At 41.9% G+C, this 144,179-nt stretch overlaps 3 protein-coding genes across 3 annotated transcripts; all 3 read left to right on the top strand.

Annotated features, from left to right (window-relative positions):
• The first annotated feature begins 4,443 nt into the window (after nt 1-4,443).
• LOC139305031 (ATP-binding cassette sub-family D member 2-like) lies at nt 4,444-16,914 on the top strand. Its single transcript, XM_070928966.1, has 10 exons — nt 4,444-5,403; nt 5,827-6,007; nt 6,586-6,707; nt 10,622-10,784; nt 11,463-11,557; nt 13,162-13,307; nt 14,473-14,618; nt 15,947-16,031; nt 16,394-16,519; nt 16,710-16,914. The coding sequence occupies exons 1-10, from the start codon at nt 4,459-4,461 to the stop codon at nt 16,912-16,914; spliced, it is 2,214 nt and encodes a 737-aa protein (XP_070785067.1). The 5' UTR covers nt 4,444-4,458.
• A 17,682-nt stretch (nt 16,915-34,596) lies between these two features.
• Nucleotides 34,597-52,915, top strand: LOC139305410 (kinesin-like protein KIF21A). The gene is made up of 37 exons (XM_070929379.1): nt 34,597-34,632; nt 35,181-35,417; nt 36,909-37,091; nt 37,531-37,680; nt 38,523-38,657; nt 38,746-38,910; nt 39,280-39,395; nt 40,030-40,225; nt 40,343-40,532; nt 41,368-41,431; nt 41,720-41,923; nt 42,546-42,593; nt 43,325-43,385; nt 43,498-43,609; nt 43,711-43,899; nt 43,985-44,184; nt 44,275-44,382; nt 44,713-44,781; nt 44,868-45,013; nt 45,106-45,250; nt 45,458-45,652; nt 46,801-46,902; nt 47,572-47,737; nt 48,016-48,036; nt 48,916-48,973; nt 49,953-50,007; nt 50,270-50,484; nt 50,619-50,792; nt 50,935-50,967; nt 51,123-51,259; nt 51,371-51,455; nt 51,569-51,658; nt 51,758-51,916; nt 52,000-52,117; nt 52,226-52,396; nt 52,541-52,740; nt 52,858-52,915. The coding sequence occupies exons 1-37, from the start codon at nt 34,597-34,599 to the stop codon at nt 52,913-52,915; spliced, it is 4,791 nt and encodes a 1,596-aa protein (XP_070785480.1).
• A 9,607-nt stretch (nt 52,916-62,522) lies between these two features.
• On the top strand, nt 62,523-133,821 carry LOC139305263 (copine-8). Its single transcript, XM_070929212.1, has 20 exons — nt 62,523-62,635; nt 81,069-81,109; nt 83,034-83,080; nt 84,329-84,432; nt 88,894-88,933; nt 93,229-93,305; nt 103,225-103,288; nt 104,695-104,798; nt 105,466-105,570; nt 109,860-109,901; nt 111,113-111,188; nt 113,444-113,497; nt 113,705-113,766; nt 123,131-123,177; nt 124,387-124,568; nt 124,982-125,109; nt 127,592-127,694; nt 129,383-129,440; nt 129,637-129,710; nt 133,163-133,821. Exons 1-20 carry the CDS (start codon nt 62,538-62,540, stop codon nt 133,349-133,351), a joined length of 1,695 nt encoding a protein of 564 aa, XP_070785313.1. The 5' UTR covers nt 62,523-62,537; the 3' UTR covers nt 133,352-133,821.
• The last annotated feature ends 10,358 nt before the right edge of the window (nt 133,822-144,179 follow it).

The raw sequence follows: 144,179 nt of genomic DNA, 5'->3' as shown, positions 1-144,179 counted from the left end.
GTGCAGAATTGAAATATGAATCTGAAGTTTCTCAGTTTACACATGAAGTGACACACTCAAATCTTTCACTTTCATGTCATACCTCTGCCATCAGTCCTGCTCGGAGCATCTACAAAGAGCTTTAAGGGTCTCTTTAGGGTCACTTTGCCGTCACTGCCTGATACAGAACCAGCCCTGGCTTCCTTCTTGCTCCAGGGCGTGTGCTTCCCTCCACTGCTGGCCTTTCCTGATGAAGGTGTGTGTGTATTTGGCTCTGCAGCAGTGTCACTCTGCCTCCCTGTGGCTGGATGTTGCACTGACACTGGTAGTGTCAGTGCAACAGGTGGTAGGCAAAAGTTGAAACCAGAGGCTTTGGTTGCGCTGTCTACAACAAAGCTGCACTGAGTTGAGGCATCACATGTCTCGTCTGTGGGGTTGTCGGCAGTTTGAGTTCCTGCGTCTCGAGTTTCGTTGGATGTTTTCTTGCATTTGCACAGCTCTGAGGAATGAGATTGAGCCAGAGCTTGAGGAGACGCAAACTGAGCTGTGTTGCTTCCCATTTGCTGGCTATTACTTTCTAAGGCTTCATCGGGGCCCAGGTTTGGGTTTAGGCTATCTGCACAACAGGCTTTGTCCGTATATGAAGAGGCAGCCTGGAGACATGGCTCACAGCATTCTTCATCCTGAAATACAGTCAGAAAAGGGAAACACAACAGTGTTCGTCTCAGATATTGCTAAACAGAACAGTGGTTACTGATGTGTGGTGTTGTGAAATTCAGAAATGAAGCAAGTGATGTTGTTGGATATCTAACAATCTATTCAGGACAATCCAATGCATCATGGCTGTAACTTAACTTACATCATTGGAGTCTGAACTGAGGTAACCTCCTCTACAAGAGTAACTTGGCGAATAGTCACAGCCATTCATGAGGTCAGTGTTGTGTTCGCGACATGCTGTGGGAGTGAAAAAAAAACAAAACATCCATTCAATATTTTGTCTTTCCTCCAGCATATACACAATGCATGGGTAGCTTAGCTGGAGATGCTTAAGAAACTCACAAAAGTCCATGTCAGTGCACTTGGGGAGCTGTGAGTAAAACAGAATTAACATGTAAAACTGCAACCGCCCACATCAAAAGTATACCGTACCTTCAAATATACCTCTATCAGGAGAAATCAACAAACACTGTTAGAAGCTCCGAACAACAGCTCATGATGATTGAAGAGCTAGGTTACATTTTCTTAATAATCTACTTAATTGTGCTATTGCTTTCTTTCAATTCAATGTTAGTTCCAAACTCTACCACTTGGTGGCAATAAAAGGCTAATTTAACACACACGTACTGTATGTGGCAGCTTACCTCCACTCCTGTGTGCTGTGAGTCAGGGACAGTTCTGACAGCAAAGACAGAAAACCAAACATAAAAACAAATGCAGAGCGTATTACATGTCAATGATAACAAATTCTGCTTCATGTACAAACACCTACTGTGGTGTTGAAGGTTTGACTGGTGTTTCATCTTTGAGATATATCTTTGATTTTCCTCTCCCAAAATGAGATGCTGAAATCAAATGTAATGTCAGCCTGATGAAAGAAAGTCATTCTGGTTATGTTAAAGTTTCAAGTGGGTTCCTTCACCTTCTCTTTCAGATTCTTCAGCACAAAAGCCCCTAAAGACATCTTCCTCAAACCGCTGCTCAGTTTCTGACCGGTGGAGAGTGAAGTCCAGCATCCCGTCCCTGTCGTCTGGTTGGTTGAGAGAGAAGGAGACCTCGTCCCTTGCTTCTGTGTTGCTATGATAACAGACATGTGCTTTGAGTGTTTACATACATGACCAGTTAATTCAAGGAATAGAAAATAATCCATCAAATTCTAGTGTTCTCACTCTGGCTCTGGACCTGCAAACAGGACTTGGGCTGCCGAGGGTGTCTCCAGTTGGTAGAGGGGTGGGTTTGATCCACAGGACCAGGGGATGCTGTCTGTCATAACTCGGGGCTGGGAGAACGGCTGAAACTAGCAAAACAAATTCAGATTGGATATTAAAGTAGCATGTGGAGTCGATTGGTCCCCATGCCTGTGTAATAACTGCAACTGTAGCCATGGTTCAATGTGCCTATATTAATGTGAGATATTCTCTTTTCACTACCTTGGTCTGCTCCAGCCTGGAGGTGTACCAGGGTGGAGGGGAGCTGCGGGAAGGTAGCTGAGCCTGCGCCTGCTGGAGATTCAGCTGCAGGGGGAATATTCCTGAGGAGACCGGTTAGATTTGGCCGAAATTGACTGATTATATCAAAGATAATCAACCAAATGAAACCATGCAGTTACCATTGTGTAATTTAATTCATGAAAGTTTGTTCTGGCAAATACTTAAAAACACCACCTTGGCCTGAGGAAGCTGATGAGGTGGAGGAGAAGGGGCTAAGGGTGGCGGTTACGGGCGGCAGGTAGTCAGATGCACTGTTGTCTGAGAAAGCTGACTCCAGCACTGGTGACAGCTAGGGAACAGAAAAGTAAGTGGCTCATTAACATTTGCAAATGTTCCTAAGGTAAGAAATGTTTTGTTTTTTTAAGTGCAAAATGAATATCGTGACTAACTTGCCGACACTTGAACCCTTGTGGAATAACATGCGTCCTCTTTCTTGCTCCTTGAACACTAGAGTTTGACACAGAATCAAATCAATCAATTTTTTTTAAATATCTCAACAGCTACAATGTTATCAACACTCTGATTGCGACCGTAGGTGTCTTTTGTCAAACCACACTACCACGCTCTACCTGTACCCAGGTTGGCTCTCAACAAGACTCAGCTGTGATGGAGAGCAGGGGCTCATTGGGAGGACCAGGGGCTCATTTCTCTTATGCTTGGATCCTCCTTTGCAGCTTCCAAGAACTGCCACTTTAGGAGGATCTGAAAAACACAAACGTTGTTTACTTACGTCACACTGAGGGATAGACAAGTATGTGATCACAGTGTATGTAAGCCACATATCCTTCCTATTTGCAAAATAGTGTTTTTTGATGTTTCACTATTTGGAATATACTTTTATGATACATCACACTATAAAACACACCATGAATGTCTACTATTAGTTTTACTAGCTTTCAGACATTTCATTTATTTAAAAGTAGTGGGTAAAGATGGTATGAGAAAGGAGGTTACCCTTCATCATTCTCCTGACCTGATGTAGTTTTCCCTTTCAGCTTCTTTTAATAGATTTTGGTAACCATAGCTTGTTGCCTTGTTGAATGTGTCTGCCTGTACAAGCTGTTGTTTCTCACCTTTATTTTCTTTCTTTGCAGCAATCTGGTTGACGATGAACAAAGTCACCAGGTCCATACTGCCAGAGCTGGTGCCCCGAGGGGACGCTGGCAGAGCGATTCCCAAGTTTTTCAATTTCTGTTGCATTTTTCTCTTTTCAAAGAACTCCTGGGAACAAGAGCAACACCACAACGTTCAGCTAGACATGTCAAGAAGACTAGAGCTATAACATGTCTTGTAACACTATGGAAAGTTTATTGAGCTGTCTCACCCTCTGCCTTTTTGTATCATTCTTCATCACTAACCGGTTCCTGTAATGACAGTTAACGTCACCTATCTTAGCTAACGTTTATGGGCTAACATTAACATTAGCACGCCAGCTGTTCATTTAACCAAAACAGTCTCCCCTCTCTTACCTTGACCCCCCGACCCAATTCATTTTCAACGGCTCCAACTGTCTAAAGTGCTGTGAGTGCTGTGAGAGTGAAAACTACGAAGCTATAAATGTTAGCTAATGTGAGTATGAAAGTGCAGTAACGTTACAATGGCAGCTTAATGTGTTTGCTAGGTAGCTATCCAACGTTAACCAACTAAAGCTGCCGTTTAAAATATGTACAGATGCGTGTATAACTGTATTTTAACCACCTGTGTAAAAGCTGTGAGTGGCTAATGTTGCTTCCAAAAATATATATTTTCATGTATATAAGATTACTGTGTGAGATATTTCTACCTAATCCAAAAATTACACGGATACCATAAATTACAGTGGTACTCATTTGTTACGTTCATCACGCAACCAACAGTCTTTAGCCGGGGGCGCGACCAATGAGAAACGCCACAGCAAAAGCGTAGGGTGGAAACAAGTGGCGTCAAGTTAGCGGAAAGCATAAACGGAAACGTCCACGATACGTCAGGAAGTGATGCAAATTACCTTTAACAAATAAAACCACAAACTTCACAGCACGGTTTATATATCCTGGTAGCGTAGAGGAAGTTTACCTTGAGTTTTTATTTTGACAACTATAACCGGAAGTACAGTACAGTTAGTCTTGCTTGACGCTGGCGGAAAAGAGCAGGATGTAGCGGTACATGAATCGGGCTCGCCTCACATCAATCCAACCATCTGAAGTCCCTCTCTCTTTTTATGTCGACGCGGTGATTCGGGTTTGGGGGATGGGTGTTGTAAGGATCGTCAGCAGAGACGACTAACGTTTGAAAAATGTCCAACATCCTCGATGCGGCGTCCAAAGTGAAATGGGACCGCACGGCTGCGGCGAAGCGAGCCGTGTTTCTCGCGGCTGCTGCTTACGGTGTCAAAACACTGTACCCCATCATCTGCAAGCAGCTCAGCAAAAACAAAGATCCCAGGAATAATCGCCGGCTTTCTAAGGCGGAAAACGGTTCCAATTGTTTGGTAAAAACACAGATAGATGCTGCGGATCATAAGAAGGCATCCCCGGGGGTAAATGCAGAATTTTTCAAGCAGATCCTCGAACTTGGTAAAATCCTTTTCCCTAAGCTCGTGTCTAAAGAGCTCGGTTTGCTCTCCTTGCACTCGGTGGCGCTAATATCCAGGACGTTTCTGTCTATTTACGTGGCTAGCCTGGACGGCAAGATTGTCAAAACGATCGTGGAGAAGAAACCCAAGAGCTTCATCATCCAGCTGATCAAATGGCTCCTCATTGCCATCCCGGCCACGTTCGTCAACAGCGCCATCCGGTACTTGGAGTGCAAACTGGCTCTGGCCTTCCGCACCCGGCTAGTGAACCATGCCTACCGGACCTACTTCACCGATCAGACCTACTACAAAGTCAGCAACATGGACGGGAGGCTCGCCAATCCGGACCAGTCTCTCACCGAGGACGTGATGATGTTCTCCCAGTCGGTGGCCCACCTCTACTCTAACCTCACCAAGCCCATACTGGACGTGATGCTGACCTCCTACACGCTGATACAGACCGCCAGGTCCAGGGGGGCCAATGCCACCGGGCCGACCCTGCTGGCCGGGCTAGTGGTCTTCGCCACGGCTAAGGTCCTGCGGGCCTGCTCGCCCAAATTTGGCAAGCTGGTGGCCGAGGAGGCTCACAGGAAAGGCTACCTGCGCTATGTGCACTCCAGGATCATTGCAAATGCTGAGGAAATAGCTTTCTACAGGGGACACAAGGTATGCAGGGCTGAATATATACATATAGAACTATTGTGGCAGGCAAGCAGCAATATTACAGGTAATATGGTGGTAATTAAATTATAACCACAAAAGTAAATCCCTATTCTCTATTAATAAATCATTAATAGACCATGTGCTACTAAGGTTATCAGTATGACATACAATCATTACATTTATGACAGTCTACATAGATGGGTTAACTGTATTAGACAAATATAAACATTTAACACTTCATTTAGTTTTCTTTACCCTCCTCTCCTTCCTTCCTTCCTAATCCAGTTATAAACAACATGAGACATTTTAGATCATCTTGATTAACCACATCCCATGACAAAGTTAATATAGTGTCATAGCATGTGTGCGTCAGGCATGAAGTGCTACTGTGGTGCTCTGTATTGCATTGTGGTGTGTCCATTGCAGGTGGAGATGCGTCAGCTGCAGAAGTGCTACCGGGCTCTGGCGGACCAGATGAACCTGATCCTGTCCAAGCGTCTCTGGTACATCATGATCGAGCAGTTCCTCATGAAGTACGTGTGGAGCAGCAGCGGCCTCGTCATGGTGGCCGTGCCGATCATCACAGCTACCGGCTTCGCAGACAACGGTAAGGAGGCCTCAAGGTTGCCCCAAACCCTTCCTTTTCAAAACCCCTGGGAGCCTCAGTATGTCTGATTGTATCTGATAATATCTGGTGTGTAGTGAGCCTTTTTGTGCCACTGTAATAGTCGTGTGCTTCATTCTGCTGTGTAAGCACATTTCACCAGGCACATGAGGATCATTTGCATCTCCAAACCAACAGGCTGCTGCTTCCTCCTCAAGCAGGGGCTCATTAGCCTGTGTGAAAACAGTAGCTGCCTCCCACACCTCCCTGAGGACATTTCATCAAAAATAAAGCTACAACTGAGTCACTTTGTTAGCTGATCAGCACTACTGCCGTGTCACTGCTGATATTTAAATAACGATAATTTAAATAATAATTTAAATTTCCCTGGTATTCTAATGCCCACACGTAGTAGGAATATGTTGTCACTGGCTCACAGGGCACAGCATTTGATAACATGAAGCCGAATGGAAAGTTTGATCAGTTTTGTTGCTTAGATGAACGTGTCTGTAGTATCACAGGTTCCTAAATGAGCTGTCTCGCTCTGTCCCCCGTCTCTTGTCTCTCTTTCCGCCCTCTAGAAACGGCAGACGGGCAGACGCACGTGATGGTGAGCGAGAGGACGGAGGCTTTCACCACCGCCCGTAACCTCCTGGCCTCAGGAGCGGACGCCATCGAGAGGATCATGTCCTCCTACAAAGAGGTGAGGACACTGCATGCTGAAGATAATGTACCTTCGCTGGAGCGCAGCCCGTCTGTTCTTACTGGAAATACCAACCCAGATCAATGTTAGTCACTGCAAATGCACTTGATTTACACCAACAGGCTACAAAACAAACAGTGTATTGCCCACAGCAGTATTGGGATTCATTCACAAAAACCATAAACTATTTTTGAATGATCTTGCCCCCACGAGAAACAAAGACATTAAGGACATGGCCCTCCCATGTGCCTTGATAACTGCACACTTGTTTGGAGCTGAAAACAATCAGTCCATCCATTGATTTGTTGATCGGCAGGAGATACATTAATATTTTGATTATCAATTAATCATTCAAATTAACCGTTTAAGTAGCTTATCTCTTAGTCAGACTGTATTGCTATTCTTTAAGTGCCTATGTTCTTTCATGATATCCATGATAAGATGAAGCAGGATTTTATTTCCAAATTTAAGATATTAAAGGTTGATCTCATTTCTAAAGAATATGATTAGTCAGACTACAGTGTCAGACGTTCTCATGATGGAGTGGTCCAACAGATGGGTGGCTGGATGAATGCACAGATTGACTGAAGGACTGGCAGATGCACTCTGTACAGTATGTCCGTTGCTCTCTCTTTTCCCGGGATGCAAAGCTCGCCGTGCGTGCACAGGAGTTTATCTGAGTCCCCGATTGAAAAAGCAAAGAAATCACTGAATGAAAGGCCTCGTTCATTGAGGGCCAATTCCCTGATCTCTCGTTGCATTTTAATCCCCCCCCCGCCAAAAAAAAAAAGACCCATTCATGCATTCTCTCTCTCCGGCTGCATTTTGAGGTCCATAAGAGGATTTGGCCGCAGCACATTTGTGGTGAAGCTGTGTTGCAGTACAGCCTGTTTGTACGTGGTCTACTTTTGATCATATAGCATAGTGTGTCTGTCTGCGTGTCTGGGAACAAGGTCGTTTTTTGCGGCCTGCGCTTGTGGTGAAGAGGAGGAATCGCAACTGTTTCAAAAGTGCGAGCCTGTTGTTGGCTGCTTCCTGAAGTGTGAGTCACTCCTTCTCAAAAACGACCCATTGTACCAACTTTACTCACACCAAAGTGTGGACATGCAGGGCCAGACACACACACACACCGCTGTGAGATTTTAGAAAACACTAGCTCCAAGTGAATTCTTTTATATTGTCCCGACTGTCATTTCACCGCAAGACACTGGCTCATAAAAACAAAACACTTCCCTGGTGGCTACGAGTTTTAGCCTGCATTCAGCTCTGCTCTGTTGTTAGATGTGCAGCAGCAAGCCGCTGCATGCAAGGCCAAGAGATGTGCGAGTGTGTGTGTGTGCAATTTAACAGGCACATTCCTCAGGAAGCATGCCCTGCTCACGCCTCCAAGCACTCTGCCTATTTGATATGACAGTGTACAGTGTGTTTATGTGTCTGTTGTGTGTGTGTGTGTGAGTGGTCAGATGGCCCCATGACATGTCCCTGCTCGTGTTAGTTTGTTACTCATCTTGTAGACTCGGCTGTGTTCTTCGCAGGTTCTTTTTGTTTCTTGTCTTTTTTTACAGCTTTAGAAGTTGTCAATGAAATTTCTCTAAATAATATAAGATGTATAATCCATGTGTTTTCTGCCCAAACAACTGCAAAATGGGTCTCAAAATCCAATATTTATGTAGAGGTTTTGCACAATTTTCCTCATCATTGTTATTGTTTGGCTACAAAAGGCTTTGCACAGCACTTTGGCTACAAAGGCTGCTTGGAGGAAATTTTAAGGACAACTTATGTTTGTCTGAAGTTCTCAAGAGATCAATTTTTATCAGTTTGGAAGGAGGCAGGAGGAAACCTTTTGTATATCCGAGTAAACGTCACATTTTATGATTTGACAGCTTAACTGGGTGAAGTTGGTCCTCTGATACGTGTTAGACCACATTAGATCTCATCATGGGGGGAAAACACTGAACACAGAAACCTTTTATCGGCATTAATTCCTCAAGATTGAATCTAGTACCACTCTGTATGTCACTGTAGGTCAGCCAGCAGTGAATCCTGGTGTGTGTGTGTGTGTGTGTGTGTGTGTGTGTGTGTGTGTTGACTGCCCAGAGCTCCTTCCTTCAGGGCTTAGCCTAGCTGTGAATAATCCTCCATCTGTTGATCTTTCAGCCCGCACTTCTGCTTCTCTTTCTCACTTTCCCTCTCTCTCTCTCTCTCTCTCTCTCTCTCTCTCTCTCTCTCTCTCTCTCTCTCTCCCTCCCTCCCTCCCTCTCTCTCTCTCTCTCTCTCTCTCTCTCTCTCCCTCAGCATGTGCTCAGACACTTATCAGGCATCTGGGGGAGGACAGTTGTCATATGTATTGGCCTGATGTATCATAGCTCTACTTACGCATGCACAGGAACCACAGCACCTTTTACACCTGTTCAGTTCCTGAATTTAGCATCTGTTTTTGGAACCTGAAGGACTTCTGACGCAATTTGATGCAAGACAATAACTCTTTAGACTTTGCCGACCATACTCGTACTCGATTGCATCAAATGCCAAAGAAACCTCAAACTGAAAGCACAAAGAAGTGCATTTCACTCACATCCCTGCACTTTCCAATTTGGGCAAAGTCTGTTAGAAAACGTCATTTCTTATCATGGGAAATGATTATATACAATATATAATATATATATGGTGATGGTTTGCTGGAGTTGTACATCACTCAGCAATCACCCAAAATCTTGGCCACCAGCAAGCCTGCCAGCACATAAATCATTCCATGCCCTTGTGTTGGTCCATTTTGTAGGGCTGCAATTAATAAATGAGTCTAAAAGATATCCAAAATAATGACAAATGCAGTGAACGGAGCCCTACATGTTGTGTGACTTTTTCAATGATACAAAACGCATAGAAACAAGTAAATCATTCATTTCTATTCGTATGTCAAGTAGTTTGACTTCATAAATGACAATCAGTTGTACCATTTTGAGCTGAAAGTCTGTCATATTGAAGGTGGAGATGTTCAGGGATATATTTACACAATTTAAAACAAAATCAGACAACATCTGTCTTGTCTCTTTATGACAAAAGTGACAATGATTTCTAAATGATTGGAGATAACAGATTCTCTATCCCCGTATTCTCTATTCACCATTTTACATGAGCAACACAGTCACTCCTCCACTCTCTAGGTCTGTTCCTCCCTCTTTAGACACGTTTCATTTCATTTGTGTTATGGTTTCTTTCTTCTTTGATCCAGTCACATCTCTGAAGCCCCACATGGTGTCCATGAATTCCCAGAATTGGTATTTGTTGTTTAATGTAATCAAGCTGTGTCAACAGCCTGCATTGTCTCGCTGCAGGGTGCAGCACTAAAGCCAAAGCAAGAGGGCGATTTCTCTCTTGGTTTTATCCTCATTTGTCCTTGAGTTTCATTATGTTTAATGCAGAACACCCTCCGGCTGCTTATGAAGATATTTGTTTTGCTCATTTTCCTTTTATACCTCAATACATTTTGTGTTTATCTTGTGTTAACATCATTTTGTGCTGTTAAAATCATTACAATTGCTTTTGTTTATCCTCTAAATTTAATTAAAAGGATTTCGCTTACATTTTAATGTATTCTGTTTATCGGTTTGTTTTATCATAGTTCATATACTCTCAAAGACCATCACACATTATGCGCAGCAGGTCTTCAGATCTGTTTTGTATTTCTGTATTTATCCATTATGTTTAGCTAAGGACTATTTATCCAACATTTCTTAACTCTTTCAACTGTTAATTCTACAGTTTAGCTATTACTTTATATTTCGGCCATTTATAACCCCTCCACACACACAGTCAGAGTTTTATCAGCACATGACCATGACAGTGACCTCACTTGGGTCACGCTAACATTCCTCTGTAAATGACCTTTGACCCCTGTGTGTTTGATGGGACAGGTCACTGAGCTGGCAGGCTACACTGCTCGGGTCCACAACATGTTCGTGGTGTTTGAGGATGTCCAGAGGGGTGTTTACAAGCGCTCCTCTCTGTCAGCCACAGCAGGAGCAGAGAAGAAGAGCAAGCCTGAGATGCACATAGATGGACCACTGGAGATAAAGGGTAGGCCTGTTCTGCTGTACACAGACACACAGACACACACCCTTCTGTATTAAAATAAACTGATAAACAGCCTGATTGGCCAGTGGCAAACTCCACACTGGCTTTGGTTGGTTAGTCCCAATGCATTGTGTGCACTTAAATAACCCCAACTCAAGTCAAACTGTAGTCAGTATTACATTCATTGTTCATTTTATAGTCAAATTAACCATAACACCAAATGAACAGCAAACATCAGCCCTAAGGGATAAAGTGAGTGTAAGTTACGTTAAAACACATCTTCAGAGCAGCTCATTATAATGGTCACACAGCTGCCTCTCTGTTATCTCTCACCAGAGTTTTTTTTATGTCCTTATCTGGGGCAACTGGCACAAGCAGAATAAATTCCTAGATCACCAACATGATATTACAAAGCAATCAGCGGTATCAAGGTCAAAGGTTGGAATCATTGCATCCTTATGGAAACATTCGATTGACCCCAGAATGAATCTCCGGCTAGAGAGCTCTGTTAAGCTAAGAGATAAGTGATGCACTAAAGAGGGATTCTTTTTATTTTTAACCCCATAATTCCTGCTATGTAGGTATTATCCCATCCATACCCATGCTTATGCCTCGACAGTCTCATCCTCAATTTCAGCTCTTATACGCTGTTATTCTATTTCCTCTCTATTCTCTCCTCAGGTGACGTGATAGATGTGGACAACGGCATCGTGTGTGAGAATGTCCCAATTATTACACCGAATGGGGACGTAGTAGTGTCTTGCCTGAACTTTAAGGTGAGACAGCTCCACTCGATTCTCTTGGGATTTGCTTCTAAAGTATAGCTCTTCTATGCTGTATTCTATCAGTTAGAATGGACTAACATATAAAAACACACCAGAATGGTCATTTAATCTCTACTCCAGCACCAAACTCCACTTAATATTGCCTATTAATGATATATTTGCAGGCGCTCCAGTTCAGATGCTCTCCATGCTTCACCATCAGAAGTTTCACCATAATTACAGATCAATGCCGACGAAAGTGTAAAACATTTCAGATGTCATTTGGACACTAACGCCCTTTCCTATTTGGAATCATCAAAATCAGTAATTTTTACAAGTTGGCTGATAGAGAAGTAAGAGGATCATTTTGGATGACTAACATCATGTTAGCCCGGATTATTGAAGCCATGCTAACAGGTAGCCACGCCCCCTCATGACTCTGTTTCACCAGCTGCAGAAAAAACAAAAACAAAAACAAAAACTCCTGTGGGAGTATTGCTTTCAGCAACAGCACTAGCCGCTCATGCTAACAGACCTCAGTCAAGACCGCACCAAGCTCTGGTTGTGAACTCTGACTTGAGGTCAATACACCCTGCTGACGTTGAGCGGGTAGATAGCAGGAAATCCTGCTGACACTGTGCTTACGCCCACAAGGGTAGAGATCATTCACCAAATGTTCAGCTACGTCTTCCTTTTCTCATAGTGTAAATATTTCAGTGGAACTGCTACAGTGTGTTCAGTTGAGTTAGCTATTAGGCAGCAGTTACTCATGTGGCAGTCAGTTGGTTAGCTTAAGCTGAATATCACATCACCACCATTGAGATGCTTTCATATCTTTCCACGTGCTATTTTGACAACGACACTTCTCAATGAGCACCTTTTACAGGCCTACTGTACTGTGCCATTATGTTCATAATGAGTTGCACCCAAGTGCTTTTTTTCCAGGAAGGTTTGTTTGTTTCATGTTCCTGTTTAAAATCTTTTCTTTAACCTGCTTCTTTGAATGGTTCAGGCTGATATATTGAGGGAAATATACAGGGCAGTTGGTATGCTGTAGCTTTCACCTTGATCTACTTTATGTAGGTGCAGTGATACCTGGCTGATAAGGAAGTACAGGTAGATTATAGGTAAGGTAATGTGTAACATAATATAGAAAACATCAGGGTGTTGAATACTGCATTGGACAGTTCTCATTATGAATGTTGGTCTGGATTTTTCAGAATTGTGGGGTTTTCTTTTTTGATTGCTTATGTGTAGAAACACAATATCTGCTGTGCTGCTGCTCTGTTGCCCTGTTAGCTGCAGGCAAACTAGAGGCATTTAGTGATACCTGCAAACAGTTTGATCTGGCTTCCAGCTGTAGCTCAGAGACAGGGAACAGACACCTAAAATACAGTACAATAACATAGTTTGTTAAAAAGATCTCTGAGGGGAGGCTCTTCCTGTGTTGACATTTCAGATCTCCTTTGTGAGTAAGTCATATGCCGTCTATCAAAAGCTGCACGCCCACTGATGCTTCCACTCTCTCCAGGGCTTTATATCTTAATGGCGTTTTGTAATTACGCTGAGGACAGACTCGGCTTAAGGGGGATTAATAAATTCTCTTTCCATTTCAGGTAGAAGAGAGCATGCACCTATTGATCACGGGGCCCAACGGATGCGGAAAAAGCTCTCTGTTCAGGATCCTCAGCGGCTTGTGGCCTGTGTACGGCGGCCGGCTACACAAACCCTCTCCCCAACATATGTTCTACATCCCTCAGAGGTATACACACACCTTCACACATTACTTAGTCCACTGTCCCACAGCAGTGAGTTGTACTGAAACTACTGTAGGGTTTGATCATTGTACTGGTGAACCCTACCAGTAATCTAATCCATTGTAACAGAACCTGTGTGTGTGTGTGTGTGTGTGTGTGTGTGTGTGGCTGAAACCAGAGCTTTGGCTGCAGTGAAATATTTACCACCCAGACAAGACTTGAAGTACTTTCAATTACAATCATTTCTTCATCATACTTCTCTCTGTATGACTGTCATTTGATAGTAAGTAAGTCTCATTTAGGTGTATGTTTGTAACTATGTCAATGTTTTCATCCATGACTTTTGTTATATGTGTATATATTCACCCAACCCTACACTTTTCATGGAAACCAGGAAAGTAGCTAATAGTTCATATAAGCTTTCATTTTGTCTTTTTTTTTGGGTAGAAAAGTGTCAGCTTCCTACAAAAGGCTGTCAGGCTGTGCCATATGAGATAATGCCAATCAGTCGGCAGAAAATAAATAGGTTTTGATAATCTGTTCATCTTCTGAGTCATTTCTCAAGAAAACAAACAAACATTTGCTGCTTTTCTGCTTTGCAAGTGAGGATTTTCTGCTTTTATTTGTCTTATACGATCGTATACTTAATATCTTTGGATAATATCTTGGACTGTATATCTGAATATGATATGCCATGAATGCCAGTCTCATTCAGTACGACATGGTAAAGAGTTGTAGCATTGGAGTCATACATCTGTTGAAGACACATGATGGTTGTGGCGTCAATGCTCTCAATCGATCCTCCAGAAAGGTGGCAGGAGGACTGTAGCCCTTAAACTGAACTGAACCGAGTCTAGAACAAACAAATCAAACGTAATCTCACCCAGGGCTGCTTAGAGGCGCAGACTCAGCTGACTCCCTCCAGCAGAGCGGTGAATATTTTATACATAGGATGAGACGGCCAGCTGGCAGCTGTAACAGAATCCAATACATTATGTACAACAGATACAACAGAAGAGTAATGGGTGTCTTTCTCTTTGTGCTTTAAGTGTGTAAAAGATGTGGCCCTTTGTCAGCTCATCCGGAGCACTTGATGAAATGAGGGGTTAACAAAGACACACTCAGTGGATAAGGTGTGTGTGTGACATGTGTGTGTGTGTGTTTCTCCAGGCCATACATGTCCATGGGTTCACTGCGGGACCAGGTGATCTACCCAGACTCCGTGGAGGACATGGCTGCCAGAGGCCTCAGTGACAAGGACCTGGACGCCATCTTGGACATAGTCAACCTCTACCACATTGTCACCAGAGAGGGAGGTAGGACAGTGATAGAGACAACTTTGAGATTAGAGATGCGGAGCTGTGTTTCAAGTGAAAGTAGGAGATGAAGACACACAAAGAAAAACACACAAAAAAGCTTGAAAATTGCTCACTTTAACACTTTCTGACACCCTACTTCAAAACTAGACAAAGTAACCGTAAAGATAAATAACAGAGACACAACAATCACCACCTAGGCAAATAGAAAAAGTAACCATCAAAAATACACACTAATCATCAGACAAAACAACCAGCAGACAAATTCACCATCAGACTGACAAAAATAACGAGAGAAAATAGTCATAACCGAGACAAAATAAGACTAAATAACCATCAGAATAACCAGAAACAAATTGGCAAAATAAACATAAACTTGACAAAATAGACTGAATAACTGCACAATAGAGACACAATAATCATCACGTAGACACATAGAAAAAACAATTATCTAAAAGACAAAACAATCATCAGCTAGACAAAACTAGACGAAATAACAATCAGCCACTACAACTAAGTCTAATTGAGCACTAAGATTTAGATGAGAATCAGTCGTCTTTGAACTGCAGTGCAGGTTTGCTGGTGTGTTGAGATCAAACAGACTAGCTTACGTCTGTGTACCAGCCAGAGGCTTGACCTTGTGCACCCGGGTATTACTTGTATTGCCTAAACTTGAGTCTGTGGCTAATTGGCAGCCGCTCTCCTCTCCTTTGCCGAACAAACAGGCCTATTGTTGTGATCCAGCTACAGTACAAAGCTTAGAGCTGCAAGAGGGTTAACTGTATGAATGGCCGCACTGTGGAAATGTTGAGAAAGGTCTTGATCAAATGAACTCGCGCGCAAACACAGTCGCGGATCATCAGTCGCGGAGGTGGCCACAATATAACTGCAAAGGATTTCCCGTTCAGTTTTCTGTTATGTCGGACTCTTACACAGTGGGACTAGACTGGTTAAACCTTTTAGCAAACGTCATGTCTTTCAGTGCTGTTCCCCTCCTTTTGTAATGGCTGTTGGCAATAACAGCTACATAAAAACCTGTATGTTTACGTTTTAATTATTCATTACACTGTGTTTTTGATTAGCTCTTTATGTACAGGACTAATATAGGCCAGAGTTTCCACTACCTTAAAATAAGGCAATGCACTTTCTTAGACTAGATTTCACTGAAATGTTTTTGTGTCCCATCATGCTCTAAATGCCATATATTCCGTACATCTCATATGTGGATAAAACTATATCTATAATCCCCAACTGTCACCATCTCCAAACAACATCTTGGGTAGGAAGTGTTTTCAAGGTTGTGTGACGTCTTCTTTCTTTGCGTCCAGGCTGGGATGCTGAGCTGGACTGGAAGGACGTGCTGTCAGGTGGCGAGAAGCAGAGGATGGGCATGGCTCGCATGTTCTACCACAAGTAAGGAGAAACAGGATCATCGTTGTCTGCCGTTACACGCCGAGGCCCTATACGCTGCTTTCTGACCTCTCAGCTGTACTTGTGTGTTGCTAATTAGCGAATGTTAGCATGCTTACACACTAAACATGGGAAACATTATACCTGCTAAACGTCAGCATGTTAGCATTAGCATTAAGCTCAGAGCACCACTGTGGGTATATGTACAGCCTCACAGAGCTGCTAGCGTGGCTGTCTTGTTTCACAGGAGCAGCGTTAGTATTTTATCTAGGGCAACAGTTGGTCCTTTTCTAACTGTGCACATGCAAACGATCTCACTACATAACCAATCTCATGAGCAAATATTAAAACAGTTTCCCCTTCAGGCCTAAATATGCGCTGCTGGATGAGTGTACCAGCGCTGTGAGCATTGACGTGGAGGGAAAGATTTTCCAGACTGCTAAGGACGCCGGCATCTCTCTGCTCTCCATCACACACAGACCCTCCCTGTGGTAAGACACATCCCACAGAAAATGTATAGTAATCTGTTCAATAAAAGAGATGTATAGTGTCTCTCCAGAAACCTGGTGGAGAGTTTTCAACCCACCATGATGTTGTATATTCATGGTACACACCAAGTTAAGAAAAGCGAAACTGCTGAAAGACACTCTCCCGCTTTAAATCCTTCCTCTCCGCCTCCAGGAAGTACCACACCCACCTGCTGCAGTTCGACGGGGAGGGTGGCTGGCGCTTCGAGCAGCTGGACACGGCGACACGCCTCTCCCTCACCGAGGAGAAGCAGCGGCTGGAGGCCCAGCTGGCCGGCATTCCCGAGATGCAGCATCGCCTCAACGAGCTCTGCAAGATCCTGGGAGACGACTCAGTCCTCAAAACAGCCGAGGAGTGAGAGGGAGGGGGGGGAGGGGAGGGGAGGGAGGGGAGGAGAGGCCCAGAGGGGAAAAGAGACAAGAGGGGGAAGAAGAGAAGAAATGTGGGGGAGGAGGAGAGTGTGGGAGAAGAGGCAATGAAAGGAAGAGAAATCCGCAGGGGATTTGTTAGTGTTTTTTTTCAGGCTTTTGCTGGTTTAGATCTTTTTTTTTTTTCCTTTTGCTCCGAGCCTCTCCCGTTAAAGCAGGAGAGCTCTTAATGCCAGCTAGTTTTTAAACTTCTCTCCTCTCCTCTCCCTCTTCTTTTAATCTCTCCCATGCCCTGCTCCAGCCCGAGAGCTGGGTGGTGGAGGGGGAGAGTGAAGTGGATTCAGTGTTAGCCCTTTGCTACGCACATCGACTGCATACTCAGCTGTAGTTTTTAAATGTTTGCTTTTGGCCGTGTTTTCCAACATCAATTTGCCGCCGTTCAGAGCGGCAAAAACTGATCAATCCAAATTTAACTGAGATAACGATTTGGTTTGTTTGTTTTATAGCACTTTACTCTGCTTTCTAGAGGGCTGTTTTCTGTTTTGTTGTGGTAGCTCACAGTGAAATACGGTGATAGCTGCGTTTTAGCTGGAAAAATAAACTTTTTAATATAGAACCACTAAATAATGTCCAAAGCAGTATTCCACGCTCAGTAAACTGGGTGGTGCAGAATCCACATTTGTCATAATTTAGCCGTAGATTTTAGTTTTTACTGAACTTAATGTGACCTCTTAATTTTGAGAGGTCAAAAGAGACTATTTTTCAAGATGTCACAATATGCCTTTTGTTTGATTTTGTGTATCTAGCCGCAGTACAATCCCTTTCCTTATACCTCATCGTAGCGCTTAGGTTAGGTTATCGCAGACCCTTGGACCACTGATGAAGGCTCAGTTGCAGACTCACACATGGCTAGCAAAGAAAAAGAGCCAATCTGGGGTCTATTATTAGAGCGATTAGTGACGCAGGTCTGACTCCAAAACTATCGGTTTCTGGTTTATTGAACAAACACAATGAGCTAAAGAGGCCCACTTCAAAGGAAGAGGAGCAAGAGCGAGCCGCCCCTGGTAGTCTGTCTATGAGCAGTCACACATATATACTACACAGGTAGCCATTCAGGCTATGGTACTGACAGATGCACGCACACAGGCCTGCCACCTGTTGAAGCGTGTGTCTGCTGAGTGTCAGATGTCCTGCTGGGACTCAGCTTTGTCAGCAGTGCTGGTCGTGCTCTGTGGGGTCTAACGAGCTAATACGTTATGCTAACTTAGTTAAAGGCGGCTTCATGTAAATTTGACGATGGCATAAGAAATACTTTCGCTCAAAGTTTCTAAATTGGAAGCTGATTATCTTTTAATATCATGAAGTGTGTTTACATGCACTTATATATTTTAAGTAATACTCCACATATTATTATGTTATAATATATGAGGCCTTATTGGGTTATACTACATTTGTGTATTACATCATAGGGCTAATATACAGTTAGGGGTCAGGCTTATTTATAGATGGCAGACGTTGGAGCTGGTACAGATTCCATTTTTGGCTCGAGGACACTTCAGCACGCCGGTTGCCTCTCGACTAATGGCTGACATGCATCTTGGCTATATACAGGAATGAAATTAGTTGGATTGTTTTTCCCTCATTTAGCCTCCATGTCTGTTACCAGCAACTTATCTGAAGTTGTGATACTGTGAAACTAGTGATTTGTTAACATCATTTTGTTCTCATGGAAAAAGTCATAAACGCTGTGTTCTCATGTGGTGGTTCGAAGCCTTGGTTGTGGCTGCTTTTACAGTGTGTTCCCTCTGTGGTTCAGGTGTGTGTGTGCGTGTGTGTGTGTGTGTGTGCTTACTGTGTCCTGCACAAACAGTCAGAGGAAAAAGTAAATTAGGCCTCCCAGATTGTACTGAGTGAAACAGGAGAGGGGGGTCATGCGTGGAGAGGTTTCAGCATAGGCACATAGAGTTATATTTTTGCATTTTCATACATCCAATTGGGCCTAAAGCCTACCAAGCAATACAAATGATCACTGCTTTTGATAAGCAAAAAAGCACCCAGAAACATTTACATTACTTTTTTTTTTTTCTGCTGAGTGACACAAAGGTTTCCTTACTTCCCCTTTAATTCAACGTTTCCTCTTTAAAAATTCATTCACAGCCCTTCAGTAGATCACAGAACCAATTAAAAGTGTGGAAGCACTTCAGAAACACGGTGATAGCTGTATGTATTTGTATGAGTGGTCCGGATGCCACCATAAACAGGGGGAACCACTGGACTTCGGTACGTTGTTCTCACTCTGGACTGAGTGACTGGTACAGTGTAATGTCAAGTCACCTCTCCGGTTAGAATACCACTATTTTGTTCTTATGCCCTCTGTTTGTTTAATGCACCAACATGTCTGTGTTGCAGAGAATGGACAATCAGTCGCACCATCAGCAGAATACAAACACGTGCACTGCTATATTTCAAACCACACATTGGCTCATTAATGTCTGCAAAGAAATAAGTAAATGAGTCCTGATTTTAGGTATATAACTACACCTGCATCCTCGAATTTGTTGTGGAACAACAAATGTGTTGTGGAAGTATGCTTGTCAGAGTTTAGCAACTCCCTCAGGCCTTTTTGTTAGACGGAGCTGGGCCTGCGGCCAGGATCTTTGCTCCATTCAGATTTTCAAACCTTTGCAACCTCCCCTTCTGGCTTTTAGTGAAAGTTAAAGTTAAAGAAGTTAAAGAAAAGGACCATTTGGATGCAGCCCTGCTCTGCTCAGGATGATGTCTGCTAGGTTACAGAAGGACAAACTTAAACTTCCCCCCCCCCAAAAATGTGATAACTAATTTTTTTTAAATTGAAATATCAATGTATTCCTTTAATATCTAAAGGAATAATAACTGGAATGCTCCGTGAAAAAATAATTACGCTTTCTTTCGATACGCAAGAGAGCTTGAAAATGGCATGACAAGCCTTTTATCCACATTCTGACCTGGAAATAAGTTATTATCTCTCTGTGCCATCAGTCAGACTCTGTTGACAGGAGGCCAGATGAGCCGCTGAATGACGCTGAGTCTGCCAAGTGACACTGGAACATGAGGTCAGCTCAAGAGCAGACAATGCCTGGAATCCATAGGCATGACCATAACTGAAATACTATTCATCTTGAGAGGATTGGATGATAAATGATGAGTTGCCATTTTCCTGGCCAAAATAGTTCTTGCAGGTTTAATATTCCCAGGCTTACTTGGCGACTTTGAAATATGCTGCTGTGACTCTGCATTAAACCCAGCATCTTTTTTCATGACTGAACTTCCTGAGTTCCTGAGCTGAATATAAGGAAAAAATGTCTTGTCTTTATCTTTTAACATGGCACCTCATCATTTCTTAACCAGTTAAGAGCTTAAGCTTACCCACCAGTGAAGTTAGGCCTTAAGCGGCCGACTACACTATATGACCCTGCTATATACTGTAATGACATCCTTACTAGCAAAACTTTGATACTGAAGGTTTCGCATTCTGTCATCCCTTTTGTAAGTAAGAGATTGAATGTATCCATCATGTATGTTGAGCGTTACGAAGACAATGAATACATGTGGTCAGGTCATACAAGTTTCCTTTTTGTTTGATACTTGATCATTTTATAATTGTGTTAGTAGTGCATGCAACATTATTTTATCAGAGCCACATTGTGGTGTCTAAATTGGGATTTACTGTACGTGTTAGAAATGTTCAACTTGAATTTTCATGTTATTCAAGTGGTGTAGGAAAAGATGCGTGGATGACCATGAGTACAGTAGTTCTCTGGTATATAACTTATTGAGGGTGTTGCTGTATTAATTAGAATGTCCTGGACCTCAGAAGCAACATGCAGTGATTCCCCCTCAAAGCCAGAGATTACTACACTTTGTAGTAGCTCTGTTTGCAATCACAACTCTCATACATGTAACTATTTTACATTTTTATGAATTCCTGGAACAGTAGTCCTGACTTCCTTTACTGGGATCTCATTGTGCATGTGTAGAAATCTGTATTCTTTAACATTAGAACCAAGAGAGGTACATCGGCATAAAGGTCATCTGTTCAAAAATCATGTGGTCACTTTACGTTGAAAGATGAAGATGTATTTTCTTGTAAATAAAACAATGCATTGCAACCTCGAAACATGGGCCCTGTTCAGTTTGTTCTTCACCATTTGAAGTTTCAATACCTTCAAATAATTGTCAGTGCTAAGGTGAGCGTAGGTGGTTCCTGCGCTCTTACCAAATCCTTTAATTGAGAGAAGTTGATTGCTAATTGAAGCATCCTAGAGTTGATGCAGACGTGAAAGTAAACCTGTTTCAGCAAGCTAAAGGTCAGGCCACCTCTTCACTGTGGGACATTTGGGATTACAGTGTCAGGCCCAATCCTAAAACACAACGTCATTCAGATTCTAGACAGTTTTTAATATCTGATTCACAAGGGTTCTAGCATTGGTCTGCAGATAAATCACATTTCGAAGACTTCTGACTGGCACTTGCTGCACAAGCCTGAGCCGAAACTGTGTTCCAACCCCATGCTACACACTCACTTCAGACAGGCTGTCAGTATGAAGTGTGTTCACAATGGAAGTGAAAAAATGAAGTACAACATAGTTCAGTCAGTACGAAAACGCTTAATTTTTAAGTGTGCTGTTGATGTACACTGTGGTACCACAATGCGATGCACAAAAGAAATGGAGGAGCTGGAAAAAATGTAAAGTAATTGTGGATAAACAGATCCAGGAACAGCTAAAAAACTGTTTTGTGTAATTTCTTATCTGTAAAACTGATTTTTTTTTGTATACTAACTGCAAAAGACAATGCACTATGACAAGCAGTAAAGTACATACTGTACACATGTAGTATGCAGTGTGGACAGCAAGTGGGTTTGTGAAGCCATCTGCTGGCTAAATCAAAGAGGGCACGTTACTTTAATGCCTCCAACAGCGCAATAATATGAGTTGACCACAAGATGGCAGCATGGCCAAGTAGCCGTGTCCATTTATTGCGATTCATGATTGGCACACGCCTCCAGCAGCCCACGTCAGCTTGTCATTAAAGGAAAACATCAGAACTACATTCAAATTACGCTCAATTTTATTGATTACGATGCCATTCATTCCAAATCATAGTTTACTGTCGAGTAATTGTCAGAAAGAAGTACAGGTAAATAGAGAAAGCATAAATATAAATAGATAATCAGAGATATATCAAACTAAAATATGAATAGAGGTGAAGATATAAACGATACAAGAGTACAATAGAAAAGTGACAGTGGTGTGATTAGTAGAAGCAAAGTCAGCAGGACTAGTATGTGTGAACAGCTTACACCAGATTAATATATAATATGATTAAGTAACTGTGCTTCAGAGTCTTCCAGTTACTTCTCTGTAACATGAATATGAATATGATGTTTTTATCATCAAAGCTCCTGCTGTTAGTATAAAAGACACTGAAGACGTTATTATTATTATTATTATCATTAATAATAACATTAGACATTTGTCTCTCCATGTATTGTCTTGAGTTGTGGGCCGGGTCGTCCTCTGTCTGGATTGGTCCAGCTCAGGAGGAGGAGCTTGGTTACGTCCTCCGTCTTGAGAATCACACGCCGAGTGGATCCCGGCTCACACACACTCACACGCGCACACACTCTCACACACACACACACACACACACCGCGCCCTGCTCGTGGAGGGAGGCTGAAGAGACGATGCCGCTGGAGAGGTGACCACCGCCGGATCCCGAATGCAAAAGAAATGAATCCAATTAGCTGCTCCATCTCATGAAACATGGCTCCTACTTCCAGCAGGAGGTGAGAGCGGCGGCGGTGGAAGCTCAGGACTGAAGCGAGGGAGCAAGCGAGGGAGCAAGCGAGGGAGGGGGGGGGGGCCTTGTCGCGCTCTCTTGTCTTGTAAGAGGATCAAGGAAAAGGGAAATCAAGCTATTTTTAAACTGGACTATCCTCCGGTGACACCATGACCAGCGCGCCGGATGAGAGCTCGGTGCGCGTCGCCCTGAGGTAAGGATGCAGCGGCAGACCCTCCTCTCCACAGATGCTCCCGTGCCACACACACACACACACACACCTGCCACAGCCACGCACATGTTACTCCCGCTTTTCTTCTCGCTTCCCCGTCCATCATTGTCATACATCCAGCTAACCTGCTCCACTCTGCCAGCGCCTCTGCAGTGCATCCACCCCTCCTTCTCTCAATGTGCTTTTATTTTGAAGCCTTTTTTTTTTGTGTGCCCTCTTGCCAGGAGCTGCAAATATAGACCAGTGGCCCATGTTTACATGAGCTCCTCTCGTTAATACCTGCACTGCCAGTACATGCTGTGTAGTGGATATATGAATGAGGATCTCAGCTCTGAGGGATTAGGCCAGGGGAAAAAAGCCTGTAACCCGCCCCCCCCTCTCTTACAGTGTGTCAACAACACAGGGTCTGACATTTATCATAGAGGAAACAATGCTTTTGGTAGCAGGCAGAGCTGTATGCTGAATCTTTTCGAGTTTGCATGTGTGCTGCGTTCCGGGCTGCTTGCTGTATCGTACTGATCTGACCCTTGTCCTCTTGGCCAATCCACGCTGCCATGCTTCCACGGCAGACAAGCTGAGGCAGCCAGCGTCTGGTCACAGTTTATCAGTGTTTTCTGAAAAGACGCAGCTCACACTATAAAATGCTTAGCAAATCAATAGAGTGGACATGATAGGGCGGCAGCTAAAGTCCAGGGCAGGTGCTTTTCTGTGTGTGTGTGTGTGTGTGTGTGTGTGTTTGTGTGTGTGAAAGACAATCTGAAACGTCATGTGAACTGGATCAGTGGAAGAGAGAGGACAAAAGCTTGTTCCTCTCATGTTTCTCTCTCTCTCTCTCTCTGCCTTGTTATTGTGCATTCAGACTTTGACCCAGAACTCTGTTTACTGAGCCAACTCAGTTTACTGGCCCGTCTCCCTCCGTCATAGATAGTAAATCATCAGTTATATCTCAGTCTTGTTAAAAAGATTTCATTCACATTGTAAGATCACATTTGTCTGGCTTCCGTGATAGTGCAGTATGGACAGAGCTGCTGTCTGAGTTCACTGTAGAGACGTTTTTTAAGCTTTGCAACACACAAAAGAACACATGACCACGCATACTTACACACAAGAGGCTATAGAAAGGTGTGTGTGTGTTTGTCTCTTTGAGTGGAACTACCTGCTGTTGTGTCTTCTTATTAAGCTTCATTAATTATTTGGAGAGTTTTGTCGTCCTGTTTGCTAGTCGGGTTTCCACCTTTCGTCCTATTGATGGTCAGTCGACTATTCATTGGTTTATTCTTTCATTCATTCATTCATTCATTCATTCATATGGGAGCATTTGAACTTTTCAGTAATTATGTACGGACCGACATACTCGCAGTCAGCTGAGACAAACGATGTAAAGAATATGTTCCTCCATCATCAAAGGACTGTGTGAGGGTTGTATGAATTGAGTTTGGAGGACAGAGAGAAGGATTTGGTCAATGTGATGCTACAAAAACGTATAATACTTCACACTGGAAAAGATCTTGTATCTTGAAGTCAGTCTGATTTGAAGGAGAGTCAGCTGTTCAGAGCTTCCTCTGAGGTCCGCTGCGTGGCAAAATGCTTCATCACTAATCTCTGTTTCTTTTATACACACACAAGGTCAGCAGATCCACTTCCTGCCACTGAAACAATCCTGGCCTTAACCTGCGAGTTCACAGAGCTCCTTAATCCTCCTGCATCACACACCAGGCACCTTCTCTGTTTGAAATTCAAATTCAAGTGTGCGTCATTTGCTTGACGGTGCAGCATAGAGTAGGATCCTGCTCCAAGCTAATGCTAATGTTGCTTTGTGTCGTCATGACAACTTGATAAGGCGATCACATGTCAGAGGGGTCCGCTTTTTTTCAACGAATTTAACTAAATATAACTACAGATTTAACTAAATATAACTTTGATGAATGTACTCGTATGTACCTGTACTATGTTTATGTGCACATACTGTATTGTATCTGTACTGAGCTGATGACAGGTGAGGCTGTAACCTGCAGATATTTGTGTTGTTTTTGTATTTTCACCCCGGAGAACACTGAATTGAGACTAATGTTTCACACCAGCTCTATATAATCCCTCAATCTGATGCTTTCTTAACTAGTTATGTCACCCTTCATTTGTCTTATCTGTCCCATTCCTTACATTCACAGTTAAAAACAGCATGAAGATGGGCTGGGAAGACCATTGGTTGAAAGGAAACCAAAATAAATACAAACTGCAGCAGCAAAAGTCAACATAGTGTTCTTAACAGCAATACCCTCTCACACCAGCTATGATTTTTGTTGTTGATTTTACAACATACGTCAACGCAAATCATGTCAAGATGATGAAGATGGATCCTTGATAAAGATAAAGAATCTCTTGCCGAAAGTTTAATAGATTTTCACATAATAATCGCTGGAGGTCACACCTTTTCACCTGCTATTAAATCACCGACTGACATCCCTTTGAACAAGAAACCACAGCTTCGTGTTGGTGTTTTCGGCTCGATTAATCGCCGTGGCAACATTCTAATTATTTCGGAGCTTTAAAGTTGTGGTGAACATCTGAAAGGCTTTGACTGTCGGCCTCTCCCCGGCCTGTAATAGTTTAGTTAGGTGTGTGTGCGTGTGTGTGTGTTTGCAGTAATCAGCTAGCACGTTGCCAACCAGTACCTGCCTCAGCCTGCAAGGCTAATGCTGTCTGTTAGCGAGTTCCTAATCCCCCATCCCAACAGGTCCAGAGCGATGAAATGCTTCTTTATTATCCTCATTCTGTCTGTTGTTTTTTTGAGGTAACAGGCAGAACAAGAAAAAGAGGTCTGGAGCCTGAACAGAGGCTCATTTTGATTTATTACTGGAAAGATGATGTAACTTAAAAGTCTATTTGCTCTTTAGAAGTGTACTTGCCTCTTGGTGGATCTTTAGTGGGATTATTTAAACATTAGATGTGTGTGCTGTGCTGCCATCTCTGGTTTTGAAGCTTTTTTTTTGCACGCCTGACAGCATACAGATGGGGCACTTCAGTAGCACACTGTTGGATGATTCAGCAAACACACACACACACACACACACACACACACACACACACACACACACACTTAGTGTTTGCTGGGTTATCCCCTGTGGGAATGTGCTTGTGTGTTTCAGCTCCTGTGTTCCCGATCTCTTCTCTTATGTAACACCCCATCTGCGTGTATGTGTTCGCATACGTTTACCTCGTCCCATTTTACATGATGTAACAATACAACAAGTTAACGATTTATCCAAGAAGTAAGTCATGGTACAGCCTTCGCCTGAAGGAGCCAGTCAAGTGACTTATTAGTTTGTCAATATCCTTGAAGTGCAGCTTTAATAATTCAGAGCGAGCAGCCAGAATTAGCCAGCAGTGAGGAGTCAGGTTTCGTACTCTTAAATTCAGAACAGATAGCTCTTCCTCTTTAATTAGATGAGTTAGAGTGAGCAGTTTTTGAAAGTGGAAAGCTGGAAGGTAATTTTTAATCCTCATTTTAGTGGTTAAACTGGTTGCTTACACTTCCACATGTCAAAGAGCATGCAGCAGGTTAATGCATCTGTTATCAGGTGGAATTAGAGGTGGGCAATGGGGTTAAAATGATCACGTTTTACACATATATCTGTTTTTGGGTAATCCAGCAAAAAGAGTATCGGTATGAATGTTTAAAAATGTTATTAAATGCAAAATGCAAAGCCAAATTAATTGAGAAATGCAAACTAGATGTAGTCAGACCCCCACTTTACTGTTTACTGATATCCAGACTGTCTATCTCCTATTGGCCCCTCTCAGGTGTCTGTCAGACGCAAGTCCCGCCCTCTTGACCTTTGTGGATTATGTGTGAGGGCAAAGGCTGTGCGCCTGCTGCCAAATGCTACAAAAGCATCGTGTGTGTGTGTGTGTGTGTGTGTGTGTGTGTGTTTGTGCATAAACCCGTGTCCGTCCGGGCATATTCGTGATAAATATTCATGAACCAACTCAAGTGAGCTGAGACACAAAGCAAATCATGTGCAAGCCATCTGCCAGCTGCTGCCATGTGATATTGCAGTTCCTGAGATATTCAGTAACTTCTAACTAGCACAGGCAAAGCGTGATTCAGTATAGATTTGTATTAATGTATAAGTGGAATTTCCCTTGCAAAACAAAAAGAATGACCTGCTTCAGTTTCGTCACTCCTCATCTTTGAATGTACCATACGTCAGTGCAAAGTTTGTTATTTTTTCCATACACTTCCACTGCTTTCACCTTCCACTTTACTCCCGTGTGTGCCATGATTTGGCCAAACTGTCCTTGTCAAAAAGGAATGTTTCCATTAAGCTGGTATCAGTGCTCGAGGCCAGTGGTGTGTGTGTGTGTGTGTGTGTGTGTGTGTGTGTGTGTGTGTGTGTGTGTGTGTGTGTGTGTGTGTGTGTGTGTGTGTGTGTGTGTGTGTGTGTGTGTGTGTGTGTGTGTTATCCTCACACGCCCCGGCCCTGGCTGCCAGTCAGGGTGACAGCCACCATCCTCTGCTGCCTCCGCCCGTCTCCCCCTCCTTCCTGCCCTGCCACCTTTGACCCAGGAAGCAGTCAGAGCTGTGATCAGTGATCCAGTCGTAATTCCCCGTGGCAGCGTGTTTTAGCTGTCACCATGGTAACCATGGGTCCTTCCAAGGCTCGTAGGGTGTGTGGCGATGGCCCTTTGAATGGACACCGTCTAAACAACAAGGCAGAGAAAGAGAGAAGGGGGAAACTGAAACACTGAGTCAGCAGAACACTCTTTCCCGCTCTGTCTCTGCCTCCCTCTCTTTGACCTTTCTCCATTTTTCCTGCCGTCATTCCCAGATGCCCTCTGCGGCGTCACTCCCTTGCTGTTTTCACACTGGACTCTGAGAGAAAATATCAGATTCAAGGTCTTTGTCCTACGTCTTTATCACTTTATCCTGTGAACTGGTGGAAGTTTTTCTTGCTAGTGTACCAATCAACATAAATGATTCATTGTTAAAGCCTTCTGTCCTTGACTTATACTGCTGAAGGATGAAACTATTACTAAGATACAGCATGTTCAGTGGATCAGAGTGGTCCAACTCATCAGTCATTTGAAGGGCTCCAGTAGATAATGTTGCACATTAGTTTTCAGTCTTTTGGACTCAACCTCTCATCCCTGCAGACATGACACATCCGACATTATGATTCTAAATCCTGTACATGAGGATTCCTGTGCTGAGTTTGGCTGTATGCCGCCTCTCACATGTTGAAGACTTGTTTGAGCTTGCTGCTTACAGGCGTACACTGAAGAGAATGGATGCAGTGAGTTGGCTCTTGATGTCAAGAGCTGCTGCTACAGAGAGGAAACAGAGTCCCTCATAGACAGTAGCCGCTCATTGTGGCCGGGCCATTTGTCCACTGTTTGTAAGGTCTGCTTTCTGTCTTTTTCTTTACATCATACCATCATTTCTGCCTCTCCTCATTCATCCTCTTGCTCTGGGCGGCCATTAGTTCGGTCACATGATACAAGCTGCTCCACGCACATACAAATATACAGGTGCACCTGCTGGCAGATGCATTATAAAGGAGTCTATTTTTGTGTTTGTGTTTGTGCGTATTGTTATATAAGCCATGATAGTGTACCTGAGGCACACACACACTTTAAAATTGTGTGAATGAATGCAGTGACACGATCATGTTTCCTACAATCATAGAGTCCTGAAGAAGCTTTTTAGTATTTACACTTCAACAGAGGCCTTTGACGAGAGGGAGGACTGGGGCTCTAAGTGTGTGCGTGTGTGTGTGTGTGTGTGTGTGTGTGTGTCACTGAAATCCGAGTGTTTGCAGTTCTCCTGTCTCAGTAACATGAGCAACATAGGCTCAGTAGAGCACCTGCGTGTGTGTGTGTGTGTGTGTCTGTGTGTGTGTGTGTGTGCGGTGCAGTGCAGTGTGGTCCCTCATTAACCTCTGTTGGATAGCATCACTGTCATCAGTCCACAGTTAAGGCCCGTCAGAGGACCACAGTCCACTCGTATCTTCATCAAAACACTCACAGACATTCTTCAGCTGCTTAGCCTCAGTTGTTGCTGAAAGCTTTTCATCAGCGTGTCCACTGCACAATATGAACACTAAGATAGAGAGCACGGCTCTGACACTTCTAGTAGAAATCGAGAGCTAATTTTGCAGGTAGACGCAGGTAAAGGCAATGGTAATGCATGACGCAAACAGATTATTTAAGGACAGTTTAGTTCAATTTCAATATGTAGTTATTTCTGTCACTCTTAGAGCAACTGTATTAATAACGCCTGTGTCTCTTTAATTGCAGTGGCCTGTAGCTGACACAAACAATCAGGTCATATGTTTCAAATCAAAACAGGTGAACCGCCTGAGAGCAGAGCCGAAAGTGAGTCTTAAACGTGCAACATCTTAGCCTCAAATACTTGTTTGGTATCACACATATAGTCATTTACTGCTACATACTTCAGTCTAAAAGATCCAAAATATGTGGCCACACAGGATGAGGTCAGGTGACGAGTCGGTGTGCTGGTAGCAGCGTGAAATGTGGAGAAAAAGAGGGTCTTGTTGTCAGGCTGCCTTGTGGGCTCAGATGTTCCTCTCTGTTTCTGCTGAATCACTGCCTGTGCCAGCTGTACGTGGCCTTGGAAGTGAACACTAGACCCAAATGAGATTACTGGGGGACAGATTAGGCAGGTAGGAATGAACCATGGGGCTTTTTGGTTGTTGTTGTTCTCAGTGATGATGCAGAGTGATCGGCTGCATCCCTGGGGAGTGATTCGATTGGCTGATTGTCAGAAGAAGTGATGTCAGCATGCGAGCTGATTGGCTGTGTTCCCGTAAGGATGAGATGAGCAGCATGGGGTTGATGAAATGACTCATCCCCCCCTTTTTCTTTTTCTTTTTTTTTACAAGCATCTCCTCATTTCTTGTTTCCCCTCACCCTCTAACATTGTTCATGATGTCAGCAAAGGGACAATGCTGGTGGTAATGATTTTATTTCTGTTTTGATTGTGTATCTGTTCTCTAAAATGAGATTTTTTTTATTTCAAAACTTCAAAAACCAAGGTAGTATCCAAGAAGTTGCCGCCACGTGTACTTTATACTATCATTATCATTATTATCATCATATCAAGTTTTTGGGTGCATGCTGGTGTGTGTTTTATTGTTTTGGTACACGTAACAAGCAGCAGCCCGGTTTTCTTTAACTTTCCTCAGTTTAACTGCCTTCTAAAGTTTCACAGAATTTTTGTCATCTTTGTGATTCCCAAATTAGCACGAAACCTCCACCATCAAGGTGAAGGAGTATGATGTCTGGGTTTTCTGGTTAAGCATGCATGTGTGTGTGTGTGTGTGTGTGTGCATGAGGAGCCCACTGTTTCTCAGGCTGTCACTGTAATCGCAGTAATGAGACTGAGAGCAGGAGCCTAACAGGGCCTGTCACATGGGGAGAGGCTGACAAAGCCCCTCTGTGTGTGACTCTGTCTGTAATGTAATGTGTGTGTATTTGAATAGGTATATAATATGTGTATGGAGACTATGCTTTATGTGTGTGTGTGTGTGTGTGTGTGTGTGTGTGTCCCTTTCAGCTCTTAGAAGACTTCAGTGAACTCTATCTCATCACTCTGCTCACATCAGTCAATGCCAGCCAGAGGCTTCTCTTATTGAACGCTGCTTGAGAGCAGCTCAGTTGACGTCTTTATCTGTAGTCATATTTCTCTGGACCACACTGGTGGTCTGATTGCTGAACTGCTGATGAGTTTCACTGTTTTCATGCATACTGTCATCATGCTCAGTCATTGTTCCACTAAAAAATATCTGCAGAAGCCAGGCTAGCTGCCCTGTCTCCAGTCTTAATGCTAAACTAAGCTAATCCTCTCATCTAACACTCAGCTAACCGTATTTTCCAAGATGTCAAAGTATTCCTTCACGTCAACGACCAAAAAGTATCTTGGTTCTGAACTTTATTGAAGTGATAAAACAACACAGACCTTCATGTTACAATGTAAAGTGCCTGGTGATAAATTCACAATATGAATGTATCCCTCTAATCCTCTCCACTCTGGAACCTCTTAGTAGTTTTCTTCTTAGTATTCCCTCCAACCAGTTGAAACTGTCATAGCAGATTATTGTGTTGAGCAGTTATTACACAAAGGTTTTCACTTGGCCTTGGGGGGACCCCTGTGTGTGTGTGTGTGTGTGTGTGTGTGTATGTGTGAATGTGGGTTTTCACATTTGATATTCGGGAATGATAAGCAATTTTGAATTTACCTGAAGGATTATCAAGCTGCAGCACAATGTAGTTACATAACTACTGCCCTAATTACCTTTAGTGAACAACTCCCTAAAAAAGTGAAATTGTATGTACAAGAATATGAAAGTGTTGAGGCATGTTTCTCTACATGCGTGTGTGTGTGTGTGTGTGTGTGTGTGTGTGTGAGTGCGTGATTGTGCACATTTAGGAAGTGGTGGAGTTAAATTTCCTGGAGAAACAGCCCGTGTGTGTCACTCTAGAAGGTGGATTAGCACTGTAAGTCTCCGCAGTGCTGAAGGGCAGCCCTTATTCAGCCAGGAGAAAAGAGTGTTTTGGGTTGAACCACAGAGTGAAGCCCGCCCGATCATAATCACAGCAAAAGTCAGTCACACTAATAATACACCAGCAGGACGCGCTTCACACCTAGCTTATCCCTCACATGTTTACGGTTAGCTGAGATGTGTGATGCCAGAACTTGTATTAGTTGTGAATATATACACACACTCAAAATAGAGGTCCATTGTGCCAGAGTGCTCAAACATCATTAATGTAAGACTAAGACATAAGTGAACTTCATCTACTTGAGATCTGTTACACACCATCAGGAATCTAATGATCCACAACATGGATTAATCCAATTGTCTGGAGGCAGTAGTTTTGCAGGTTTTAACCCATTAAATACAAATTGCAGATTTACCATTTTATAAAGCATACTATATGTTTTTATAATGACTTTCTACCTTCAAGGCAGCCATTAACTTTCATAAATTTTAGTGCACTATCAAAATCTAAGGTACGATTCTGCAGTGTAAGATTGGTGTCCAATCACGTTCAGTGCCAGTGCAGCGTGAACCTAGCATATCTTTTATGTGGCAAAGCAAAAAGTAGCGCAGTGGAGGTCAAGGTGGTGGGCAGCCATAACATGTCTGAGTTTCTAAACTGTTTCTTTGTCCTACAACCAACCAATTAATGTCAGCATTTTGTGACCATGACCACAAACTGATCTGGCCTGAATCCAGCGTTTTAGTTGTCTAAACTAACAATATCTTTAAGGAATAGTTAAACATTTTGGGAAATACTTTTGGGAAAAATAAAATTTGGCTTTGGCAATAGTGTTACTCACAGCTGCAATCAACTTAAATACATGGAGCCAACAAAACAGCACAGTGGTACACCAAAGGCACACTATGTAATAAGTTACAACGACATATACATTATAAAATGAGGAATGAAATCATAAAAAGATAAAACCATAATTCATAATGTATAAAACTAAATACAGCAGCGCCTCCTTACTTACGAGACTCTACATAAGTAAGTATTCATAAATATTCATAAGTATTCACTTTCTTGCCAAGAGTCTGGTGAGAAGATCAATACCACTCTCATATCTGACCATTATTATAGTATTATAGTATAAGTCAAATAGCCAAGAGATGGTTAGCTCAGTTTAGCATAAAGACTGGGAACTGGGGGAAACCACTTGCCTGGCTCTGTAACAAAACCCACCTACCTGCACCACTGAAGCTCTCTGAATAAGACAAATATATCTTGTTTAACAACACTGTAGTTACCAATTAATGGTGGGAAACATTTTTTACAGAATTGTTTAGTTGTTTAGTTTTAGTGGGTTGAGGTCCCCAAGGTCTCATTTCTTTAGACTACATAAATGAAAATAAGGTGTCACAATTATTTTGACAATTGGTCCCTTTTTAGCGCTTTGAGGAGCCAAGGAATGATGAAAACAGGAGAGCGTCTAAAGGCTGAATCGGTTCAGACTGATGGTCTCGTTATGTGAAAGACCATCATTACGCAGACAAATAATAGGTCTGACTGGATGGACTGTGGCGGCCTCCTAATGCAGAGATCAGTGGTTTGTCTGGGCTGTAACCATTATGTCTAGTCTCTTTCTCCTTTTGTGCTCTTTCCGTCTCTTTGTCTCTCACTCTAACATTTTCTCAGTCATTCATTTTCCTCTTTAGCCCACCCTTGGTCCCTCTATGTATGGAGGACCCTGGGGATGTCGCAGAACCACACAAAGCGAGGATTGCATCACACTGTTGAGATGAGCACAATCAGAAAGACTAAATGGGGCTACAGTAAAGCAGACTTGTTCCCTTGAATCCTTTACAAAATGACCATTGACTTATTTCGTGAGACTGAATATGAGATTTTCTAAATTTGACATGTCGTGTCGAAGCCCATATTTCGTTACACTTCTTTTAAGTTGCCGAAGTGAACAATAACCCAGTGACTTCATGCCCTCGCTGTAAGCAGCTGTGAGTGCCTCCATTGTTACGCTGGATTACAGTAATGGCCCTCTGACAAGTTTTAGGAAGGTGGCCAAAAGGATTAATGCAGATTCACTCCTGTAATGCCCTAAACCGCCCTACCATTAAATCACAGCCTCCTCAGATGACCTAAACACCCTGACTGTGACTGTGACATCAGTTTCGCCTGGAACAATTGTTATTATGTTCGATTTAATGTGCACAACTTCAAATGAATGCTAATGCTAACTCCGCGTCTGCTGGGAATATTTAGCCAGATGTAGTGGAGTCCTAAACGAGACTAACTTGGCTGTCACTAATGAAAGACAGTGCTGACATAATATATACATATATATCATTCACTGTATAAACTGTGATAAATCTGGCAATTCTGCTGTCTATAACACAAAGCTGACAGTGATAATGCTCTACAGGTGTACAGTTACTGCAGGTAGGACTGTGTCTCTGCTCAAGACTGGATCCCTTGGTCCCTTTCATGCTCTGTCCTCTTTTCTCATCAGGGCTGTAATCCCAGATAGAGTCTGCTAAATAGCTGGGATCTGATGTCACACATTCACACACACACACACACACACACACACACTCTAACTGTCCTTTCAGGCCATTCAGACGTTCTATAGACTCTGAATGCTGTGATGAATGGGAGAGTCTTTTCTTAATGCAATCACACACACAAAAAGTGTACACACAAGTGTTGCACACAGAATACAAACTGCATGCAAAGCGCCACATCCTCACACACACACACACACACACACACACTCACACACACACACACACACACACACACACACACACACACACACACACACACACACTCACTCAGAGTTAATGCCTGCCAGCAAAGAGCAACAATAGCAGCCATTTATAACGGTACTGATCTGAGACTCTCAGGTGTCTTAGTTATTATTGACTGTTGCCTTGGAGAAATACGTTTAGTACCTACAAAAGGTATCCCAGCAGGGAATTTCCTTTTTTTTCAAATACATATAATCCAATATTATTACTGTATATTTCAGTATTATTTACTTTGCTGTAAATAACCTTTAATATTTTTCTGTCAAAGTTGATATTTTAATGCTCCCAATATGTCCAAATATTTCCACTTCCTCTTCAGCCGGACAGTGAGTTCAGTGATGAGAGGCCGAGGTGCATCATGGGAGGAAGTGATGTAATAACAGTGTGTTTATTTGCACTAAAGCAAACAGAGCGATTCCTTAATGAAATCCAGGGTGGGACTGTTTACCCAGAGCTCTCTCACTCTTGCTCTCTCGCTCTTCCTCGTGAACAGTGAGGGCACTGTGCTGTGTGTGGTGCCTGCTGGAGAGTGTGCTGGCACTGCGTGGTCCTTCACACACACACACACACACACACACACACACACATTCATTGGCTTGCAGCTCTGTGAAAATATTACCTGTCTTCAGCTGAGCTACATTTTTGCCATCAAACCTGTAATAATCAATCATGGTATTCCAACATGAGACAAATTCTTGATCAGGCTTTGGATGCATGCACAGACAGCTCCACTGTGCCTCCTTCTTACACACACATCAACAAACATCCACAGAGTTGCCAAGGCCCTTGAAAATATGGAAAGTTTGTGGATTTAAAAAGTAACTGAGGCTTCAATCCAGGCTGATTGTGGGAAGTTTAAAAAAATCTTTGCCTGTGTCTGTCTACCAGGATCCGTCCTCAGCTGGCCAAAGAGAAGATCGAGGGCTGCCACATCTGTACCTATGTGATGCCCGGTGAGCCACAGGTGGTCCTGGGCAAGGACAAGGCCTTCACCTACGACCATGTCTTCGACATGGACAGCCAGCAGGAAGCCATCTACGCCCACTGCACAGAGAGGCTCATTGAAAGCTGCTTCGAGGGCTACAATGCCACCATCTTTGCGTACGGACAGGTTGGTCGACAGGCTTTCTTGGGTGTTTCTGGATCAGCACAGTGGCGTGGCACACACACACACACACACACACACACACACACACACACACACACTCTTATTCTCACTCGCTGAGGTTTCGACTTTGCATCGCTCAAGGGGACGGAGCTACTTGCAGCATCCCGAGATTTACAGCAGCATGTGATACGAAGCTGATTTCATTTCATTTCATCAGATGAGTAATAAGGGAGTGAACAGGCCTCACGGCTGCACCAGCTCTGTCAATACACTATATCAGCTGACATGTTCCAACGTGCTCTCACCCCCACAACTGATAGATTAGCCTGAGAGGGAGTGATAGAAGGGGAGTTTATTGCTCAATCAAAGCACTAAACTGCCAAGTCAAAACATTATTTTAAAGGAGTTATTTTATTTTGGGAAATACACTTATTCACTTTCTCATGTCTGCACAGTAAATATGAAGCTATTGCTATTGGTTAGCTTAAATTGCTGTTTTTACACTTACGCATTAAACAAACGAGATGTAACGTGTTCTGTAGTGAGCTTTAAGAGGTTCTATTAGGTGGATGCAGTTACCTTCGGACAGAGCCAGGAGAGCAGTCTTTATGCTAAGCTAAGCTAAGCAGCTGCTGGCTGCAGCTTTATATTGAACGGACAGGTATGAGAGTGGCATCAATCTTCTCACCCAACTCTCGGCAAGTAGGCACATAAGCGTATTTCCCCAAAATATTGAACCATTTCTTTAATAATCTGTTGATACAGAAGTTGACAAATACACTATTTAAAACACACATTTTCACACCCATGTATGGCGGAGTTGAAGAAAAATGCATTCTCCTCCTTTTAAATGTAGTTTTCTTCATGATGCACCAACATAAAAACTTTTAAAACTCTTTGGCTTTTTATATATTTTTTGTGTTCCCGCAGCTCTCTCTAGTTGAACAGCAGTTAAACTTTCCCTCCTCTTAATCTTTCCCTCCGCTCCTCTTCTTTCTGTTCATTATTCTCTCCTCACATTGTTCCTGCAGCCCTTGTATTCCTGTCAAAGAGCCTTTCACAGGGCGCAGTGGAGGCCACACACACACACACACACACACACACACAGTGTATGTGCACATAGTAACCACACAGGTGTTCATTCTCATAGAACAAACACACACACACACGACTGTATGGTTCTCATACATACACACAGGCACACACACTCCAGACAGCGTCTCTTTCAGGCGTTTCGTCGGGGGGTGACGCGTGAATTTGAGCTCAATGATGCATTCCTCTTTTTGTCCCCATGGCGACCACCCCATCCCCTCTGACCCCCCCCATGTTATGAGCTGCACCCCAAATCCTCTGAGACCCAGAAAACAGAGCAGTTGAATGGTCGAATGATACAAATAAGAAACATACAGAAAACACACATGATGAGAGCAGAAATAAACTTTTATTCCCATTTTGTAAAGTAACTGATGACTCCGTCTTCTCCCACACCTCCAGACCGGTTCGGGGAAGACCTACACCATGGGAACCGGCTTCGACGTCAGCATCGGAGAGGACGAGCTGGGTATCATTCCTCGGGCCGTCAACCACCTGTTCAGAGGGATCGAGGAGCGCAGACAGGCTGCCACCGAGCAGGGCAGGCCTGTTCCCGAGTTCAAGATCAACGCACAGTTCCTGGAGGTGCAGAAACACACACAGAGGCAGACCACAATATGATGATTTCACCAGATTTAAACCCAGAAACTGGTGTTTTTCTTTCAAATTAAGGTGCATTTATCAGCACTCAGTCCAAACTCTAAACCCAAAACATCCAGTCCACTTAAGGTCCATTAGTCAGAGCATGCAGACAGCAAGGGTTCAAAGGTCAGCAGGGGGTGTAGTAAATTGTGAAAGGGTGACCAGATGACCCTACAGCCATTCAACTGTCATTAGTCTGTCTCTGTGGTCAGCTCCTGGCTTTAGTTTTAATGGCAAACAAGTGGCTGCTGCTAACAGCTGATGAGGAAGCAGCTGAGGGCAGAAGATGAGGCCGGGAAGTGATAATTATATCGACTAGTCATGCGATGATCTACCTGTCTTATCTATTTTCTGTTTTTTATCGATTTAACACACTCTCCAGTTGTACAACGAGGAGGTGCTGGACTTGTTTGACTCGACGCGAGACGTCGAGGCCAGGAAGTCGAGATCCAACATCAAAATCCACGAGGACGCCAACGGAGGCATCTACACCGTGGGGGTCACCACCCGCACCGTCGCCTCTGCGGCTGAGGTCAGCGTCGACACCCCAAGACGTCCTGAAAGCAGTTTTCTTTTGCACCAGTCCCATCTTTGTCCAGCATTTTAGTTGTACTTACTTAGCAATGGCACATGACCATAGCTAGTACTACTACCAGCACATCTATGACTATTACTACAGCAGTTACACTACTCTAGTATTATTACTACCCGGACTATTTCTGCTAATACTACCACTACTACTACTACTACAATTACTTTTACTGCAGCATCTCATTGGCCTCATTAGCACTGTGACCCATACTGCTTCTACTATGGTTTCAACCATCATTGCAACGGTACTACTACTAATAAATTCCCCTTATTTTAAGAGTAGCAATTCAGTAACAATTGTTTTATCAATATAATCCAATCCTGATAATCTGAAATGCAAAATATTTGTTCCTCCAAACCACCACTATGATTAAAAAATACAAAAAACTACTTCTAGTGGTTTCTGTCCATGCAGTCCAAATAGTTTCTGCTGCTACGTTTTTGAGACATCTATATATGAGATTTATGCCTCCACCTCAATATTGTGGAGGTGAATTGAAGTGTATTTGTTTTGCTCACATCACTGAAAAACTACATTTATACATTTTTACAGCGACTGTTACTTTTAAAGACAAAAATAGAAAATAGTTGCCTTTCCTTGTCAAATCCCATTGATTGCTATATAATGGACTGGTCCTCTGGACGTACCAGTTTCTGTATTAATATCATTGTCTTAGATTTGCTGTGTAGTTTGACCGTCACTCAAAGATGTCTGTGATGTTTGTCTGTTATTCCTCCCTCCCTCTCCCCTGCTGTCCGTTCCCTTCACCTCTCCTCTAACAGATGATGCAGTGTCTGAAGCTGGGCGCTCTGTCTCGTACCACCGCCAGCACCCAGATGAACGCCCAGAGCTCGCGCTCCCACGCCATCTTCACCATCCACCTGTGCCAAGTGCGAGTCTGCTCTCCCGATAATGACGTACGTACTCTAACACACAGCTGAACGTGTTACTGATGTTTTGGTAGATTGTGTATCTTGTATTTATTTTCTGTTCCTTCTCTTCCAGGATAATACAACAGACAACCGTCTAACGAACGACTCAGAGATTAATGAGTTTGAGACGCTGACAGCGAAGTTCCACTTTGTGGACCTGGCTGGTTCTGAGAGACTGAAGAGAACTGGAGCGACAGGGGACAGAGCTAAAGAGGGCATCTCCATCAACTGTGGGCTGGTGAGGAAGCTGAGAGCATGTCAGGGCAGTAACAGGTCATAGTCATGTGATTTAGTGTTGTGTTGTCACATTGCCTACCAGAAAATTGTGTTTTTCTTTTTTCCGGGTCATTCTTTAATTGCACATATCAACATTCACATTTCATTTTGTGGAGCAACAGAGCCCCCAAGTGGCCAGAACTTGAACCGCACACTTAATTTCTGTCCCTAACACTAACAAGTGTCATTATTTATAGATTCACAAGTACAACTTAATGGTGTATTTTCAAAAGTGGAGTGATGTTTCTTCCCTATTTCAGCAAGTTATGGAATTGTTTTTACCCTAAAATATCCAGTCACAAGCTTGTCTTTCTCCCCTGTCTTACCTCAGCTCGCTTTGGGAAACGTCATCAGTGCTCTGGGAGACAGGAGTAAGCGCTCCACTCATGTGCCTTACAGAGACTCCAAACTGACCCGGCTGTTACAGGACTCACTGGGTGGCAACAGGTTTGTGGGGCTGAGTCTTATAAAAATATGGATATACTGTATATCTTGGACGATGTATCAAAAACCTGCTATTTTGATGCTGCAAAAGTTTGCATACCAGCTTTGAAATCAGTGAAATCAGAAGAGCTACATGAATAGTTTCAACCAGTAGAGAGCAGTGCTGCTGTGAATATTAAATATATCTTGCTAGTCTGAATTAATCAAATGTTTACTTGCACCCTATAGGTTAAATATGTCCTTCAGTGTGCCTAAAATAGCAATCCTCATCACTAACTAGCCTGAATTAGTACAAGAAGAACTTATTTCTTCCTTTTAACCATCTAGATTCCCTGGATAGATTAGTCATTTGCAACTTGGCATAAAATACAGTAAACACCCACAATACAGTAATCATTGCTACATGCAGGGTGGGGCACTTCTGTACTCATATATACATATTGAGAACAAGGATGCAACATTAACTGTAAATCTGGTGTTTTTTTATGCAAGTTGCTTTCATCATTAATGCAGTAACCAATTACGGTTTCAATACATTAATATCTAAATTCAGATTTGTATGTAGATTGCACAAAGTTTAAAAGGTTTTAAAGACAATATGAAGACCATCACCGCTCTCCATTTGTGCGTACTCCAGTCAAACAATGATGATCGCCTGTATCAGCCCTTCGGACCGGGACTTCATGGAGACCTTGAACACTCTGAAGTACGCCAACAGAGCCCGAAACATTAAGAACAAGGTGGTGGTGAACCAGGACAGAGCCAGCCAGCAGATCAGCGCCCTGAGGACAGAGATAGCGCGGCTGCAGATGGAGCTGATGGAGTATAGGACGGTAAGAAGGCAGAAGCAAAGGTAGATGGAATAAGAGACGAACAGAGAACGTCAAACCAGTGCATAAGACGTGAGTGGAAAATATTCCATGATATTAACTTCCCTGTCTGATGTTCAGGGGAAGCGTATGGTGGGTGAAGATGGCATGGAGGGCATCAACGACTTGGTCCACGAGAACTCCATGCTGCAGACGGAGAACAACAACCTGAGGGTGAGAGTGAAGGCCATGCAGGAGACCATCGACGCCCAGAGAGCCAGACTCACACAGATCCTCAGCGACCAGGCCAACCAGGCCCTGGCTAAAGCAGGTGGGTTAAAAAACCCTTTGTGCTGTGCTGTTTGTGCTGCCTTAGTTGGGAACTATATTAGCAAGGTGAAAAAACACAAACCATATTAGTTATATATATATATATATGTATATGTATGTTTTTGCAATTGAGGTAAATATTTTTTAGCCTCCTTAACAGTATAGCATTTTAGACAACCTTATGAGACTTGTTGCATATTCTTGATAATCGCCCATGGTATCAATACACTGTTGTCTTGTCAAAAATCACAACATACTTTTTTATTATTATTATTTTTATTATTATTATTATTATAATATAGTACTATTGAAGATTACACGTTTTGGCACATACACAATACATTTCTTGCTATATGTTACCAGATACTTTTAACATTTTATTATCAATATTTTTCATATTGTTTTAAATGTTGGTTGAACACAGTTTTATGTACCAAAAAATAGATATCCATTTGGTTTACTGTTTCAATAAAAGTCCACAGCCATGCTAGCAGCTGTGAACTGAGCTAAATGCTAATGTCAGTATGCTAACATGCGGATGTTTAGCAGGTTTGATTACAAGGTTCACCAGTTTAGCATGTTCGCATGCTAACATTTGCTAATTAGCACTAAACACTATATCATTAGTTTTACAGGTTTTTAGTTCTAAAAAGTAATGGATGAATTACAATTTGAACGTGCTGATGGCACTAGATGAAATGTGAGCTGGTTCACTAAAGCATGTTTCTTAAATGGTTCTCACAGAAGTACTGCAAGAACATGTTAACATGTTACAAGTCTTCTTCTCCACCACGAATCCATGTTAAAGCTAAAGTGATATATGTATATATGTATAGGTGAAGGCAGTGAAGAGATCGGGAACATGATTCAGAACTACATCAAAGAAATCGAGGAGCTCAGGTATGTAGTAACCACATTTTTAATTGAATTTTGTTGTAGTGTTTTAGTGTTATTACTTGATTAGCATCCATTCCAAACCACTTAGGCACCATTGACTAATGTAATCATACAGTGAAAGGAAAGAAACAAGCAAAGGCCGCAGGAATTCAAACCTAAAATGTGTGTTCGTTATTTTGTTTTATTTAATTGAGATCAAGATCTGTTGAAACTTTAACAGCAATTAAAAACACTTGTTCATGACAGTGACACCACACGACTGTAACCCCCCCCCCCCCCCCCTTCCTTTAGAGCTAAACTTCTTGAAAGTGAAGCAGTGAGCGAGAATCTCAGGAAGACTTTGGCTCGGGCCTCCACACGCTCCTCACTGTACGGCGGCCCCGGCTCCTTCTCCCCCGCCCTCCTCGCCCCAGAGAAGGAGGCCAGCGAGGTCATCGAGATGGCCAAGAAAGACCTGGAGAAACTCAAGAAGAAGGAGAAGAAGAAGAAGAAGAGGTACAGTGTTGTTGCTTTAAAGAAACTTTTGGTGTTGAATCTTGTGAAGTCTTCTTGGAGCCGAATTAGAAAGACATAAGCATCGAGAAGAAACTGAAAAAGGAGAGTTTGTCTGTTGCCATGGCGAGGGTGTGTGGCCTGGTGTGTTGTGGGTAATTATCTCCTGGCTCCCTGCATTAGCAGTTTACACCCTGATGTTTCTTTAATGGGATGAAGGCTGCATTGAGATGAAGAAGATAGTAACAGCTAATGATGATGGTTGCTCTGGCACACTGTCGCTCAATGATAATTTGTCCTTTTGTTGTTCGTGTGTCTGTGCACTTTCTACACTTGCGAGGGCCGGCTTGAGATCTGCATTCATTCTGCGCACATTAGAAGCGAGGAATTTTATTTGTGATCTGGTAATTGTTTTCAGGTTGTCTGTAGCGTCTCCACGATCATTCATCATGTGTTTGTGAGACTTTCTGCACTCACCTGGTCTTTCTTGCTGCTCTCTCACTCTCTGTCTCTAATATTCCCTCATTTGCCCCAACTTCTGTGGACCCCCTCTACCTCCTCCTCACCTCGCCTCACCATCCACAACTCCCCCACCACCCCAACCCCCCCAACCTTCTCTCTGAAGACTAAGGCGATACGAAGAAAGTCTGCCCCAAGAGGTTGAACACACCAGGTTTGCTACATCCCATCCAGGATTGGGTCAAATCTGAATCTGGTTCAATTACCAGCAGTGCAAATCATGTCCCTTTGTGCTCCGATTGAAATGCACCAAATAATTGACTTCAGATTCCAGTTTGATTGTTGACCCAGGTCCGAACCCAAATCTCCCTTTCTAAGATCCCAAAGTGACTAATCTGTAACGTCTTCTGCAGCTACAGGTGGTTTACACTCCTGGAGGGAAGCAGATATTTTAACCAGCTCTTACCTCTTCCTCCTAACCCTCTGTTCTGTCTCTTTCTTCCTCTTCACTGCACACTGCAAGATGTTGATCAGATCTCATCATAAGTAGTGTCTCAACCTTAAAAAAAAAAAGGAAAAAAAAGGATAAAAGGTTTTTTTAAAGATGATGGTCTGTAGAATTTGGTCAACAAATCTTAGTAGTGTGTGACAGCCCTTCTTAAAATGAAATCAGCTCATAATGTGGTTGGTAGTAACTGTTAGTCGTGATCATTTTGTCTTACCCAGTGCATCATTAATGTTGCCCCCCCCTCCCATGCAATCACAGTGAAATCATTCATTAATCAACACTGATTCCACATCTACTCCTGATCTGATCAAATAATCATTTGCATGTGATTTACCCATCCATGTTGTAATTTAAATGGCAGTTAATTCCAAATCGGACGTACAGTGTAAGAACTGGGTCTTGTTCGGTAGCTGGCTAACAGCCTTTTCCTCTTTCAGTGTTGTCAAAGAGGAAGTGCCCGACAACGAGCACGAGCGAGGCAACGAGGAGGCCGAGGTGGTAGGTGGAGAATCTCTAAATCGAGCTGTTAGATTGCTATTTAAAGATATTCATGACGCATTTCTTAGTGTGTGTTTTTTGTTTTGTTTGTCTTCTTCATGTGCGTTGCCAGGATGGCAGCGACCACGAAGAAGGCGAGGATGCAGATGGAGAGGAGGAGGACTTTGACGTGGCTGGAGATGAGACGTCCGATGAGTCTGACTCTGAAGAACTGGAGGAGAAAGGTACAATTAGCTGGAGCAAGACAAGCCGTTATGTACAGCTTCTTTGGTTGGTAATAGATGTGGAAGAGGCATCTGGCATCTAATGATGTGTTTGTGCGCAGAAAACGTCCAGGCCGACTTGGCCAACATCACCTGTGAGATCGCCATCAAGCAGAAGCTGATAGACGAGCTGGAGAACAGCCAGCGGCGTCTGCACACTCTCAAACAGCAGTACGAGCAGAAGCTGATGATGCTGCAGAACAAGATCAAAGACACACAGCTGGAGAGGGACAAGGTGCTGCATAATATGGGTAAGACACACATGCAGACAGTAGTTGTTACCTAAATACATCTCTGAAACAGATGAGATATTCTTTCATGATTTTCTTTCTCCAGGTTCAGTGGAGTCGGGCACGGAGGAGAAGGCCAAGAAGATCAAAGTGGAATATGAGAGGAAGCTGAGCTCCATGAACAAAGAGCTGCAGAAGCTCCAGTCAGCGCAGAAGGAGCACGCCCGCCTGCTGAAGAACCAGTCGCAGTACGAGAAGCAGCTCAAGAAGCTCCAGCTGGACGTGACCGAGATGAAGAAGACCAAGGTAAAGGAATAGGTCTTTTCGCTTTCTCTTTTTACGCCTGCCCTGTTGCCGTGCTGATTTTCTCCTGCTGTGTCGTGTCTCTTCCACCAGGTGGTGCTGATGCGTCAGATGAAGGAGCAGCAAGAGAGGAACAGAGCCACCGAGTGCAGGAGGAACAGGGAGATTGCCTCTCTGAAGAAAGACCAGCGCAGAGCAGAGGTGAGAGGGATGGAAACATTCACAGAGAGCTAATATTTGTCATAGTGCTTTTATTTGGTTTATTTTACAGATCAGAAAATATATAGTCATGGGTAAACCCACCTAAACTGAAGGTTTTTAGGCTGATACAGTGCTCTCAAAAAAATCATAGTTAGTGCTCTCAAATTGAGTAAGTTCAGTGGTGTAGTAAAGTAAATAATGTATACATTCCTGCTCTGTTGATGTAGTAGGTTGATTCTTTTCATGACTTACTCAAGGTCGTAGTTTACCAATCTCTCACTTTCCCACTGTAGATGACTGTTCCTTTCCTAATATTTATTCATATTGCAGCACCAACTGAAGCAGATGGAGGCCCAGAAAAGACAACAGGAGTTGATTCTTCGCAGGAAGAACGAGGAGGTGAGTAGAGGGGAGAGTATGGACAATATCGCTGGGTTTGCATCCGCTTTTGTTTCACTCTGATGTGCAAATGTCAAATGCATCAGGTGACAGCTCTCAGGCGGCAGGTGAGGCCCGTGTCTGGGAAGGTGAGCAGGAAGGTGAGCTTACCTGAGCCCCTCCAGGAGCCGTCACATAGAGCCACCGCAGGGAGGATGCATGCCTCTGGAGCGCCCCCGTCCAATGGAGCCAGGTACGGCATACGTGTGTCAAGGTCTGTATCTCACAGTGTTGAGAGTTGTGCGTTTTAACAATTCTAAAAAAGAGCAACGTCTTTCTCCTCAGGAGTTCCCCAGTGCGGATGGGAAGCACCTACCTCAGCAGGACAGCCAGGGCCAAATGGCAGTCGCTGGAGAGACGCGTCACTGACATCATCATGCAGAGGATGACCATCTCTAACATGGAGACAGATATGAACAGACTGCTGAAGGTAACGCAGGAAAATAAAGCAAGAGGAGAAGAAATGATGATTCCAGTCCTGTAAAATAAATGGAAAATGATATTTGCCTGTGAAACCTTTGCAGATATATCTTTGCCATAGCAGTATGTATTATTACATTTACTATAGTTCCAAAAACCCAAAGTTCAAAATGGACGCTGACAAATTTTCCCCCCTGAAACTCCACCACCACTATAGCAACGGGAGGAGCTGACCAGGCGGAGGGAGCGAGTGTCCAGAAAGAGAGAAAAGATGGCGGTGGAGGGTGCCGACGCCGACCGCTCCCTGTCCTCCCTGAACGAGGAGCTTGAGTCTCTGAGCGCCAACATCGACTACATCAACGACAGCATCGCCGACTGCCAGGCCAACATCATGCAGATGGAGGAGGCCAAGGTGAGGTGGTGGGGAATGTGTAGATGTAATGCTTAATAGATGAAAGAAATTGTGGGAATCAAGCCAGTGAATGTGCATTTAACAATGCACAGTCTTGTGTATCACCACCTCCTTAGCTAGTATATGACTGGACCTGTGTGGCTCTGAGGCAAACAATTGGGAAATAATTGCACAGTTTAGCTCCACTGACACCTCCCAGAGCATTTTGGACCCAACTTTGACAAATAGGCATCAGGCGTTTATTTGTCAGAATAATAGGCCCAATGAAACAACAACCACTGGCAGTGCAGCCCCATTACTACAGCCAAAAACTTAGGGCCAGCAGCCTAATGATGCACACTGAACAGCAGATCATAAATGGAACTTTACAAATGTGTTGTTTGAAGAGCATCTGCTCGGCATGGCCTCGCTGGTTCATGTAGCACGCTCACTCTGTCAAGCTGTCATGGTGCTCCATAAATAGTTTTTAATGAATTATTATTGAGCTTAAAGAATGAGCGATCCGAAGTCATAGGAAGGGTGAATAATGGCAGACATTTACTGCTGCTAGCTACGTGTATCAGATGCCTGTAAATAGGAAGTCACTGTACTGTACCATCAATGGCTAGTATTGACTTTCAGAAATTACAGTTTTAGGAGAAGACACGGTATATTAAACATAACTGACAATCTTTTAGAAATGTAGAGAAATATGTGTGTTAGAATTGGTAGTATTTATACAGTTTACAATAATGATAATATTTTGTAAGGCCAGGCAAGGTCGTGCCCATAGTGTCAACCATATCTCAATACCTACTTTTCATTTCAAACTAAGCGGGTATGTATTAGCAAGCTAAGGTTAGCTTTGTCGGTTCAGTTAGCTACACCACACCTGGCAGGTGCTGGGTGTAAATATTTAGCAGCAACGAAGCTCTGTGTAAGAACTAATTTGTGTTCTCTGGACCGAGCCAGGCTAGCTGTTTCCACCCGTTTCCAGTCTTTGTGCTAAGCTAAGCTAACCAGGTGCCGGTGGTAGCAGTATGGTTGCTGTATTTCCCTAAATATTCCTCCACATTTTGCACAGCATACGCTATGGTCAAATACATTGTCCTATGACTTGGTTTCTGACAGTGCCACTTTATTGAATGTGTTATTATTCTGTGCTACAGGAGGAAGGGGACACAGTGGATGTTACCGCGGTGATCAGCTCCTGTAATTTATCAGAGGCCCGCTTCCTTCTGGACCATTTCATGACTATGGCCATCAATAAGGTACCTACCGCCTTTGCTGACCTAATGTTATTTCAGTCTTAATGTTATTAGTGTGTCTTTGTTTGCATTCTCGTACTGACAACAGGTAAAGTCAGGTTTCTGTATTATTCTGGAAGCAACTTATTTAACCTGATAAACCCTTCGCTTTTAGTTTAAGATTTATTATGAGTCATGCAACCCCAGCATGTTCATCCAACATAGATCAATTACAAGATAACAGGAAGCACTCCTTGTGTTTTTATGATTCATTTGATACCCACATCTTTCATACTAATTGGACTGTATGAATTTGATTGCACTGTGATTGCTGCTGTACACTGTTGGTTGTTGTGGCAACTGTGTCTTCTCATCTTGATCTTGCTTTCGTAGCCATGGCTCCTTTTAGAAGATTGAATCCAGTGAGACTTTAAATGGAATGATGTGATTAAATTAAGTTTCAATTAGATTAGATAAGATTAGATTTGATGAAACCTAACTGGTCTAGTGAGGAAATGCGCTCAAACCTAGCAGCAAAGAATAAATAAAGAAGTGGAGGTAACAACAGCAACGTAAGCTAGAAAAGATAAAGATACGACTTCATTGGGTTTTCCTGTTTCTGAGATGTACAAGCAATTAAAAATAATGCACTGCCGCGTCTCCCGTGATAACCTGCTGTGTGGTCACTGTCAGGGTCTGCAGGCGTCTCAGAAGGATTCCCAACTAAAGGTGATGGAGGGCAGGTTGAAGCAGACGGAGATCAACAGCGCCACCCAGAACCAGCTGCTGTTCCACATGCTGAAGGAGAAAGCTGAAATCAACCCGGAGCTGGACGCTCTGCTGGGCAGCGCTCTGCAAGGTGGGAAACGCCCACAAATCGATACCGGTCTGAGCATGTCAATCACAATCACCTTTTTTTTTTTTTTCATTTTATTTTGCAGGCCTCAGTTTTGTTTGTAGGTGTGCAGAGAGACTTAATACTTTGTTCTGGAAATATGCTGTACAAGAGAAAATGTGTCAGCTTATCCATTGAATTCTCTATGAAACAAAAAAAGCCGGCCTGTAAAATAAAGTCGTCTTTGGGTTTGGATTTTGATTTGTTTGTTTTCTTTGTTTGTTGTGTTGCCGTGAACTCAGAGTTAGGTTACCTGTCGCCGGGTGAGTATGAGATGCATAGCAATGTCACTGTGTTTGAGAGCGCGTGGCACATGCGCACTACAAGACTTCCATAAGATTCACCCCCAATTAAAGGAAAATATGGAATTTCTCTAAAAGATCAAAAACAACATTTTAATTTTTAAAAAGCCTTTGCCAACCTTTGGTCTCATAAGTGTAGTTTAATCTTTGTAAAGGCGCGCATATGGCTCTTTGGGCTTAAAGATGGGACTGTTTGGACTTATTTAGTTGGGCGATTCTTGTCCTCTTTTCTTTCTTTTGCCTAACTATATTTGATGCATTAAATGTGCTTTTGATAACTATATTTCTCAACTAAATTAAGGAATCTTGTAGTGTGCATCAACCCCCAGTCCTTCTTTTTAAGAACTAACCAGTTGAAGTAACTCTGCCATTACGTGCATGATGTGTTGTGTTAAGTTTCCCGTTACCCCTCCTGCTAGCAAGTCCCACTTACTCGAGCTGTTGTCACTAAAACTAAACAGCAGTAAAAGTCCACGCTGTGGCAGGACTCAAAGCTAAAGTCTTGTGTGCACAGCAATTTGTATGTCTGTGTTTCTGTGTTCGTGTCTTTCTGCTTCTCTCATGCTTTCTCCCCACAGGACAAACACTGTAGCTTCCAGTGGCATCACACTAATGACACCCGATTGTCCCCCTTTATGTAAAACTAAACCTGGAGACCCCTGACTTTGTTATGAACTGCTGAAGCCATAATCATTATTGTGCCATTATATTTCTGAATGGACGTTCTTGAAAATAAAGTCTGTTAGCAGATATACTGTAGCACACATATGCTTTGCAAATTAAGTGAGAATCCTATTTTTCGCTATGTGTGTTAATGAATGAGTGTGTTTTACTGTACAGAGAATGGAGACGACAGCAGCAGTGACGAGTCCACCCCCAGTCCAGCAACGGAGGGCAGGTAAATCCTGACACACAGGGTAGTGTATGTTTTTATGTTTAACGTTTATGTCATAGTGGGAAAATCACAGGTGTAATTGATAACATTAGTTATGGCTGCACTCCATTTAGGCGTGTCCCTTCCAGTGTCTTTGTATTGTACATGTACCTGGCTTGCGAGACCAGGCCCTCAGTAATGTTATTAATTACACCTGCGCTGCAAGGAGCACACAGGTGAGTTTGATTCTGGCTAATTAGACTCAGGTAGATGTTTGGCAGAGATGGGAGTCACTTGATGCTGCCAAACTGCATGCTCCAATACAAATGATAAAGGTGTATGTTGTCCAGTCTGAACATGTGAACCAAAACAAACAGGAGGGGGAGGTCAACTCACCCACACAGTCCTGTGGAGAGGCTACATGAGTGAAAACACCTGTGTAGGGCGGACCATGGGTGTGTAGGGCGCTATAGGGGATATTATTGGTATTTGTTAGCTGTGTTAGTGGATGTGAGCATAGCTATAAACATTAGCTACAGATACAGTATGTCATTCAAAGACATCGTCCTTTTGTCTGTTCAGTCTTGTAGTTTAATACAGAAACAGTTTTTAGCTTTACTTTATTTGTACAAACAATCATAATAAAAGACACTTTATGATTGAACATACATACATGTACAGGTGAGAAAAGAATCCAAGGGGCTTATACAAAGACATCCCCAATATAAAAAACAAAAGATTCGATTAAGTGTGATAATGAAATAGAAATAGTCCGGTAGTATACGATAAATGTCATTCACACTGGAGAGTTGGAGGCAGCGCCACATATCCTGCCTATATTGCAGCTGATTGCTTGCCAACAACCATGTAAATGTTTTAGCCACACTAGCCGCATGGCATCCAAACTAAGATGATAAACATAATGAAAATGATACCTGCTTAACCTGAGCATGGTAGCATGTAGTGGGTGTAACTAATTAAAAAAAACCCGACTTTGTTTCAGCTCACTGGCATCAGATCTCCTGAAGTTATGTGGTGAATCCAGGCCGAGAAGCAAGGTACTGTACTGTGCATCTGATAAACTGTAAAAAGGTTCCTTAGTAGACCCATGTACTCTATGTCCAATATGCTGCAGTAACAGTAAAAGTCAAAAACAAATGTTCTTGGATACGTATTTTACATCCTGTCCTATTTTACCTCCTGTAAGTACAGCTTTCTCCATTCCACAGTAGTTATTTATAGGACTTGGAACGATTACTAACTGGTCCATTGACTGGTGAGTCAGCTGAATATTGAGCCAAACAATTTCTGGTCCCCCAGGCTCGCAGGCGGACCACCACCCAGATGGAGCTGCTGTATGCCAGCAGTGGAGAGCTGTCCTGTGAATCCCCCACCGGAGACTTCTCGGCCCCTCTGCTGCCCCTCTCAGAGCGCCTGGAAGGGCCAGCAGACATGCAGGGTCACACGCTTGGTCAAACCCCTGACCGCCAGCAAACTGCTTCCCCATCTGCGCTCTCTGCCAGGCCAGCTGGCATGTAAGTGTTAAAGGCAGCATTTCCCAGTGGCAGACAATTATTTCTCTCTGTTTGAAATGTTGGACATTTATTTTGGTTCATCATTCCGTACCTCAGCTCTTAAAATATTGCGACTCCTGTCACTTTTTCTGTAGTTCAGGATCCAGGTCACCTACGGGGACTGAGAGGAGGCACCTGGAGCGCTCGCCCCTCAGCCGAAGGAAGGCGCAAGAAAAGGGAGCCACGGCGACACACATCCCAGCACCCACGCACACACCTCCACTGAGCACAGCAGAGGGTAAAACTAAAGGCAGCGACTACAAATCACTGTAAGTGAGAAGTGCCATCAGTAGCGAAGCGTTACGTATTTTTCTTTGAACGGAAAAATACTGTCCTGGATGACTCAAGACATCCATGAAAGACGGTCAAAGAATAACATTCAATTTCATGTTACTTTGTTTTCTTATTCAGGTTGGAGGAGTCACCTGTAAGCGAAGGCCACAGGTAATGTTCATCTCTTAATTTCTCTGTAAGGTTTTAGCCTTTTAAATAGGTCTTCTTTTAAAATGCAAACTTAAAAGGTATCATGTTATTTTGATGTATCACATATACCGCAGTAGCCACTAGGCATAGCTTTTACCATGTCATGTGTGTTGTAGAGGCGTGATCAACCCTGTGGCGGCCCCGAAGAACAGCCGTGGGGCCAAACTCCAGTGTGTCTACGTAGCAGAGGGCCACACCAAGCCTGTCCTCTGCGTGGACGCCACAGACGATCTGCTCTTCACAGGATCCAAAGGTAAAAAAAAAAAATCGTTTCATATTTCTTTCTTTGAAAAAACCGCCCTTAAAAGAATGTTTCCTTTTTATTGTTAATTCTCCAACATGTGCTCCGTGTGCGTGATTTCAGACCGTACATGTAAAGTGTGGAACTTGGTGACGGGTCAGGAGATCATGTCTCTGGCAGATCATCCCAGCAGTGTCGCCTCAGTCAGGTATTAGTACACAGCAAAAGTTAAATAGCAGTGGCATTTAGTAGCAGTAGTGCATGGGGTGCTTTTGATAAAGTACTTTGTCTGTTTTCAGTGTTTTTGTTCTTATATTTCAGGTACGCTTCTAGTCTCGTATTCACGGTTTCCACTGCTTACATCAAAGTCTGGGACATACGAGACTCGGCCAAGTGTATCCGCACACTCACGTAAGTACAACGTCGTCTTCTTCCATCATCGCAGCTCATCATTGTCTGAGCACAATGCCCCTAATGAGGATGTATTTTGCGTTTTATTGTGGATGTCAGGTCGTCGGGCCAGGTGGGTTCAGGGGACGTCTGTTCCTCTGCCAGGAGTTTATCCATCCCACCAGGAGAGAGTCAGATCAACCAGATCGCTCTCAACCCCTCTGGCTCCTTCCTCTATGCCGCTGCTGGCAATGCTGTGCGCATGTGGGACCTCCGCAAGTGAGTTCAAACACATATTAGAGTTGTTCAAACCGCTCAGACGGAGCAGAAATAATCTCCTCTTCTTTCCGTTCTTCCTCCAGGTTTGTATCCACGGGGAAGCTCACTGGCCATTTGGGACCTGTCATGTGTCTGACTGTGGATAAATTGGGTAATGGGCAGGATGTTGTCCTCACTGGTTCCAAAGACCATCATATTAAAGTAAGAGAGACACACACATAACTGTCATAAATTCCCATTTCTGTATGTGTGTGCAGTAAACTACACAAGAAGCAGTTGTATCGTGGGTATGTGCGTTTGTTTCTCCAGATGTTTGAGGTGGCAGAAGGTGCTCAGGGCAGCATCACCTCCAGCCACACGTTTGATCCCGCTCACCAGGACGGCGTGGAGTCTCTGGCCGTGCACAGAGATGTTTTCTACAGTGGCTCCAGAGACTACTACATCAAGAAGTGGGACTTGGCCAGTAAACAACTGCTACAGGTACGCTGACACCGTAGCAGCATAGTATTACGTAGCCCCCCCCTCCCAAGAGTTCAATTTATATGATCTGAAAAAAGTTTCAGCAGAGTTTGATCTGAGACAGAATAAACTCTGCACTAATTAACTGGCTGTTGTTTCCTCTAGCAGTCTGTCAGCGCCCAGGCAGACTGGGTTAGCGCTCTGGGCGTGGTGCCAGGCTCCCCGGTGTTGCTCAGCGGCTGCAGAGGAGGGCTGCTTCGCCTCTGGCACGCCGACTCCCTTGCGCCCCTCGGCGAGGTCCGGGGACACGACAGTCCCATCAACGGCCTGGCCACCAACAGCAGCCAACTGTTCACTGCCTCAGAGTGAGTCACAGGGCATGCTCGTTTTTTTTTAATGCCTTTTCTCATTACTGTCAAATCTGTAGTGATACGTTGCTATCAAACATACTGAATCTTGAGTCTTGTGTGTGTGTTTTGCAGTGACCGCACGGTGAAGATTTGGGAAGCCAAAGGATCTCTGGAGGAAGGAGTCCACTGACACCTGTTCCCTCATAATCATAGAGCGGACCTGAAATCGAGGATACTTTACCCAATCATAATGAATCATTTGTGAAGCAACTGCATCACCCATGACTTGATGAAGAGTTGGATGGGAGCCCAAAGTGGGTCTGGGGCCCTGAAAGCCTGAAAAAGAATCTTTAAACAACTCTGATCCTTCACTGATGCTCCACAGGGATCAGTTTCAGGGAAGTCTAATTAGATGCGATTGCTCTCAATCTTTCAAGCTGAGTGTATTTAAAGACTTTTTTTGGGGGGGGGCAAGACAGATCACAGTGGAGCCCCTCAGGTCTCCAGTAGAGCTCCAAGGACTACAGAACAGCTGCGATGGACAGCGCCTTTCATAACTGCAACAGAAAACAAAAAAATGAAAGTAAAAATATGGACTTATGGATCTGTGTCAATCGATCTGGGAGTCTCTCCTGTGCTTTCAACATTCCTCCCCTCGGTTCAGCTCTCCACAACATGGATACCTTCTATGCATATATTGAATTTTGCAGAAGCAGACAGCAGGTTTTGATTAAATGCTTTGCTTCCTCGCACCGTATCTATGTCCACCGAAACTAAGATTGCTGCAAGAGTCTGTGTCCCGAAACAGTCTGTCCTGTGTGTTCACATGATGCGTGGTGTGTTGTGTCTTCCTGTCATTGCTCTGCAGGTCATTTTGGGTATGTGTGCGGTCTCTGTAACCAAGGACCAAATAACTACTGAAACTGCATATGGTCTTATTCTTCAGCTGTTACTGCCAAACCCTCTAGTGGAACATGAGAGGGTGAATATAACATACTGCGCTCCTTTGACAGGGTCCTTACAAATGCTCTGTATTTTTTTCCTAGTATTTAAGTCAGTGTTAAGCCAGTGTTCATTAAATCAACTGCTGGACGATATTATGTCTCTCTAAAACTGTGTTATCACCGCTGGACAATAATATTCCTACATACAGCCTTACAAAAGCAGAGAGCAGCAACTACAGAAAGTTTGAAGGCTACTTAGTCAAGCAGAGGAACATAATGGTAATTCATAACCTTAGCTTTGTTGTCCATTTGCACCGATGATCTATTAATTACTCTATATTTAAATATGTTAGCTTAACCACATCAAATAATTGAAAAGAAATCCTCTAGTTTCAGAGGCTGAGACAGCAGTTACTGCTGCTCTGCTAAGCCAGGCTACTTAGCTTTTAGCAGCACTAGTTTGTCTGTTTTTTCCTCTATAGATCCTCTTAGATTTAGCTAATGCCTTATTTATGCAGTATAACAAACTCGGTTGCTAAGATGTTGGAAGGTAAAAAATGGAGGAAACAGGTAGGAAAAAATGGGTAAACTAGCTTTCACTGCAGTTTGGTTTTTACCTCTGTTTTCCCTGCTTTTATCTGTAACTAACTGTTACAAATTTAAAATGGAAACTAATATAGGTGTTTCAATGTTTCCCAAACTCTCACGACGGCTTTAATATTCCAGTCAGTGATGTGTTGTCAGCGGTCACAAATGGCAGCTGGGTTTCTGGTTTCAGTATTCTCTGGTTGATGCGCAGACAGTTTCCTTTAAGGATTTGTAGCCTTAAGTGGTGATTCTCTCTCTGCTGAATGGTTCTACTTTCCTGTCAGCACGCTCCCCTCTGGCTTCTCTGACCCGCATCTCTTCAGGTCTCCGGCAAACATTTTCTCACTTCCAGGATTTAGATTCTCCAGATGAAAAGGTTACCCACTGAGTATTTACTTTCTCTAACCTTTACTCGCCTGTGCAACACTTCTACAGCTGAAGTAGCAGCAAGTGCTTTTAGGAAACTTTTGCAAGAGTCGTATAGCATGTAGTTTAACAAGGAGAGGCTGTTTCTAATCTGAGTAATGTGAATGTAAATCATTCATGTCGATGGAATCAAGCACCTTAGATGTGTGTTTTTCAATCCAAATGATGTGATAAGTTCTCATTCTGTTTTCCATGTACAGTACTGTTCACCTCTGCTGTCTTAGTGTCTGTAAACTGCACACATGCTGCAGTTAACTGTATCAAACCCCATCCAATCTTTTAAATGTGAGTCTAAAATGCTACTATTTATTTATTTTTTGACTTTTGACTGTTGTGTCTTCCTTATCAATCAGAAATTTTGAACTCATTTCCATTAATGCCTCTGGTATCTCAGAATCACAGATGACGGACTGCACAGAATATATGGGATGGATTTCTCCATAACCCGAGGTATTATCAGTGCCTGTAATAAACAAAACAGTGCGTAGTGACTCTAAATGGGGTCTATCCCTTATTAAAAAGGTCAGGTAACCATGAACTACTGTATCATGAGTATCCTTCAAGTTTATTGGAAAAATACTTGCTGCTCTGTTTTGGATAATGGAGGTAGAAATAGTTAGCAATGCTAAAGCCAATGGGACTAAAATAATTGCACTGAAAAATCTCATTTTTTGCAACTTTAATCATTTTTTCCCCATTGTCTAATAATGCATAGGACTAAAATAGCTAGATTAGTTACAGAAACTGTTTTTGGTCCCATGGACTTACACTTGAAATTGCTAAATAAATAATCCCAAAAAAGAAACGATCTGAGCTGTAAGTATTTTTTTTTCAGTTCCTAACTAATTCATAATAAATCAGATAGGCTGCTTAAAATCGTAATGATCCTTCTAATTGTAGATGTATCTTATTTTGAAATTTGACTGTAAATCTGCTCTTGTGTAAATACGACTGTGGTTTTTTCTTCCTGCTGATTCTCTTGTGCACACTTTCAAGTGGTAAAAAAAAAATCAGATGCAGTGTGAAAATAAATTCTGAAATGGTTCTCCAAGTTTTATGTCTTCATTTTTCTTCATTTTTTTTAACCATGATTAATGCGTTATGACCACATGGTGGTGGTAGTACTGTATAATGACATGCGGTGTACCGGATAAGTAATCATATTGGATTAAAAATGTAAATGACACAGTCAGGTCATATGCAGTCTGTAGGCAGTCTGTTTTTTCTTGTTTTATTTCATCTGTATTATTTGTGTTTGGGGCTCAGTGGTTACCTCCAAGTGACCCATAATTACTTGATTTATAAAGAGAGGAATAAGGGAGTGCTGTACACATACAGTACATTACCTCACATGAATTTGCATATCCTCTGGATCCTTTCTGCCCTCACTAAATCATCATTCATCTGCAGCTGCTTTCATTCCTCTTTTAATTAAAAATTTCAGGCAGTAATATTATATCCTATGATTCGCTCCAGCGCAGTAGACAGAGAGAGAGAGAGACGGAGAGAGGTGAAAAAGGGTAAGAAACTTCCCCTGAAGACACAAATTAGTGTGAACAGTGATGGACGGATCAATATTTAATGTTCAGCTGTACCGAGAGCAGCAGAGTGTTAATTGGCCTTGCAGGAGCAGAGCATCGACTCACAGCTACCTCACACTTCTTCTGTGTGCTGTGTTGAACTTCTTTTCTATTCTATTGTACTTCAATACTATTCTTATAAGTACTTTTGGATGACATAACACACCCCCGCACTTCACCATACAACCTGATTAACCCAACATAACTTATTTCCTTCCATTTTGAGAAGTGTGATTACTTTGCATTAATGTCATCACGTTGTCAGCTTGGAAATCAGATAGCCACCTTGTCCTTACTGTATACATGCATATGATTCACACACAAGCCAATGCCTATAATAGAGGATTATGTTAGTTAACTACCGTTGTTGGTTTATTGTATGATAACAGAGTATTTGATATTCAACAGGTGACAGATGGATGTTCAGCAATGTCTCACTTGCCTATTTGGTCTGCATGCGACCCTGACCATGACCTTCATCTGACCTTTAACCTTAAGGGAATAGTTTGACATTTTGGGAAATACTTATTTGCTTTCTTGTTGAGAGATAGAAGGGAAGGTCGGTACCACTCTCACTCTAAATATGAAGCTAGAGCCAGCAGCTGGTTAGCTTAGCTTAACACAATGATAGAAAGTAGGTGGAAACTGCTAGCCACCTACCAGCACCTCTAAAGCTCCCTTAATAACACGTTGTATCTCTATGGTTTCATCTGAACAAGCAGAAATGTAAAGCTGACAAATTATGATTTTGAGGGGATTAACTATTTCTGTCCAGAGGCAGTGACTTCCACCGTGATGTTGCCAGGCAACCATCACTGGCCCAGATCAAAAAATAGTTCCAACATGTAACTTTTAGCTAGCATCCCTGGCTGTAGCTTCATATTTAACCGACAAACGGAGAGAGTGCTATCGACCTTCTCATCTTACTCTCAGCAAGGAATTGAATAAGCGTATTTCGCAAAGAAAATGTAACTATAATTTCAACCTGACTATTTCTAACATCAATCATAAGATGACCCCTACTCCAGATCCTATCTAGATGTCATATGATTATGAATATTACCAGAAACTGTACTCACTTGTAGTGACATAGGGTAATTTGATATGAAGTACAGTCAACATTGGACTACAGTGTGACCTTGTATAAGCCTATGAGTCTGCCTTCTGTCAAACTATCAATGCCCACAGTCATCTATTTGCTTATTTTTTACAATGCAAGCTAATGACATGACAGGTTACCGGATCACGAAACTCTTAGCTGGGAAACAAGTTTGTGAAAAACATCTGCATGTCTTCGTAAAACAGCTTTCATACTTGGCCTCCAAGTTTCTGTCCTACCAGCTCCTCAACATGTTTACTGTGTACGGGAATCAAATGATACTCATATTCCTGGCACTCTAGAGCACAAGCCAGATGATCAGGTTTCACCAGGAATCAATAATGACTCCTCAGACAGACAGCGTGGCCTGAGAGTTCCACTTTCAGTTTAATCGTAGCATAATCTATGATGAGTTCGGATAGTATATCCTCCTCTAATCTGTTCAGTGAACACATTGATCGGTGAAATGTGTACGGGCCCCACCGAATGCTCTTGTTTCACAGTTAAATCGGTCTGAATGATGGGATTTGTACAGCTGCAGGTACTTTGTATTTACTGAGGAATTCAAATCAATACAAGTTCATTTCTATGTGAAATGGCCTGGGATGAGATTTAGCCCTGTCTGTGTGTGTGTGTGTGTGTGTGTGTGTGTGTGTGTGTGTGTGTGTGTGTGTGGGCCAGGTTCCCTTAAGAAATAAAAGTGTGACAGAGATGCACATGTTTTGGACCATCTCAGTATTATTTTCCCATTATTGTTTGGCAATTAGTTGGTGCATTAGAGAATTGTACTGTGCATTTTATTGTTTCTACCTAAATCATGAAAGAAGTATGGGCATCATTAGCAGCAAGAATGTTTTGTTTTCTGACATTCAGCGAGCTATTCGCTTCAACCTGCGGCATGAAAAAACACACCTAATTTGCATTTCATTTCTTTGATAGCCCTGTGGAAACAAACCCAGAGACAGAATTGTTGGAGGAAGACGTGTCTGAGATGGAAACAGAAACGAGGAAAGAGGGAAGAGATAAGGTGTGGGCAAAACAGGCAGAGACACCCAAGTGGTAGTTAAAGGCGTTTATCGGAGCGGCAATGAGGCTCAGGAGGACAGGGTCAATATTCACCACCCCGGCTGCTATCTCTGAGTGTCCACCGAGTGAATCCTCCGGCTAAAAATACCAGCGCTGCTGCTTTATGACCAGAACTGATGAGCCGTGATACTGCTGCTTGCTCTCTTAATGTGGCTACAGAAATCAACCTTGTCCCCCTCTCAGCGGATCCCAGTTATCAAGCTAAACAGATTTGGGCGAACACTTTTAATAGGCCGGGGAAAGCGTTTCAGCATGAAATTAGAGGGCAGTGCCTTTGAAGAGATGACATCTGTGTTTCCTTTACTGAATCAGTTTGAGTTTTTAATGCCTCAACAAAAAGAGAGAAACAAAGACTACGGGAGATGAACACCCAGCAAGAGATCTTGAGTGTGTAGGTGTGTGTGTGTGTGTGTGTGTCTGTGAACATGGGGGAAATGATGAGAGAGAGAGAGAGAGATGAGAACGGCATAGTGAGCAGGTCAAGTGTGTGCCATTGTATACATTTGACAGAAGGAAGCTCTCTCCATATAAGTGCAAGGTCAATTGTGTGTTAAGTGTCTAAGTGTCGGTGACTATTAAAGCTGGAGAGCTCTCCAGTTGAACGCTGTGTGGTGGAGAGTAAATTAGCACATTAGAGATCAGAACTACCTGGGACTTTATCACCAGGAGAGGCTGGAAGGCATGGCTGAGATGAAAGAGAAAGATAGAGGGACATTTTTGCACTTTGTACTTTGTACCAAGTCAGATCTAGCTAATGTGTTTAAAATACTAGTTGCTGGTAGCTAGCTCTAGGAAATGTCTGTAACTCATTTGACAGGGATTTTCAGGCACGCTGGCAGCGCAGACAAGATAAGGAAAAATATGTTGTTCATAAAACATATTTTGAACATACAAACACATTAGTGGCTGTCTTCTCATGTAAACTTCACAGAACCATAATTTCATGGCTTAAATTAACAAAGATATGTGCCATTAAATAAGCATAAATTACTTTCTTTATTAATCTCCATGAAAATATAGGACTGTGAATACACATTTTAATTTGATTCTCACACTAATATGTTGTGGTTTTACAGTGAATCTACTAAAATATGAATGTAAAACTCCCGGTTGCAACACGTATTGTCCATAAGTGTACCAAATGTTAGGTTAAGTAAGAGCACTAAGGTTTTAAAGGGCAAGCAGTGTAGCAAGGCGTCCTTTTGTGGGCCAAACCTATCCAAGACCTTTTTTTAAACAGATCATCTCTTGGAGCTAATGAGAAACATATTTACAAGGACTAACGACCACAAAATGAGGGAAATTCAATAGGGCATAGAAAATGTATCCAAACCTCTCCAAACAACAATATGAAACAATATTGTCCATTTGTAGCATAGGACTTTGTTTGTTAGGGTGACTTTTACAATTATTTATATCTGCCTGGCATGGCTGAAATTCAGCTCTCCAGTCCTCTGGCCCTCTGCAGGTCTTACCACTCTGTGAAGCAGAGATGATCCAGGATTATACACAGAGGGACAAGACCTGCACTTGAAGCTTGTTCGGTGTTTCTTCTTCAGGGGGGGACACAGTACTTCCTGCCTGTTGTTGCCTTGTCAGAGACACAGGAAAACATCCATCAGGTCTTCAATGCGATCGAGGAAGAGAAGAGTGCTAATACCACACATTATAATATACAGTCTTTTCAACTAAAAACAGACAACAGAGGTTATAAAAGAGGCTAAAAGTATTGAAAACATGATGCTATATGTCGAGGAATGTTTTATTGGCATTCTTGTTGCTATGATAGCGATATTGTGGCGGTGATAAAAATGTTTTTAAATGACTTTAAATGTAGTGATAAAAATATGAGGAGAGTTAGAAGATGTAGCAATCATTACTGATCAACGCATCAGACTGCATTTCAATCAAGGCCTAGTCTTGCATAGCCAGACCTTGTGTACAAAACAAGCAAATTAGCACATTTCTAATTCTAATAATCTAACATATTTGTAGTTTATAGGTTGCTCATAATTTTGAGTCCCACATTTGTATAATACAGCTGGCAAATGGCAGATGCCAGCATCCATACACCAGGGGGCACTGCAGAGAGGGGTTAAGCCAGTGGCGCTACAGTCCGGTGGTGATGATGTGATATTTACTCACACAAATGGCTCCTGTCTTTCTGTCTGTACCCCATGTTTATGTGTGTGTGGTGTGTGTGCTTGTTTCACTGTGTGTCCATTCATTTTTGCCCCTGTGTGTGTGTATGAACCCATACACCCCACCCACCCATGTGGTCATGGGGCGGTGGCATGATGTTTGCCCAAAGGTGCCGTAATGGTTTTTCTCACCATGCCACACATCCAGCCCAGGGTGAGTTGGTGCATGGGTGTGTGTGTGTGCATGTGTGTGTGTGTGTGTGTGTGTGTGTGTGTATGTGTGTGTGTGTGTGTGTGGGTGTGTGTGCGCGCACATGTGTATGTGTATGTGTGTAAGACAGCTATATTTAGAGACGTGGATAGCCAGTAAACACACTGAGTAATACTGAGATGCGTCATTTTAAGATCCTATGATTCTAGCATCCAAACATAGTGCTTGCACACACACACACACACACACACACACAATATGCCGCACATAGCAAAAGTCTTTCACCTGCAGGGCAGTTTGGGATACTTGTGAGTAGGAATGTGTCCCGATGTACCCTCACACACACACACACACACACACACACACACACACACACACACAAAGGAGAGTACAGTATCAGCTATTTCTCTTGATGGCACACACATGCTTTTTAACAACCTCTCTATAAACACACACACCCAGAGCGAAACTTTTTTTTAGATACTGTGGGCCTCTTTTTGAAGCACACACACTCATACACACAATGTCCTCATCATGTGAGCCTCCTCCTTATCCCTTCACATTCATCATGCTGTCGTTCTATTCTCTGCCAGTGGAGGGTCTCCCTTTCAGTTAATTAAATCAGATGCTTATCCTAATAGCGTGGAGAGAGAGAAAAGAAAGAGAGGAAATAGAGAGTGAGACTTATTCATGTCTCAACACAAACATTAATAATAATAATACTAATAATTTCCTCACAGACTCCTGAGACCAGAAAAGTGTGTGGCAGAGGGACTGAATGTGCTGCAGCACATATACTCTACTTTCTGGGCACACACACAAGACTGGACAGGGGCAACTACTCTGGCTTTTGATCATTTGTAGAGGGACCCTGTGTCAAAATCTTGTAGTGAGATCTTAAAGGTGCACTCCAGCGATTCAGTATTGGACCTCCATGTTGTTGAGGGACTTGCAAGACACAGATCAACAAAAAAAAATGCCAAAATCGAAGCAGCAGATGAGATATCCTGACGTTCAGTCATAATAGGTTAAGTCTGTAAAAACTCTATCCTCCATTTCCCATAATACAAAGCAGCATCTTTTGTTTGACCCTTCCTGCCTGGTAGCAACAACAGCTTTCATCTTGCCCCCCCCCCCCAACTGGTTAATATGGCCATGCAAGAAGGAGTGAGGGGTATTTCATGCCAACAACCCACACTGAATTGAACTCGAATAAACTGAATTGAACTGATGTGAATGTATTGAATGAGTATTGAGGGCAGGGGAAATGTGCGCACGCCTACACACACACACACACACACACACACACACACACACACACAAACATACAGGAAAGACTTTTCATGACAAATTTATTCTATTTTCTTGACGATTGTATCATTGTCATTACTTCCATGCCAGTAAATCTGCTGGAAATGAACTGAGCAGAGGTCAACGGAGCCGAACTGAATTGAAAGAGTGAGAGGCAGACAGAAAGAGGGGAAGGGGGTGGCAGAGAGGCATAAAGAAAGAGGGAAGGGAGAAGGAGAGCAGAGAAGCGCACTCACAAGAGGAGGAGAAAGGGAGGAGTGACATCACATCTCTCTGCCTCTCTCTCCCTCTCCCTGGCACCTTTGCTCCACTTCTCGCCGAGGAGGCGCGCACACAGTTTCTCTCTGTGCTCCTTCGTCGCTCATAAAAAGGGGCTGGACCTCACGGAAAAAGGGGAAAGGGAAAAGCAAAACAATTTCTGACAGGATGAACAACAGTTTCTTAAACATGGCGTCGATAGGCGACTTCGACCCGCTCAACGCGTCTATCCCTGCCACCAAAGTTGAAATCACAGTGTCCTGCAGGTAGGGGAATGTGTCTGTTTAACCTGTTTTTGGTCTTACAGGGTTACGGAAAAACACCGAGCTGTGGACGCAGCTGGAAGTCACATGTGTACTTCAACTCCGTCCAAGTTTCTGTTTAGTTTCAGGCAAACGTATTTAATAACGGCGAAAGCACTGAGAATAGCGTGAAAAATGTCACATTTACGCTATTTGTGGCGAGGAAACGTCAAATTGTCTCAGTATTACAGTACCTGACACACTAAGTAACGTTAGCGCTAGCTAAATTAGACAGGTGTGATGCCAGTTTGCCACTTTTACTCCACTTCCGTGCTGTTAAAACGAGCTATAATAACAACTATTTCATGATGACAACATAGGCACAGAACTATTACCGCAAAGGTGTATGTCATATGTGAATACTATGTTGATACTGTATCGTTAAAACACCAATACTGGAACTCACTTTTAAGTACCAGAGACGCAGAGCTTAACGTTACTGTATAACATTAACGTGACACGGTTTAGCATCTTCACTGTGATACTGGGACAACATTTTATGGCTATTGCAAACATATTGTCGAATGTATAGTCACCCTTGAAGACCACATTAATAATATATAATAATATAGTGATACCATAGGAAACAGAAACAGTAGGACAAGATATAAACTGGTTGTTTGATATCAAAAACACTGTAGATATTTAAGTTGGATACCCGCCATTGTGTCTGTGAAGTGTACCAGGATGCTAATGAGTTATTACTAATTATTTAGACATTTCATACTGTATCTGTGTGGCTCCTCCTTAGAGTTGTTTGCTGTTATTTGCAGTATTTGACATTGTATTTGAGTCTTGCTGTTGTTGGTTGTCGGTCACCAGTCTGCAGAGAGGCATCACTTTGGCGTATCAAAAGCATATTAAAGGAGTTAAAAACATTACATGCAGTTATGCTGTGTGGACATGCGAGTGTGTTATCTGACGTGATGGGAAAGGCAGGGGACAAGGCTAGTGTGTATTTAACCCTCTTTGAAAGAGGTATTTCCCTCTCATTCAGGGAGGCTTTTCCTCTCTGCTTACGAGCCGGGCGAGAAATGCAGAGAATGTGGTTTCTCTCTGCCAGACTGGTGACCCACAGTAGGCTACAGGCAGTATGCTTCACGGGTCAGCCACATGTTCTCAGAAGCCCCCCTGTAAGGGAATCCAATTAAATGTGTCACGTCCATCAAATGAAATGGGTCGCATGTTACATGCGCTGTCAGTGATGTCTTTTGCCATGGAGAGGTTTGGATGCTTAGGACAGGGGACATAAAGAAAAAGCTGTTGAATTGAACAGTTGACAGTGTACATTATAGTGTCACAGCCCTGAAGCTGCACTGTCATTGTAAAATAGGTTACAGTGTTTCTGTTTAACAGTGATGTCGTCAGCAGTCCAATCTCTGCAGGCTATAAAACATGCTGTTAAAAAAACTCAAGCTCAATATGATGCAGTGTATGGGAGTTTCTCTGTACAGGTGATGAACCTTCACAGGAGATCGTGCAGTGTGCCTGTGTATCTGTCCAGCCTGCAGTTATTCAAATGTTCAAACAGAATTCTAGTAAAAAGGAAACCTTTTCCTGGATCTAGAAAAACCTGTTCTGTATCAGGGCTTGGACAGATACTCAAATGAAGTGAAGGAAATTGAAACAGAACATTTCTCTGCATGTTTACGTTGTTGATGTGTTTTGGCTGTGTTCCCCCTGCTGTTGGTACATTATTGTGGTTTTAGTTCGGTTTTTTGTTCTTCCTCAAACATGATGTCTGAAACGCTGCCGGTCAGATTGGGGTGACGTTATTGCATTGCATTGAATTGCACTGAATTTTGGCATTGTGTTAACCCTAAAATGCCTTCTTCTACACATAGAGTGGAATTTACTTTAAACATGCTACGTAAATCCATATATCCTTTCGATTTCCAGTAGCTGGTTCAGTAAGAGTGCTGCACAATTGAGCCCTAAATCAAATGTCTAAATCAAATGGCCTTAAATCAAATGTCAGGACAGAAACGGTTTCCTACCCTGCCTGAGTCCCTCAGATACTGTAGTTACTGTATCTCCAGAGGGTTTTAGTGCCATCTCCTTAGTAACAGAAAGATCATGTAATCTTCCAGCAGAATATATGAACATGCTTGGCAGGGTTTGCTAATGTCTGAGTCACCCAGCTCTTCAGTCCCCGGGGGGGGAGTGTGTTTTGGTGGCTGTCCTACCACCTCCAACCTGAGGTAGAGCGGGAATGCCATGGTTACGGCCAGGTGTGTGCGCGCACACATTTGTGTGAGCTTATAGCACATATGTGGTGTGTTTGTGTGCATGTTTCATTGTTTTTTTAAGTGGACACAATGGGCAGTGTACAATATCACCATGGTTACCACTTTTTTAAAGTTTCCCTCTGTGTGTGTAGAGGCGGGTGTTAGGGTGAGAAATTTCACTGAGGAGACAATGACTTAAGAGAGAGCAATATGAATGAGTCTCGTTATATCAGACAATTTGGATTATAATGTCTGTAATGTGGTTGGAATGATAGTCACTGTCATTTACAGTTGATGAGAAAAAAGTTTCCAAACAGATCATTTAGTTGAGTCCAAAGTCTTATGTTTGAGCGTATCTTAATTTAGCTCATTTCCAATGCAGATGGGCATTCCTGAAACACTTTGAGTGTACAGCCTGGTTTTAAGATGTTGCCACCTGTTTCGGGAAAAACTGAGGCGGGCAATTTGCCACCAAGTGGTACATCGTTTTTGCTTTTAACTTGTTATTCATACTTATTAAGCCTTTTTAAGACACTGAATGGCTTATTAAAGTGGAGGTTTTTCCAATGAGGGAAAGAGAGAGAAGAAAGCGAGAGAAGAGGAAGAGATTGAGAGACTTGGGCAGATACTCTCATCTGAAGTAGCTCTCCTCATGTAATTGTTGTATAGTCAGTGGTGACATAACCGTTACAGAAATATTGACAGACCCTCTTAGCCTGTGTCTCCAGCTAATTCAGATAATGCTCTGATGCTATGGGGCAATGAAGTAAGAGCTGGGTTCAGACTCAGCAGTGAGCTGGAGACATTTTGCTGATCGATGGGAGAGCCTGAGGTATCAGCTGGGATCAATGCGCTACCAACTCTGCCTACTGCGTCGTACAAAAGCACACATGCATAAAAATATGTTCACACATCCTGTATAGGTCCACATATATGAATGACTGTACGGACCAACCGTCCTTCACCCACACTCAAACAGTCACAGAAGAATAAATTACTCCCTGATGCACTTTAGCGTCAGGGACTCTGCTGTGAATGGCCTTAAGCCCAAATATTCCATTATGGCCATCGATCAGGCCAGCACACAGGCTGTTACCTGTTCTTTCACACACACAACTACACACAAAAGAAATACTTCTCATATTTCAAATGAGTGACATGCTTAGTACATTTCTTGGTGGTTATTCATTAATCAGATATTTATCATTTTGCCAATTATTTTTGTGCAGTCGCTTGTGTTTAGATAATACTAAACTTTTGAGAACTTTGTCTGAAGTCACAGTGAAAGAGAGTGTCAGAAATTGAAGTGCTCCATGCTGGACAATCTGCCGGTGTATACTGTATTATGGGTTGCTGTTATCACTCAAACACACAACCAAGCATGCTCATGTGTGTGTTTGTTTGTGGTGGATTGCTTCGTTTCAGGCTGTTTCTTTAGTCTTCAGTGCAAGTCCTTTTTCTACCAGCATGATAGAAAAGTGAGAAATGATACACACAAACAAGCTCGCTGTCCCAGAAGAATGACCCTAACAGAGATAAAAAAGGGACTCGCTTTCGAATAGGATCGAAACAGTTTTTTCCCTCCAATGTCTTCCAGACTGCTTGACACATCTTTCTCTCTCTCTGTGTCTTGCTATACATCCCAGCACTGTCAGCAAATGTCATAACTGTTGACAGTAATAACTCCCCTACCCTCTTCTGTCTACCTTCTCTCCGCTGTCGATGAGAAGGATTAAGTGGTTTCCAGTATTTACTGTTGCCACAACATATTGGTTGTGGTGTAAATGAAAAATTGAGAGACAGGTGCTTTTTTTATTGTTGGGGCTGGCTTCGTCCTCCGTGTGTGTGCTGTAAATATGAGCACATGAGGTCTGTATGACTGAGTGAATGTCAAGTCATGTTATTCCCCCATGTTAGGCAGTTTAGAATTAAAAAAAAAGTTAGAAACAGTAAGTCTTAATCATCATATCTCCAAAAGAGAAAAATTGTTCTCGACTGATTTCAGTAAAGCCTGGTTTGGAAATATGAAAAGAGGCCAAATTTGAAAAGGAGGTCATATTTGTGCAGGCCTGAAGGCTGGGACACGCGACTGCTGTGATCCTAATGGGTTCACTCAAAAAATGTGTCATCATATCAGCTTCAAGCCACAAGTAGTCCTGCGGCTTTAGGTATTTCTTGTCATGCCAAATTTAAAGTTAAAATGCCTGTTATGTAATAGTGGTTTAGGCTAATCTCTTGGGACAACTTACTGTGTTTCCTCATTGATTGTGTACAATAGTTTGATGTAGATATGCTGTATGTACATTAGGCTATACGATTTACTAAAGGACTAAAGTCTACAGTCTACTGTGCCCTGAGATCTTAATAGAGGGTCCACATGTATCTATTACTTCAGCGTTGCCTCAGGAAAACACAGGTTTACTCACCAGGAGAACCAATCTAAACTCACACAGAAGCTGGTTCGAATCAGTTGGCAGTGGGCAGGCGAGGTAATCATATGTTCGTCATGGTGTTCAAGAGGTGCTTATATTCTTTCTCCTGGTGGAAAACCTGGCCTTCGTCTAATTTTGAATGGGCTCATTTGGCAGCATGGTTGTCATAATGTGTTGGCAGGCACATACTGACTGTTTGAAACTGGAGAAAGACTCCCATTCCTTCTCCCTTTCCTCTGTTCCTACATTTTACTAACTAGTAATGGCACTGCCGGTGCCCATCAGCTGGTTTTACGTTAATTCTGAGCACTGCATGGCCACAAGCTCATGAACAGACTTTTTAGATTGGTTTAACATTTGCATATGTTCTCCCACTAGATTTTATTTAACAGACAAATTATGGATCAGAATTTTAAAACAAAAAATAAACCAAACAAGCAACAATTCTGCTGCAGAGTGTAAGATGAAGGACAAAACTATCAGCATGCATTGTAACCAGTGTATGATTATAATTTTGATATAGAAAGTAATATTACATCACCATGAGCACTGAGATGAAATAAATAGAAATAGATTTAATCTACTATCCACTCAGACCTGTAGTATGAAGGGATGGGGTGTCACTCAATTTCAAATGCACCATAGGAAAGCCTAGACCAAGACATAAATCGTGTTATAATTTGATAAATAAAATTGGATTCGTTGATTAGTTGTTCCGATCTAAAGTCCAAAAGTCTTTCCACAAATTAATCAATAAACATTGATTTTCCCATTGACTGCATTTTAGTGTCCATGTTGGCTTGGGGGCAAAGGTAATTTTTTCATTGTTCAAGAAAGTTAGAGAGAGCACAAAAAACGCACCATCCTAAATACAAGATAGAAGACTTCCAACATGAAAACTATGGGAAGCAGAGAGAGGGAAGACACTTCAGGTTATTGGGCCAGAGCCAAGAAAGAAAAATGAAAAGTAGGTTGGATAAATGTAGGTTGTGTAAGGCTGGATCTTACAAAAACAGATACAGACTTTGGACAATTGAGCCAGGATTCAAAGAAAAGCTTGACATTTCAGATATCATTTGGACTCCAGGCCACTGCTGTTATTATGAATGTGTCATCTCGCAAAATAGTTCCCCAGAAAGGATGCTAAATATTCAGATTTTAAGTCAGGTGTTTCCATGTAGTGTTTCTTAGAATTGCTATCATCTATTAGTGGCTGCATGAGGCACTGCTAGTGGCAAAGTATTTAGTGTCATGGTATTAAAGTAAGAGATAAAGTAAAGCTAACGTTGTTCTTTCCCTGACGATGCGACTCTTAGACCCTGCCTGAGGGTCGCATGCTCTAGATTGTATCCTTCACACCACTGATTGTATTGATCCACATTTTAAAACTCGCTGTTGCCATTTCTCTCGTAAAGCAGCAACAGAAGATCTTCCACCATGCCGCCGTTTATTTTGCTCCGAGTGTCAGGGGTGAACCACTTACCCTGCAACCCCACCCTTTCGTGTCACAAGTCATGCCCGACCCGCTATCTATTTTCAGGTCGCTCACTCCCACTCCCTCTATGGAAAGTGATTGTGTTGACCTTTTTGGCCCCATAGAGCTCACATAATGGTTCTCTTATTGAAGACACCACTGACAGCCATCACTTTGAGGAGAAGACGGGGTCGCCTGCTGCGCGCCGGTTCAATGCCAGCCAAAAGCACAAAAGGATGTGGTGTGAGTGTGCGTGACAGTGGCGGCCGCTAACTTTTTCTGTCTGTTTACATGTGGTTCTGAACAGCAGGGAGTGCAAATGATTTTGGATGAGAACACAGTGGCGCTGGCAATCAGTGAGACAAAGCCATATTGAAGAAGCCCTTTCTGAGCTGCCATGAATTGATGCCATTGTCTTGTCTGTCCTATACTAACTCTGTTTCTGAGAGGCAGAGTGTGTTTTTGGCTGCTATCAGATTGTGTTGATGTACATCTGCGTTTGTGTGTTTGTGTGTTTCTGTGTGTGTGTGTGTGTGTGTGTGTGTTAGAGGCCGCAGTACTGTTCTGTTATCAGGTTTGGGCTTTTTTCTTGTCAGGTCAGTAAAGATTTATGCACTCGGAGGGAATTACTATCGACCTCCTCCCCTCTGTTATTCTCTCACAGCGGGTGGCTTTCTACATAAGTCACCAGACAGTATGTGCACCGTGTCACAACATGTATGTGTATGTGTGTGTTTAGTTGCACTGTACGCCACACACACATTTTGAGAACACACACACTAACACGCCAGCCACGCACTAATACAATGCCACCGGTCTATACATCAAGCTGTATAGCTGCGAAAATGGATTGATAAAGATCAGACGGAGGGGTAGAGCGAGTCATTGACAAAGGTCAAGGGCTACACACACACACACACACACACACACACACACACACACCAGTTGTGTACCAGTCTATTACTACACGCAGAAGTAATAAGTGGAGGGGTAATAGGTGTACACGTTGACCTTACTCTCAAGGTTAGACAGTTGTGGTGTTATTTTAAAATGCAGGTGATAAAGCATGGACTCAAGGACGCACAAACACACACTTCTTTCACAAGCAACTCAAAGGCAAGCTAACCTGAGTCAAAGATGGATCGTTGCAAATAAGAGATTTACCATAACATTTCCCCATCCCCAGTCATACTCTTGAAAAGTTACTACAGACTTTTTGACAAATTATGTACAGAGCATTATGAATATTTGAAGAATTTCGTCATCATTTGGTCAGAAATGTCTAGCGGACGTTCTTCTAGGGTATCTTTAGAATATTCCTGGAGACTAAATGAGCACTGAGACCTGTTGACCTCTGGGTCAAACAGGCGTTAAAAGCTCTGCTCACTAGGCCACCAGAAGGCATGCCAAGTCCTGATAGCACACCAATTCATCAATAACTACAGAGATATACAGCAGAAAGCCTTCGGGAGCCATTCAGCTGAAGGACTGCATATGCGCTGACACATACAGACATACATAATACACACAGTATGTGCACACGTGTGTTTAAGCGCTCACGCATGCACACACACCGTCGGATATTTGTGCTGTGGTGCCTCCCATCTCTTAGACAGCTGATGACATTTTGAGCACAAGCTACACACACACACACACACACATAAAATACGATCACATTTGATGCTCTGACATTTTATTTTCACTCTGATGTAGATTGCCTCCTGTGGGACATAAAGCCATAATAAAACAAATCAAAACATCTCCTATAAATTCTGCCAGCCCAATTAGATTTTTTTGACATTTTGGGTTGTGATATCTGAATAGGAATTGGCTGTATCTGATTAGGATTTTTCCTCTGCTGGGCTCTCTGATTATCAGTGTGACACAGATTTAAACTATTTGACAAGTAAGATTACTTGACATACAGTAAATCACCCTCACAGCCCTACTTACAACCAGAGAGAGAGGCAGAGGTGGGGGGGGGGGACTGGCTGGCCTAATGAAGTCATCTCCATCCCGGTCACATAGCACAGAGGCTGTTTGAATTCCTCCAGGGATGCTGCCTCCCTCTCTGTCTGTCTCCCTCTCTCTCTCATGTAGAAGCCCCTGGCCTCGGCCTGCACATCCAAGCATGTCTCTCTGTTTCTCTCACATGCACAAACACACACACACTGCAGACAACGTTGTACGAAGGCCACAGCACACATGTAATGGAGATTGGAGGTTAATACTGTATGAGGGGAGAGAGGAAAAGGAGAAAATACCTTCGTCTTCCTCCCTCCCTTTTCTTCTCGCTCTGTTGTCGCTTATGATATCTCTGAGTAGCCTCGTCACACGCACGAGCATGCACACGTGCTTACACACTCACGCTGTCCGACATTCTGTAACACAATTACTCGCACAGATGTGCAGACACAATCACAAACCACCCATTCACACAAACTACTACTGAACACACTCACAGAATTTGGCTGCCTAACAAATACCATCTGAGCACGTCCCATTTATTGCATGTTGACGGATGAGAATATACTGTATGACTGAGCATAAATGATAAAAAACATATTAGACAAAGGGCATCTTTTTGTCATTACCTCACCCTCCGTTCGACTCATCCTGCATGTAAAGCAGCTGAGACATTTGGCCTTTGTCCTTTATTGAGCAGTTGACAAACGAAGGCCAGGGACATGTGTTGATGGAGGAAACAATAGGCGAGTCGGGATGAAACTGCACTGAAAGCGGTGACAAAGGCAATTAAGGTAAAACGCCACTAGCACAAATGTGTGGCTTTGTGTTGTCCATGACTGATGTGTATTTTGTTGCACATGTCTGTGTGTAAACGGATAGTGGCGTGGCACATTTCAGCATGTGTGTGTGTGCGCGCTGAGATGTTCTCTTGGCTCTCCCAGCCCTTGTCAAGAAGAATTAGGGCAGCCCTCTTAGAGACGCAGAGAGAGAATACAAGCTGCTGATGCTCCCCTTCAGTGTGTGTGTGAGAGAGAGATTGGGGGGGGGGGATTGTGCAAGCATGTGCTTTTCTTCTGCAACAAATGGTCGTCACTAGCCAATTGGATAGATGAGTCAAAATGCAGAGGGGAAGAAGTGATGGAGAAAAAATTAGAGGCAGAACACAAAAGGGAAAGGAAGAGATGCAGGTACCTGTAGCATTGTGCTCAGCGACCTGTTGAGAACATCTGAGCATGCCCAGTTGTCTCCTCTCGCTCCACATGTTTCCAAGAATATTCCTGGTCTGTTGCTAAGCACAGACACTACTAGCTACACACACACTCAGTGAAGAGTCCTGCAGTGGTGGATGTGATTGCGAGAAGTGCATGAAAGGTCAAGAGAATAGGACCTCTGTTTAAATGTAAATGCACACCAATGCAGCATGGCCCTTTTGATAGAAACTGCATGTTTAACATCCCAACTGGAAAACACTTGAACTGAAATCATGTGTAAAATGTGACATGAAAAGGACATGACTTTTCAGTATTTCCTTTCAAGATATCATCAGTGTCATGGTAAAACTATTTTATTTTAACAGACGTTTAAGTGAGCATTTTGCTTTTCTAGAGGACTTGTCCTGTAAGTCTATGATTTGGCCCGTACAGCCTCTGCATAATGCATGAGGTGTGTTCGACCTCCGTTACAAGCGCTTAAAGCTCCTTTAAACTGTATTTTTGGCATTAACATTTAATGAGCGGACTCCCAGTGAGGTGAAAGGGTTTCTTGTACTGCCGGCACACTCCAGCTTTTAGCTGCTTTCAGCTCATTGTGGTTTTTGTGGATTGGCAGGTCGGTACCTGAGAGTGAAAGGAAGTTTTTCAGAATAGCCTCGTCTTTGTTTCCTGGGAAATTACTCATTCATATTTTGAAATGACTCATTTCTAGATGTTGTCTTGTAAACTGTAGACTTTGCTTATTCTCTTGATTTCCCCTAAGGGGGTTTCCCTTAGGGGAAATTAAGAGATCAAGCAAAGATCTTTGTAACACCAGCACCTGGAGAGTAAAGAGGAGAGGAGGAAGAGTAGCAGGAGACAAAAGAGAAAGTCTTTGGGATGGAGCAGAAGTCTCTGGTTTAGTAATGAGCCAGTGTTTGCTCTGTACTCCACCTGTGCTGCTGCGAGGCTCAGACTGGACCTACGTCTATACCTGATATAGATGTGTTAGGAATCAGGCCACTTCTGTAAGGCCACTGTGATGGGATGATCCAGGCCACTGTCACAGAGAACAAAAATATTTACAGTGACAGTAATGTTTATAATGTGACACAAAGAAAATATGTTTCAACAAAAATAGTTAAGACATAATTTAAATAGGATGGATTTGTTATGTTGTTTTACACAATTTAATGCAGTTCTCAGCCCTTCATTAGTATTTGGCCACTGCAATGTAATATTGCATTAGGTTGAATCTTGATGCTGTAGCCTTTTTGTGTCAGGTAAGTAAAATCATACCTTAAATTGTTTTTGTACTTCTCAGTGAGCTCATCTTGATTACCTTTTACCTCTACTCTGTGAACTCGTTATGATTTTGACTTAGCTGGCAAGTCCTGCTTCAAAATATGACCAGGCATCCATACACTGAATAATAAAAGGAATTCGCAAGAGATGTCGTTTCTTTTGCTGGTGTTTACAGTCACACACGGACTCTAATTTCAGATTAGTCACTGCAGCAAAAATAGCCTCTTTGTTTTGCACCCAGTGTTATCTTCAGCATTGCTGGTTTGTCTGTGTGTGTTCTTTATCTTGTTCATTCAGTAGATCTGTCCAAGGTTTATTAGATCTGGACATACACATATCATGAGATTCATGAAGCAATATTGCTGGGACAGTTTGTATTCATTTTTTTGTGTGTGTATGTGTGTGTCGTGGCGGACATCCGGAGTAGTTGAACTGGAAAATCATTAGAGCATACACAGGTTGCTCCATGTGGTTCTCTACGTGTATCTACATGTGTGTAACTGTATCTAGTTCAGTGAGATGGTGTAGTCTCCACAGAGCCTATTCAGGTCACGGTCAAACTGAGAGAGACAGACAGATAGAAAGAGAGAGAGGGAGAGCGAGGTGGGAAAGAAGAAGTCAGACAGAAGACACAAAATAGGAATCAAAGCTCTGGGCTCTCACTGAGAAAACCCCTTTTCCCCTGAGAAGAGGACAGAAGAGGAGACAGGAGAGGAGACGAAGAGGACTCTGAAATAAAGAATACTGTAGTAATAAAGAAGAGTAATGATGTAAAAGGAGTGTGGAATAATTGAATGTATGTGAAAAGCTCAAGCAGGGACAGAAGAGGTTTGAGGAGGCAGAGGTGAAGCAGAAGAAATGTGATGAAAAGACAGCACAGCATGTGACGAGCTCGGGAGCACAAAGCACAAAGTTCCAGGTATGAAGCGAGCTGGAGGAGGAGTGACTGAATGGTTGGCAAATCACCAGAAATACTAAACCAGAGTGATACATATCTGTGTCAGAAAAAATTATTGGATGAAAAGCAGCCATTCAAATAAATGTCAGTTGATACTTAATACAAAAACAAGCTGATTCTCTCTCCTTCAGTGGGATTTTTGTATATTTGTCTTTTGACAAGCATCTCTATCCCCGACCAAGCAATTTAGTGTCATCACTTTACTAATACAGATTGCAAAGTTTTAAGGCTTATTGACCTCAAAACAGAACACAAATACCACTGACATGAGGTGCACTCGTCTTCATTCATTGAATGAGATCTTGGCAGGCTTTCCTGTACAATAATGAGTCATTGTATTAGCAGCAGCGGTGGCTACCACAACAATAAATCTAGCTCCGCTTTTTAACCTAGAAAAGCACCGGCGGGAACCTCTACACTCTGCGCCTCCATGTTCTGTGGCTTTTAAAAAGGCCCTTCCTCTTTCACACTCTCCCTCTTAACTGTTCTCTCTGTCTCTCTGCCCATGGTTAAGCCTGGACAAATAGAGTCCACAACGGCAGAAATGGAGCAGCTTAAGACCCAGTCTCTCTCTCTCTCACACACACACACACACACACACACACACACACGCTTCCTCTTGCTACTCTCACACAGTTTGGGATGACTAATTAGACTGCCTGCCTCTCTTCCTCAACAACTCTTTCACTCAACACCTGTACTGTTTCTTTCTCCCAACTCTCCTTTTGCAGTGTAGTTCTTTCTTTTCCTTCCCCTTCCTCTCTTTAATTTTACTTTCCTCACTCTCCTCTCCTCTCCCCTTCACCCTCCTCCAGTGGGCTAAAAACCCAATTCCTTTCTGTAGTGTAGGAGAGGGTTGTTAGGGTCCCCGAGGGGCTTTTTGCTGTTGTGTCGTCAAGGTAACACACTGTCAGGGACACGGCCTCTCAAGCCAGTCCGAAAGGCACAGCAGATGTATTCATTCATTTCAAAATAGGAGGAGAAGAGAGGAAAATGGGCAAAGGAGACAGGGATAAACCGGAGATGAGAGAGAAGGAAGTGAGGAGAGATGAAGGGAAGAGAGGAAAATAAATCAAGAGAAGGGGAAAAGTAGAGAGGAAAGGTAGAGGAAGGGTAAAGCTCGAGAGGAGAGGAAAACTGGGGAAAGAGGTGGAAAGGTGAGCGCCACAAATCCCACAGCACTGATGGCATTCCTCCTTCTCGGGTGGAAAAACAGCACATAACTGTCACTCAAGTCAGTCAAGTGCCCCCAATTGGCTGTCAGTAGTTACCATGGTTACCGTCCCCATACTGCTGTTGTCGTGTGGCTCTCCCCGTTGAGCAAACGCACAGAGGTGTGTCTCCAGTTTGTGTGTGTGTGGGAGAGATAACCCCCCTCTCTGACCCCACATTGAAGCTCGCCTGGCATTTCACATAATTAGAGAGTTGTCATATCAGTCGAAGATGCTGCCTCACCATCTCTGCTCACAGTGTGCCTCTTCTTGTCTATCTTTGGTCATTTTTTATTCCTTCTTTCCCCTTTTTGTCAAGTCTCTCAGTTTTCCGCCCATCCGGTGTCAGATTTCAACTCTTGTTGCTGTGATTGACAGCTGTCAGAGGTGATGCGTCAGGGGCATGGCCAGGATGGCAGGGGACTGTACTGGTATAGGTTGCCCCCAGGGAGGAGAAAGCACGGTTTGACAGCAGCATAGATGCTTTGATCAGATCTGAGATCAGCACTGTCATATCTGGTGATGGAAACTGTCTCCTAACCTGTACCAAACTGGTTTGGTTGCCTGTTGTCCCTGTCCTATAGAAAAGTTTAAAAAAGGTATTTTTTTCAGCTTTATGACATTTACTATATGCATTTTTTTGATAATGATAATGATACAGATCTCATTTTTGATTAAATGTGCAATGTCTACTGTGGTACAGCATCTAGTCTGCCAGAAATGAATTAGAAGGAGATGTAGAAGCTCATCTCTACAGCTGCAAACCCAAACGAACCATGGTAAAACTGGAGTGCATTGAATGACTTTTTTAGAAGCTACAGTGGTTAGACAGTTCCTAGATTAGATTAGATCCCTAATACAGATCATTTCTATGCATATATGCATGCACAATTTCTTGTAAGTGCTCTCTTCTGGAGATAGACCCCACCAAGATCACTGGAATTGCAGAGAAATTCTTCAGAAGACATTGAAATGTTATTCTTAAAAAATGCCAATGAGACAGTGTATCAAGTATAGATTATTTTTAATGATTATTTTAGTTTAATTGAACTTGCAGTTACCTAAACCTAACTGTAATTGTATTTGTCCCAATAGACCGTTGGCTTATCATTTTCACAAACATGTGACATCCCTTCACATCACAAACTCATGTGAACACTGAATGTGCAAACTGCTTCTAGGTAAAAGGTAGGTGTTTATGTCTCCAACATCGTAATCATCTAATGGGGGAGCTTTGTGCTTTGCGTCATGCGTGGTCTCTGTTCTTTCTCGCTAATTGCCTTAAAAGCTGTATTATAGGTGAATGCTTAAAGGCGTTGTGTCCTTTGGCAGAGAAATGGTGTTTTACATCTGAAAACTCAATGCAACAGATCGTCATAGGCTGCATGTGCTTTCAATCTTTATTTCTATCACCGCATCGCTAAATATGTCTACTGCTCAGAATCTGTAAATGAATGGACTTACTTGGGGTTTTAGTTACATTCTTTGGAGTGGGCTTCAGTTAGACGTGGCAACATATTAGAAGGGAGAATTAAGTGATTAAGCAGCAAGTGAATTAGAGAGAGAAGATGCACTGAGAAGGGTTGTGTGAATGAACATGCACACACCAGACGTGCACCAGACACAGTGAGCAGAAAATGCCAAAGGGGGTGTTTTTGTGAGGAAGGATGAGAGAGAGAAAGAGGCTGCATCTAAACATACCAAAGCTGAAAGCCGCAGGGAAATCTATTGAAGAAATCAATATTTTTAGATAGGAATGAGTAGTTCACTTGGCCATTAACAGCAGGACCTCCAGTGCTTGTCTTCATAGCCGACTAATTGATTGATATATTCATATTTTTCTGTTAAGAGATCTGCGGTGCTGTCATTTATCTGACCAAAAGGCATAAAATCAGAGTGACACGTTACTAGTGTGTGATTATAGCGTTTTTGGGAAACTCTCTGCTGAAAATATTACTAACACTATTTTAGTCTGGTACCTTTATTCCTGCAGACCTCTCTGTGACTCGCATGGCAGCTTTTAGCTTTTTCCGCTGCCTGCCTCTGGAATGAAAAGAGGGAAAGAGAGAGAGAGAGAGAGAGAGAGCCATGACTCATTCACATTATCCTCTGAAGTGGAAATCCTGAAAACGTGTCTTACACACACACACACACACAGAAACACACACAACACGCGCGCAGGGGGAGCCCAGGAGCCCATTTGGAGTGCCACCATGTGTGATGTGCTTTGAGCAGCATGCCAGTCAGAGAGTGTGGAGTCTCAAATTCTCTCTCAATACAGTGTATTTTAACTCGTGTCTCTAACTGTATCCCCAACTCAGAGTGGGAAACGACTCCCAGCCACTGGCCAAATGGTGCCACATTATTGCAGGAGCGTTTGTGTTTTCTAGCATATAGGTGTGCATTCATGTTTTGATGTCCAGGTCTATTCATAGATGGTGTTGGATGGTGAAACAATTTCATTTACCTCCATTTACTAACAACAGATGGACTGAAAATATTCTTTTTGAAGTTAAAGAGACAGTTCAACATTGAAGAAGCTCATGTAAAACATTATTCCCTCATCCGTCATATATATTGTTTGTACAGTGACAATAGAGAAAACTCGGTTCTGATTGGCCAGGGTATGTGCGTTATTTGCTCCGGTGTTGCCTCATTACTGCATGAGAGTACATTAATATGCGTAGGCTGGTGATATTGCATATTTTCCTTATTGTCAACAATAGGCAAATACCTCCATGTATTAGCCCGTCTCTTTCTGACCTCCCTGCTTCCTCAATCCCATTCGTCACAAAACTGTTTCATTTTTCAGAAAGACTAAATCATTTCCTTAAACAGCAACAACAGATAGTTTTTTAGCCAACATTACTTTCATTACTAATTAGACAATTGTTAATTTGTCAATCAACAGAAATTGAATACGGCTTTTACAATCATCGTTTCAGTTATTTTCTTTCTCTGTTTTAAATAAAACTGAATATCCTTATGTGTCGGACTGTTGGTTGGCTTACAAAACAAGACATTTGAACACACCACCTTGGTGTCTAGGAAACGGGTCAACATTTTTCTGTGTTTTTGAGATTTCTTAGGCTAAATAATCAATTAATTGGGAAGGTAACCAGCAGATTAATCGATAATGAAAATAATCATTAGTTGCGGTCCTTTACAGGAGTAAATTGTGTGTTTGTTGGGTACTATTTTCAGCCGCGGATTTATACATATTTGTCGTGCTAGCGAGTATTTATGACAGGAGAGTGTACAGCATGTAGGATTGACCCATAATAAAGTACGGTGCTCATGTTCATCATAATTATGGTCACGGCGTGGCTCATTAATGTGTTTTTAACAATGGGACTCCATGTCAGCCAGTCAGCCAAAGGTGAGAGCAGTCCAACCACGAATCAATTACCAAAGAGAAATTGGCATTGTACTGAAGGAGCATCTTCATCAGTCAGTCATTATTCAGTAAGCAGGAGTATGAATGGAAAGGCTTTGCACACCATGTAAACATCTTAGCTGGATTATAGTGTCCATCAGTGGACAACACAATAAGCACACAGACACGCCAACACCTTAAGTCTGCAGTGACACCTGATGTGTGTGTCTTTGGATTATGGGAGGAAACTCAAACTCAAACTCATTTGGCTCAGGTTGCATGTTCTAGGTCACACCTGGAACATGCAACCTGAGCCAAATGCCTCAAATAACCACTTCAGATTTCTCAAAAGTGGCGACAAATCAGCACGCTAAGTGCCTTGACGTGGTACATTCAATACGAGTGATTTGATAAAGTGATGCTGCAATTTACAACAGAGCGAGTGAGCGAACTGACAAGTAAGTCTGCGAATGAGCAGGAGGGACCGAGTGGATATCAGAGGTGTTTTTGTTGTTTTTTTATACTGAAGGTGTTTTTGTTTGTTGATGAGAGCAAACACAAGAGAGCGAGACAGAGAGAAAATGCCATAGGTGGTGTTGACAAGTTCACACAAGAAGAAGAGGGCAGACGGGAACAGAGAGAGAGAGAGAGACAACTGAAAGTGAGCTGAAATAAAAAAGCTGCTTCAATTAAAGCGGCTGTTACTGAAAACCAGCTTGCAGCCTGGATGCTCTCCAGCCAGTGATGGTTTCAGGGCTTTCTCTGAAAGCCTTTCAGAGTCTTTCACAATCCCTGGGATTGAAAAGATGACGGGAAGCTTTACCCACATTTTGGTGCCTTTTCTGCAACCAGGAAATGTCAGGGCGCGTAAAATAGATGAAAGAAAGTGGATTTGATCTTAATTCTCATCGAGGCCTTTACATGCTAGAGTGAGTCTCCTCTCCTCTCCTCTCTAAACCATTAGGTGCCATCATTGTCACCGTCATTTATCACATTATTCACAAATCAGAATTAATGATAAGGTCTCATACCACTTTCACATCAGGTCATTTAATTTTCAACAACATAAATTCTTCACCATTTTATTAATGCCCGTCTTGGCTGAAACTCAGTGGTTTGCTGAGACAGCGGATAAGAAAATATGATTTTAGAGCTAGTGTTTTCCAAGCATGAAATGAGGAGCCATAAAATCTCTCACCCATAGATAAAGAGTCAGACCTGAAGATATTGTGGTTTGTGGTGGACGTACTTGTTAGGGCTCCTACTGTTTTTATGTGACAAGGGAAGACTTGAATGTTTTTAGGTTTCCGTGCTGTGGAGGTGGAGCCCATGTTGGGCACGTGGCTCAGTTTTTCTTTTCATGTCGAGTTTAACTGAAACCAACTCCTTCCTGCTCAGTGTGGGAACTAAGGTGCAGTAAAATGCTGGTAAGAAGCTCATGTTCTTTCAAGATAGACCAAATGCCTACCTGTCAGAACCGTCCTATGGTGTTTTTTATTGTCAACAAATCCCATGAAAAGACCAAAACCAACAATGCATTAGTCCTTCTCTCAATACTTTCCCACATCCCTACCCTGTCTGCTTAGGCCCAAGGCCCTTACTGAAGATGTAAACCTTTAAACACTTTTTTTAATTACTAAGTAATTTCCTTAAACAGCTGGGCACTGCAGTTTTTAGCAAACTAAAAAACTCAATCAGGAGAAAATAGTCCATTTTTTGGGGACTATTTTCGATACACATTTGCAAGTATTCATGGCAGCAGGATGGTGTATTTGGGATTGACTAAAATAAACTACAGTGCAGAGGAATAAGGTATATCAGGTTCTAGCCACACAGGCAACACCTGCTAGTAGGATCAATTCATCATTGTTTTGATCTTCGCGTGGGATTTGTTGTTGAAGAAAAATATAAGACATTACCAGGCTTATCCTTTCACAAATGTCTTTAAGAGAAATCTTTGAACACACTTATTTCAACCTCACATCTAAATTATGAGCCCCAGGAGCCTCAGTATTATGGCTAATGCTGTGGTATATCCAGTATTTTAGATATGTTTTGTATTTTCACACCTCAGATAAGAGTTTCACAGGGATTGTGTAAACGGAGGGTGATGGTAACGTGCCGACTCATGGCCAACAGAGTACGTAAATAGTCTGTGTGTTAAAGCATTCACTGCCACATTTGGATGACGAAAGTTTTTCCTTCTCACCGAGGGAACTGTGTTTCTGACTACTTTCTCCTTTGTGTCTCCACAGAAACCTCCTGGACAGGGACACGTTCTCCAAATCAGACCCAAGTAAGATCCACCACCTGTCTGTTATATACAGTATAATACTGTATATAAATATATATATATCACAAAGGCATGCATTAAAAGGAATACAGAGAAAAAAAAACAGCACAAAAGAATGAAAGTAATGGAAATTTGAAAAGAAAGGCATGCGGCAAGAAGGAAGGAAATAAAGGCATAAAAAAAGTAAAGTAAGTAAAGTAAAGAACAATTGAGAAAAATGTAGAAAGTAAGGGAAACAAAAGGACTATAAGGGAGTGAGAAATCAATTAGGGGACCGAAGTAAGGTCTTGTCTTTTGCCGTATGCAGTTGTGAGTTTTTTTTCACTAAATGTGTGAGCTTGGCTCGAGGCAGGTCTGACTAATGCATGAGGCCAACTAAGAAGCTTCTCCCTATAGATTCACAGAATGGGTGGCAAATCTCCTTTCCTCTCCCAGCAGTTCAAACATTACAGTAATACTGCTAGTGCCGGGGCAGGAGTCAAAGGGAAATAAGCTTATTCACTTTCTTTCTTTCTCATCAGCAAGTAAATAAAGCATGTTTCCCAAAATGTTGAACGTTTCTTTTAAGACAGGGTCTCGTGGTGTGTTAATGCTGGATGTATATCGCCTGTGTGTGTGGGTATGTCAGTGTGTATGTGTTGTGTGTTAGGGTAGGATGAGATAAGGGTAAAATTCACACTATAAAAAATAGAATAAAATCATCATTGTTTTGAGGTGTGTGTGAATTTGGGATTATTAATATCAGAATGACTTTTGGTGCTCTATAATGACTCACCAATAACCCTAACACACACACACACACACACACACACACACACACACACACACACACACACACACACTGTCTCTTCAAAACATAGTGTGTCAGCACATTTACAGTAGCATGGGATAAAAATGTCTCACGGTGATGATGATGACAGTGATGAACACGATGACGAGGATGACAGTGATTAACATGATGATGAGGAGGAGGAAGCTCAGGCTTTACCCATACATTCAGGCTCTTGTGCTGAGTAGCGCTTGTGATTATGCTGAGCACGGCGACCTCAGTCTCCTGACATGAAACAGCCTGACAGGCTAAAAGAGCACGGAGGTAAAGGAAAGGGAAAAAAAAAGAGAAAATGTCTGAGATACTGGAAGAATAGAGATATCTTGGATCTGTCATTTGCTGGTAAAAAAAAAATACCTTCAAAATGTAAAGAGCAGTGATCCAAAAGGAAAACCAAGGCTGTCTGGCACAAGTGGAAAGAAGACATAAAGCCCTTCAATACATAAGCTGCAAGACCGTGAAGAATCCAAAGTTTTCTATTCCATTTTTGGTTTAAATCTATCACCTGTTTCCATGAGACCCCAGTATCGTGTGTGTCTGCGTGGGTGTGTGTACATGCACATTGATATATCCTTATCCTATCCACTTATCTGAAAAGAACATCAAAGGCCTCCAGAAATGAAGTGTACGATGATGAGTGAGCGCCGTAATTTGTCTTTTAGTGAATTCTCTTGTTTCGGGAAATTGCATAATGGCCTGAAATGGTGTCTTTCGCCGTCTGAAGACGGGAATGGAATATATATGTTTGGGCTTCATGAATAAAACTATTAGGTGCTTTGATGTAGTTGTTTTAGTTCTAATTCATGCATTTATGGCATATTATTCATGGATGGATCAAATGAATACCATGACATTTCAGTATGTTTTTTCCTCTGTCCTTCTCTGAGTCAGCTTACCTACCAGTTCAAAAATATGGTTATGAAGAAGAATCCTGTTGTACAGTCTTAGGTAGTCGTTAGTTCCAGTATATGAATAATTGAGACAGTTTTGAGGAAAATACCTGGACCACTGTAATGGATAATGGCATTGGTTTTTAACATGTATAGTTAATGATCTCTAGTGTTGTGTTATAATGTTATGTGTCTCTCTTCTTCACAGTTTGTGTTCTCTACACACAAGGCATGGGCAACAGGGAGTGGAGAGAGGTGAGAACTAAAGAGAGAGAGAGAGAGAGTGTCACAGCTTTGGCCACTTTATGTCATGTCACCAATCTTCATCCAAAACGCATCCTTTCAGTATCAAATAGAGATACAACAGACACCAGTGGTGATGAATATTCACCCTGGAAACAAGCATGATCCACTTCTCTGCAGTCTTTATATTTACTCAGTATGTCTCAAATTTTATTTGGCTACATATGGTAAAACAAGAGTCTACAGCTATGCTCCGTGAGGCTAAATGCTAATATCACCATGCTGTCATGACAGAGGCATGGCTAACATGCTGAGGTTGAGCAGGCTTAATGTTTAGTCTACCATCTTAGATTAGTGTGTTAGCTTTCTGACCCTTAGGGTTGAAATACTGCTGAATTCGCTTATTAGTTTCACAGGTAATATAGTCATAAATTAAAGTTTTGTCCTGATGATATCGCTAGATGAAAAGTCAGGGGATCACCAAAGTTATTAGGATACATCGTCTGGGAACCATGAATGTCAGAAAATGTCATGGCAATCCATCCAATAGTACTCACAATATGTTGTAACACAAAGAAAGTTATTACATTATTGAAGTTCTGGTCAATTTCATTAATTACCCTGAAGTAATTATGATAAGAGACCCCCACTTTGTGATTGTAGACACAACCAGTACCTACACCTTGTTTATGAGCATGTGTACACTCACGTATGACTGTAGTGCAATCACCAGTGTGCTTCACAATAATGAATATTCACGTATGTAAATGAGGGGGCAAATCTTGCAGCCCCAATCACTCATAGTTATTCATAGTTCTGAGTAGTCCATCATCTGCATGCATTATTAATAGGCTAAGTTAAATGCCAAACCGGGAACCTACTTGACCCCCATTGACTTGATGTTTCAGCTGCTCTGCATTCATTACTCTAAAGCTGCACATAATCTTGTTTAACCAGCCTCTTCCCTGATGTGTCACCTGAGGAAAAAAAAAGCTGCTGGTTATTAGTTATTCACATGAGTCACAGCAACTTCACAAAGTGCTTGTAAAAACTGTGTAAGACCAAAGTTTTAAGGTTTATTGAGCGGCCGATAACGGTTCAACACCAACTTGGACATCTTCGTAGATTGTGTAGATTTGTGTCATAACACTCTTTTGTTGTCCAACATTTAGAAAAGAAGAAATATATTAAAATGGTTTGCCTTATAATTTAAAGAAAAGGTATTCTTATCTGTCTTCTGATCTTCCTTTCTTTGTCTAGTTTGGCAGAACAGAGGTGATAGACAACACACTAAACCCAGACTTTGTGCGGAAATTCATTTTGGACTACTTCTTTGAAGAGCGACAGAACCTCCGATTTGACCTGTAAGTAATACCTGTGTGTGTGTGTGTGTGTGTGTGTTATTATGATATTACAGTAATATTTGAGATTAAGATTGATACTTGCTCTGGCACCAAACATTGTAATGGTCATATGGCATGTAAGGTTCAGGAGTTAATCTTTGCTTTACTCAATGTTGGACGCTTCTTCTAGAAAATACAAACTAGGCTTAAAAAATAGGCTTCCATTAGACCCTAGAGGCTCCATATGTCACTGGCAAAATGAGGAATTATTTTATTGTAAAGCTACAAATATGGCTGTTTTAATCTTAGATTTGTGCCTCTCTACTGTGCAGTTGGCATACCTACTCTACTCTAATTGTATCTCAATTTACGTATTGAGAGGTTAAGTAAACCAAAAATGTTACATTTCACAAACTGCATTATTTCGTATTTTAATGTAGATTAGAAAGTTGTTTTCACACAATGAATTGCATATTCATGCCAATATGAAGTCTTCCTCCAAAAGTTATACAAGGACAAATCTTCCTCTTTGTACCGTCATACTGCCAGACACTGATTTATTACAGTATTTAACTGGGACAGCTTCATTTGTCTAGATGCATTGGGGTGCTCTCTAAAAGCAGTATTGGTATAGGCCCAGTATTATTTTTACTGCTGATATTTGGCAGATTGTGGAGTTGGCATGCCGGCAAGTAATAAAACACTTAATTGTTAATTACCTGAAGTATCAATTGTGAGCTGGGAAGTAAATGTTGGGATTTGTGAGCACTATGTGACACTATATCAGAGAGAGACGAAGCAGGTTAAGCTTTTTAAAATATGCACTGGTGTTGGTATGGGCGTGTATCATGTGAAAGTATTGGCTATTGGTATCGGCTTCAAAAAACATACATCCATGCATCCCTGTTGCCTACTCGTATATCTGTATATGATATGGCACTGTATATGCATGTGTTAAAAGCTCAGTGACTGCATCTCACACTTGATTTGCGTTCCTTTGCATCAAGCCACCAGACTGCCTGTAGGTGAGGGGATTTTCTTTCTCAATTTGCTCTCAGATCCCATTTCTCATTGAATTACAGAGGGGATTTCAGTGGCTTTATTTTATTAGATGGAGACTAATTATATTATAATCTATGAACCAGGGAGCCACCCTGACGGCCCAACTGGGACCTGAAAGTTAGACTCTGCGAAGAGGAGTTAGTGTTTCTGCTTATATTGTGTGTGTTTGCCTGTGAGAGATGGAGAGAGAAAGAGCAAGGCAGAGACAATATAGTTTGTGCATGTATGTGTGTAGGTGGAGGTCTATATTTGTGCATGGGGGTTTCTGTATCCCTATTTTTCACAGCAGTATTAATACTTGTCTAATTACAAAAATATTTTCTGTACATCAGACTCCACACTAAAATGAATGCATCATATAACCCGCTCTACACTTTGATGACAGATTCAGTGATCCACCTTCTCATGTGCCTCTACTATTCTCATGTATCTTCTCACCTGCCTGTCCATCAATACTGCTACGATGTGTAAATGACTGTAAAGATACAGCTTCACTTCTCACAGGAGAATACTTGTACGTAATTTGGCTGGGTTTCCTAGTTGAGGCCGTGTGTTAGTGGATCGTTGTATACCGTCTCTCTTGGCGCAGGTATTATCCCTCTTTAACCATACGTGTTCGTATCTCAGCTGGTCACAGTACATACTCGTATGGTCGTCTCGCAGTGTCACAGGGCCACGCGGACACTCCGAGACCAGAGCAAGGCCATGGTGTGTGTGTGTATGTGTGTGTCTCGTATGTGCATTCCCACATGCTGTGTGTGGCCATGGCGACAATGTCATGCGCTTGTGTGTATTGCGCTATGTGTGCAGTTTAGTGATGGTAACCATAACAACTGGGGGTTCCAGGGGATGGTGGGTGTGATATAGGAGTGGACAGATTTCCTTCAGGGAAAGAGAAGCGTTTAACCTTTCATATCTACTCTGCCTGCTCCACTTGTGTGCCACCCCATGTTACGACCCAGTATACATTTTCACACCTATCTGTTACTTTTTTTGCACTGAAAGGCACAGATAAAGAACATGCAGGACTTTGGGTTGTTTTGTTGTTGCCTTCTAATTTGTTTAGGTAGCTGTATAAATGTATGAGTGCATGCCTCTGTGCTTGCTGTCTCTTGAGTGGTTTTCTGAATGGAACGGAGCATCTGTTGAACAAAACAGCACACAGGCTTTTTTTTGGTCTGTGTGTGTATATGTGTGTTTTTCCTAGTATCATTCAGCATGTGCATCACTGTTAGCGAAACATGCATGTGCCTTTGTCTGTGAATGTGTCATGTACATGTGTGTGCGTGAACCTAGCTCCTCTCATGTCTAACAGCCCCAGATAGCCGGTGCTGCCGGCCTGCAGAGGCTAACTCAGTCTGAGATTATAGCAGATGAAAGAATGTTTCCTCCCTCAGGCCCATGAAGATGGGATCTGTGGGGAAAAAAACTAACAGAGGAGAGGTTATGAAATACTACAGTATGTCTTCTGAATATGAATAACGAGACTACACTGTGTCTATGACTTGTAGTATTACTGCTAGTACTGCTGCCACTAATAATTCTGAATGGGGGAAAAATGAATAAAATATGAAAAAGTGGACACTAACAATTAGTGAGGTCGGTCAGCCTTTCAATCTGTCAGTCCGTCAGTCTGCCATTGGTCCAGATGGAAATATCTCAACAATCGTTTGATGCATTGTAACTGTAGAGCCATTCAAGGTCCCCAGAGAATTAATCTTACCTACTTAAGTGATCCTCTGGCTTTTCCTCAAGTGCCACCATGAGGTTAACATTTGTGATTCGTAGTGAAATATCATGACAACAATTAAATTGATTGCCATGAAATTTGGTACAGATGCTAAAGTTCCCTGGAGGATGAATCCTATTGACTTTGGTGATCCCTGGAGTTATTTTTGCTTATTCAGTGAAATATCTCAGCAGCTCTACTTGGTGGATGGGCATCAAATTGTTCACAGAAATGTTAATGGTTTTATTGAAATATCTCAGCAACTAGTGGATTGATTGCTATGACATTTTGAACAGACATTCATGTTCCCCACTGGATGAATTGTAAAAACTTTGATCCCTGACCTCATGTAGCCCCATCATCAGGTCAGAATTTCACTTTGTCCAATACCTGCAAAACTAATGGCATTACCATCAGCCTCATCTTTGTGTTTTGTGTAAATCAGCAAAATATTAGCATGCTAACATGCTAAAATAAGATGGGGAAACATCAACATGCTAACATTATCATTGTGAGTAAGTTGACTAATCTGAACATTTAGCTGTGTGCATGTACATGGCTTTCGACTCTTGTCTAATTTGTTTACAAGGTCTATTTGTTTTTTGTTAAAGTTTGTATAAATATTCACACACTCCGCTTTGTACAACTACAGTGAATATATAGAAAGGGGTAGGGGATTTGTGTGGTTTGAATGTCAGTTTTACACTTCACACCAGCGAGGAGAGAAAAATAAATGATTTTCATTAAAATTGTGAAAAACAGAGCAGGCCACTTTATGAATAGGACGTACAGAACATCCCTCTGAGTCAGTATGGACACATTTGTTGATAGTGAAGCGTTTCTACTCTGGTAGATTGATGACTATCTGTATGGTTTGTCCAGAAGGTAGAGACACTCTGCAGTCATAGACACTGATGATAAGATATCACGTGATTTGTATTTAATCATTTTGAATACCCAGTCACGCTTCGGATTCAGATTGATTTAGAATCCTAATTACCCAAAGTGCAACACACACACATATACAGGCACACGTAGGATGTACATGATCCTGAACAGCCTTGTAAAATAACTAAATTGCTCCCCATTTCTCCCCCAAAATATTACCTAGCAAAGGGCAATCCATTTGTAGTGGTGGGTGAAATGACCTGAGCTGTGAAATGACCTCAAATTGCTCAGCGAATGGCTTGTCTGATTGCTTCCCATTCTTCAGAGCCTCTGCACCAGAGGAGCCATTTCTGGACAAATCTTTCTCTCTGCCAGTATTAAACCTGCAGGTGGAATGGAGGAATAAAGCGTGTGAATAACATACAAACATACATCAAAAAATAACATGAGAGCCCTCTGAAACTCACACTAATAGAACAGAGACACTTTTTTACGCACTAGCGCAATATTTCAGTTTCTTTTTATCTCTCTCACACGTGCACAAACATGTATACTCTCATGTTCGTACGTGTGACTGCCAATTAGTCCATTAAGTGTCAGTTTAATGGAGGATGCCTGTGAGCCTGTGATGTTTAGAAGAGAAATACTCAAAGCCTCTAGTGAGGTCGTCGGCGACAAGCTGCTTGGTCCCATTACTGATTTACTGCTGCCTGTAATCCTTGTCGTATTCCCAGCTGAGCTCCTGTCACCCTCCATCGCTTTCTAATGCACTGACCCTCGCTCACGTTTCCTTTTTTCTACAGGTATGATGTCGACTCGAAGAGTGCCAACCTGTCAAAACACGTGAGTAAAAAAACTTGATTATGTGTGTTTTTGTGCGCACATTGAGGCATGTATGTTTGCATTATTTTTTGTCTCTGCACACTTTTGCTGTGTGAGCGAGTGTTTGTGTGAGCATGATTGCTGTCCTTATCATTACCTCCCATTAGCCTCATTTCAGCCACATAACAGTAATCTGGCCATTACAATCAGTGTGTTTATCATCTACTGTAATAGCACATTCCCTGAACGGCCTGTAGTTAATTTAGAAATTAAATAAACACTAATTTCCCCTGTCCACTCTGCCTTTTCCCCATTGATAGCAGTGATTAGCATAATGGTAATTAGGAACAACAATGTGATAACTTGGTCTTTGCCTGCAAACAATAATAGCTGTGTCCTTCCTACTGCATCATGGGGATTATAGTTCAAAAAGTCAGATGCAGCTTGTACCCTTGCAAAGGTTTTCCTTGACTGGACCAAGAGATCACCAGGGATCTGTCATTTTGAACCACATATCTCTTGTTTGATGAATTGAGTGGAGTAGCATCTAGTTACTAAACATTAGCTGGCTACTGGCGGTAGCAACATACTAAGCGTATGGACATGAGTGGTTTCAGTCTTCTCATCTAACTCTCAGCAAGAAATAAATTAAGCGTATTTCCCAAAATGTCTATCTTTTCCTGTAAGGGGTGGCCCTGTTTTTGTGCAGCAACAGGGGATATGACTGTTTAAATGGCAACTTTCATGCATTCACTGAGCTGCACAGTGTATGTGTGTCCTGAAGGTCTGTGTCTGTCTGTAATCTTGTGTGCACATGCCTGTTTATATGAAATCGGCTTTTCAGTATTATCTGAGGCATGCTTGCGCAGGTGTTTTCTGTGGTAACGGCCCATCCTGACCTGGACTGTCATTGTCTTATCAGTCTCACATAGCTGTCTGTTCTACTCACAACCTCTGGCCGTTAGTTGGACGTTTATAGCTTCCATGTCCGTAATAGCCAGTGTGCAATCATGCATTGCATCCTCCCTCACCACCTGGAAGATAATTGCTACAACTGTGTATATGCAATATTTATATGTATATTTGTGTGTCTGTAAAAAAGCTCATTTCAAGTTACACTCACTTGATTTTTGTGTCCCAGTCTGCCTCTGAGCAGAGCTGCAGGCAGCCACTGTTGCTTTGCCCTAAGGCGACACACTCCAGCCCTTAGCTCTTATCAGAGTTTGCTTTTCAGTGTCCAGCCCAACTGGTCCACCCACATATTATACAACATAGACACACAGTCACATGACTGTCATTTGCGTCATAAACAAATGGAAAGAGGTGGGGATTACTGGAAGAAACAGTAGGAGATGGGAAATTTGTGACTTGAGGCTTTAAAGAGGAGTATGTAGATAAATGAGCATATTTCAGTCCAAATGTTAGAAACATACAGCTTTTAAAGAATATTAAATGGAAGACTTTCTTTAAACTTCTAGAGAATTGAACATCATTTGAATATAGAGGGACGGGTTGAGAGAGTGGGGAGAGATAAGACACTGTCCTGTTAATGAGATCACACTAATCTAATCTTCAGTATCTCTATACGCAGATGGAAGCCATGCTGATCTATTATGAACATGCTCACACAAATTCATTGCAAATCTATGGCATTTATCTGAAATGGGTTGAAAAGCTGATTTGAAGGTTTTCTGCTCTGAGCTCCAAAATGTGGTATCCGTCTGAATCAAAAGCTAATGGCATTGTTAATAATGAATAAATCATCCACTAATACTTTATAAATCACTTAAAAGCCAAAAATTAGAATGACTTTTGTGCTGCCAATTTGTGAAAGGTTCCTCTGGCAGATGTTTATCCTCAAGTAGGAAACTTTTCTGTTATCTCTTGAATTTGTTAGCAAACCTGCTGAGACTCTGGACCAAAATCCATTTATTAGCAGTTTATTAACATGAATAATTGATTATTAGAAATTGTGAAACTGATTAACCAGGAAACAAAGACATTTTTGGACTTTGTTGTCGAGAGTTGCGTGAGAAATATGAAATAGTTATGATAGAAATCGTGTGACTGTGTATCATGTGTCATTAGGTATGTGGGTGGGCTGGCTGGGCTAGACACTGAAGAGCAAACACTGATGTACATAGTTGTACAAACTAGTACAACACTAGTGCAGTTGTTTCAAACTCTAACAATTGACTTTTCAAAATAGTCAAAACAGTATTTCCAAAACCAGACCACCACAAAATGCATGCAGTACGTTGATGCTACTGAGCTGCCACACTTTGTCATCGGTAGTGCAGTGCTGTCAAAAGAAGAAAACAAAAACACGTGGCCCAAAGTTCTGAGAGATTTTGCCAAGATTGCAGTTGATTTGAAAATTAAAGCTTAAGACTGGTGCCGACTCATGGATGAGAAGCTCCCAGTATCTTCTCCTTTAAACTGGTATCCATAATGTTTTTGAACCATCTATATCCATCTGCTCACACTCCCCCTGAACTCCTCCTCCGCTGTGGATCTCAGTCTTATCTATGAAACTGTTGATTTTTCTGGAACATTACTGAATGGAGTTACACCCACACAACTATCTCTTTTTCCACATGAAATCTTTTTTTAGCCCATGCCGTTATATATTTAGCCAGTAGTTGCACACAGCCAATTCTCCGATGGACCTCATGCTGGCAACAGCCACGGTTGCTAGGTGATTTGTGACTTTATTGCACAGCCTCTACATCATAGACAGTGGAAAGTATCATAAAACAAATTTTTTAAAATGTTATTTCAGCACTTGCTGTTGCCAAAACAAATTAGTTTAGGGCAAATCAAAGTCATGGGACTGTTTGTATCCAACTCTGATGTGACCAATGAACTAGACAGGCCAGCCATGTAGATAGATAGAGATGAAGCAAATCAATGGAGCAAAGAGAATCCATTATGTTAGTGCTGCTTGTAGCTGCTCCAGTCAGATATTGGAGACAGTGTCCAATAATGACAAACGCTCTCACCAGTGTTGCCCCCTGGTGAACGAAGGATGGCATGTTTCTGTAATCGCTCCCATGCAATTAGAGAAGAGGGATCTGACCGCTGTGTGCAGTGTTTCCCACAGGTTTAGAAATTACTTCAGTAATTGGTTCAGTAATAAACTGGTCAAATGAAGATTTATGAATAACACAGAGAGACCTAACATTAGTTAGCTAATTTATCGATACATAATTTTGCACTGACTGTTCAGTTTGGTGTCAAGGCTAACATTATTAGCTAGCCAGTCCAACTACCCTCATAGGTTAAAATAAGATGTGGAACGTTAATATTAACACATTAAATACAACAAGGCACTCTTTTTTAGGCATCCAACACTAGAGGTGTAATGGTACACAAAATTCACAGTTCGGTATGTACCTCAGTTTTGCAGTCATGGTTTGTTATGTTTTCGGTACAGCAGGGAAATCAAAAAATGCCATGTCAAATGTAAGCATTCAACAGGGACTCATTGGCCATAATTCTTACTGTAACAGGTAATGCACTCAAATACTGACATATTGTCAAAAAGAAAATGATAATAATAACACAGTCAGCAATGCCCTATCTAAGACTGGATTTATGGTCACCATAGTGTCTCTGGCGCACGGTCGTGCACCTCTGAAGTTTTGTAGCTAGGCGGCGCACGCTGTAGTGTTCCGCGGTATGATTATTGTGAAATGGCAATTGTGCGTCTGTATTTTAAAAAATGGTATTTGGATTTTATCTACCTGGGCGGGTCTTAATCTAGCCTATGTATGGGAAACACTAGTTGTGTTTCAGACTTGGCTTGTTTTTTTAAGGCTTATGTAGGAAACTGATTGCTATTGTTTTAGGCCGACAACATTTATAAATTCCACATTGTCATGCAAACACATTCAGTTAGAAACCGTTTCCAGGTCTGATACACACAGAATTGTGTTTGCACTCTTCTCTCCGTCTCTCTGCTTTTCTGTCAGTATCAGCTGTTTCATTATGTGATGGCGATTTAATTTACCGGGAAAGTGGCAAGGGAGCAGAGTGGGGCAGGTGTGAGGGCTGGTGGGAGGAAGGCTCAATCTACTTGCTGATATTATCTGTCAGTGGGGAACACGGAGGTATTTGAAATGGTTTTGCCTGTAGGGTCCCTTTTGTTTCTTTCTGGCTATGAGTAATTTTATTGAGTTGGTTTTATTTTTATCGATTGAATTTTACGTGTGTTTATTTTTTATATTATATTTTTTTGTGTTATGCCTTGCCTGAATAACAGAAAAAGAGATGTTTTTCTTTGAAACTCTCTCCCTCCTTCTCTAACTCCGCAGGATTTTCTGGGCCAGGCCTACTGTACCCTCGGAGAGGTGGTTGGATCATTGGGCAGTCGCTCGGAAAAAGCTCTTGGGTGAGTAGATGTTCTCACAGCTGGGAGTGTGCCGATATTTCAGTAATTATCTGACCAACGTTGATTGATAGTCGCAGCAGACGAGATCAAATGACTGTCAGAGCTGTCAGGGATGTTGTTCCCTACAGAGTATACAGTAGGACCCAGGATTTTCCTTTGGGAGTTGCTGTGCTTAGCGTTGGCTATGTGCGAGCATGTTTTATACCTGCATTTGATTGTTCTCTGTGTCCTCCATGGCTTCATCCTCTACGAGCCCTCCCGACCAATGTCTCCTTTCAGCAGTCAGCACACTTGACATGAGTTGCAGTAGTCTACAGCTGCACTTTTGTGATAATGGTGAAAGTGGGCCGAGTGACTAGCCACCTTCATCTATGCATGCAGCATATACAGCATATACATACATAACATACAGTACAGCGCTTGGTTTGTTATTATGTGAAGTTTGCATTCATGAACTCCATGAAGTTTGGTGAGTGACAGTCTCACAATCTGTGAGACTGTAAATCCACCTGGTATCCATCTGTACCGTAATTGAATAACAAGGTGACTTGTTAACAATCAAGCCAGTATATCCTTAAGCAAAACACTGAAATCCTGTAAGCCAAATAAGCTACAGTTACAGTTCAGTGGAAGAGAATGTGAATGTAACAGGTGTCAGGTATAGAGCTTTACAGCGGTGAGATATGTGTATATTTAACTCTGCATAGAAGAAAAGCTACTGCTTGGTAATTGGAGAGACTCGAGCAGTGTTGAGGGTGGATCCCTGACCTCTGTTTCTGGGGAAATTAAGCTGAGGAAGGGTACATGCCTACAGGTTTTTAATTAACATCCACACACATGCAGCCACACGCAAACAAATACTCCCACACGCGAAGATATTCACACACATACAAACACAGAGGCTTGTTAGGCAGCCAGTCCTCTGCAGCAACACACATATATATATTTATAGAGACACGTATAGATTTCAATATCTGCATCTGTTTGTGTGTGAATACATATGTTTCCTTGTGTGCATTTCATGAAGGTGTGAGCCTAATTATACTTTTACATTCCTTTTTTTGTTCTTGTTGTTGTCCCACTTGTCAGTGGTGCAGCATGTGCGAGTTTACAAAGTGTTCTCTGTGTACATGGAGTTATTTGAAGTTATGTTAAGTTAAGGACAATGATGACAACTAAGAGGAAGCAGTACATAATAGCTTAAATGAGCCCCAAGTCTTTGTATTTACAACCTTTCATTTGCAGATATCCTCATGCCTATACTTCATTCTTTACGCTTTATTTGTCTAAAGAAGACTGAATTTACTCTCAATAATATAACATGCATCACACATTAAGATCAATGCTGTCAGAGTGACCTGTAAGTTTTGATACTATAGTGTGTAACGGTCGAAAAAGACTTATATGGGGCGTCTTTCCCATCAGGTTCTATAGTGTCTTATCCATCCAGCATCCAGTCTTTATCCACAGGGAATAAATGCATTTACAGAAACCAGATAACCATGAGGAAGGCTCTTCATCTTTCATTTGTCATCGCTGATGTGCATGAGAGCCTGCTGTTTGACAATCACTGCTTAGATTAATGACAGATGCATTAGATTGTTTGTCACCGCACCAACATCAACACAAAAATCTAATTAGTGTGACATTCAGGAATTTAAATATCCTATTTGGAAACAGCACTAAGGATGTAAGGTTCATATTTTTAAATGCTAATGTATGTACGTCAGCATTTAAAACATTGCTTTTTTGCATTATAATTAGGTAGGCCTAAGCGAGTGTTAGGGCCGATCAGAGCATTTTTAATTGATCAGTATCTAAGCCTGATCCAAAACCAGTCTGTAATTCATTTTAAACCGTTGTGCTCCAGCTACCCCTGCTGTCAAAAATGCACCTCTGTGCTTCTTTAAAACACTGTTAGTGTTTAAGTAAGTGATCCACAGAGTAGCACAAACAAACAGTTTCGATAAAGATATCCACTCGGGCAGGGAGCTGTTTTCAGTTTTTTTAAAAAAAGCATCCCTTTGCCTCTATTTTAGTGACATTTTGCAGGTGTGCCAAATCTCTGAAGTGCTGCTGCTGGCCTAAATCCCCACAGATATTTTATAAAACACTGCATTAGAGGAAAGCTGTGATGCAGGGTACATAACTGTTTTGTGTCAAACATAACAAAAACTAATTTAGTATTAGTGCACTGTGCCGCTGTATTAAGATATCATTATTATCAAAAGATATTTAAATACTTTTATCAAGATCAGCTGCAAAACCAGCTTCATTAGGAGCCCCAATTAGGATACATCATTATCTACTTTTACCCATGATGCTGCTCTTTTGGCCTCCTCTGTTTCACATATTTTCTCTCTCTCATGGTTGAAGCCCACTTGGCTTCCTTTCAGTTGTGTCTTTTTAATCCAATTTGCTTGTTCATTTGAAGCCTTGATGAGCCTTGAGATCTGGAAAAAAGGGGGGTGTTGGGGGAAATAAGCTAGACAGGCCAAGCTGGCATCCCTTCACTGAACATTGTCAACAACCTGGCAACCTGGGTATGTGTGTTTGTCTCTTTCTCGCGTGTGTGTGTGTGTGTGTGTGTGTGTGTGTGTGTGTGTGTGCGTGTGCGTGCGTGTATGCTCCACTATTCCTCTTCGTTTCAACCCCTTGAGTAGCAATCGCCATGGTGATTGCAGTGGCAGGTTTCCCACTCAGAGAGAGAGAGAGAGCACATGTCCGTCCATGTACAGTTTGTGTGTGTGCACATGCTTATATGTGCACTATGGACCCCTCCAAAGTGCAAAACGATGTTGTCTACCCTGAAGGGCTACTCAAGAAACCCCTCCCTCCACTCCACTCTACATCACACACACACACACACACACACACACACACACACACATAACGGTGACAAAAATGGAAAATCCACCACTGCTCCTCCATGGAACTATAATCCTATTCTAAAGAGGTTTTAATATTAAGACTGTCAAACCCACAATATACTTTTATTTTTAGTGTAGGGTGTCTGCGGATAAAAACATCTTCAAAAAGTCTTGAATTAGATTTTTATAATGTAAGGCCATAAATTATCTCAAAAAGCCTTCATTTTAATCACAAAAGGTCTTTTTTATTTGGTATTATTTTATCTATTTTTATTTTGCAATGAAAAATGACATCAGCCAACAGGACAGGGCAGGATTTAACACTGCTTATTTTAATAGAAAATATGTTCTTCTTCGGTCTTGATCAAGTCTAGTTTCTTGCTAATTTATTGTGTTTGGCTCGGTTCTCTTCGAGGTGCCACCTGTTGTCGTGATTTTCCCTGAAGGTAACAAGACAAAAGCATTGAATTTGATTCCAGAAAGTGCGCACAAAACTCTTATTGATCTCTCAGTATTTCACCTTAATTTTCCCTTGAGTGACTGTTGACATTGCCTCATACTGCATATGTTCTGTATTTGCTTGTTGCAGCATTACACTGAAGCTCTGTTCCACATGGGCAGCACAGAGAACCCAATCGTGGGTACACACACCACTAGACCTTTCTTTGTGGAATGTATATGCTGCCCCCATGTTTGCATTAGAGCTGCATTATTCAATCGAAAGTAAATTTGTTGCCAACTATTTTAATAATCAATAAATTGTTTCAGACATTTTTCAAGAAAAAATGTGTGTGAGAGAGAAAGAGAATGAGAGCAACCAGCAACAGGAAGCACAACAGGAAGCACAACAACAGGAAGTTGTGGACAAAAGAAGGTATTCGAAGGCATCACTTTGGGCTCCGGGAAATTGTGATGAGCATTTTTCACATTTTATAGCCAAAACAACTTATCGATTAATTGTTACAATAATCGGCAGATGAATTGATAATTAAAATAATCGTTAGTTTCAGCCCTAGTTTGCATGGCTCTCTTCTGGTTTCATCTACATCAGAAACCATGTTGGGCTTTAGGGATGGTTGTCCCCCTTTGACCCTGAGGCCTTGCCCTCTTCACTGGAGTTGGTCTCCAGGCACTGTGCTGCGGCTGCCCAGCGCAACAAAGTACCTATGGTGCATTAAATGTAGAGGACAATCTTCCTGAAGACGATCAATAAAGTGCTACTTTTATGGAGTATTCCATTCTAGGCTGCCATTTTAATGGCTGCAAAATTAAATTGAAAATTCTTGATGTCTCTTACATGATTATAGTTATTATAATTATTGAGAGGAAAGTGTGTGTGAATAGTTGTGGAAAATAGAAACTCTGTTCTTTAATAGAAAGTACAGGCTGTGTAAGTAGACTCACTCTCCATATTTTGTGTGTCTGATTGAAATGTGTTTGATGGAATCATATGTTCCACAAGTTTCATATGGACCATTTATAGACCCTGTTTTCAGAGAAGTCATGAGTGATTTGGTGCAGAAGTAGGAACACTGTCAACATTCATTAAAAACAAAGGTACTGAGGCCACAGCTGTTGCAGTCGTTGTCTTGCTGAGGTTGTGTCTTTGTGTGTGTATGTGTTTGTGTGTGTGACTTCGTCAGACACACACCTGCAGCCTGACACGACGGGGGGATCTTTAACAATTTTAATGAGTGCTAATTACAGCTAATTGCATTGTTCAATCAAACTCCAGTGGGCATTCAGGAGCGTGTGTGTCTGTCTGTGTGTGTGTGTGTGTGTGTGTGTGTGTGCGCGTGTGTGTGTGTGTGTGTGAGAGAGAGAGGGAATGAGCGCAACCAGCAACAGACAGCAATACAATGACAAGTACAGTATCCTGTGTTGCATCGCTCCTGGCCGACCTGCAGTGTGTGTGTGTGTGTGTGTGTGTGTGTGCTCTACATGTATCACATGTGTTTCTTTGTTGTCTGATTACTCTCAGTCCTGCTGGTGTGTTGCCCCTCTTTTCTGTTAATCTACATTAATCTACCCTCCTGCAATGAATTTCAGTCCAATCCTTAATAATCCATAAAATAAAGTTTCAGTATTGCAAGTTAATCCATTCTTGAAAATGCTGCCATGTCGTAAAGTCAGTACAGAGTCTTTTTTATTGTTGTATCAGTTCTTGGACATCTCTTACAAAGAGTGTATGTCGTTAAATCAGTAAACATAATGATATCCAAAGCTTTAACTAAACTCGAACTAATGTCCATACATTGTTATATCACAGCAGTCTTAATAAACACACATGAAGACGCAGATGCTTGTTCTGTATCATCTAAAATCATAGACATGTGAAAGTGGTATCACAAGAGAAAAATTACACCTGAGATCTGAAACCCGGAAGGTGATAAATAAGCAAGAGAAAATTGATGTGGTAAAATAGTCCTAATATATGTAGCTCATTGTATTATGTTATATAACCCATTTACATTTTTTATAATAAATTCAATATGAGAGAAAATAAAAACAGTTTTCCGTTTGGGAAATATGCTAACTGCTAAGATTTTTTTTTTTTTTTGTTTTTTTTTTATGCTGACTGATGAAATCGGATTTTTCACAACATGCAATTAAGCTCATTTGGACTTAAAACCTTAATTAATTTAACCTCATCATTTTTTTCACTACAGGCTCAACCGCTCTGAAGTAACTTATAAAGTTAAATGTGAGTTCAGTGCTGCATGTTGAAGCAAATGAATCCCTTGAGGCCTCTTTTTGACTTTTTCACCACAGAAAAGCGTGAGTGTGTTGCACTGACTCATTGTGTAGTTAGATTTGCATGAGAGCACTTGGGTTTAGTGAACACCACCTGAGACGTTTTGCAGCAAATATGCATTTTATCACTGATAACGTTTTCATTTGAAATACTGACGCTGGTGTTCATTTTGAGCGTCTCTTGAATATTTAGTGAGGCAATTTGTGATGGGGGGGGGGGGGGGGGGGGGGGGCTCTATCCCTCTTTTTCTTTGTCTATTCTTTCTAAATTCTTTCTTTCCTATCCTTTCCAGCTCTCCATCTTTTTTTGCCTCTGCCTCTTTTGTTCCCGCAAACAAGATCTTTCAGTGTTCATTTTAAGTGTGCACAGGGTCAGAGAGAAGCCCTGGTGAACTATAGACACAAGTGAGCCAAGAAGCCAGACAAAGGCTGATAGCTGTGAATATAAGCCTGATTGTGAGGATTTGTAAGGGAGGACAAAGACACTTTCTATCTGCCTCTGGTGTGACATGGATTTGATGTCAATGTTCCTTTTGTGAGAGAGAATTATGGTTACGGGTTTTCCTTTTTAGGGTAAAAAGTGTGTATGATTGTGTTCGTCAGGGCATGACCAAGAATAGATGGATTGTCATGGTTTTATAATCATAATTGATATCTCATTCAGGTACTCTCCCTTCATTGGGAATATAATGAAAATGACATGTGTGTGTGTGTATGCTCCTGTTTGTGCATGCATGTGTGTTACACTGCAGCCCCAGAAGTGGCCCAGACTTAATTACCCGTCTCTCGCCACACGCTGATTGCAAATCCATGTGTCTTGATTAGAGGATTCACAGTGTTTCCTCAGACACACACACGGACACACACGCACAGGGAGAGAGCCAGAGATACTGCTGAAGCACTTCTCAACTTTGAAGTGCGTTTCTGTGTCATGAATAAACTAAAAAGAGGAAAGCAATTCACCTGAGAGTGAGAGGATGAACTCGTGTAAAATGTTCCATTTTCTGGCTTCTTTCACATCTGGAATCATGTTTTCTCTCTCTGTTGTAGAGTAATAAAAAGTGTTGCCATACACCAGAGCTTGATTTCACCATGTAACTAAAACCATTAAGTGATTGCAGCACAACAATGTTGTTAATTGCTCATGTGTTGTCATCATTTTTGTTTTCTGAGGTGGAGAAGCTAATTCAGAGGCAGTTTATGCACACACACATTTTTTTTTTTAGGATTTGAGCTTTCAGCTGGTCCTCCTTTTCTTTCTCACATATTGTGTCTGTATGCATGCGCATGTAAGGCAAAACTGTGAGATACATTATTCGTCCAGTAACCATGCAATCCTGCCAGTTACCACCCACGTATAATTTTAAGGCAGATCTCTCTGCCAGAATAATGACCCCAGCGCAAGCATTTGTGGAAATAACGAGCAGAGGAATCCCATTCGATATCCCACTGTGGGGGCCCCAGTTCGCCAGAGTTGTCATGGCGACAGGGATTCTGCGTGCTTGTCTGGGGTGTGTGTGCGTCTTTAACCATTTCTCTCTGCATATTGTTGCAGTGAGATGACATGATGGAGAGTAAGACGGTGAGAAACAATTGGAACATAGACACAGAGAGTGTTGTCTTGACAGAGAGTCTTTATTGCTCCGAAAAAGTTGGACTTGGAGGGCGCAGACACACAAGTGGAGACTGGACCAGGACAGATTAGTCTCTAATCTGTCTTTACTTCGGTGGTAATGGACTCCACCTCCCTGTGCTGTCTGGAAATAAAAGAAATAAGAAAGAGAGAAAAGACAAAAAGTTCCTTCTCTCCCTAAGGTGCTATTTTCGCTCTCCTTCCCATCTTCAGGTATCTGAGAAAAGGGTATTGCTTTTACAAGTAGTGAAAAAAAAAGCTCTCAGCTCTTCAATGCAAAGCATCAGTTCCAGGATCTATTTCATTTTGATACGTCTGCCATTTCAAAAGCACTTTCCCCCCAGTTCCTTGTGCCGGAGTAAAACGAGACTTGAATTACATTCACGCAGAGGTCCTCGACCCCAATTCTGGGCTGTCTAAATGACTGCCTGAGTCGATTTCTGCCAGGTGGGTCTCTCAGAGCAGAACTCATCAGACGACAGGCTGCTTTGTCAGATTGCAAGACCTCTCAAAAGTTATGTCAAATTATGTAGTCCAGCTCTTCCTCCTGCGCATGAATAGCTTCCTTTAACTCCTTATTCTGGTCTGAGGACTGCATCATCGTCACTATCCCTGTATGCATGTGACGAAGCATTGAAACATATAAAATACCCTTAACCACGATATAACTGCACAGTAAAACAAACATTAAACAATTTCAAGTAAGTTTTAAACATTTTATCAGGGCACATTTCATTATCAATATGCTTTATGAACAAAATGAACAAGTGGGAATCTGTACTGTACCTTTCACATGTAGATAAAACAGATAAATAAAACAATAGATTCAATTTTTAAATATAAAGTTTTAAAATATTTAAAGCTCAATTGATATTTTTATATTGACAATGGATGAAAGGACTGTATAATATGAAAGAGAAGCATCACCTGACTGTCTGCTCAATGTGTCAGTTTGCCACTGTTTGCTAACACATTAGCCACATCAACTTCATTAGGTGATAATATATAAATGGTGATATAAATGCATTTGATTACCAGTCAAAAAAAAAAGGACAATTCCAGCTGTGTGCTGTGAGTTGGACTGGTGTTAAAGAGGAGCGGATGCCCCTCAGAGGGTAAACAGGCTGCCCTTGTCTACGTCCTAACGAACTAAAAGGAACATTTGCAGTTTTAGACATTATTCAGGTCTGGTGTGTGTTTGCTTGGGTAGGAGGAGAAGGTGTTGTAATTGATGTCACTGAGTTCATCTCCGAGACCATGATGTTTATTCAGAGAAAGTGCTTACACATACACACACATGCGCCCCCTATCCCCACCACAGCTGCACAGTGCACTTACATAGTGAAACACACCACTACGGTCAACTTGGGAACACTCATGCATCATGTCCACCTGCCCTTACCAACAACAGAAAGGTCCACTCATACACACACACACACACACACACACACACACATAAACACCTCCTGCTCAACAGTGTTCCTTTTGTTTCTTGGAAATGTTTTGAGGCAGTGTGAAGTAATAAAACTTTCCATGACGTTTGTTCCTGACCAGAGTCTAAACAGGGGTGTGTTCATAAAAATTACATTTCCAGTGGTCTAACTTCATAATGTGCTTTCACATTTGAGGGTGAGTCCGCTGCATTGATCTGTTGGACTTTTCCTTAAATGATGTTAAGCTCAGGTCCTTAACACTGACCAGACTTACACCTGTTTTAGACCTAACTGTAGATACAACAGCTGGTACCATACACAGTATGGATCAGAAAGTTTAATGTCCATATAAACACATCAGAGAAGTGTCATCGGAGCCCACAATCTGATGGAAATTAAATAAAAATGCCACATTGGAACGTGGAACTGCAACATCTTATTTTTAATCTTTACTGATGAGCTGAATATGGTGGCACTAATGTTACCCAGTCGCAGCTTATCTCAACGGTTAAACAGCTCCATCTGTTTTACATCTGAAATTGTTACACTTTAAAAGACCAAAATGAAATACAAAAGGTGAATGACTAATCACCAATAATCAGAATTTGGGTGCAGTCCCTTATGCAGTGTCGTTTATTAGATTTTTGTACTTTAACTCAACAGTAGTAATGATATTCAAAACATTAACATAAAACAAAGTACATGTTCTGTGGAAACCTGAAGAAATCTTCCTCACCCCCCAGCGTGTAATCAACCGCTATTATTGAAAAATGTCACAAGACTGATTGTGTTGGTTTCTTGGGAAAGAATCAGAATTTTTTTTAAATTTTTTTTTTACTACTCATTTTTGATATCCTATGGTCAACACACCACAGCGCCAGTATGGAGCATCAACTGAGTAAACAAACGAAGTACGTGACAGACACATATGCAAGTACATGGTTAGCATGGGACCGAGGAGTCGCTGTAGTCCCATCATTATCAAACACACTTAATGCCGCCAGTGTCTCTTCTTTTAGTGTACACACTGTTCTGAAGTCGAGATGGTAATTCCTGTTAGGAAATATGAGATGTCTTCTGATTATTTCACTATGTGAACTTGACCTTTGGCCTTGAGTACAGCAGAGGCGTGTGAGGAAGGACGCATATAGAGTTAACAACGTGGTCAAGCCAAATACACTAGCAATGCGACTGTGATCTATTAACCCTTTGCCATGTTGTGTGTACAGAGGCATTCCAGGGAAAAAATGCGGGACCATTATTGTGAAAGCCGAGGAGCTGAACAACTGCAGGGTGAGGATGGACGTACACTTCCTGAAAAGTCTTTGTTTTCCTGTGTCTGCTCTGTCTCTCCATCTTTTCTGCATCTATTATCTGCTCTGTCTATCTGTTCCTTCCTCTGGTTGTCTGTCACTTGTGGTTTCATCTCCCTTGAGATTTTTGCTTTCTTTGTGGGCAGGACATTTGTAGATTAAGATTCAAGGCATAATATCTGTGGGAACTTGGGTCTGAATATTGAGTGTAAACAGTGTGTTTACTGACTTAAGAAGTTCAAATGGCGAGAGAGGCTAAGGCCCCTTTGACCTCTGTTTGAATATTTGAATATTTCATTAAACTTAAGAAAGAACAACAAAATCCCCACTAAAATACTTAAACACTTGAAAGCAGCAGTTGGCTTTTCATGTTGCATTTCTGCTCCCATTGGTGGTGTATTTTGTAGTTATGGGGATGACTATTCCAATTAGCATGTTATGACAATAGACTTTTATATAAAAATGGCTTCTATAGCAGGGAGGCATGGAGCCCCAACACCCACAAAAAGAAGTAATAGAATATCAGATGAGTCACAAATGTAACTGAATACATTAAATAAAAATAAAAAGTGTGTAACTGTAAAAAGCAATATAAAGGTTTTATATTATAGCTTTTCTTTTTCCTTTTACCCCCAGTCAGTTGGGAAAAAAACTTTTCCTTTATTTTTTTCTTTATCTGCAATCATTTCCTCCATTTGTGTTCTTCCAGCTCTATTAATTTTTCTTCTTTCATTATCGTTGTCTTCTTTTTTGGCCTCAGCACACATTTAATCATTTTTGGGCCTCCATAGCACAGCAGAAAAAAGCTTTATTTTAAGTCAACAATAATAAAAGCTTTTGGATTCAGTCTGTCATTATCAAAGAAAAACTTTTTTCTGTTTTGCTCCTGCGTTCTCCATGCTCTAACAGTCACATGCAGAGAAACCATTTGAGAAGATAGAGATCCAAGAGAGAGACAACTTTTCTACCAACAGCCCCAGAAATCAATCTTTCTATAAATATAATGTTGCGTTCAAAGAGAATTAGGGCTGCAGATGTGATCATAAACACCCCTCAACGTCCACAAAAATAATTTGACAACCACAGACTGGAAACAGTGCTTGTATAATGTATAAGCCACATCTGAGTGGAGCAAATCCATTCCTTGGGTTTTATCAGAAGATAATCACTAACTGTCACAGAGGTAAACTCAAATTAAAGTCAAAATTAAAAGTTGATAAATGTTAAGTGGTTACACCTAATAAATTCATCACATGCAAATAATGCATTTACATTTAATGGTGCCGATGTGTACATCCAAGTATCCAAAGGTGAAGTGACATCTGACATAAAAACATTGACACGTTTTCCTCATGCATGTTTTCTCTCTGTCTCTTTTGTCATCAGGAGTCAGTGATGATGCAGTTCTGTGGGAACAAGTTGGACAAAAAGGATTTCTTCGGCAAGTCTGACCCCTTTCTTGTTTTCTACAGGAGCAACGAGGACGGCACGTGAGTTCCCCCTCTCCTCCCCTCCACTTCCTCCTTCACTCTCCCTCCATCTTTCCCTCTTCTCCCCTTTCATGTTTGGTTTAATCCTCCCCTGCATCCAAAGGAAATTGGTTTCATTGATTTGCCTCAGATCAAAACCCATGCTGCCTGTTTAAGCATGTGTGTGAATTACATGTGGAAATGTTAGCGCACGAATGTGCATGTGCGCCTGGTATATTCACACAGATGTTATGTGTGTTGAGTGTTTGATCCTGCTCTATAGGCTCTTTTTTCCATCCTGCAGTGTGTGACAAGTCAGATAAGACCTAGTGCTCTGAGGGCGGAAGTCCACCTGCTAGCCAAGGGACTAATGAAATTACCTCCTTGCAGTATTTTTGTGTGTGTGTGTGTGTGTGTGTGTGTGTGTGTGTGTAAGGGCAGTAGCCTAGCTTCCACACAACCCTCCACTTTTACTCACAGTGAGTGGAAAGTCTCTTTAATTGTATTTTCTTTCTCTCGTATATGTATTTCTCAATACATACTCCTTAAATCTCACTCTTTTTCTCTCCTCCTTAACTCCATCCTCTTTTCTATTTCCCCCTCTCTCCCCTCAAATCTTTTTTTTTTATCCCTCCTCTCTTTTGCCTTTTCTCACTCTCTCTCTGCCTCTCCTCGTCTCTGTCTGCAGGTTTACCATCTGCCACAAGACAGAGGTGGTAAAGAATACCTTGAACCCAGTATGGCAGGCCTTTAAGATCCCTGTCCGGGCTCTTTGCAATGGTGATTATGACAGGTGAGTCTGATTCCTTTTGTAGATGCTAGACATTATGGTAACTTAAATAGAGTACAACAACCCAGACAACCCAATTTTCTGTTTCAAACACACTGAAAATGTCAATATGGGCAACTCTGGTGGATCTGATGGAGGTTCCCGCAGCGTCTCATGGCCTCTTCAGGCTGCTGTGACTCACCAAAGGCATCTATTGAAAGAACACAAACAACAGTAAAGATGTATAAGAGTTAATTAGGCACAGAAACTTGTGTAACATACAACTTCAGTACTTTGTCATAAAAGCTGTATTTGTCATTCATTTTTATCTTTGACTGACTGGGATATGAACAATGAGCCTAGGCACTGTGCGCATCCACACTGACATATTCCGCCTTTTATTGTTTAGCATGCATCGGGGAGAGTCATCAAATAAAAATGGCATAAAAATAATAAATGGAAAATAGCATTCAATAAACGACATACAGTTGAAACATGAAATATGTATGAACCTGTTTCCAGCAGCTAAGTAAAAATATTATTGGATTTAGCAGTTTCAGTAGGAGGACAAAGATGACTTGGCAGAAAGAAATTACTTATTATTTTGGTATATTTCCTGGAAACAAAGTGTGGATGCATGATTTTATTATTTGGTTTTCCTTTGAAAATTTGTTTGACAGCCTTATTTTCTATAAGGATTATTTCATCTAAGTCAGTACTGTAATATATTTCATTGGAGATGTGATTTTTTCTCCTACACAGCAGCATAGTGGCCCCACTTCTGAATGAAGCCTGTCACTGCAGCCTTATATAGATGATGCATTCAGGGGTATACTTCACAGGCTTTTTAGCAGATAAGCAACATTACTTTCTGGTGGTCTAGTTTATATTTAGTTCACTAGTTTACAGAAGGAGGGGGCAGACTGCTTTAATCCTCTTGTCATGTGACACTAACATGAACAAAGACCCTAAAAGCGATGTATTCAAAGGCAAGTCAGAACTTAATTTTCTTTCTCTGCATTTATTTTGGTACCACAACAACAAGTGTCATCCCGCCCCCAAACACACTCTGAATTTGCTTTATTAGGTCTATGATTGTAATTGCTCTTTGGCCACCAAAGTCTGAATGTGATTCGTGATTGTGTGGCTGTTTTGTGGGAGAAAGCAGAAAACATAAACAGCAGATGAAACTGTGTTAAGAGGAACTCATTTGAAAAATTGGCAGCATGTATTTGATCGGAGGCAGGAATTTATAATTCTGCTGTATGAAACATGTCTGAAATTATACCAATGTTCAGCAGTGAATGTGAACAAAACGTATAAAGACGATGAGTAGATCAGCGTCCTCCTGCTTCCCTCTAGCTCAGGGTGGATCATCCACATGAAAGAGAGTCATGACCGCTGGCCGTTGTGCTGATCCTGGGACTGCCAGGGATGCATGAGCTGTCAGTGGAACTATGTTATTGATTGGGTGGTGGACAGGAGTCTCGCTGCTAATTCTAAGGGATGCTATCTTTATGGTTGATAGAACTTATAATTATCTTATTTTAAAAGGTTTTTTGGTAACACTTTATTTTGTAGGTCAGTCATTTCCTAAATATTTCCCCCAAACATCCCCAGCATGTTTCCTGGAAAGAGCAGCATACTTTGGTACTAATTATTTGGTGCTTCTATTTAAAATGATCTTAAAACCTAAGTAAATATTGATTCATTATTCATTTGTTATTGGAAACAAGTCTTCTCATAGTTTAAATTGTATGCTTCCCTGCAGAAAAAAATCTGAATTCTGCATGCTCTGCTAACTCAAAGGTCCCCAGGTTACATTAGCAATTCATTGGAACTAATTCATTCAAAGTGTACTCATTTAACACTGTCTCTGTGTTCCCTTTAATTACTACCATGTAACTTGGTCCTTTCCAGGAAACGTCTTGGAAGTTATTTGAAAATTCTGCAATGCATTTGAGAAGTGCCCTCTGATCAACGTCAAACTGTGTTTCTGGCTTTTTAAATTGTTTTGCGTCACTGAAAGCCCATCTTCTTGTGGGTGACGCAGGGTTTACTTACAAATGTCTCCCTCATGTCAGTCTTCTGTTTGTGTTCATCTCCTGTGTTGATAGCAGCTGCGTAGTGAAAAAGGCACAAAGAAACAGACAATAGGGTTTAGCTTAGCGTAGCTAGCAGACAGCAGCATTGATCTGTAGTTTGGTCCAATAAGCTTATTAGGGGAGTTGACTCACACCAAGCCTTATCAGTGGGGGACTCAGGAAACTCACAGTGGACTGCACATACAGTACACACACGCACACACACACACACACACACACACACACACACACACACACATTGAGTTGATCTCTCTGCAGCCTGGGAGAAGAGATAAGGAGAAGCTCAGGCTGGAAAACAATAGAGAACTGTGTCTGTCTGCTTGTAGGTGCTCTGATGGGCCAGTGTAAGTGTGTGTGTGTGTGTGTGTGTGTGGGCCACCCAGACATACACACAAACACACGACATCACACATATGCAGTGAGACCATAAGATTAACAAGTGAAATCATTGTCGATTTCCTGTCACATCATCAAAGCTCAGAGTGACGGGATGTTTCCTACTGAGATGTGGCACAACACTGACTTAATAAGACACACGCCCAGAAACACGCATATATACACACACACACACACACACACACACACACACACACACACACACACACGACTGCACCCACTGGTTTCTCTTGAGGAGAAAGTGTTACACTAACCAGGAGACACATTTATGCCCGTCTCTATCAGCCACACCTTACTGTTATTGCTTCCTTTCCGGTAATGTGCATCTGGCGCTCCAAGCAGCTCTAAGGCCCATTAATGATTGTTTGTATTTCCACTCCTTCTCATATTGAAAGATGAGGAAGATGGGAACGCGCAGTTGTGGCTCAGGTTTTGAATTAGACTTGTTTGTCTAAGCTCCAAAGCAATTACAGTAAGTTCAGAAGAAAGTCATGCAAAATTCATGAAACACTGTTGTCTGGTCTTTCACACAGTAATACATGAGAGTAGTTCCTACTGTCAAAGAGACAAACTTAATCGACTGAGGGTACCACATCATTTTGTGACTCTGACCGTATTTCTTTCCTGTCCGTCTTGAGTCGTTTTCACACCGTCTCTTCCCCTTGCTTGCTCCCTCCTTCAGTCTCTCCAGCAGAGTGCCTTTTGCTTGTCTGTTTTTATTCGGTTCTATTATCCTCTTGCCTCACCCTTCTCCTTCTCTGTGTATCGCTCTCCTTCTTTTGTCAGAGAGAAATGACCCTTCTGTGGAAGACATTGGTAGATAGAGTGATAGCACAGCATTATCTGCCTTTTGCAGACTATTCTGTTTTTTTCCCCATTTCCTTGTAAGCTATAATGGGATGCAGACATAGATGTATTTGGAGATGAGGGGAGAGCACATTACCGGAGGCAAATGCAGTGACAGACAGACAGTGTGTTGGAATAAAGATAAGCTGCAGAATGGATCTGCTTCTCCTAATGGCTCCATGACAACAATGACAAAAGACGTGTGAGACTCAACATCTATGTATATTCTATAATTTCAAAAGTGTCGAAGGTAGCCTTTCAGCACTTTGAATATTATTATAGTAAGTCAGTTTAGTTGTACTCTGGAGAAAAACTTAAAACACAGACCAAATGAGCTTTTTCTTTTATTGTAAATGTCCTTTCACCTTTTGAATATGTTGTAAGTTGCAACTAAGCATTGCAATGCGTCAAGAAATTAAGTGCATATCAGGAAAAACATCGATAGACTCATAATTCAGGAAAAGAAAAGAAATGGCTGTGGACGGTGGCTGCTCGAATCCGATTCAAGGCACTGGTGCTCGCCTACTGTGCCATGTCCAGAACATGGTCAAACCGTACACCCCAGCCCGACCACTACGTTCTGCTACTGCCAATCGGCTTGCCTACGACTCCCTCACTACGAGGGGGGCCCGGCTACCGCTCTGCAAAATCACCACTGTTTGCGGACCTGGTGGAACAATGGTGGAACGAGCTCCCTGTCAACATCTGGAGGGCAGAAACTCTACAGATCTTCCATTGCAGACTGAAAACGTGTCTGTTCAGAACTGCACCTTGGCCCATAAAAAAACTTGACTTGAAGCAGTTCAGCATATTTGATGAAGTTGATGTACTGTTGTAATTTTTGGGTCGTATCCGGATGTTTGAAATGCACTTATTTTAAGTCGCTTTGGATAAAAGCTAAATTAATGTAATTTAATGTAGATCTGTTTTTATTATCCAATCCTCATCTTGTGTCTCTCCCAACAGAACAATCAAGGTCGAGGTGTACGACTGGGACAGAGATGGCAGGTAATTCCTCTCTTTTATTTGCCCACTTACATTGTTATTTCTGTAATTTTACTATCATACAATCCTTTAAATTCCAGCCTGAAAACACTTTCCATGCTCAATTAATTAATAACTAAACTACATGTGATCTGGAAAATTCTGGCAGTACAGTAGACTTTATATTAATGTTTGGACAGATGATGTTTTCATGTGGTTCCACTCCTCGGCTGTTGATTGCTCTACTGCAGAAGTATAAACAAGGCTTTAGGCTGTGTTCAGACAGATGCTCGACACCATAAAATGTGGTTCTGATCTGATAAGTAATATTCGACGTCAATACAGATTCCCGCAAGTTGTATTATTAAATGCAGCTAATGTGCTATTATGTTGGGAAGAGCAATGCATCATGTTTATTTTATTTTTATAGTGTTATTGAGTTTGGTTATAAGATTGTGCGGATGGCAGCTTTTTGTACAGCTATAAATTATGTGAAATGATAAGCTCAATTCATATAAACCCTGATAAATGTGCAGCAATACATTTCCTTATTACTTCTTATCTTTATTACATTAACATTCAACACATGCTAGCTTCCTGTGTACGGCTAATCTAATCCAAGTCCCACATAATTAACACTGGTCTGTGTTTTCAGAAGGTAAGGGCGCCGAGTGCAGGCTCATCACAGATTGACTGCTTAATGATGAGTCTGGATTCTGGCTGCTGACAGTCAGACAGAAAGAAAGAGGAGTGACATTTGTCAAGCTGTAGTTGAACAGGGAGTTATTTCTCTATTCTTTATACTTTGCAATCTATTGAGTGTCACTCTCAATCTAATAGAGGGAACACAGTGACATTTTGGTGTGATGTTTTTCAATGGGACTGAGAAATGCTAACAATGTTTAACAAGCTGTTTGGTTGAACTGAGCTTTAGTGTTAGTCTTAACCATTGTCCATGCACATGAACGTGTTTCGTGTTTGGGTTCTTTTCTCGTGTTATATACTGGCTACTAACTTCATCATTTGCGTTCACTTTTAAGTTACATAAGTTGTCTTTTCTGGGACACGAAGCAAAAACTCACACATGGCAAGGCTGTTTCAAGACAAAATGTCAACATTTTCTGAGTCTGCCAGCGCATTGGGATTGTCACTACATTGTCGTCTGTATGTACTGTCTTAAATAATTAAATGGAATATGTTGTCAAGCACTGATGTTTTTTAAATTCTCTCTGTAGTCATGACTTTATCGGAGAGTTCAGCACCAGCTACAGAGAACTATCTAGAGGGCAGAGCCAGTTCAACGTCTATGAGGTGAGTTTGTGTGTGTGTGTCTGTGTGTGAGCTTGCATGTACTTGCATGTATGTTTAATTCATACAGGTCAGCAGCTCACTAATACCACTGGGTTTTCATCTGGAACATTTCTACTGAAGTTAAATGACAGTAAAACTGAACTGCCATTTCAGTTCAACTTACTCAACTGCTGTTTAGTTGAAAATCTGCCTGTCCCATCTAGCGGGGAGAATAAAACACTTGTTGAAAATTCTAACACTGTTACTCATCTAAAAAAGAAAAAAGCCTCATTAATAGCCTTTAAAAGTAGAAATAAGCTGCTTTAGCTTGCTGTAGTAGGAGCCAAAAACATTATGGCTCATGTCCATGTTTTTTTAATGTCACTTCCCTGGTGCCTATATTGCCCACAATGCAACTTTGATGATGCTGATTGCCTGCTCCCACCTACATCAGAGTAAATAGATCCCGTACCTGCAACATTTGATCCCACTGCAGCCCTCCGTTTTAAGTGTCATTGTATCAAGGTTTTAAAAATGCTTTCCACAGACAAAATTCCGTTCACCTTCATTGCATTGGGTGGAGGCCGACATCTCAGCTAAGCTGCAAAAGTTGGAGAATATGTTTGTTTGTGATTTGGGTGAACCGACCAGCCACGTCCAGTCCAGTCAGTTACTATGCAAGGCAGGAAAATATATGGAGAAATAATTTGGCAATCAGAATCAGAAATACTTTATTGATTCCATGGGGGAAATTACGTAAATTAATCTGCAAATAGTCTTTAAAACGTAAAAAAACTATGCTAAATGTTTGGAAATCATGGAAAAACATTTATTTCCAATAAATAGTATGATTTAAGTATCCCCCCTCCTATAACCTAACAAATTATACTGTATTGTTTTGTGGAGAATAATCAACAATTAAGATGATATGGGCTCCATAGGACTTAGTTGATACCATAATCCACTGAAGAAGATACGTTTTATAAAAAAGTATATACAATTTTGAAACCAACATGGCACAGGGACTGTGTTTATCCTACTGTGCATCTTTTCTCTCTCACACACACACACACACACACACACACTGACAGTCATGATGGATCACTGGCTTATCTTCTCCCGGGAAGAGTCAACACTTCTTGATTAACAGAGTACCACACACAGAGGAGAGCACACAGGGGACTGTCATTTTAAACAGCTGCTGTTTGCCTAATAGTGCTCAGATGTGCACACGCACAAAGGTGCGCACAGAGGCACATTGACGAATATGTGAGGAACACAGATAGACCAATGGAACACAGAAAAACTCACACACACAGACACACAAAGATATTTTGCCATTTCTTGCCTGTTTCTTGACCCTGGTTTTTCCCCAACTTGAAGCTGGCAGTTAGAGTGAGGATGGCTTTGCATTGCTAAAGCCCCTCAGTGTGTGTGTGTGTGTGTGTGTGTGTGTGTGTGTGTGTGTGTGTGTGTGTGTGTGTGTGTGTAAGTGTGGGTATTTGTGTTACAACCACGTTTCAATCATTGCACCTCGCCTCCAGAGGCAAATGTGTCCTTGTGTGTGCCTATTGCAATGTGAACCAAGGAGAAATGCATAAATCCACACATTTGTATGTTGTTTCCCAGACGTCCTCTCTTTCTGTTTAACCTTGGCCCAGTTTAATTAGACCATAAAGCTCTGATGCAGTGTTTGGGATTCAAAAGGAGTTTCAGGTCGGTTTCTGGCAGGTCCCCACATCACAGGAGCAAATGTATGTTTTAATGAGCCCAGTTCGCAACATGAGAGAGGAATTGAATCGAGGCCCACGGCTGAAAGAGTACCTTTTCTAATCTGCTCACAAAACGGGGGTCTCAAAGCATGGGAATCTTAATTTATCCAAGGAAGGTTGACTGTGCACTCATTTTGAGTACTGTTACATATTCATGAAGACCACCACCCAGGTTAGAACCATAATCCTCCTCTAGATTTAGCTGCTCCTCTGGATAAGTTGGGCTTTAAGTGCATTGCTCAAAGGCATATTCATGGTGGTTGCTGGTTTAGGGGGAGTACGTGAGGACAGAGAGTGGGAGGGAGGTGTACAAACTGTACTGTATATGGCTTCAGTTACCACACGTAGATTTCAGGTGCAGTTTTTCATCACAACCTGATTAATGTAGGGCTGACCAGTATTTGGAGGTTTTCACAGTTGTGTTATATAAGACAAATGAAAGGTTGAATTGAAGAATGAATGAATAGATGTTGAAATCATAAGAGAGAATCCTGTCTTTTTTAGGTGGTAAATCCAAAGAAGAAAGGAAAGAAGAAAAAATACCTCAACTCTGGAACGGTGAGGAAATATCCATAAAATCTGATGCATCAATCTTTCCCAGATGGGCACTCGTTTCATACTGCTTAGTGTTTCATTCTGTAACAGTACAGGTCATTGGATTCATTGTGTCAGAAAGAATGAGAAACTGTAAACTGTCCCATCAGAGGCAACTCTTGAAAGTCGTTATCACTGACACAAAGCTGATTGTGGCCCTGTCACTTACAGGTAACGCTGCTGTCATTCCTGGTGGACATTGAAGTCACCTTCCTGGACTACATTAAAGGAGGGTAAGTCAATGACCAGCCGTTCATTGAACGCACACTGAGAGATGGGCGTTGTAGTCCTTTAATGAGAAGTGACATGCTGAGTGTGCCGGTCCCTGTCTCGATAATAACCCCATCAGTGCCTGCAATATGCCAAAGATAATGATCCCTCAGTGTGAGTGAATCAGATGGAAAAGTGTACATTTGAATGTGAGAGAAGGACAGTGAAAGGTGGAGAGAGAGAGAGAGAGAGAGATATGGGCCAACCTGAAGTCAAGTACACAGGGCTCAGACTCTGAAGTGTGTGTGTGTGTGTGTGTGTGTGTGTGTGTGTGTGTGTGTGTGTGTGTGTGTGTGTGTGTGTGTGTGTGTGTGTGTGTGTGTGTGTGTGTGTGTGTGTGCCCTTGTGTGTGCCCTTGTGTGTAATCTTGCATTGTGTTTCAGCACTCGCCCGTGCCATGTGCCACCGTGTGGGCTCGTACATGTGTCTATGTATATCTCCTTGTGTACGTATGTTGCTCAGGAGGGTTGACCGTGTGCAACCAGGCGTGGCGCGAATGCTTGCCTACACACTCTGCCATCATTAGACTCACAGAGGGGGAGACTGTCAAGGGAGAGAAAGGGAGTGTGTGTGCATGCAACTTTGGGGGAAAAAATCTCCATATTAGTATTTCTCTGTTCCTGCTGCCCTTGTAGCTGTGCTTTTTAGGTGGTAAGGAAAGTCCAAAGGTTTTGAGGGAAAAAAATCACCATAAAAACACTGAAAGTACAAGTTTGTTGTCTTGGTGACAAACTCAAAATAAAACACTACAATCTTACCTTTTTTCCCCTGTTGCTGTTGCTAATTTCAGGAAGATTTCAAAAGAGGTAGCACACGGCTCAGAGCAGTGGGTTAAAAAGCCGGCCAATAGCTTGAGCCAATGAGAGGATTATCCAAGAAGCCAACACTTACTGCGCTATGCTGTCTTCTCTTTGTACCACAAATGATTTAAAGGACCTTTCCCGTAAAAGCTGCCTTAAACTGTGATATATTGATTAGTTGGACGTTGATGTTGTTGTTGTAGGCAATCTAAATCACCTGACTTTGCATTTCCCCTTAGCTCTGCAGAGCTTTTATAGCTTCTTTCAGCTCATTATTTTTCCAGGCCACAGCTTCACTGTTTTGGTTCACTCTCACTGCTCTCAGCAGGCAGCAATTTTCAGTGAAAAAGCTCCAAAATTCCACTGTATGCCACCTGTCCGTCACCAAACAGCAGACAAAGTTAGCGACTAACTTACATGCAACTTAGTGGAGCATATAGCAGCTAAAAAGCCAGAGCCAAAAAGCTTTACTGTTACTGGACTAAACAAGAGTTAAACATGAAAGGAAAAGTGTGACAATTATTTATCAGACAACTCAGTAATTACAAGAATGCAAAGCATGTCAACATGTGTTCCTACATTGCGCAAGGCATGAATTTCATGAAAACACTAATTACGGTACAGAAACACAGCTACAATTCCATAAGGCCCCTAGTATCTACAAGATCTTCCATTTGACCTTTGAACTCTGTGGCTGCTCTGAATCTGCTTGACCTCAACCTCTACCTGAACACACACCCACACAGGAAGATGGTCATATACTTTTCTACCGAGTGCAGTTGCACAGTATGACGTGTATGACAGTATAATGTAGGTAAATATGGCTGTGCAGTATGGTTATGTTAAAGCTATTTTTATTTTGTTTAGAAAGTGGTAAACTGAAAATAAAGTCACAAAACTACATCCTGACAGACAGCAAACATTAAGAAACCTGAACAGGCAGAGAAACAGAAGTCTCATAAGGTAAAATACAGTAAATATGCACATAGTTTGAACCCTTTTTTCTTTTTTTGGCAGTGCTTTGGGAGTGTGAGCTGGGTGCTGTTACACGCTTGTGTGGCTAAATTAAGTGCCAAGTGCTGTCTCACTGTTTGAAACCTAAATGGATTGTAATGGTCCACTTGCATTTACTCCAATTGCATAATGGGCAGACTGTGTGTTTGTGCGCAGACACACAAACACATAAACACACCATCCTAGGTACTTTCTCACTTGTGCATTTCCCCAGAATACCTTGCATGTCTCAATCTTGTTGGACTGTCAGGTATTTTGTCGTCATCTCGTTTCATTTCCTTGTATCTCTCCTCAGCTGCCCTCCCCACTGCTCTCTTATCTTATGATTGACAGCTCTTTTTGCCGCTTCAACCCAATCAGCTAATTGTTCATTTGGACCTAATTAGGAACATGATCCGCTGGCAGCATTAGCATAAATGACTGATTTGAGAAGGCTCCATCTCAATCCAGAGCATCGCTGCTCTTATTCTTTTCACTGTGATGTGATAAAGCATTAGTGCCACCCATGGATTCCAACAAAGAGGCCTCTATTCATGAGCACAAGGATAAAAAATGGAAGAATTGTTGGCTATATCTTCCATTTTAAGTTGTGCCTTTGAAGGCGGTCCTGTCACTCATAGTGACAGATATTGTCTCCCCTTGTTTTGGTTTGTGAATTGAGTATTGAAATCAGAATAGAAGCAGGAGGGAACTCTGCTCGTATTGAAATCATTCTGAGAGGTTATCATTAGATAGAGCAGCAGACACTCAGAATCAAGACAAAGATTTGTAAAAAATCAAATCCTTGAAAGGAACCCAGACGTTCTGCTTTGTGGGTTATACTTAAACAAATTAACAAGCACAATATGTCTGCCAATATCAACGTTTGGCTCATTTGACTTAATGCAGGTATGAGCTGTTTATCTCTCCTCTCTCTCCTCTCCCCTCTCCTCTCTCTCCTCTCCTCTCCTCTCCCCTCCCCTCTCCTCTCTCTCCTCTCCCTTCTCCTCTCTCCCCTCTCCTCTCCCCTCTCCTCCCCTCCCCTCTCCTCTCTCTCCTCTCCTCTCCTCTCCCCTCCCCTCTCCTCTCTCTTCCCTCCTCTCCTCTCCACTCTCCTCCCCTCCCCTCTCCTCTCTCTCCTCTCCTCTCCCCTCCCCTCTCCTCTCTCTCCTCTCCCTTCTCCTCTCTCCCCTCTCCTCTCCCCTCTCCTCCCCTCCCCTCTCCTCTCTCTCCTCTCCTCTCCTCTCCCCTCCCCTCTCCTCTCTCTTCCCTCCTCTCCTCTCCTCTCTCTCCTCTCCTCTCCTCTCCCCTCCCCTCTCCTCTCTCTTCCCTCCTCTCCTCTCCCCTCTCCCCTCTCTCCCCTCTCTCCCCTCCCCTCTCCTCTCTCTCCTCTCCTCTCCCCTCTCTCCCCTCTCCTCTCCTCGCTCTCCTCTCCCCTCTCCTCTCCTCTCCTCTCCTCTCCTCCCCTCTCCTCTCCTCCCCTCTCCTCTCTCCCCTCTCTCCCCTCTCCTCTCCTCGCTCTCCTCTCCTCTCCTCTCCTCCCCTCTCCTCTCCTCCCCTCTCCTCTCTCCCCTCTCTCCCCTCTCCTCTCCTCGCTCTCCTCTCCTCTCCTCTCCTCTCCTCTCACCAGATGGACGCTGTCCAACCAGCAACATCTGTTTGCATATCATCAGGAGAGGTCACATCGCACAACCTCTGATGCCGTTTTTAGGCCACTCAGTGCACTCATGCATACGTTTCCCTCTGGCAGTTAAATATAAGGAGACTTCTTGAGAACATGTTGAAACACTTTGTCTTAAATAGAACATTTTCACCTTAAAGATGAACACTTCCCATACGGGGGTACACAGCCTGCTGAGAATAAATATTGTACATTATATAATATAGTGTAGGTTTTCGGTATTTTCCCGAAATATTGATATGAGTAATTGTAAAAGTAAAGTAAGTAAACTATGTTTTCCTTGATTATTGGTCATATATCTGACAGCTCACTAACTCCTAAGAAAAGTTTGTTAAAAAAGATGGCAATCAGATTTGCCAAATTACTGTGAATTTAACTGATCAATTATGGACTGTTACTATGAAAGCCCCTACATGAAGAAATTCGGACTCCTAGTGGTCGCATTGAAGAAGATTCTGCTGCAGACGTCAATGCATTCGGAGTACACCTGTAATCACAGAAATATTTAACACATAAGATGGGAACACTTTGAAAGAGAGACCTCTGACAGTGGTTTAACTTTGCACCTTGCTGCAGTGATGTCCAGGTGTACTCCAGGACACTGTGATGTCACTGTTGGGCGTATGTTACTGTCGTTCTTCTGTATGAATACATATTAAGTTTTAAGTGTGTGAAAATCGCCCTGCTGCAGGAGCATGTCATTAGAGATGTGGACAAGATAATCTTTTTACAGTCTAGAAATTAGATGCTTTGAAGACTTAGGAGAGGCATTAGCATCCAGTCTGTTCAGTCAGCAGGAAAGCTTATTTGAATATAGTGCGCAACCTCCTCGTCAGTCCGTCCCCCCCTGCTGTGCGGTATTTTGTCATATTGGTTCCTAGCTGAGTCACTGTGGGCTTTAACAGCAGGGGAAGATCAGAGACTGACAGAAAACCAGCTGCTAAAATGCCCCCCCCCTCACCCCAAACACATTATTATATACTGTACATACTACTACACACAGAGGCTTGTACACACTATTCAAAATGAGCAGCCATGTTCTTTTAACACAGTCCTTACTGAATGTACAATACTGCATGTATTGTTTTGACTCAGGGGCTCATATAAAAGAAGCATTGTGGAAAAGGTGTTGTCACATACAGTACAGTATGTACACACACACTAATGCACACACAGAAACACACGTGTACGACACAGAGAAAGAAAGGACTGCGTAGTGAATAATAGGGAATGTAAAAGTGAACAGGCTTTAAAGTGAGGCACTTAGCCAGCCATTACTCTCCGGAGCTGCCCAGCAGTGAAGGGTGTGTCTCCCCTCTGAAACACTTAACTGTCCAAATAGAGGTTAGCAGAACAGATCAGAAAGCCAGAGTTAAGGAATAAGAGGGGGTATAAATCAATTAGAAATGACTGTATCTTTGCTCTGGCCAAATAAAGTGGACTTTAGTGTAGCTAGTATGCAGCCTGTAATGTACATTTGACTGTATATGCACCAAATGAAACCTTTTCCCCATGGTTTCATGTTTGCATGTCTTCTATGTAAATCCCCCAGTGAAGATAAACCGGTGAAACTTGATTTGGAGTGTGTGTGTGTGTGTGTGTGTAGAAATATGTCTGCTGAAGCCAAAGGGTTAGGTTAATTTGCCAAGAGGTGGATTGCAGCCATTTAAGACATGCCAATAGAAAAAAACCCCATCATGACACGATGAAGGTGGTAACTGCCCTTAAAGGTTTCCCTGTACCTTCAGGACACAGAGCGATAAGGTTTGGTTTTAATGCAGACTAAGTTCACATCACACCTCCCTCGGTTGAAGCCCAGTCATGTGATGTTGTGGTTAGACCACTGCCTCTGAAAAATTCCTTATCATACCTGCCAGAACATTTTGCCTGGCTGGTTTTAACATGCACTGCAGCTATGCTTGCAGATCTCCTTTTGCCGCACAGCTGATTTTGTGTCTGCTTGTGTGTGTTCAGTACAGGAATGTACTACACTTAGAATAATTTGTATTTATTTAGTCACTGCCAGTGGTCTAACTTGCATTTTCTGGTGTTATCAGGGTTTGTTTTGTTACCTTCATTTTGATGTCTTACTCTGTTTTAGCATTCCTTCATTAAGTTGTAAGGCAAGAGTATTTTATGTCATGTTTGTGTTGCATTGTGCTTTGTGACACCCACAGAAAGAAATGTACGTCTGTACCAGGAAACATACCATGGAAACAAACAGGTTGCCTTGCAACTTTTATTGCCATGTCTTTTTTTGATTGGATTTAATTAACTGTATTAGCCCAGGGGGAAATTTGTTTGCAGTGTGGGAAAGAAATGTAACACCCACACACACACACACACACACAACAGTAAAAAAACAAGCAGCTGACAACCAAAGACATGGCAGACACACACAACAATCGTAACACAATACTACACAACACGGCCACTTTATAAAGTACAAAAATTTATATATATATATATATATATATATATATATATATATATATATATATATAATATATAAGAAACTGATGTTAGTAACTAACTAACTAAAACTAATGTATTCTACTATGCAACATTAACTATAGTTCTGCTGTGAGTACGTTGTGTTTCATGTAAGTCTAATGTTGGCAAGAGTGTGTATCACAACTGTTCACCTACTTGTTGTGTTGTGTTTGTTAGAGTCCATGATCCAGGGTGCTGTGAGATGAGCACTCGGACCAAAATGATGTTTGAGCCTTTTCTGCTAGAATAGACGTATTAGTCGTATTAAAAGCTAATGAAAAGTCGACAGATAACTGCCAAAAAGAGAGTTTGCTTTGCTTTGCTTTACTCTTGTGAGCTCCCATAGTTGCCGTCAACATTATTATTTCTTCCCATGCCTCTCTGGAGTTCCCTGTAGCACAAGTATGCTCCAACTGGTCCTGTAACATTTTTTTCTTTTTGCACACTTTTCAGTTGACTTTTTTAAAATAATTATTTTATTTTACTTTTAATTCATAATGTATTATAATGTAATATATTTGTATATTTAGGCTAAAAGAAGGGACAGCAGTTGGTTTTAATGCTAGGTTAGATTGTAGGTTGTATTACAAACAACAAGCAATTTGATTTAATGGAAAACAGACTGTAACAAAGCATCAGACTTAAAAAATGGCCAGTAGGATGACATCCAGAAACACACATGACCAAGGAAAATCCCAAGAGCCAATAAACTGATGTCTCACTCAAATTCCTGTGTGCTTAATGCAGAGGACAGAGTTGACCTTTTGCAGAGTGTCCTGGATCTGTTCTGGATATTAACATTCTCTCCATTTGGAGTCAAAATGATGGTGTCAAACATTATGGCTGATATTCACTTTGTAAGGCAAGAAACTCTGACATTGACTTCCAAGTTATCCTTTTAATGACTGTCTCATCGCACAAAGTCATCACAGTCAAACTGTAGAGGTTTGACGGTGTTGATCAATGCCAGTGACAATTGCGACTCACATTTGAAAAGTAGTCGGCCAGTATTCTCCGTTTGTTTTAGCCAATTCCTGCTTTTTTTATAATTTACTTGACAGCTTTTCAGATTGCTGATGTAATGCTGACATTGTTGTTTTCTTGCGCTGGCGTTGCAGAATGACGCGTTTAATCAAGCACCGCTCTCCTCTTTTCCGTCTTTTCTCTTGTCTTTTGGCATTTTTTTTATTGTGCGTCCCCCAGTTCACCTTGTTTCTCTGGCTGTCCCTTCACACTCACACAATTGGAGTTCCTCTCTCAAACTTTTTGTGTGTGTGTGTGTGTGTGTGTGTGTGTTTGTGCGTGTGTGTGCGTGACAGAGAGAGATTGGGTGGGGGAGAAAGAGGGCATGCATAATTTAGGCTGCGAGGCTGTAAGCTTGTCTGTGCCAGCGTGGGGAACTGGACCAGAATTCACTCAGATCTCCCCTCTCTGCCCCCTTGTCCTTGCAGCTGTCCCCTAGAAAAGCACATTTACTGGAAATCTCTTGATGTCTTCATTGTGTTGAGGAAATAAAGCACTTTATTAAGCAGTGTATATTTCATCTTTTGTCACTACAAAATGTCACTGATGGGTGAGAACATTTTTATTAACTAAGAGCAGCCTTGTGTTTTTGCTGATGACAATGATTTTGGACATTATCTGATTGTGTTATAACTTTTACTGTATATCCCTGAAGAGCTTGGAGAGTTTTCTTCACTAATAGAGGCACCATGCAATTCTTTGACTAATGTAAAGACGTGAAGATTACCAAAATTAAAGCATGCGAATATCAAAGAAACTCAAGAAGCAAAGACTTGCCTGCTCGACCCTGATTTAGCTCAACACATTTTTGGGGGGGAGCATAAATTATGTGCCAGGGCTCATCTCTTCTCCCACTCTCTCTTTGTTCCTCTTCTTATTTTTTCAAGCTGCAGCTCTTCAAATATCTGTATGCTAACATGCGAGGGCAGCTCCACACCAGAGGCCTTCTGGGTTTCCACGTATTTTTGAAAACCCCAGACTTGTGGGCTGATCATTAAACGTCTCTTGGAACTTTTTCCTACCTCTGTCCCCTCTGGACTGCATGGTGCCTGCACGGTGCCTGCACTTCACATGGCTTGCCAAGGTGACAAAGATGATGAGCTACTGGCTGTTTGACAGGAGATGTGTGTAAGGTAGACAGGGAGGCTTTCGCGTGTGTTTGTGTTTCTGTGTGTGGCGGCGGATGAGGATTGGTGTGAAAAAGCTGTGACAGGTCGACAGAGCGCTTAACCACATCCTGTTCCTGCAGGTTAACAAGTTAGGAAATGTTTTGATGAGGAGAGACGTGCCACTCTCCCATGCTGGGTGCTGCGGTGTGTGTTGTTTGTCGCTGTCTTGTCTCATCTCTCTTTGATAATGCTTCTTTTTCATCATCTCTGTCTCTTTTGTCTGTCTTTTCTCTCCACACCAGAAACACCACAAAGTTTATGTGAGGCAAAGTGCAAGCCAAAATGCATTAAATCAGGAAGTTAAGTTGTAGATTTATTATTGACATGGACGATGTATCTTTAGGTCTTTTCATCATACAGAACAGCTTCATCTTTAAATACAGGCTGCTATCTTTTATCGGAAAAAAATGTGGAATATGTAAAGAAACAAAATGCTTTATCTAATCTGATATCCACATGTCCTAGTAGTGACTTCTGAGTTGCTAGCCATGCTAGTGGCATGAATCTAGGGATGGCAAAGTCTGTCGGTCCACCACTTTGGTCCAGACTTAAATATCTCAACAACTATTAGATGGGTTACCATAAAATGTTGTACAGACATTCATGTTCCCTGGAGGACGATGTTTGCCTATTAATGTCAATCCTGTGATGATTACAGTTTTCAGTTATGTAACTCTGAAGTCTAATTTAGCATTTGTAACATTTCACCTACAGTCTATCGTAATGCCACTGGATGCACTTCGTAAAAGTTCACAGTTGAATGTAGTTGAATTTAGAGGAACAAAGTCAGGGTGGCTCATGCTACGTTCACTTGTGTTAGTTGTTACAAAGAATGTAGCTGTGTTCTCCATTTGAAAACAACAGCCTTCCTCCTGAGCGATGCCACGCTTGTGTTTTTGGTGTGAAAGCCCAATAACTCGCTGTCTCCTGTCACTGTCACAGCTAAAGGGCAGGAGGAACTCTGTCGGCACTCTCAAACATTGATCACTTTAACCTGATTATGTCTGCAGTTCATTTCTTCTGATTGTTTCTTGTTGGGTCACAGGTGTGTGTGTATTTGTGTGTGTGTGTGTGTGTGTGTGTGTGAGAGAGAGAGAGAGAGAGAGAGAGAGAGGAGGGGGGGAGTGATTGTTGATTAATGAATCATCTCTCTGCTTTTTCTTCTCAGAACTCAGATTAACTTCACCGTGGCCATTGATTTCACAGCTTCCAATGGTGAGCCTCCCAGTAAACACACACACACACACACACACACACTCAGAGACCCTCATAAAGACACACAAACTGCACTGAATGCCTAGGGAGCGTTTATTCAAATATATGCAGATGGGAATCAAGTGTTTCCTAATAGCCCTCTCCATCACACCTGGCAGCTAAAGCTGAGTGCAGTAACATGCTATGATGGCGGTGATTAAGGACTGTGTTATCCATTTACCCTTGAGCACGGTCTTAGCAGGACAGGCTTGTGCTGATGTCTGAGGTTGAGGAGTACTTGATCTTGTCTGGCAAAATCGAATCAATTGAAATTGTTGGCTAGTAGAGTTCTGCAGTTTATTAAAACGCAGCTTGAGTAAGCGAAATGAAAAGTCACGTACAGGGAGATAAAAGAAAGTTTCATATTAATATTACATTAATGTAATTAGCAGCCAGTTTAGTTCCATCTGTGACGTGATGCATGGTTTTGTTGCCATACAAAATCACTGACAGACCGCTAGAGAAAGATTTGTTGGTTGTTTATGGGATGACTGGCTGCTATATTGAACTACTGAACAACAAGTATTGGATAAACATCATTTAGAAGTTCAGTTCAGTTCAGATACTGATATTGGTTCCCATAAATCCCCATTAAGCCCACACAGATGTGAAATGAATTACCTGGTTATGTTTTTCTCCGTTAGTTATCTGCAAAACTGACATTCTTGACTTTTTAATTTCACAATCAATTTTGGGCTTAATTATTTTATGATTTTAAAATTGAATTGGTAAAAAACTATGATTTTTTACCAAAAATGAAACATATTCTCACTAACATTTCCGAAACCAGAAAAAGTATAGGCTTGTGTCACATTTTGATTTGGATTCACATAACAGAGAAAACTGTTGGAATGTCAAAGTTCATATTTGATTCCCCACACTGTAACCATGGCACCCTCAGGATTAATTATCATCACATACATTTTCTTGAAAAAACACCTAACTCCTTTTAAATCACTACATTTAGTCGACACTTGAGCAGAAAAACTGAAAAAACCCACCTAATTTTCAAAGAATGATCGAAGCGTCACCTTGATGCTGAGACCACTTCGCCTCTTCCATTGTCCTAGCACATTATCATGCCCACAGGGTATCCTCTCACTGTGTGTGTGTGTGTGTGTGTGTGTGTGTGTGTGTGTGTGTGTGTGTGTGTTCCCTTTTCACAAACAGGTAACCCAGCCCAGCCCACCTCCCTCCACTACATGAGTCCCTACCAGCTGAATGCCTACGCAATGGCTCTGAAGGCAGTCGGTGAAATCATCCAGGACTACGACAGCGATAAGATGTTTCCCGCGCTGGGGTTTGGAGCCAAGCTGCCACCCGACGGACGGGTCTCCCACGAGTTTGCCTTGGTATGAGCAAGAGGGGGACCAGGGTGGAAGGCGGGGAGGAAAGGGAGGGAGTAAAATGGGAGATGCTCCCTGCATCCCTTTATTTATTTTTTTTATTCTGCTATACATATTCTTCACAGCTGAGATGGAGTTTTGGGAACACATTAGATTTGCCTTTTGACCTTTTGATACTATTAGTTAAAGTGAATGCTGAATTTCCAAAGCTGACCTGACATAACCCCAGTGAACATGTTTAGTTTAATGTTTTCTTTATATTACATTTTGTCACTGTTTTCAAGACAAAGCACTGGAATATGTAAATATAAATCATCCTTAAGCTTGTTTGTTCCATCCGTTTCTCCTCAATACATCTGAAATGGATCATGCAGGTTAATGATGGTTCCCTCTTCTCTCCTCCCCTTTCCTTAATGTAGAATGGGAACCCTCAGAACCCGTACTGTACAGGTATTGAAGGTGTGATGGAAGCCTACTACCAGAGTCTGAAGTCAGTTCAGCTCTACGGACCCACCAACTTCTCCCCTGTCATCAACCATGTGGCCAGGTAACACACATACACATGTAATGTACAGGGGTTAATGTAAAAATTGTTAAATTTTACAAGTGTTTCGTACCTCCCTCATTTACATCTACTTTAGTTAATGGTTTCCTATGTTTACTTTCCCACAGTTTTGTTTTTTGTTTCTCAATTTTCATTATACCACATGCACACTGTTCTACACCAAACTCTAACCCTTCACTGTTTATATACTTTGAGCTTTGAGTATGCGTGAAAGAACACCAAGTACATTTCACTCTGCGATTGACACTCAGTGTCTCAGGTTTTCTGTAATAAGCTCAGTGCAGCGAGTGTTTCCAGGTACCTAACAGGAGTTTGAGAGAGCGAGAGAGAGAGAGAGAGAGAGAGAGAGAGAGAGAGAAACCAGGGACTCAAACAGAGAAAGTACCTGACAGCTGATTGCATGTTTGTTTGTGTGTCTGCGTAGACGAGAACATAATTGATGCTGCAGGAAAGCCACGCGGACACGTGATTTAGACAAAGTTCTGAAATGAAAAAAAAAAGACATTAAGGAACTATTCATGCAAGTATGTAATTACAGAGATGTACTCAAGTGAAGCCTCTCATCAGGTTACATCACATATTTAGAAGAAAATTTACTGAAATCTTAATTGCGTAGTTGCACATGAAGAGGCAAAGGCACTCTGAAGGGAATTGGTGAAACGAGGAGAAATACAGAGGCAGCACTTCACTTTTATTTAGCCTGTAATGTCCCCTGAATGCCCTTTACTCCTTTACATGTTGGTTTTTTTATTGCACAAACTAATCACACATTCCTTATACAGTAAATACATCAAAATCTTGATCTTCTCTCTTTTTAAAGAACAGTTTAACATCTCTGGAAGTATGCTTACTTGCTGCCTTGCAGAGAATCTCACTGTCATGTCTTTACATTAAGTATGGAGCTGAAGCCGCGAGGCAATTAGCTTAGCTTAGTTTAGCAGAAAAAGCAAGAGGAAATAAGCTATCCTGGCACTCAAAGTTCAAAAATACACCTACTAGCACCTTTAAAGCTCACTAATTGACATGTTGTATTTTGTTCGTTTAATCTAAACATAAACAACTTTTTTGGGGAGGAATATGAAGCTAAGGCCAGGAGAAACAGCTAGTCTGGCTCTGTCCAAAGTTTACAGTGTCTGCCTTCCAGCACCTCTAAGGCTCCTTAATTAAGACGTTATATCTCGCTTGTTTAAACCACACATAAAGACTGTTGTGTAAAGTGTTTGTACAGGGCGTTATGTGTTGCACTTGAGGGGCTAGAAGGATTAAGGATTAGAGTGTGTCGATCTTCTCATCTAACTCTCAGCAGGCACTATTCCTGATCTTGTGTGACCTTTTTCTCACTGCATTCTCTAACTCTGCCCCACACTTTTGTTCATGCGGATCAGTGTCCACTGTTACCAAAGCACTCTTCCTGGTCCATGCAAATAACAGAATGCAAAACACAATATAAAGTAGCAAACACAATGCTTTAATCCATACAGCAAATACAACAACCTGCAAGTGTAAAATATATGAGACACATTTTACTGTAAACAGAACTTTCTTCATAAACCCCTCTCCTCTCTCCGCCAGACTACATCTCATTAACTTTGATTTAACTTCAAGAATCGATTCCGCCCAGTTTGTACCAGACTAATAAGCACATATTCTACAAATTCATCCTCCTAAACCTCATTAAAGACTTTTAAAACAAGTTGTAGATGAATGCAGCATCTTTCTGCAACTGTATTGTCATTTGTCATCCCTCATATGTAGACCCAGCACCTCCACCTCCTCTCCCCTGCTTTTTGACTGCCCTCATATGTCAGTAACAACCTGCCCTTTTTTCTCCTCTATGTTTCGCTTCACTCCCACATGCAGCTTAGCAACTATTCCCTTTACTTCTCCTCCCCTGCTCTTCCTCTCTCTACCACTCTTTAGTCGTTTCCCTATGTCTCCGTCTTGCTCTATCTGCTGTGTTGTGATCGTCTACAGTGGGAGACACTTAAATATCAGTTATCTCCGGCGGGGAGGAGGCAGGCGTACACGTAGATCCAGCCTCCAGGTGCAGAAAGGTGAAGCGTAGCAGAAGCGACTGAAATAATCTCAGTGTGTAAATATCAGTAACAGTCAGTTCACGACTCACATGGGAGAGAAAGGTCACACTCTACATTGCAGGAGAAATTGAAAGCCGTATTGAGCTGAGGATCTATAGATAGCAAAAAAGAGATTGTACAGAGAGGAGTACTTGACAGATTAAGATCCTCTAGAGCGGGAGGTAAGTGACATTATTCAATGAGAGAAATCAGATTCAAAAATGCCTTATTTCCACTCATCAATTTTTGTGTATTTAATTTCAGAGCAAGCTAAGTACTTAAATTAAAACTATGCAGAATGATGTAGTAATGAATCATCATAGTAAACAACAGAGGATTTTCCTGCAGAAGTAACTACTAAGATGTTTTTTGTGTGTTTTTGTGCGTAGGTATGCAGCTTCCGTGAAGGATGGCTCCCAGTACTTTGTGCTCCTCATCATCACAGACGGTGTCATCTCAGACATGGCCCAGACCAAGGAGTCTATTGTCAATGTAAGGGCACCTACTGTAGCTGTTAACACTTGACCCTGTACTCTGACCCCCAAAACAAAAGAGGAAAAAAGAAGTGCCTCTTCTCTCAAGTTAAGTAAACTAAAAAGGCAAGAATACGGTGAATGTCCCTAAATAATCAAACTTCATGTATATAGCAGATTTTATATAAAAAAGATGCCAAACAGTGAGCTCCACAAAAGATGAGAAATAACACAATGCAAAAGTGGGAACATTAAAAACAAACCAGACGAGTGAATGCTGCCATTAAGTCAGCTGCTGATGTAGTGAAAGCCTACAGTAGATGTAAATGGCATCTAAAAGACAGACTGTGGCTGCGTGTTTGCGTAGAGATAACTGTCAGTTAAATCTTCTATATTAACTGGGTATTAAGGAAGATGTTTTGTTGTTTTTGTTCTTTTCCATTTTTTCCCCGTCAGTCAGCTGTGTAAACAGGTTTGAGCCATTCTGCACAAATGGTGTAAAAAGCTAGCAATTTGTGGCAATTATGCAGTAGTGTGTAGTGTTTCATAATGCATAGTTGCTTAAATATAAAACCATCACACCAAGCTGGAAAACAGCTGTGCCAGTATTTCCTGATGAGGCTGTTATGCGGGTCACTGTGAGGTTATAGATGTACTGACAATGGAATTACTGCATGAAGAAAAGGTACATATTGTCAGCCTTACAAACACATAATGTAAATGTAGATCAGACCAGATCCACGCAGTACAAAGGTCTCAGAGTATGCACAAACATAAGAGGTCGCTGGTGTTGACATATTTGACTTATCTCTGGATGTCCGTCCTTCCTTGCTGTGCCAACAGAAATATGACGTGACTGAGGAGCCTTTACTACTACTATTTTTCTAGTGTTTGCTCACGTTTGACAGCGTGTAATTCACCCTCCATCCGTCCTCTCCATCACTGTCAAGTCACAGCATGCTCCAGAGGGAAGCCAGAGCGCGATGGAGAATGCAAACAAAATGAACAGTGAACGGAAGCCATTTTTGTTAAGGCAGTGATCCATCTCGGGCCTTTTTAAAGCAGAGACGGAGAGGAGAGGCTGAGAAGAGCAAAATGTTGAGGAGAAAGGGAGGCTGAGAGAGGAGGAGGAGGAGGAGAAAGGGGAGGAGGAGGTGGCAGAGATGAGGGAGCAGGGAGAAAAAAGAGAGCAAAGGGCAGTAGAGAAGTAAAAAAGACCTTTACAAGTACATTTTTTACAATGTCAGAAATAAATGAGATGTTTTGATAAGATCATCTATTGCTAGGCTGCCTGAGGTTAACCCATCACTCAAATACACTGAACACACACACACACACACACACACACACACTTACACACATACCCACACACAAACACATGTCATTTGTAAGCTGTCAGTGAGCTTGGGCCGCGTTGTTTATTCTCTCGTCTCTAATGTTATTCACTGTGATGTCTCGACCCACGTAGCGTTCCAGGAGGTGCTGTAGAAAACACACACACGTCAAAGATTCACACACATGCTTACACACACTGCGTGTACTATACATGTTGGCAAGACGTGAACACAACGCTTAATGCCTTGTTTACCGCTGATGAAGTCTGTATATGTGAACCTGTAGCTCATCTTTATCCTGTTAACCCACATAGGTAGACACTCACATTTTTGAAATGTATCAAATGTTCGTTGTTCCTCTCCTCTCCTGTAGGCCTCCTGTCTGCCAATGTCAATCATCATCGTCGGGGTGGGGCCTGCAGAATTTGATGGTAAGTCAACAAGAACTTATGTATATCTATCTGGGTTCTGGGTAAAATTAGCTCTATTTCAGAGATGCTGGTCCTGGTTGAGCAGTCTCTCGTGCAGGCTGTCATTGGCACTCTGTAGGACTTTTGATAGAATTTGACAATAGTAAGAAAAGAGACGTGTATGTGTGTGTTTTATTTTATTTTTTATTCCCCTCAGCCATGGTTGAGTTGGACGGTGATGAAGTCAGAATCTCATCCAGAGGAAGATATGCTGAGAGGGACATTGTTCAGGTACACACTCCTTTTTCTCTCTCAAACCAGACCCCTCTGCTTTGACAGTAATCACAAAGAAACCACGTCCAACATTACAGATGAGCTCTGCCACTTGGCCACCTAGATCCTTTCCCCCTAACGACAAAGCTGGTTTATTTTAAATGTGATACTGATTTTCAGAACAACCAGCAGTAAAAAATCATGGCCAAATTAACCAACTAGACAGTGCCAGGGCAAATATTATTAACCCTGTGATCCTCCCTTTCTCTGGGTAATGTTCACAGTTTTTCTGTGCTGGAAGACTGCCGGTCCCCAGGTTTGCTCCATGGAAATTTAACTAAACACACTCATTTAGGATTATGCAGTTTAGAAGCACAAACCTGAGATAATAAAGGTCTTGAAATCAATACATGGTCTCTTACCATGTCAATTGATGCTTTAGTGGTTACAATTTAATCAGGCTCAAGTTGACACACTGTAAGTCTGGTGCTTGAGGCCCCTGTTGCCCACTTTACCAGGTCATAAGACTGCCGCCAATCATCTGTCATTTGCTAACGTACTTTTAACTCATTCAGTGACATGTTGATGTTGGAAAATGTTAGACAGACCATCAGGAAGAGGATTTATTTGGAAGTGCAGAAGGATTTTTAAAAAGCACCTGAGTCCTATCCAGGTCGTTCACCTCTGTCCATGCAGACAGACACCTGATCACCTCGACCCCACGGTACACCAGACCCCAGATGGCAAGATGGACACGTACATGCACATAGAGAGATAATGGCTTGCTCTCCAGTATCTGTGAAGAGCCTATATCTTTCTCATTAAAGTGGACAAACAGAGACCCTCAGCTCTGACCCCAGCCTAATGTACTGCTTAAAAAGCCTGCAGGGCAGCTTGGGGTCTGCAGTCAGTCAGACAGAAGGGACCTTGGAAGTGCACAATGGACAGAAGTAAAAAGATCAGACATTTTCACCAAGCTGTTACAACTTAGCCATATCAGAGGCCACCTTTTTACTTTGCCTCTTTGGCAGTTCTTCCTTTAAGTCTCCCCACATAGAGTTTGGGATATGAAGTGGGTCCCTACTGACGAGAAAACAGACAATGAATGTATTGAAAAATTCAAAAATGTGCCATTGGAAAGTACAAGATTGCTGGGATTTTCTGTTCAAAATCTAAACTATGATTAGTTCACAATCATTTTTTCGGCCTTTCAATCATCCGTTCAATGTATTCATCCCTTTGTTCGTGTTTTTTTTGTACCCTTATCTGTTTTGCAATAAAGGATCAGCCTACAATGACAAGTATCACTTTTCATACTTATGTAAGAGAAGAAATGCAAACATTCAGAGTGAGATGTTTGTTTGGTTTTTCTCCTTCGTGACCTTTTATACCGCCGCTGTCACATCTTGCTCCCTCAGCCCATGTGGGCGAGGGAGGCGCACTCGTTAGTTGGCTTTTTAACAAGCTGAAATACACACACACACATGCGCAGGCATTTTATGTAGAAAAAGAGCCGGAGATGGTGTACAACTAAGTTTCAGGACTGTACCAGTTCTACCTTCAGGCTCTCATTATCAGCAAGCTAATAACCCCGAGTGGCATGGCAAGGTTTACCTTCCGCAGCAACGGTGTCCAGCACAAATTGGCCTCTCATATCATCATGTGATTGTACGTGACAGCAGCTCATTAAGTAAATGAAACAGAGACAGCCTCATATCTGTCCTCATTTAGTTCAGCAATATCATCCATTTAAGGGGCATTCAACCTCTGCGACACATGACTGTCATTGAAATACAGTATGCAGGTGGATTCGCATTGTGACGGAGGCTGCAGCCTTGAGATGTAAATAATGAGTCACAGCAGGGTGGTCTGATGGTTAAAGAAGGCAAAACATTGAAAAACATATTATATTATGAGTCAGGATATTAATGTGACGTCAGTCCCTGGTTTGAGAAGTGTTGGTAGCACATTATACATTATAGTGAATTTAACCAGGTCCCCAAAAGGATAGATTATTGCAAATACAGATACTGTACATCTCATTATTAAAACTTGGGTCTTATTTTCTATGGGCTGTTTTTCCTCCTATACACCGTTTGGAATACAATGAGGATACATTATTTTCTCTTGTCATTAATGATAGAAATGATGAAATTGAATTATCCTTTAACAAACAGAATTTATTCATATTATTATGAATGCACTGATCTGTTCCACAGGATCTGTATTGGGGCAGATACTGACCTTATCAATTGGGCAGAAGTGACCAAAAGACATTAAACACACAGAGCTAGAGCTAGCAAGGCGTTGGTATGTAGCTGCTGGCCCTGTGCCCGTCTCGCCCAGCTTTAATACTCCCAGTAACAACATGACATTGCTAATTTGCACATTCTTTGTATCCACATGTGTTGCTTATCTCAGTGACCTTAGGGATCACATTTCTTCTCCAAGTGCTGTTTAGGAGAAAGTTTTGACATTCACCACCTCCTGTTCACCAGACAACCAGCCGCCAGAGTTTCATTTCAGAAAATAGGGCGAATCTGCAGCGTCTTAATTAGTGAAGACTCTCTCCTCTGTAGCAGCGCCAATTTGTGATCCGGGCTGGAAAGATGATTGTTTTGTTTTTTTTAAAAGATAATCTTGAAGTTCATTAGAGCTTCTTCCACTTAGAAAAGCGAACAAAGCAACTTGAAACAAAGAGGATGAAATTCTTCTCCTCATTCTCCCTCACTTTGCTGCCATACATTTCACCCGGATTCCTCTGCTCTTAATCTTCTTTCTCACCGCTGTTTTTAGTCTTTTCAGTCCACCTGCTCTTTTTTCTGCAATCTTCATCTCTGTGACTCTTCCCTCTCCACTGTCTCCACTCATCATTTTATCACTAAGCCCTGTCCCCCTTAGTTACTGTTGCAGTTTTCCATTCTTGCACAGTACATGCAGATTACAGTTTTACCTCTCAAAATTCATTGTACTTTCTTAAACAATGGGACCTTGATGTCAGAGGTAGGCAAAAGCTGATTGTCATTTCTAGCTGGCGACTGTCAACTTTGCAGTTATACGACTAGCTAGCTATAGCTGATAAAATCAGCTAGACTCAGTTTTAAATGAGCTTGACTCAGTTTTAACTGAGCTTGACTCAGTTTTAAATGAGAACCCTGTAAACGGGGACTTGAATACGCACTTGATGACTACATTCATGATATCGTGCTCAAAGCTATACGTCCCAGGCAAAAAGTCAGCATCCTCACCAGTTGATAATCGATGTGTTTGTTGGCCTTGGAAGTAACACTTGGTTCCTGCTGTAGATAGTAAGCTAGATAGCCAGGCGAGCTAATGTTTGCAACTTATGTTAGAGCAGTGTTTAATTCATTCCTTATACTTTTGCTCTTTTTGGTTTTGGAAAGGTGGTTAAAAAAACGCCACCTCCCTCACTTCAGGAAGTCACTTTAACTCATTTTCTTCTCTCTCAGTTTGTTCCATTCAGGGATTACATCGACCGGACGGGGAACCACATCCTTAGCATGGCCCGGCTCGCCAAAGATGTCTTGGCTGAGATCCCTGACCAGTTCCTCTCCTATATGAAGACCCGCGGGATCAAGCCGTCGCCAGCGCCTCCTCCCTACACACCGCCAGGGCAGCCCCTCCAAACGCAGATATGAGGAGCTAGGAGGAGAAAGGTTTATGAGTCAGGGGTTTAGCTGAACTTAACGCGCAAAATACTTCCATTTCCCTGAAGCCGCTCTCCATGCCTTGTCGTTGTGGATCACGGTGGTCTTTTCTCGTGTTCAGGAAACTGCATGTCGGGCCAGGAGAGTGTCGCTTTTGAGGACAGGAAAAGCCAATGAGAGTCTGTTTACTTTCACTGTCAAGCATTCCTGTTACTGTCTGGATATTTTTTTTTTTTCAGCCTGGGAAACCTGGACAGGCTTTGGAGAGAGTTTGGAGAGTCTGAATTCAAGCTGGGAAGAAAAGAAGGAAGGAAGGAAAGAAGCGATGAAGGACAGCTCTTTGGAAACATTGTAAAGAGAATGTCTCCAGACAAAACAAAGGAATCACTTGATCTTAAGTGAACGCTGACCTTTTCTGTAAATAACTGGACGGTAACTTCTTCTCTCTCTGTCTCTCTCTCTCTCCAGCTCACTCATTGTTTACAGTAAACGCTAACAAGGATTTTTACTGTTGATACTTTTATATACACACAGTTGCAATATGAAGCTTGTAATATTCTCTCTCTCTCGCGCGCTCTCTCTCTCTCTCTCTCTCTCTCTCTCAGTCTCTCTCTCTCAGTCTCTCTCTCTCTCATGTGTGTCAGGTAGCAGCAGTGCAGGTCCTGGTAGCCCTTCTGTACCGTACCGTACCGTGCTGTACCGTACCGTACTATATTCTGGTGTTCGTATTAACCTTTTGCATGAGTGTAGCCTCAGTCAAGTGCATGCATATAGTGGCCCTGCACTACCTCTTCTACCCATCTGTCTGCCTGTCTGTGGGGGGTGAGTGTCTGTCTGCTCATTTGTCCCTTCACCCTGTCTGTCTGTCTGCACTGCTGTCAGGCCTGACAAATCTGTCTCCCTGTTGCAGCCCCCCCCCCCCCCCCCCCTTCTGTTATGCCTCTGCCACTTTTACTAGCTGTGTTTCCAAGACAAGCTGAACAGGAAATGCATCATTTTTATGCTCATTAGAACAGGGAGATGAATTATTATTACAGAATGTGATGAAAAGCAAAGGAATTTCCTTTGGTTCACTTTGAACAATCGTCTCTCTAAATGTTCAGATTCACTGCGTAACGGTTCCAAATTAATATCTGAAATGTAAAATATCTGTTCCACCCTTTTCACCCCATCTACTTTTCATATAGGGTTATTCCCATCAGCCTCAGCAGTACTTTGTGTTTGGTACAAATATTAGCATGCTAACACACTAGACTATGTTAGTGAATATGGTAAACAATGCTAATGTGCTGAACATCCGCATATTAGCATTATTATTGGGAGCATGTTAGCATGCTGACATTAGCCACAGCCGTGCCTTAAGTTGAACCTCACAGAGCCGCTAGCATGGCTGTAGACTCTTCCTCTTGTGTAGTCTGGCATCATCAGAGTTAGTCTGGAACCTCTCAGTTTATTTTTGATTTCCAAGAATCGTTATCAAAGGGCGCAGACCAAAATGCCTCTAGATGCTACAACCAATCAGAGCAACGAAACGCGTGACGTAGCTAGTTCCAGCATCCAATTCTTAATGGCTTCTAGTTCAACATAATACACAGATGTTTGGCATGAGATGATTTAGAAGCCAACACTTACCATTTGAACGTAACGTGAACTACCATATAGGTTAATATCGACATTATAGCAGATTCACAATGTTCCACATCAGCAGCAGCCATCTTAGTTGTGATTGGCCCGACCGGATGGAAATCTGTCTGAACGGAAGGCGGCCAGATACATCTGCTAGAGCAAATGAAACATTAGTCTCAAAGAAACCGTGAAATATGGCCAACATTAGTAAACATTCAAGAACAAATGTTTTACGCTTGTTTGCTCTAACTAAGATGATGAAGATTCAAATCATGCAATTTCTGTTCTCCAGCCTTTCATATGTTTGCGTAGCATTTCTTTCTGAATGGAAGCATAGCTACTCTCTCTCTCTCTCTCTCTCTCTCTCTCTCTCTCTCTCTCTCTCTCTCTCTCTCTGTTCTCCTCCAAACTGCCTTGGCAATAGGATGCCCATGTGCCCAGGGGTTTCATCTCATTGTGTCGTCTAACACCACGTCCCTGCCCCATGTTTAAAACGACAGCAGCTGCTCTCAAACTGAATACAGTTTGAGCATAAAGAGCCCAGTGGTCAAAAATGCAGAGAAAAACACTTTCCCTATGTTCGCTTTTTGTTCCATTTTTTTTTTCTCTTTTTTTTGGTGTGTATTTTTTCTTGCACCTTTAGCTTTGATATAGCTTTTTATATGTTTGTTTTAATAATGTGTATTTATATGTGCCAATCACGTGTAAAAGGATGATTTGTACGATTCCCATCAGTCACTGACGACATCTGACAAGTCTCTGATTTAATATCGAACGACCGTCTCCAAGTGACTGGATGGAGAATGAGTTGTGATTGTGTCACGAATGTGGAAGGATTGTTCAGTGTTGTGATGTTACATGTGAATGACATCAGATGAAGGGTTTTAAAAAGTCTTACAAAAAGTGGGAACATTTGAACATTTGTCGGATAGTGAGTGAATCACATTGCAGCACCAAAAATGTGAAAGGATATTTAAGCATTGCAGTGATGTTAAAGCTTACAGTCATTTTGTTGTATCAACACTCTGAAGTAGTCTTAAATTTATGGTATGCTTCATGTTACCAACATTTTTCTGACAAGCATTAGTGTTGTGTATGACCGGTAGTAGCATGGTATGACAGTGTGTGAGTGGAAGAACTGCAACCCAGATGTCTTGTAAAGACCACACAGTGGAGTGATGAGCATGATTATTTGTAACTGACACTTTTTTTACACAATTTGTTTTGAATATCTGACATCGCTGCCTTGTTCATCTTTCTTTTCTCTCAATCCCCTCCTGTATTGCCACTGTAGCAGAGTGCCAATATGGTTGCACTAACTGTATAAGTGTGTGTGTGTGTGTGTGTGTGTGTGTGTGTGTGTGTGTGTGTGTGTGTGTGAGTTTGCTTAGCCGGTGCAGTCACACTCCTGCAGCCACCCACTGCGTTCAAGGCGTAGCTGGACACATCATTAGGGCTGCAGGTCAACATAAGGAGCTCATTACTGCCTCAGCAGATCTGCTGTGAAACTCACATCCTCCAAACTGTTAAGAGATCCAACACTGCAGGGGGGCAGAGCTGAGTTTATTATAGCTTTTGTTGATTGGAAAGGCAGAGAAGGGATTTAGTTTTTTTTTGGGGGAGGTGGGACTACCTGCTTGGAGTCCGCTTAGTGTTTGATGTTAGTTGTTGGTGACAATTTAGCACAAATCCCTCCTGGTAGAGACAACTTTCTGTATAAAAGCGAGCCTTTTGCAGCACCCACTGTGGACACAAGTGACAACTACGGGGTAATGTTTAGGAAAAACTATGGTTTATTACAACCAACCATTTTATTTTTGTGCTTCGGCTGTTGGTTCTATTGGTTATGAACATTGTACTCATCAAAGGAATTACTAAAATACTGCAATTACTGTAAATGCTAGTTGAACAAGTAGAAACTGACTCAGTAATGTCAGTTACAGAGCAGTAGAAGTTTGTTAACGTTAGCCACTGGAAGCTAACAGTCATACCAGACCAAGTAGTGGAAGAACCCTGAGTGTACTAAATAGAGACAGGGTGCATTTTACTGCTTATTCTAATTCACCTTTTCATTTGTAAGAGGAAGAATGTGTCATTTCTTCTTGTCACTTTAAAGGTTTAAACATAATCTACCAGAAACAGTGGGACTTGGGGAGCAAGGTAAAGGTAAATGTACTTGCCTTCCATGTTGCTCCGAGCAGTTTCTTTACGTTCTCTTTACTTTTTTTTTTTTTGATTTATTTGATAATTGGCTGGCCAGATTCAAACCCAGGACGCTTTTGTCACATAGTGTACATACTATACAAACAGCCTACAGGATGCCCCTGTCATGCCATTTGAATGGCTAACTACCTCCTGTTTCGAGTCGTGTGTTCTTCACAAAATCCTTTTAGGGCAAGAAAATGCATCTCTTGCTTTGCGCTCTTTTCACCAAATTTAATGACGAGGCCTGTCGACGAGGTCGGGACACCGCATGGAAGGGAAAAAAGCTCAAAACTAATTGGTCATTTTCTGATCTAAAAGTTGCTGACGTTGGATGAGTGAAATTCAGACACCAAATTTCAAGATGAAATTTTTTAACATTCGAGCTTTAGAGGACCTCCATGCGATCAGGTTCAAATGAGTGACTTGTTAACTGGAAACGTGAATTTTTCAATCTATTTTTGAACTTTTCATCCCACATTAATTCAGATAGATGGATTTCAAATGAATTAATCAAAGGATCAAATTAACATATTTCATATTACATTTTAACACACACATTATTGCCATAGTCATTGGTGCCAGTTGTTTTGTGTTGGTCTGCTTTGTTTGGATGAATATTATTATAATATTATTTTAACTTTTCATACTTTTTCCATCATAGTGCAACAGCTCACTAACTTTGCCAAGCCCCACAAAAGTGTGTGTGTGTGTGTGTGTGTGTGCATGCATGTATTTGATATAAATATACTTTGCGTGTGTGTGTGTGTGTGTGCGCGAGTGTGTGCGTGTGCCTGTGTGGCACCTTTATAAGAGTGTTTTAATAGACCATGTGAGGTGTTAAGACACATAAGATCTTTGTTTACTAAAGCTATCCAAATAATATATTGTATGCTCGTCATATCTTCTTAACAACGTGCACTATGTTTGCATGTACAGTTTTACAAAGGATGCACCAGTTCCTTTTGTTGAAAACTGCGTGTTTTGAAATATAAATCTCTATATGAAAAGTAACTGTACAAAATGGCCTTAAATCTTTCACTGATTTTCTTGGAATTGTGCGATGCCTTCTTCAGAAAAATGAATTGTTTAAAAGGAATTAATTGTTATCTATTTTGTGTCAGTGTTTCTATTGCTTTATAGTGTATTTTCTTTGCACAAGTTCAATTATGGAGAAAAAAAAAAGATCTTGTACTTTTTTGAAACCGTAATTAATCAGAGAAAGCATGGCTGAAGTACTGATTGTCTGATAATACATATAATAGATGACTATTTCTGTATCGAACTATGGATTTTTAAATAAATATTCATATTAAACACTATTTGCTGGAGCTCAGTGGGTTTTTTTTACATTAAATTTTCTCTTTACTTATTTTTTCCCTTTCCTTATTGTGAGTGTCTCCTCCTCTGTGTTAGTCTTTTCTCTCATCGCTTATCAGGACTAATATATGGTTCACTCCCTCTGATAGTATAATTATAGTACATGACATCACACACCATAAACACACAAAGCACTTGGACACCGGACCGCTAGCCTTGAGCAAGGCACCAAACGCTACTGCAAAACACGGTGTTGTCGCTGGGGCGTCCTTCTGCCTCTCTGAATCATTCTGATTTACCACCCAGTCCTGGAGTAAATCTGAATCTGTCTAAAATTTTTAAAACTTTTATTTCAGAGAGTAATTTGCACATGTTTAAAGAGGCAATTAGTGAGGCTGTCAATGCCCTGTCGCAGAAAAATACCCAAATTTGTACTGTTTATCTGCCGGGGGGTTGATAGGGTTCTTCGTCAACACTCAATAGCTCAGCGAGTCCTTTGACAGGTGCTGAGATCCGGCTTGTTTTTGTCAGCATTTTCGGATATTCTCAGCCTCACTCCTGCCACAGACGGAGTTGCAGAGTTCTGCTGCAGTGCAGCCTACTGTTCCTACTGTTGCTATGAGAGAGGTTAATAAAGGTCATTAAAACTTTAAAGGAATAGTTTTATGGGGAAATGCTCTTAGTCGCTCTCTTGCCGAGGCTTAAAGGAGAGGATTGATACCACTCTCATGTCTATGGGTTAGGAGCGGGAGCCGGGAGGTGATTAGCTTAGCTTTGCTAAGCATTAAAAGCAGAGTTAAAAGTTGAAAAATACACCTACCTGAACCTCTAATTGCAACACTGAAGTCTTGCAAGATACCTGAGAGGGCAAGATAGAAAATATTTCATTTGTGAATTACTGGATAATTTTCCCTCTGCAGACCTCTAAGTATTCAAATAAAAGACATTGAGAAGGAATAATCACCCTTTGGTTGAACTGGTCACAACCTGTAGACATATGCAACCTGTGTAGAGAGGTTGCAGGTAGACACAGTTTTAATTTAAGGCTAGAAATACTGGGACCCAATGGTCTTGTGGGTTGGTCGGCACATGGGTAGAATGAATCCGGGACTTGTGCTTTTATTTATGTTGCTGTTTTGATCGAAATTGTCTTAAAAAAACGTTTTTTTCTAATCACCATTACATGTGTCCACGTGAGCAGCTGTTTACACGGTAACTTCAGACTAATGAAGAAAATCGCAATTAGCGTTGTTCCTTCAAACAGTCTCACTGTGCATCTGCTTCTGGCTCGATGATCCGTCACTTACTGTATGTATGTCGACGAGCTGTCAAGTTTTCGCCTTTTAATTACTTAGTAAATATACTACATATTGGTGCTGACCACTTTTCAAGCCGAGAAAAAAAAAAAAAAACATAAAATTGAGTGGAAAACAAGAGGTGGGAAATTTCCAGATTGTTATAGTGTGGACGTCATTGACATTTCAGATTGAACGGCCTCTGAAAGTAAGACGCCCACAGTAAATATGTCGACAGTATGTTGACGATAAAGATGGCTGACATGGATAGATGTGATCAAGCATGCACACGGTGTCCTGCTGTCCACGGAGGCCCCAATCAATCACCATCAGCCCTCTTGTGTATATTAGGTAGATGTCAGGCGTTGGCCCATCCATGTCCCCCTTCATAAATGCACTCGTACATTTGGAGAGCGGACAAAATTGGCTGATGAATTTGCCTTATTACACATTGACATTTGCATATATTTGCAAAACAAATTCAGTTAGTTGGTGTCACTTTTGGCCCGCTGAAAATCGAGCCTGAAATTGTGGATTGGCTGCCTGAAGTGAAGTGAGATTGGAGTTTAAATGAAGTTTGTACATCTACGTATGAAACAGGACAGCAATGAGGGGAGGGAAGGATTCTCTATCAGCCAAAAATTAGATCACTTTATTTATTTGCAGACAGGGATCATGAGGTTTCTCATGTAGAGAGTGTGTGTATACATATTCTGTCCACGGGAATAAAGATGGCTTTTTTTTTGTCCTGATGTAGGCACAGAGCAGCAGAGGATGTGTAACACGTTGTTATTTCGTCATGCAGGGTGTGACTGTGGATTCTGGTCGTCAAAGAAATTCAACTCACCTGGTCTGATTGCACGCCGCTTCCCCAGTCTCTGCTTTGCTTGGTCTCGTTTGCTTTCTTTCTACATCGCAGTCGCACACTGGTAGTGTAGAGTCATTTCTCTTTTTGCTGGTAAAAGTAAACCTTTTAGTTTCAACTCCTGTGATTCCCCCCTTTGTGTCCGTACCCAGCCTCCATTTTACTACATAAAGTCACTGCTCAGTTGCATGTCGTGTGACATGTTTAAAAACCACATATAGTTTCTAACAATGTGAGAAAGGCGTGAGCTGTTTCATGGCCAGTGTAGACAGCTGATTTGTGGCCGAAACTTGCGTGTAAGTGTAAGTCTTGAATCCGGCCTTGAGGGACAAAATCGTGACTTTGTTTTGTATAAACTTCCTAAAAGAAAAGGCAAGGCAAGCTTTATTTATGTAGCACATTTCAAACACAAAGGCAATTCAAAGTGCTTTACACAGGCAAAGAAAAGCATTAGAATGATAAAAAAAAACAATAAAAACAAAATAAAATCTATCTAGATAGAATGAAATGAATAAAAGAAAAAGAAAATACAGTTGCAGTGCAGTAATAAGTTGTAAAGCAAAAAAACACATTGTCGTACAGAGAGAGAAAAAGCAAAAACAGAAATCTGTCATGAGAAATAACCAAAACTGTTCTGTGTGTTCATGGAGGACCCCGCCACTCATACATACTTTAGAGGGACTTTAAGTCAAGATATGTTCTTTTTTTTTGTCTTGCTTGTGCTTTTTGGCATTTTTGATTATTTTCTCTTACTTCTTTTCATTGTGGCCACGTCTACATCAACAAGTATACACTTCAACATATACCAAAGAACAAAGAATTTTATGAAAAAAGATTTAGGCATTAATACATCACTGAGAAACTGAAATTTGAGGCATAATTGATTCATATTTTGTCAAAACGTAGCATAATATAGGTTAAAAATGGACCACAGACTGATTATACCAAATGCAGTAATATCTTAAGCTATAGCTTTCTGCCACAATCATCAGCTAAATTAATAATTTGTGAGATTTATAATAGAAGGAGAGTCGGATGAAGATTTCAGCACACTTTATACATTTGGTGTTTGTAATGCAAAGGTGCCTGGTGTCTTGTTTCTTCTGCTCAAGTGGGAGAGCCTTGTGCATGCCTCTGGTTGCTTTAAATAGCTTTATTTTCCCGGCATCCCTGGAGGCCAAGGGAGGAGATGGATGGATTGATTGAGGGGCGAAGAGAGGCAGAGTGAGGGAAAGGTGCTAATATCACTGTCAATCAACACCTAATGCAACGCTGGCAGAGAGAGAGAGAGAGAGAGAGAGAGCGTATCGCAACACTGCATGCACAAACACACACACACACACACACACACACACACACACACACACACATACACACACACAACAGAGGAGTAACGCTGCTCATTAACAGCAATAGAGCAAAACATCAAGGCCACGAATTCAGAGCAAGCTACATCTGGACGAAATGAGCAGCATCGAATACAAATTTAATGATTAACTAATTAGATATGTATAGCGTCCTTTTAGCTGTTGTAATAGTAAATATGAACATGTTTTTATGCCCAAAGAAAGGCTCAAAATACAAGAATAACAACTCAACCGGACACAATGCTCTTAGATATTAACATTCATACCGTAAAGAAACAAGAAATCATTCCTTTGCTCCTTAATTGTTTAAATGCTTATTCGCCAAATGATTATGTAGTAATTGAATTGATACAAAAGGTCGTGTGAGGTTTTAGTCCTTACAAAAGACTTGATGTCTTAATGCTTGAGTAAGTCTAATGAACACTGTGGTCGGTGTCTGTCAACCAGAGTTGTAATTATGTTCGCTTGTCACTTCCTGACACAGTCTGTAGCTTAGCAACCTGCCACGGAGACAGAGCTAAAGTTGGATCTCATTTGAATATTCCCCCAGAAATTAAAAAAGAAAGAAAGAAAGAAAGAAAGAGACTCAGGTGTTTGGTGCAATACGGAGTGCAGTACATGAAGATGGCAGCGGGACACTTCTCAAAATCCCCAAATTCTCTCGCACGCGCCCCCCCCACAACGCCGTCAAACTTTTACAGACGACATGCTCGAAACAGCGATATGAATGTGGGCAGGTTGCATAATTACTGTGTGCCGATAATAAAAAAACACATGTTTTGGCCGCCGCCCACTGAACTCCAACCACTCTCATATGAATAGAACATTTCTCCTCATGTGCTGTAATTTGTTGTTTTTTTCAAAGGTGCTAAGAGATGGCACGGAGCTGGTGTGTTCAGGTTCATTATGTATCGTTAAAGATGATTTGTGTCAGACAAAGGTTTTTCTTACAGCACATGTAATGTCTAAATGAGATTTCTACTGAAGCAGAGGTGAGAGCAATGTGGCACTTACTCACCTTTATTTGATTTTCCTCTTCTTACTCGTTGTATTCTACTCTAATTTTCATTTGCACGCAAGAACACGATGCAGCAGACGCTCAGACATCCTGAATTTAAGTCCCTAGTCTTCAAAAACTCTTGATGATGTTATCTTTCCTGACTTTAGAAAGCAGCCTCCAGAGGCACAGAAAACATTATACAACTGTCTCCACAGTGTAATGTCTCATTCTGTTCGTTAGTCTGTTTTGTCTGATTTTTCATGTTCCATGTTGTGTGTTGCACATTTCCTGTTTTATTTTGTGGTACTTCCTCTCCTCTCATTTCAGACACTTCACTTCCTGCCCTTGTGTTTCCCGCCAGCAGGATTACCTCGCCCCGCCCTGATTAGTTTCACCTGTCCCCTCATTTGGGTGTATTTAGTCTGCTCTCCCCTGCTTCTGTGCCAGTTCGTCTTTGTCCTCGGTGATGAGCGCTCCAGCGTTATTCTTAGTATCTCATGGGTTTGGTTTTCTGGATTTTGATCCCCTTTGGTTTGACTACGCCTCTTCGAATGCATTTCTGTGCCTTCTGTAAAACACTCTGAATTGCTTCTACGTTTGAGAGGTGCTCAACAAATACTAATAACTTAATAATAACTTCCCTGGCGGCACGTCTACAAGGCTCGCGCTCTCCATAAATTTGAAAAATTACTTCTGCACCCTTCAGTTCAGTCGTCTTTGAGCCCCCGTCCAAAAGTAACATGCACACGTTGTTAGTACTTGTAAAAGCACTGCAGGTTGACACTGTACAGATAAAGTATCAATATGTTTTGAGTATTGATTATAATAGGATCAAAACCCCCAAAAAGAGCATCCGACTCATGTGACGTTCTGCATACATGAACTCTTCTTAGTGCTGCACTATTTCAGCTGCGGCTATTGTGTGCGTGTGCACAGTTATCACCTCACTAGTTCAAACATGTCACGTGATAATTTGTCACCATTGAAATTGTGTTTTGACATGTATGTGATTAAGAAATGCACGTTGTAACGAAATGACTGTTTGCTACCAGCCTGTTATGATGAATCTACCTTATAAATGATGACACATGATAGCATATTAGCTGCTTTTAAAAGTAAAAAGTATCGGTATCTGTGAATCGGA

The sequence above is a fragment of the Enoplosus armatus genome, chromosome 22, assembly GCF_043641665.1.
Source record: "Enoplosus armatus isolate fEnoArm2 chromosome 22, fEnoArm2.hap1, whole genome shotgun sequence".
Lineage (NCBI taxonomy): Eukaryota > Metazoa > Chordata > Actinopteri > Centrarchiformes > Enoplosidae > Enoplosus > Enoplosus armatus.
Note: the sequence above shows the minus strand (reverse complement) of the source record. Positions and strands in the feature narration are given on the sequence as shown.

Bases quoted from the DNA above. Each gene is read 5' to 3' on its own strand.
- LOC139305263 (XM_070929212.1), top strand. From the start codon at position 62,538: ATGAACAACAGTTTCTTAAACATGGCGTCGATAGGCGACTTCGACCCG. The intron at 111,189-113,443 runs GTGAGTTTGTGT...TGTCTTTTTTAG, and splicing joins GCCAGTTCAACGTCTATGAG to GTGGTAAATCCAAAGAAGAA. The intron at 129,711-133,162 runs GTACACACTCCT...CTTCTCTCTCAG, and splicing joins CTGAGAGGGACATTGTTCAG to TTTGTTCCATTCAGGGATTA.
- LOC139305410 (XM_070929379.1), top strand. From the start codon at position 34,597: ATGTCCAAATATTTCCACTTCCTCTTCAGCCGGACA. The intron at 45,014-45,105 runs GTACGGCATACG...CTTTCTCCTCAG, and splicing joins CCCCCGTCCAATGGAGCCAG to GAGTTCCCCAGTGCGGATGG. The intron at 51,659-51,757 runs GTAAGTACAACG...TGTGGATGTCAG, and splicing joins AAGTGTATCCGCACACTCAC to GTCGTCGGGCCAGGTGGGTT.
- LOC139305031 (XM_070928966.1), top strand. From the start codon at position 4,459: ATGTCCAACATCCTCGATGCGGCGTCCAAAGTGAAATGGGACCGCACG. The intron at 5,404-5,826 runs GTATGCAGGGCT...TGTCCATTGCAG, and splicing joins CTTTCTACAGGGGACACAAG to GTGGAGATGCGTCAGCTGCA. The intron at 10,785-11,462 runs GTAGGCCTGTTC...TTCTCTCCTCAG, and splicing joins TGGACCACTGGAGATAAAGG to GTGACGTGATAGATGTGGAC.